Genomic DNA, 144,179 nt, shown 5'->3' with positions numbered 1-144,179 from the left:
GTTATCTACTCGTCAACGTTTTTGGATTGCAAATGGTAATACCTCGGTGAAACATTATTTGCATGACTGCGCTCCATGTGCATTAGAGAAAGCCAAGCCTATCAGGCAGCTTATGTCGGATCTACCATTACCACGAACCACGGCCTATAACAAACCCTTCTTCAACAGTGGCGTAGATTATTTTGGTCCAATGACGTTTGTGGAAGGAAGAAGCCAAAAGAAAGCATGGGGATTGTTATTTACCTGTCTTGCGAGTAGAGCAATCCATGTGGAATAGGGTGGAGTGAAAAAATTTTTTTTTTTCAAATCAAAAAATCAGATTAACCAAAAGTGGCGTATGGACCTAAAACCAACTTCTGAGAAGGTTTTGGGTTTGTGCCACCTACACCGAGGTGGCCCATAATTTTTAAAGGTCATCCGAGGGCCAAATTTCATGAAAATCCCATAACTTGGAAACCGGTTAAGCTAGAATGTTGGTTTTTGGCTTAAAAGTTCCAGAAGGTCCATGTTTATATATGCTCTAATGCAACTTTTGTCTCTATTTTAACTATATAAGCTGATAATAATAAAAAATGACATTTTAGTTTGAAAGCTATGCAACAAAGAAGTGAAAATGCTATATTTGAACTATTTGCACCCATAGTTGTGTGTTAAAGCATAATAGGTACAAACTGACTAAGTACTGCTTAAAATACTTTCTAAGTAGTTGGTACAAAGGATATGCAAGCAGCAATCATGGATATGTGACAAACAAACTCAATGACAAAAATGATGTAGCAAAGACTCATATGCAATAATGTTGCAATGCTATTTGACATCAAGTTTCAAAATTTACATCTTTGGTTTTCATGAAATTTATAAGAAACTACTTACAATCAGGGTCGCATTATAAAAATTATCATGTGGTGAAAAAATATTGAAAACCTTCAACCTGAAAGCATCAGCACTATCAAAGTCAGAAAAAATATATTTCTACTCTAATCCATTGCAAATTTGGGCAAGGCTGACTCTGCTTTGGTAAAGACCCTTGGTAAAGACCAACCTTAATCCACCACTGTTTGCAATGAGTGTTACAGAAACCATGACATCAACTCATTTATAATTACACATATCCAATAACGATACACAGCCAGGGGCTCCGAGAAGGGGGGGGAGTCGGGCAACTTTCCCCCCTAGCATAATATTGTAAAGGAAAAACAAATGCAGAGAAGGATGGATTTGAAACTGCTCAAGTAGGCTTCTTGAATGAGGCAGCTTTATTTTGAATTTCTTATCTGGCCTGGTTACACTTGAAAATGACACAAGCTACAGTTGATCACTTACTCCAAAAATGATATGACCACGAGAGTCAAACCAGCGCTGCATGATCTCGAGCCGGGCGCATAACCACTGAGCTAACACCGGTGGACTTACGCCTGGCCAATGCAGTTTTTGAAGTCAAGGTTCCGTTGGTCAAGCAAAAATAGTAGGCTACACGCTTAGCCAATCGCAGCAGTACCAGTTTTTAAGTTAAAACAATAGAAAATTGATGATGCAGAAATCAGTAGGCTTAACAGGCATCAAATTTTACGTCTTGAAACAGTTTAACAATGCTTACCTTAAAACAAGAATGATTCGTTCTTGATGAGATACATTTGAAGTTGCATATGCTATGATCGAAAAATACTTGGAACTGCCTATTTTATTCAAAAATTTGTTTTTTTTTTAAGTTGTTACACTATCATTTTAATGGCAAAAGTGGGCCCCCCTCAAACGTGCACAAACGAAAAACTACTCGTTTTTCCTTCACAATATTATGCTAGGGGGGATAGTTGCCCGACTTTCCCCCTCTCGGAGCCCCTGGCTGTGCATTGCCATTGGATATGTGTAATTATAAATGAGTTGATGTCATGGTTTCTGTAACACTCATTGCAAACAGTGGTGGATTAAGGTTGGCAAGGGTCTTTACCAAAGCAGAGTCAGCCTTGCCCAAATTTGCAATGGATTAGAGTAGAAATATATTTTTTCTGACTTTGATAGTCCTAATGTTTTCAGGTTGAAGGTTTTCAATATTTTTTTACCACATGATATTTTTTATAATGTGACCCTGATTGTAAGTAGTTTCTAATAAATTTCATGGAAACCACAGATGTAAATTTTGAAACTTGATGTCAAATAGCATTGCAACATTATTGCATATGAGTCTTTGCTACATCATTTTTGTCATTGAGTTTGTTTGTCACATATCCATGATTGCTGCTTGCATATCCTTTGTACCAACTACTTAGAAAGTATTTTAAGCAGTACTTAGTCAGTTTGTACCTATTATGCTTTAACACATAACTATGGGTGCAAATAGTTCAAATATAGCATTTTCAATTCTCCACGTTACATAGCTTTCAAACTAAGTAAAACGTCATTTTTTATTATTATCAGCTTATATAGTTAAAATAGAGACAAAAGTTGCATTAGAGCATATATAAACATGGACCTTCTGGAACTTTTAAGCCAAAAACCAACATTCTAGCTTAACCGGTTTCCAAGTTATGGGATTTTCATGAAATTTGACCCTCTGATGACCTTTAAAAATTATGGGCCACCTCGGTGTAGGTGGCACAAACCCAAAACCTTTTCAGAAGTTGGTTTTAGGTCCATACGCCAATTTTGGTTAATCTGATTTTTTGATTTGAAAAAAAAAAAATTTTTCACTCCACCCTAATGTGGAACTTGTGACGTCACTATCTTACAGTGAATTTGTTTTAGCATTTACCAGATTTGTAGATTTGCGTGGATCTATACGTGACATGTACTCAGATAACGGGACCATGTTTCAAGCGGCAGCTAAAAGACTACCAGAAATTTTGGAGTCTTCTGAAATTCAAACTTCTTTGCGAAAAAGGGGAATTCACTGGGAGTTCATTCCTCCGTATGCGCCGGCCCAGGGAGGGGCCTGGGAAGCAATGGTCAAGCAATTCAAAATTGCCTTTTCCCACGTTATTGGGAACTCATCACGAAAACCCAACTTTGTTGAACTTCTTACATTTACTGGTAGTGCCACAAGAATAGTCAACGAAAGACCTTTAGTCCCTGTCTGTGATGACCATAAGGATTCTACTGTTATCACCCCAGCCGCACTCCTTAACCCATTCTTGAGCCCATTTTCATCAGTAGGAAATCCTCATGACCGAGATGAGTTACGGAGAGACTATAGGTATAACCTGGCTCTATCTCACAGTTTCTGGGAGAAATGGATATCTTTCTATTTACCTTCCCTGCAGGGTAGAAAAAAGTGGGCCAGTTTGGTGGAAAACCTACAGCCTGGCCAATTAGTGGTGGTTGGTTCTCCAGAAGATATAACTAAGAGAGGGAGGTACCGTCTGGGGAGAGTCCATGAGATCATCCCAAAATTAGAAAAGGAAAACCGATTGTCAGGCGCGTCAGGGTGGCAGTCTCAGTGGTGGACGAGGCATCGGGTGAGGTCAAAGTGGACCTGGTCCTAAGGAATATATCGTGCGTTGCTCCTGTGGGGAATGCTTGACTGCGTTCTGGACCCGGCCCCGCTCTGGTCTGTTGTTAGCGGGTGTCGTCGAGGCATCTGTACCACCCTTGCCTTTCATTTAAATTGTAGTGTATTGTAGATATGTACCGCGCGAATCTGTTATTAACCTGCGTATTTCTATGTGTCATCCGCAGGGCTACAATATGCGTAACTCAACAACATGTCTTAGTAACGTATGCTCTACAGCGATCTCAGTCATCGGCCTCGTTATAATTAGCTAGTTAGTTAGGCCTACTGTGTAATGCATTGATTTGTTTGCTATTGTGTGTTTCATGCAAATGATGTAATCGTTAATCGTGTAAGTATTCGCCAGGCCATTGTGGCCAGGGTGTCCAGGTGCCTTGCACTGCTATCAAAGGATAATCACCGTTTTTGTGTAGTTTTAATGTACATACTTTCTGTGTATTGCATGTCGGGAATCGACCCTTCTACTTCAACTTTTATTTAATAATGTGCCATAATTAGGGGCCGCAATGTTCCGGCGGGTCAATTACCCTCTTGATCAGAATTGAAATTGTGATGAAATTTTGTTGACATTGAATTTGCGTTGTTTCTGTGTTCTGCGTGACGTGGCTTGCCTGGCTGCAAAGAGATTTCACAACTGATTATCGCCTTTTGCTGCGTGCCGGGAGCAGTTGTTTCTGGACACAATTTTGCCTGCCTTTGTGTTGAGTTTCATTTCATTATCGAAAGAAGCAAGCTAGAGAAATGAATGTGTACCACGGAGTTAAGTTGTCGTGTTAAAGCCATTGTAAGTTTATACAAAATCAAGTTTTTATCCCAACTCGCTAGCTCAATAAAATCAAAAAACAACATGAAACAATTGCAAGTATGGTTCAGGCAGACCGAGGAGGGATTGTAGGTAGGCAGTGAGCACCTACTTTTGTAACCAATAGCAAAATCAAAAGGTTTAAAATATGTATTGGGGATTTGCAAAGCCACCAAACCTACTTAACACGAAAAAAATAACAATGTAGCCTACTCTTGTAAAAAAAATGACGCTGAACGTTTAGTGTTAGCAGATAAACTTTGAAGAATTGGGTTCAAGTTACCACACTTCAATAAAATTAAATAAAACAGGTCTTGAAATACTTCAATGTTTTCATTAATATTATGTTTGTATCTCTTGTGTAGACTTTATCGTGATGAATTTAGACTTTATCACAGACCTTGTTGACAAAAAAAAGAGTTCAAATTCCATGAAACGACATTGTCTACCAATATAGATAAGGAGTCGATTTTACCCATTTTTACCAAAACAGCATTCAGATATCATAAAATTCTGATGTGATACAAAAAATCTGATGTGATTTTTGAATTCAGCACCCAAAATATACCCTAGAATGACATTTACTATGCTGACACAAAAAGTGTGTTGGCTTGTGTAATTTGTGACTTTAATTATCCAGCATTTGTTCCCTATATCGATGGCTCTTACGATACGTGATATTTTTGGACGGATCACCAACGGATTTCAAAGAACCGTTTTAGTTCATTTTATGTTGTGCAGTGTTGTATGTGTCTTCTACAGAGCTACTTACGGATTTAACGTGCAGGTTTTCAAACCCACTCAGTACAACACTGTTTGTTGTAATGACATTTGCCGTCTCGGAGTAGCATTTTAGCCTGATGTATCAAAACATGGCCTACGAAAATAGTTTGAATATTCATTGAAGAAGTGATAGACTCTTTGCTTATAATACATAATGATTGTCTTTGTAATGCCTATGTTATTTAAGTGCACTTTTCAATATTTTATGAGTTACCTTTTGTAAACAAACTCTTTTCAGTTTGATTTTTATTATGTTTGCATTTTATTTTCCTCTGTGGGTGTTCAAGCGTTCCTGTTCCATGTTCAACCACTTCTAAAGAGTGATACGGTTTCTTTCCTCATCTCAACGTACTTTGTACATGGTGTGAAGACAATAATTTCCTCACATTATGCTACGTTGCCTACGTAATAGTTTTCCATCTAAACTTGCATTAAGCATAAATATTAATTACTGAAAGAAATTTGCCCAACGTTGCTAGCAAAGTCTGCCTTTTAAATTGTGCTGGGTTAATCAATATGTATAGAAATCGTTTTGCTAGCTGTTTGAGTAGTCAAATTAACAGAAAAATGCAATTGCATTGAGTTTTCAATCTTCCCCACTGAAGATGAAGCAGTGGGTTTGAACAATATAACTTCGTCCTTGAACCGAATACAAAAATTAACCCCGCTTTTTTTTTGTAAAACAATTTTGTTCTGGATTCTCGCACTATTTTTGATTCGAAAATTGAAGCCACTTTTGTCAAAGTATCTTAACAGACTCCATTTCACCTGGCATGGGATCTACAATGGTTACAAGAACCTTCTCAGAAATTAATTTTCGATTGTACTAGACTGTCAAAGTGTCAAATGAACAATTGTTAAACACAAAAATTAACCCTGTTTTTATAAAAAAAATAACAGTTTGTTCTGGATTTTTGCACTACTTTTGATTCGAAAATTGAAGTTACTCTTTGTCAAAGTATCTGAACAGCCTCCATTTTACTTGGCATGAGATCTACAGATGGTTACAAGGACCTTCTTAGAATTTCATTTTCGATTGAATTAAACTGACAAATGTTGCTTGGTTAATAATGATTTTAATTAACTTGCATTTGCCCTTGGCAGTGAACATTCTTTTTGTGGTACAGTATTTATATTATACAATTGTTGTACAGATGCAGCCTTTTCCATCTGCGACATGTTTGAATTTATGTTTTTATTTTTGCAGGAGCGTGCAGCAAATGCTGTCTTAGCGTAGGATCTTATGTGTAACTTGCATCAGTATGGCGGCCTGTGTAACTGTCCAGTTGGGGCAATGCGGTACACAAGTTGGGCACCAGCTTTTGAACACTCTGTATGATGATGCGATGAAGTCAAGTCCACTGGTGTCATCTGCGGCAAACGAAGACTACAAGAAGACGTCTCTGGGAACTTTTTTCAACGAACCAGAATCCGGACCTCCAGAAGCAAGATCAGTGATGATTGACATGGAACAAAAAGTAGTTACACGTGCGTTACATGGAACTTCTGCCAAAGCGTGGTGCTATGCGAAAGGGCAGCAATTTTGTGAGAAGAGCGGTTCCGGAAATAACTGGTCGTACGGGTTCAAAGTTCACGCACCTCGCTGTGAAGACGCTATCTACAATTTAGCGCGCAGAGAGGCTGAAAAATGTGATCATTTTGGAGGCTTTTTGATACTGTCGAGTTTAGCAGGCGGTACGGGATCGGGGCTTGGTTCGTACGTTACCGGGATGTTGAGGGACAATTTCCCGCGAGCATCTCTAATTAATCCGGTTATATCCCAGTCAGCAAAGGTTCGTGGGGCCCACTTGGGCTGCATATGGGTTACTCACATTGTATTACGTGGGCCCCAGTACCTATGTGTCCACGGTTTGCAGAAATGTCCCAAGTGGGCAGCCCACCTACGTCTAATGGGTGGGCAGCCTACCATGAAACCATTATTAAAATATAAACCGCCGTCGCATTGTATCGTTGTATATATTCAATTTTTATGATTATTGCACTTTAATATAGCATAATGGACCGGTGGGAACGTATATTTTATAATTTTTCATCATGGTGGGTAGCCCACTTCATGCCCACAGAAAGCCCAGAAAGTTTATTTCAAGAAATGAAAATAAATTCCCAGATACATTTTCATGATATGCTAACATTATTAAGATAAATTCAATAAAAGATGTCGGGAATCGGTTGTAAAGAAAAAAATATGAAGTAGGCCGCGCACTTGGGGCCTAATCGGAAACATCAGATAAACTCACCTTAAGCCCACAAGCCCACGAATGCCCATGGAAATCCCACGTGGGCCCCACGAACCCTTGCTGACTGGGATGTCCATACTCGCATGGGGAAGTGGCTGTGCAAAACTACAACGCTGTCCTTTCACTTGCCCATACCTGCTCAACTACTGATGCCAATATCTTGTTTCATAACGACAATCTCCATTAAATTTGCAGCAAATTATTGGGAGTCAAAAACGTTTCATTTAAAGACGTTAATGGGGTCATTGCTGAGCAACTGGCATCACTCCTCCAGCCGGTAACTTCCTCAACATCTTATAAACAGCCCAACGTCTTAAGCGACATAGTAGATGCTACGGCATCTCATGGACACTACACCATGTTAAATTTAAAGTCTCTTCCTCTTGTTGCTCCTTCTAGTGTTGCCTACTCCACGTTTTCCTGGGATGCTCTTTTGAGGAGGATATATCAAATGATGATCACAGACTTTTACATGGACAAGGGTTTGGATTGGCATCGGAAAATTCCCAAGTCTGCTGGAGGATATTCCGAAGGATGCTACCCGCGTTACACATCTAATCTTCTTGTGATGAGAGGAAAGCAAGCTCTTCTACCTTCGGAACAAGATGTTCCTAATTTTCAAGATGAGAGGTTGTATCCACGATGGATACCTCGCTTAAGCCGATGCCCGGTTTGGAAAAACAATGTTCCTTTCCAAAAGCATGAAAAAAGTATCGTTTTGCTAAGCAATGGGACGTCCTGTGTTAAGCCACTAGATGAGCTAGTGAGCAAAGCGTGGCAGATGTACGGCTCCCGCGCGTACTTACATCAGTATACCAAGCATGGGTTAGAAAATGATGATTTTATAAATGCATTTGTCGCTGTTGAATCAGTTATATCTGCCTATAAGCAATTATAGCGTTGTTTTATTATTGTTTAAAAGATTTTCTTTTCATAAAACCTCCGGGAAGATATGCGACTGGGAGATCTCGTCTCGGTCAACCTTCAGAACCGAGTGGCATGGAGACCGTAAGTGGATATACAATAGCATCGTCTATCCTAGTGATTCACAAATTATTTTCCTTGCTACGTCTCAGGAAAAGTTTGCTGACCTTACGACGCACCCAGCGATAATAATTTTTATATTTTTCTTTGTAACTCCGCTCTCCATCAATTGCAATAGTTTCGAAACAATGGGTTCGCATGCTCATGTCAGGAGATAACAATATCTGTGATAGATGCCAAACGGAAGTCATTGTGTGACGCCCTTGGAAAGTTGAAACGACATTTCAATAATTTTAGCTTTATGACTGAACGAACACCTCCGCAGCATGGTGCTTTAATATCTTTTGAGAACGATTCATATGAGATGGTTCGTAATATTTGGTTTAAACCTGTTGACAATATTGTCGCGACGCACTGTTTGAGAACCTCTGACCTACCCGATTAATCGTTGACTGTAAATGCAATCATTTTCTTTGGTTATATGCAAATACTGTACTCAGAGCTTTTAGTCAAGTCTTGGTCTATGTTCTTTCTATTAGTTTGTGTGCAGTGTTGGCGCGTAGATATAGAAAACATTAATAATTAATTTCATCTATATGGAGCAGTGCTCACGTAAATATTTCAAACGAGGCATTGTGGTGTTTTTATGCAAATATTTATTTAGTTGTTTAACCTTTTCGCATACCTTTAGCATTTGTTTCAGTTTTTATCAAATATACTGAGCTTATTTTTCGCTTCATGGCAAAAGATTTCTTACCTTTTGCCGAAAATGGCTTTTCAACTTTACTGGCTCAAAGTGGGCTAAAACATTGATCAAGAAACTTTATATCATGTCCCAAAGTAGGCCTAATGTGAAACTACGTTGTAATTATTTTTGTATTTACAGAAACAAACTTGTAGTTAATAGTGCATGCGAAGCATGACTTCACATGGGAGTGTTGACTCGCTTGTGAATTCTTGCTTGTACACAGTTGTCAAATATTTTTCAAGCTACAGCCACGACATGCATGCGATTCCAAATAGTATAAAAGACCGTATGCTGAACTTAACCTGCAAGAGAGGACTTTTGAACGATTACAACGTTATTTCCTGCTGCTATTCATCATTAAGAGAAATCGATCTCAGTGAGTGTGAGGTTTCCGATGCAGCTTTAGAAAGCTTGTCCATTGCTTGCCAACAGCTGAGAAAAATTGACTTAAACTCCTGGAAAGGAAATCGTGACGAAATTACTTCTAAAGGAGTGATAGCTCTTTCCAAGAGATGCAAACATCTTCATGTTGTCTATTTGCGTCGCTGCGTCAACGTTGCGGATGACGCTGTAATCTCTCTGGCTCAGAACTGTCGTCAGTTAAAAGAAATTAATCTTTGTGGTTGTCCCAACATTACAGACCTATCTTTGCAAGCATTTAGCGAAAACAACTGTTGTCTGGTCTCGCTGAATGTGGCGAAAACTGTCATAACAGACCATGGTGTTCATAGCTTGTGTGCGGGTTTGCCTCGCAATACATTGACCGAACTGCACCTTAATCAATGCATTAATCTCACCGACCAAGCTATTGATCACGTGATGAATTCCTGTCCTTCGATCAAAATATTGCTTCTTCATGGATGTCCGAAGGACGGATTCTGTTCGTGTGGCTATCAGCCAATTAGCGAAACGAATGCGTCAGGTCACGTGGACGGTTTATTGACCAATTAGCGAGCCGAATGCGTCAAGTCACGTTGACAGTTTATTAGCTTCATTCAGCTACGTGTCATATTGTGTAGCGTTGACGGGGGTTTTGGGGAGTGCCTTTGGCCCTGTTCCCCGGGATGATTTTAGGAGCGCGTAACCATTCCACGGGCCCAGAAACTTGAAGCCACCGTACATTTTTTGGATATAGCGCGTTTTTCTGAAAAGTGTCTTCATTTGGGGCCCGAAGATCTCATTGGTACCTAGCTCAAATTTATCCTTTAAACGGCCCTGATCACGCCTGTCATACTACTTTCGAATACAAGTAGGTTGGTAGTTCTCAGACACGCTGATGTACCAAGGCGTAAAGTTGATTGCATTCTTTAAAGTGAACATTACGTTTGACTTTCTTGCCTTTCTGTAAATTTAATCTAGTTGTTTAACTACCTGGAATGTGACTGAATTCACCTCATTTTCTTTTTATACCAAGAGCACTGATATTGTTTTGTAAATCCTTACACTGTAATACATAAAAGTGAGTTCGTTTTACACTGTGAAAATGCAATCTCTAGTTTTTTGGCTTTCACCTTATCTATAATTTTGTATACTTGTACTGTGTTTGTTTATTTACTAGTAAATGCTGACTATGTTAGAATCAGCTGATTAAAATGTTTTCTATATGGAGCAGCGCTCACGTAAATATTTCTAACGAGGCATTGTGGTGTTTTTATGCAAATGTTTAAGTATTTGTTTCCTTTTCACATACCCTTAGCTTTATATCAAAAATACTGAGCTTGTTTACAGTATTTCTTACCTTTTGGCCGAATATGGCTTATTGTTTCGTAAATCCTTACACTGTAATACATAAAAGTGAATTCGTTTCACACTGTGAAAATGCAATCTCTAGTTTTTTGGCTTTCACCTTATCTATAATTTTGTATACTTGTACTGTGTTTATTTACTAGTAAATGCTGACTATTAAAATCTCATCCCAAATAGTGATCAGTCTCTCTCTGTTTTTAAATGCTGACTATGTTAGAATCAGCTGATTAAAATGTTTTCTATATGGAGCAGCGCTCACGTAAATATTTCTAACGAGGCATTGTGGTGTTTTTATGCAAATGTTTAAGTATTTGTTGATCCTTTTCACATACCCTTAGCTTTATATCAAAAATACTGAGCTTGTTTACAGTATTTCTTACCTTTTGGCCGAATATGGCTTTTTAACTTTACTGGCTCAAAGTGGGCTAAAACATTGATCAAGAAACTTTATATCATGTCCCAAAGTAGGCCTAATGTGAAACTACGTTGTAATTATTTTTGTATTTGCAGAAACAAACTTGTAGTTAATAGTGCATGCGAAACATGACTTCAGATAGGAGTGTTGACTCGCTTGTGAATTCTTGCTTGTACACAGTTGTTAAATATTTTTCAAGCTACACCTACGACATGCATGCGATCCCAAATAGTATAAAAGACCGCATGCTGAACTTAACCTGCCAGAGAGGACTTTTGAACGATTACAACGTTATTTCCTGCTGCTATTCATCATTAAGAGAAATCGATCTCAGTGAGTGTGAGGTTTCCGATGCGGCTTTAGAAAGCTTGTCCATTGCTTGCCAACAGCTGAGAAAAATTGACTTAAACTCCTGGAAAGGAAATCGTGACGAAATAACTTCTAAAGGAGTGATAGCTCTTTCCAAGAGATGCAAACATCTTCATGTTGTCTATTTGCGTCGCTGCGTCAACGTTGCGGATGACGCTGTAATCTCTCTGGCTCAGAACTGTCGTCAGTTAAAAAAAGTTAATCTTTATGGTTGTCCCAACATTACAGACCTATCTTTGCAAGCATTTAGCGAAAACAACTGTTGTCTGGTCTCGCTGAATGTGGCGAAAACTGTCATAACAGACCATGGTGTTCATAGCTTGTGTGCGGGTTTGCCTCGCAATACATTGACCGAACTGCACCTTAATCAATGCATTAATCTCACCGACCAAGCTATTGATCACGTGATGAATTCCTGTCCTTCGATCAAGATATTGCTTCTTCATGGATGTCCGAAGATGACGGATTCTATTCGTGTGGCTATCAGCCAATTAGCGAAACGAATGCGTCAGGTCACGTGGACGGTTTATTGACCAATTAGCGAGCCGAATGCGTCAAGTCACGTTGACAGTTTATTGACTTCATTCAGCTACGTGTCATATTGTGTAGCGTTGACAGGAAGGTTTTGGGGGTAGTTTTGAACCTGTTCCCGAGATGATTTAAGGAGCCCGTAACCATTCCAAGGAGACCGAAAAGTTGAAGCCACCGCTTATTCATTGGGTATAGCGCGTTTTTCTGAAAAATATTTTTGGTACCCGAAGATCTCATTGGTACCGGGCTCAATTTATCCTTTAAACGGCTCTGATCATACTACTTTCGAACTCATATACTTTCAATATACTTTTTACTCATTCTATATACCTTCGAGCTCATACTACTTTCAACTTTCTGATCAAGCCTGTCATACTACTTTCGCATAGGGAACGTTCAAATATTATGTAACGCTTTTTTCCGAATTTTTGACCCCCCTCCCTCATGTAACGCTTTTTCACTACGAATTAAGCACAAAAAACTACCATTCCGTACTCGAAAGCGTTACGTAACGTTTTGCTTGAACCCCTCCCCGCCGATGTGACGCTAACGTAACGCTTTGCATAAACCCCCCTCCCCCTCGAAGGAGTTACGTAATATTTGAACGTTCCCATAGGCTACAAATACGTTGGTAGTTCTCAGACACGCTGATGTACCAAGGCGTATGGTTGATTGCATTCTTCAAAGTGAACACTACGTTTGACTTTCTTGCCTTTCTGTAAATTTAATCTAGTTGTTCAACTACCTGGAATGTGACTAAATTCACCACACTTTCTTTTTATACAGAGAGCACTGATATTGTTTCGTAAATCCTTACACTGTAATACATAAAAGTGAGTTCGTTTCACACTGTGAAAATGCAATCTCTAGTTTTTTGGCTTTCACCTTATCTATAATTTTGTATACTTGTACTGTGTTTGTTTATTTACTAGTAAATGCTGACTATGTTAGAATCAGCTGATTAAAATGTTTTGAAACAAGGATTTCTATCTTTATTACTGAATTCATCGTGTCATGGTCCAGACCGGTTTAAATTACACTTTTGAGTATCAAAGGTTCCATAGTCTACTTGAGATTAGCAGATCTTGATTTTGAAACAAAAAAGAAAAAGTGATTTTTCAAGTTTTTCTGACTGCGTTTGGGAGAAAAAATCTCTCAAAGTGGTAAAATAGTGTTGGTAGATCAAGGTATCTGAAAGTAGAACTTTTCAAGATTTTTATTTTTTATGCAGTAAGGTACCAAACCAATCAGATGTTAATTTTTTTCAGATGTAACAAATTGTTAAATTGGAGTTAATATGCTTTTCTTGATTTTTTTTTCTTGACTTTTACGTAGCCTTCTGTAACCTACAGTAGGCTACATCCATGGCGACTTCTATACACAGACCATGAATCGCTAGAATAAGTTGATAGTATGAATCTTAGTTAGCCTAATAAACATAGTTTTTGTGTATATTTTGAGTTATTTTAGTGTTATTGTTAGCCTACCATTCGAATAATGTAGGCTACTGAATTTAGGCACTTGCTGGATATCCAAAAAGCGTCTGACAACAATGGTAGGCTAATTGAAAAAGATTTGTTACTTTTTCAACGTAAAATTAAGAGTTTTGTAGTGATTTGAGATCCAGTGATCACACTTTGGCAATTTGGATTCTCAAAACTATCATTTCAAAGAAATAAGTTATAAAGTAAATTTAGCTTAAAATCAAAGTTACATCGGCCTTCAGTTAGGCCTTCAGTTTACACGTTGTCAAGGCCTGTGTATTTAGATCGCTATGAAAATTTTTGTCTCAGCCTTAAAGTTTTTTAAACGGTCTTGAAAAAAAAATCCTACTTGGCCTCTTACCAAGGACTTCAAATGAAGATGTAAATATTGTATTTTTTTGCCAATATTCATAATAATTTCAGACCAAATAAATTTTCCCCAATCGTTCTTTTGGAATTTTTGAATTTTGAAATTGTCCCCATTGGGCGATATATCGTCTAATTCTAGAGTCACTGGTCGATACTATCATTATCTGCTGTCCTGTCACCAGTGTTACCGTGTAGCAGTTTTTTCAAGTGAAATGTAAGATAGCTTAGGTCGGCTACGTACAAATGTTTATTGCCAAACTGTAGAAGTTTTAGTGACACTTTTCTTGTCAAGCCCGAAAGTCTGATCATCTGTTGTTGGCTTCTTGTTTCGGAGACCACTCGGTTAAGGTTTTAACAACAGTGAGTTCATTGGTTTTGTCAACGATTGTTGGCCTAAGTATTTTACACAGTAAACTTGTTTAGTTCATACTGTCCACTTAGCCATAGCCTAATCCGTAAGGGCTATATCGTATGATTTAGTTTTCATAAAAAGTACGTCCGAACGGCAGCGCCAAGCCAAAGACAGACCGCAAAATATTGCTTAGATCGATTGATGGGTTATCAATAGAGATGTAAATGCAAAAAAAACGAACCGTTTTTTTTAAAAAAAAACGTGTTTTTTTTCAAAAAAAACTTGAGCCAAAAAAAACACTCGTTTTTTGGTTTTTTTTGTTTTTTTTGTTTTTTTTCATGTTTTTCTGGAAAAGTTGCAATTTTTTTGCAATTTACAGCTTAGTTTCATTATAGTGCTCTTGAAAAACATTAAATTACTAAAAATAGTTTTATTGGTGTGCTGAAATTCCTAAGTGTTTGTGTTTGGCAGCATATGTTCTTGCATAGTCCTATGAGGACCTATGTTGTTTCGCCTTCTTCTTCATTCTCTGGCATGTTTGTGGCAGTAGACCTGACAAACATTGAATTAATGAAATTTGATACATGACATAATGTAGATGAGTTAATTTCTTTTTCCTTTTATGGAAGTTAGCCTATGATGTTAGTATACTGTGGTACTGGTTATTCTTGTACACACTCAATGGGTTGACGAAATTTTGACAAAACAAGGTGGCAGTATTCAGTACACACATTTACCTTGTTTGTGGACGTGATAATTTACTAATGCAAGCTATTGCCAATAGCTTGTTTAAACATGTTTTGTAACTGATAGCTTGCCAACGATGTATATGCTTTATAAATGTTGAAACAGAAGTATTCTTTTCGTGTGTTGTAAGATCTTGGATTGGACACTTCGTCATTGATGCTTCTTGCAGATTATTCGGGACATATAATGCAAGAGACCTTATCACTGATATTTTTAGCTGTCAAAAGTTAGTGCATTTGTCAGAAAAGGTTTAGGTTAATGTTCCTTTCAAATGCCCACCACCCATGTTGACTATTGCTAGTAACTACCATTCTACCAACCTTGAATGAAGAAGTTTTTCCTTTAAAGTGGAGTTTTTCAGCACTGCTCAGTGCTCAGTGTTCACATAGTGAATAAATGCTTTATAATGCTTTTCCTGACAAGAATAAAGTTTTACCCATATTCCCACAATGCAGGATAAAGATACAAAACAAACATCAAAGATGAAAACTTATTTTATTTGAGAACTAGGCCTACTGTTTTTTGAGATAAAAAGAAATTGACCTCTTGTCGTTACGCACCAATAAAACCATGATGCAAATTTTAATTTTTTTTATTGGGCAGAGGAAAGATTGACGAAAAGTTAGGCAAAAACAAACAAAGTGCTAAAGTCTCAAAGTTCTGCAAACTAGTTCAAATTGGATGGATTAAGTGCAACCAATAACCATACTTCTTTTAAACAAGTCTATGACAGCACAATGGTGTGATTAAGGGAAAACAAACATGACTATGACGTCACAAAGGATTATTGAATCTCTTCAGGGAAAATAAAAAAACATCAAAACGTTTCCATCTTTCACTACATTTAAATGTGATTTGGGCTAAAAGTTGGGACTTTAGCACTACACTGCTTTTGCCAAACTTGTCATCAATCTTTCTTCTACCCAATTATTATTTTTTTTAATTTACGCACCATGGTTTTATTGGTGCGTAACGACAAGAGGTTAATTTCTTTTTAGCTCAAAAAGTAGTAGCCAAAACTTGTTTTAATATTCATAAACAGATAGCCCACCCCATAAAACATGGGGGTAGAGCTAAAACTTATGTAAATATGTTGAGCGGTTCTTGAGATATGGCCGTTTTTCTATTGCTCCTTATCTATAAAGCCACTTAGTGGCTAAGGTTATTTCACTTATAACTCGAGAACCGCTTGTGTGATTTTCATCACGTTTGCACCAAATGCACATCAACTGGAACAATCTCTTGACGTTGTACTGGTAATGGTGTGGTGTGCTGGTGAAAAGTGCCTTTGTGAAGTAGAGAAACAGGACCCTGACCACCTGGTCTTAACGTAACATGCCCATTAACCAAAATCCCAGGTGGCTTCGAAACTGTACACGAGTGTGGTACTGCATTTAACAACTGGCTGAACCAAATTACAGACAATACTGGAGATGTGCCAACCATAGGACACTGTGTTACTATTTGAGACGATGAGAAACCTTTATGGCTCGTGTGTTGAGACTTGAGAGACATATTGTCTCATTTGAAAGATGTTATACGAGTTATGAGACTATTTTTTTGTTGAAAGAGACGCTATTGCAATGAGTTTACCCTAATTGCTGCATATTGTGACATTTAATAAAAAAATAGGTAAAAAAAACAAAAAAAACAAAAAAAACGAATAAAAAACAAAAAAAACGATAAAAAACAAAAAAAACGAGCTCGTTTTTTTTAAAAACAAAAAAAACCGTTTTTTTACATCTCTAGTTATCAAGCTATTAAGCTTACTTGCAGGCTGCAAAACGTTGTCAAAAAAACCAAGGAATAAGTGATGTCGCGTTTTTGAAAGATGCATAACATGCTTCAGAACTGGTTGGCCAAATTGTATTTTTCAGTGACGCCAGGCCATGTTGAAAAGCTGAAATAAGCTAGGCTATCAGTTTCGTAAATGAATTATTGATAGGCTACGTTTTACTAATGCGATAAAACGAGATTGTTGTAAGACTTATTGTAGGCTCATGATCTGTGAAGCAGCAAGAACCTTTTTTCAGAAAAGTTTAAGCATAGGCTAAATAATATAACTTATTTGTATCAAAAACAAAACAAAAACCTTAGATGTGACTCAGTTGACCGAAAGATTATTAAACACAAGTAGACCATAGGCCAGTGGTTCTCAACCGGGGGTCCGCGGACCCCAAGGGGTCCGTGAAGCGATTTCCGGGGGTCCGCGAAAGTTTCCGAGTTTTCAACATGACGGATAAATTAAGAAATTTAAAAATTGTTTTGCTTTGTTTATGTATTAGCCTACAGTGATTCTTAAACTGTAAGTCGCAACGCACTGGTGCGTCGTTTGAAATTGCAAAGGACATTGCACAAAGGTTTGGTTTCTTAACTAAAATATCATATAAATTACTTAAACCTTTTAATAAGGCTATGTTGGCTATGTTCAACTAAATTCTTTTAAGACAACAGATTGTTGATCAATGATTAATTTAGAAATACAAACGTTAGTCAACAGTCTATCACCACTCACGGTTTTGCAATGACTGTGATTATAACGAATTAATATTGATTTCAAATGAAAAAAGGGAGAAATTCTTTGTAACAGTCGCAAGTATTCTATTAACTTTTGATAAAAGTTATAGAAAAACATCAAATGAGCATATAGCTTACCGATGTTTGATCCTGTGTGCCAACATATAGCTCATAAGTCATAACATAATTTCGTCAATCTCATAAATCGTCAAGTGCGTTGCGAATTCAGCAAATTCTTTTAAGTGTGTTGCTTTGAAACTTATGTAACATATGATTCCATAAGGAAACGCGATATACCAAAATTTCAAATTGAAATTTTTAGGGGTCCGCGACCGCTTCGAAGACACCAAAAGGGGTCCACCAAGACAAAAAGGTTGAGAACCACTGCCATAGGCTATGCTTAAAGTTTGCTAATTAAAAAACTTCCAAAAAATAGTCACGCTACGCCACTGCTCATAAAAATTGCGTTGCCGTACGCTGAACAATCAATTTGTTTTTCATTCGATTTTTCATTGTTTTTCTAACAGGCTGTACTGCAAGCCCGCAATCAGGGGGGGGCATTGGGGGCATTTGTCCTCCCGAAAATTTTTGAAAAATTTTTAAGCGTTTTATGCAGTATGAAATGTACTAATGGACTATACACGTACAGCCATACTGTGGCAGGGGTCACCAACTGGCGGCCCGCGGGCCGCATGCGGCCCGTCACGCTGTATCGCTGCGGCCCGCGGAAGGTATCAGCGTACAAGTATAACCAAAAATACTTTTCTTGAGGAGTTAAAGAGCACGAAGGCAAAAAATACTTTCCGGGAAGCATATTTTCGCTTTGCATACGATTCCACCGACCGACCAATCAGATTATAGTTCTAGGTGGAGGTTGCTTACAGTTATTCCAATGCGATGTCCAGCCACACTGTCCCAGTGGTTGATTAAAACGTCTGTTTTCGAAATTGTCTGTGAGCATAATATAGGGTTGCTTATTTTAAGTTTGCAAATGTCATGTAAACAGTAAACACTAGTGTGCGTTTCACCGTTATTGTGTTTCTCGAGCAGTGTTCTCTTTATGCAAGTATTTGTTGGCAAAATAGGTCGGTGTAGCCTACCAACTCAATTTATAATAAATTGGCAAAATATTATATATAAATTTAAAGACTTTTTCTGATTGTATAATGAAAATATTTAGCTTAGTACTGCAAATGTTTTTTGTTTTTAAAGACACATGGAACGCTTCACGATTTTGCGTGTCATCCTTGCGCAGGGGCCGTACTAATCATCTCTGTATCGCTCCAATTTTAGCATATGTACTGCCGAAGCAAGTAGCCTATTGCAAAATGTTGTTAATCAACAAATTCTTGCCACGCTGATAAGCACCGCCAGCGACAGTTGTCTATAATAAAAGAAAGAAGGTTTTATAGACTCTCACAAAAAGGATGAAAAATCAACTCATTGCTTTTTTAGAGGGAAGACTCTTCATGAATTACGACAGAGTTGCGATTTTTCGATGATTTCCACAAGAGTTTGTTTCATGGTGCCTGGTTTCTTTTTTCTGTTATTGGAGCATAATTTTCGCTGATATGTTTGCAGGTCACTATTGTTGCCTGTATTGCGATGTGTCAAACATTTCCTTATTTACTGAAATTGTTAATTGCAAGATATCTTTTGTGAAGCGAAGTGACAATACCACTCTTGCGATGAATATTCTGATGAAACCGCTCGCCTCGTTATAAGTGCCCAAAACAAGTGGCCTCGTTTATTAGGCATTGTTAAAAAAGTCAAAAGTGTTGTAAAAGGAGCTTGGCCTGGCAGTAGCGTTGTTCGATTAATTTTGTTGCTGCGGTATTCTAACATAAATATTAACAACATGTAACGCTGGATACTGGGTACGAAATGCGTTCTTCTCTAGCATGAGAGTCAACCTATACCTAAAATTTTATTAGTGCGGCCCGCCACAGCTCTCCTTAGTTCCAAAGTGGCCCGCATGCAAAAAAGGTTGGTGACCCCTGCGGTAGAGTGTAGACTATCGAAACCGAAAGTAGGCTACGCTGGTTGGAAGCCATGCTAACGATTTTGTTCGATAAATTAGGCTGGCATCCTCATTATCTGTTTCGTTAGCGTATACACAATGTCAGCATTCATCATCACTATAAAAAGCGTTTAAAAACAACTAAATAATTCGAAATCAAAAGCAGCTGCGATAGCGTGGTGAATAAGCTACTCAGTTGGGCTTAGGCATTTTTAAATCTGATTTTAAATGAGTAAGCAGTTATGAATCACAGGGCACAGCACTGATGTGTTTATTTTAATGTTTGTTCTTTGATAAAAATTAAATGCCCTCCCCCGAAAATATTTGCTGGTTGCGGGCCTGATTACAATTAAAAAAAAATGATGAAAGCATCACAACAGCGGGAGGCTGCGAAGTGACCATTCAAGGTCTTCAAGTCAAGCAGCCATCCCTTAACTCATCAATAATAACTCAATTATAATTGGCTAATTTGAGAAAAAGACATAATAATAAATAAATAACAGTGAAGATGATAAGAAATTTAAAAAAAAGTTCACAAGATGCAGATGATAATGCAGTTAAAGTGTTAAGAATTTCAGTCTTGTCTGTTTCAAGAAAACTAGAAAATGAAAAATTAGTTGGTAGCTTACTTCTCCATTGGGTTACTTTACAGCCAATGCTTTTTGCCTGTTCTGACAATGTTTTTGGACGTACCGGCAACACTTGTTTTCCATCCCTCCCACATATTAAGCACACAAGTTAGCTAACATCATTTGCAGTGAATGCAAATTCGTGTTCAAGTGCATCTGTTCATGCAGATGTTACAAGCTGAATCCTCTGTTTTTGCAGAAAACATTTCTCCTTTTTGATTTGCGCACGAGAGGCGCTACATTTTTTTCAGTCGCAGACCATCTACTCACCAATTTAATGTAAAAAAAATTACTCGTTTTTTTATGGAGACAATGCGTAAATTGCGAGAATCATCAACCCACACTGACAGCGACAAGAGTGACACCAGCACCAGCCGTGACTCCGAGGATGAATTTTTTTATGTGTTGATGCCTTCTAATGAAACGTCGGCACAGAAAGAAAGGTCACTAGTGGGGGCCTTTTTTGATTAGAAACAAGTCCTTGAGCTTTATCAATAGGAAGTTAAAATGCCTGCTCATTAAGTACAACACCCCATTCCTTCTAGTGCTGCAATGTTCACCTAGAACGTGTTTTCTATAACGACGTTGAGATGGCAGTGTAAACATTTGTTTTCAAGGTTGTTTTGACTTCACAAAGTAATTGCGAACAATGCTTCCTAGCGTTAGTTTAAGACAAACGTAGCGGTAACGCACGCTACTTTTGGTCAGAGTAGCGGTAGCGCGCTTCTTTCAAAGCTATTTGTATCATCTGTATATCACACAGGGGTGACAAAACTGCTTCTCGCAAGCCGCATGCGGCTCTTTTCACCTTTTCATGCGGCTCTGTAAAGCCTCAGAAAAAATGTTATCTTTGCTGGTCAATTTAGTTATTCGGTCAATGAATAGGGAATTGCGATTCGTCAGAAAGAATTATCTACAGTTTTGTATGGCTTTATTATTAGCTACCCTTAGCCAATACTGCAGAGTTTAAGTGTAGGCTAGCTAGTGTCATCAGACTAAAAGAGATACGATGAAGATGAACATAGAATCTTTTAAATCAAAATGAGAGGAAGGACTTGCATTCACTGAGCCTATGCCTTCATAGTCGAAGTAGGACATGTCGTCAAACCATAGATCAGGTTTGATAAATCAGCACGTAACAAAAGTGGTTCGAACAGCTTAAACATTTGACCAACTTATAATTTCAAACATCCTGCAGCCTAAATTGAGACTCATAGTATCACCGCACAACAACAATGGGCTACGTACTTGATACATTTCCTTTTTCATTGCAATTAAATGTACGCTATTCTTACTTTTGATTTTTTTGAGGGTCATTTACGCTTGATTTTTTTGTTATGCAGTTCAAATATGAAGCATGTTTGGCTACCCCTGATATATCATATTTATATATAAAAAAAAACTATTTGTAATTATGTCCAATCACTTAATAAATATTATAACTTATCAAATATAGTTATTACTATCTGAATCCTTAACAGCCTGTTTCACCTATACGGATCATCAGAAGTTCTTATTCAAATAGAATTATATTTGAATAATAAGCTATACATAAAAGTAAAAAAAAAAAGATGAAAGTGTGCACGATATACATATTACTCGAGTAAACCACTCGCTTTTCTTATGGAGATAACGAGGACAGTATCGTGCAGAAAGAGAGCTTCTACAAAGCACCGTACATAGACAGGTCGCACAAAAACAAATTATCATGAGAGATCGTGACATTTCATTGGAAACTTTTTGGTTTCTTGTAAGGGTTTGGTAGGCGACCAATTGATTAATTTAAGCCAAACCACGCTTATGGAGTTGCTGCCTAAAAAATCGCTAAATAAAGTCGTAAATTAAGAAAGAACTTACGGAATTTACAAATGCATTTAAAAAAATACTTGACTGATAATAATTTATTCCAACACAAAATGGATATAAATAGGCCTACAGCTCTGCTGAAACTGTAATTTGTAGAAGAGAGTGCAAGCGATCATAAGTAGCACTGTTGGCTCAATGAGTAGGCCTAGTGTTCAAACAAATCACATTTAGCGGTAAACGAAAATGGTTGGTTGTACCCTTGAACTACAACGGCACAGAAGAAAGTTTTTCAGTTTAGATTTTCAATACTTTAGTGAAAAGCTCTGCTTCGTTTTTTCCAAATATAATAAAAAAATAATGTTTTATATTTAATGCGTGTTTTTTTAAACTTAACGTTTTATATTTAATTAATGTTAAATTAATGTTTTTTTAAACATTAATGCTTATAATTCGCTTGTCCTGATTTAGATTGGTTGCAACATTGAAGTAACTTCGTTTTGTTATGTGTTAGAAACATGGTTAGAAACAAATCGCTCAAAAATCTCAGACCAAAAAAGTTGAAAATTGAGCCTGTGGTCTTGCTTCAGAGTTAACATTGATTTAAGTCTCAATTTAACAAAAATGGTTACGATTTTCGATGTAAAATTTTGTTTCCATTTGTGAACAAGACTGCTATAGTTTGCAAGCTTTAAGCAAATTAAAACTGGGCCACAGTAACTCAACTGTGGTACGCCTCAACAACAAAAGTAGTTTGCTTACTAGAACACAAAACAGAGAGTCTATTGGACAGCGAAAATCGTTGATAAAAAATGTTACCAGAACATGAATGTGCATACTGTATGTCATAGAAAAATAAATTCAAATAGGCCGTCATTATAGAATGCAAAGTGGATGGATGGTCATTTTATTTTTGTTTGGATGCGAAACGTAAGTTACATCAAACAAAAACGTACAGTGTGCATCCAATGAGAGAGTCCGAAAGACCGTAGCAAAAACAATACAAAAAAGATCAGAAAATTAAGTAATAGAAAAATTTCAAAGTTTTATTTTCGTCTCAGTTTCACGTCTCAGAATGAAGTTTCATGTTGACAATTTTTTTTCTTTTTTTGTTCAAAAGAATTTTTTCGTAAACAAACTTTAGAGCAACTAAACTTTAAAGCGTATTTCGGATATAACAAAACATGTCTTTCACTCCAAACTTGTTCTTCCTCCTTGTGGTTGCTGGGACTGCTATTATGACGGTGGAAAGTAAGTTTTGTTATGTAGTGTTTTATAAAGTAATTGTTGATGTTTTGTGGCCTGATTGGTTATCTGGGCTAAAGAAGACGTACTAAAATGTGGGACTTCAATCTCCAACATTCTTCCGTACCGATGGGGACACGGAGTGACCTCTCGTAACTACGATTTTGTTTTGAGAAAGATTTAGTGGGTGATCCTAATAAAGAGGAATTTGTGGTGGAATATGAAGGGAATTACAAACTGTTATATTCTGTTTCAACAATGTTCCGCCATTTTGATATTATCACCTTGAGGTTATTATACATTCGTGACGCCTGTTCACGAATTTTTATTTGGAAGCTTACAGTGCAAATAAATTTTGAAAACTGATTTTTAAATCAAAGTTAAACCAGACATCTAAATGACTGAGCAGCTGACACTGTCTGCTTTGTAAATAGTTATTGTTGTAATTATTAAACAAAGTTGCCTAACATAACACACACTTTGAACTAAATTGTTGCTGCAGGTCACCCGGCTAACGATACTTGGATCCGCGTCGGTAACGGATTAGCGTATCGAACGACTCCCGAAAAAATGAGTTGGCAGGTAGCGAGAGATTGGTGCAGGGATGGAGGAACCACGTGGGCCTCGTGGGCCAAGGCCCACCTACTTTATTTTCTGGGTGGGCCTGGCCCACCCACTTTTGAAAGCCAAATATTTTTGAAAAGGTAGCGAAAGATTTGACCAAGACATCCTGCAGATTTTGTGATATAGAGATAGTAATTTTAGTTGCAGCAGTAAGGGTAGATGGGGATACTGATGTTAATTCTATCGAAAACGAACTCAAGCTGTTAAAAAACCGTACATAAAACATTTACTTAAATTTATCAAAACTGATACAGTTTTACCTGAAAATCCCTATGTTTAATATTACTGCAAAAGCAGCAAAAAGGTCTTTTTCGTACCACAGACTGGTGAAAAATTACTTAAAAAGCAGAAAAACCCAAGAGCACTTGAACCATAGCAGTGCCGGTCTTAGTGTTTTTCGGGCCCTGTGCGGAATATGCTTTTGCGGGCCCCAATGACAATAATCCAATTCAGTGGCGTAGCTAGGTACTTTGAAAGGGGAGGGGCGGCGGTGGCGGCGTGATCGCCAAAGATGACAACGAGGGACGGGGGGTCTGGGGGGCCTCCCCCAGAAAATTTTGAAAAATTACTTTGAATTTGGGACATTCTGAGAGCATGTTCAACAAAAATTTAGGTATGAATATTACTGTGAAATGGTGCTGTCCGGTGGCATAGCAAAAGGATAAGATCATGCTTTCTTTGGCATTTTTCGGAAATAAAGCTATGTCTCTACAGTATGTTGAGTCTGGATGCAACCTATTTCGTCCCCTGAAATCGTGTAACGAAATTAAATTTCGACTTATTTCGTCCCCTGAAAAGATCGAGAAATTTTGAAATGTTTGCGGCAACTCCGATCAGCGATTTCGGCTATGTCGTTTTTTTTTCTCTCGATCTTTTTATGGTACGAAATATTCAGGCGACGAAATAGGTTGAATTCGTTGAGTCTCTATGTTTTCTTGTTGCGAATTCCTTTGCTGAATTCACTTGTTGAATTTTTCCTTTGAAAATGACAAAATTACTGCATTTTCTGAGTAAATTGCGGGCCCCCTAATTTGCGGGCCCTGTGCGATCGCACGGTTTGCACATCCCAAAGACCGGCACTGACCATAGGATGAACAGTTAAACACATTCACAAAAACTTGATCGATCAGATTGATCTTACCTCAATTTGCCAAGAATTTATTGCTTTCAATGATCGTATTATTAACTTTTTAAGGAAAATATTTCAAGCGTAATACAGTAGCAGCGACTAGGGTTGCCAGAGGGTAATATAAAAAAGAGCCCAAGCTTATGCAAAAAGTAGCCCAAAAGTAGCCCAATTTTTTGGGGGTTCTAAAATAGAGCCCAAAATGGAGCCTAAGCAAAGAGATAAGCTAATATACAAAATTATTCCGGAGCGCTTGATCATCAGTCCCAAATTTTAAGTGTTTTTCCAGTTCTTCACATCTTTCAAACAGATTGGCAACCATGCATTCACCCGATAGCTCAACCTCAGTTGGTACGTGGTTAGCGCATAGCGCGTGACTTCAAGAACGAAGAAGCTTCAAGATCAAGCAGCGCTGGTTCGACTCTCGGGGTGTGCGCTTAAGCAACTCATTTTCAGGACTGCTCTCCATTCAGTGGCACCTAATGGATGGGATAATTCCCCGGCGACAACACTTCAACAATCGACAACTTCACTCTGTCAATCTCGGTGACCAGGCTTGCGTCAGTAATTTAAAGCCTCTACAAGTATGCGAAACTGCCAGGATTAAGCTATTCAAGAAGCTTTCCCAGGCCGAGGATAAAGATTCAATCAATCAACTGTTTGTTAAAATAGCTACAAACAGGTACCGGTACCTAAACACAAAAAATGCCTTCACTAGCCATTTTTTTCTCATCTTTCTACATTTTGTAAAAGCTTTATTGAAGTGTTGCGACCATGCCATAACTGATTGTCCTGCTTTGGCATCATGCACGTTATAGCTTCCGTGTTTTGTCGCTTCTACCTTTTTCTGGACCCCTGCTATGTTGACATACATTGTTTTTCGTTGCGATGGTCAGAAATAAAAACAAATCTGAACTGATGTCCACTCACTGCATTTTCATGATAACCTGGATCACTTAAGTTGCCAGGATTGCCAGACATTAAAGCCTAAACATGCACATTTTTGAAAATTGGCATCTTTATAGCCTACCAAATTGGTAACCCTGCCTGACCGAGGCCTTCAAAAATGCTCCTCCTCAATGAAATAACTACGAATTAGGTAAAAATCTTAAACATGACACAATTTTTACATAAAAAGGTTATATTATACTTTAAAAAAAAGTAGCCCAATTGGGCGTCATCCAAAAAAGCGCGCCCAACGCGAATTTTTGGCGCCTGGAGAAATCAAAAGTAGCCCAATTGGGCGTAAAAGCGCCCAATCTGGCAACCCTAGCAGTGACCTATATAGTGACAGTTGAAGGAACCTTGATGTTGTTTGATACCAGTAGGCCTATTATATTTGTATATTGGTGGTGCAGCTGTTGTTTAAGCACATAATACTGCAGGCTGTTACTCCCGGATAACTTTGCTAACTGTTAAATATGTGTATAGACTACCAGTACTCCTGGTATTGAAACTTTGTAGTAATTAGCTGTGCATTGTTGATGCCAGTAGGCTATTATATTTGCATATTGGTGCTGATGCTGCGGCACATATGCGCACAGCCAACTGTATAATCCTGCAGATTATTTATCCCAGGTGGTATTATACAGAGATGTACGTATACGCCGCAAATTCTACGCCGCATACTTGCGGCGTAAACTTTTTGTTTACGCTAACGCTTGCGGCCACATTTTTTTGGATAGTTTGCGCTTGAGGCTACGCCGTAAAGTTTTCGCGGTTTTTTAGCGCATAGCCTCAACGCATACTTTTTAATGTCTTTTTTTCGCTACAACACGCCAATACCTTCCAGCGCTGCAGTTGAAAGAATGTTTTCATTGGGCAAAGACATATTGGAACCAAAACACAGCGAAATGTCAGATGAACACTTTCAGATGCTTGTGTTTCTTCGTGGAAATTCAAAATAAAACTTGTTTGTTTTGAGTGGTTTATACCGTGTGAATGTTTGGCACCTAGCAAACAAAATTAGTTTACGTTAGTGTATGCGCTGACGCTAACGGCGCCAACTTTTTTTACAAGTTGCGTTGACGCATACGGCGTATGGTTTTTCGAACGTTTGTGTTAACGCTGACGGCGTCAATATTTTTTATATGCGCCTACATCACTGGACTATTATAACTGTGTGTGTAGCCTATCGTTTCTTTTTTATTTGTGTGTTCATCGCCATATTTTGTACAGCACTATTAAGCATAGAGAAATAAAACATGGTAACTTCAGTGGGTTTAACATACTTTATTACACACAAAAAATATAACATAATTAAAATAAACTCAAACGTTTTCGACACATATGTGTGTCCTCATCAGGAATTAAAGATGCAATATACATAAAATGAAAAATCGGAAGATAAATGTGACTTTGCACTGTAACTGTAACGACACTCTGGACTGAAAAGCACAAACTGACCAAATGATACAAGAATGATTACAAGTAAATTATGCGGTGGGCAACAGATCACATGAGGTGTAGACTACAGGCATTGGACAAACAATTAGAACACACACAAAAGGAACGAAGAGCCACAGGCGAATAACTGCCGGTTGAGAGATGGATTATTACGATTGATTCTTAAGGCTTCCATGATCTTAGTCTGAAAATCATATCTGCCTCGAGAGATGATTTTAAATTGGCCGATCGAGACATTGTCAGTGCATGTTTCACAAGAGGCGATGTGTTCTTTGATTGCACTTTTAGTTGTTAGGTTTGGGTTTAAGTGCTCCCCGGCCCTTGTCAACAAATGTCTGGTTGACATACCAATGTACGGTATGTCATGTGTGTTGTTTCCTGATGAGGACACACGTACGTGTCGAAAACGAGTGAGTTATTTTAATTATGTTATATTTTTTGTATGTGTAAAAAAGTATGTTAAACCCGCTAAGATTACTATGTTTTATATCTGTATGGCTGAAGGGGGGGTCTGGGGGGCGAAGCCCCCCAGAAGTTGGGTTGATTTTGACTGCTGCGCCTCTGGGCCCACCTACTTTTAAAATGGTTCCTCCATCTCTGCTGAAGGCCCTGGATGACGAGACTGTCGAGTGGCTGATGACATCATGCCCAAACATATAGTCCGGAAAAACAGCTCATACGACGAAGAAGAACTTAGCCATTTCAAAACATAACATTTTGCTTTCAACACTAACACTTGTTATTGGAATGCAATCATTGCTCATAGAAACCACACTATGTGGAGTATACTGTTCATTCAATGACGTTATTCTTGTGTTTAAATATTTGTGTTTCATCTTCGAATGACACAAGCTCCTTTCAACACCGAATTGTTTTGGTTTATAATTTGACTACTTTCCTGATTAAATCCATGTAGCGTAGCCTATAGGTTAATCGCTTAATCCGTTTCATAATTTTGAATTATAAAATGTCCAAACTTTTCAGATAGATTTAACTTCATGTGCATGCTGTTTAAGCTATTTCAATGATAATCATTTTTACCAGCAGAGACTGTAAAGCAATAAAATATTGCTCGTTACACGTGAAGCATGGTTTTGTAGCTAGCTTGAAGTAGCTTAGCTTGAACACAAATAGGTAGCTTAGCTTGAACACAAGATTAAAAAAAGCGAATATTTATATGTCATTTTGTGACTTTCTCTCGTTTCGACATTTTTATAATTTCTGAATTCGTTGACTGATATAATTAATCATCTCTTGTTACAGATAGAATGGTAGGGCGTAGTTTTGATAGAAAAGTTATTTTGAAAAACTATAGCATCAGTCCAATAATAATTAATTGACAATAAATTAATGAGACTGAATCATGGGCTGTATCCAAGGGGGGGTGAAGGGGGTGATCACTCCCCCACTTATTGAAGTGGTTTGGAATGACTAAGACGATTTTAGCCCACTGTCTAAAAATCACCTCTCCCCCCGAATTCTAAAAGTGGATGGAGCCCCTGGACTGAATAGCCTACATGACGTAGGCCTACATGACGTAGGCCTACTACATAGAAGGCAAGACAACGCACAACATTACAACTGATGCAGTTGGTGATGTCATAGTACCATCGTCTTTAATTGAACGGGCATTGAGCGTAAATATTTATAACACTGAAATAGAAGCTGATTGATTAATTGATTGAATTTTTATCCTCGGACTGGGAAAGCTTCTTGCAGAGCTTAATCCTGGCAGTTTCGCATACTTGTAGAGGCTTTAAATCATTGACGCAGGCCCGGTCACCGAGATTGACAGAGTGAAGTTTCCGATTGTTGAAGCCTTGTTGCCGGGGAACTATTCCATCCATTAGATGCCGCTGAATGGAGAGCAGTCCTTAAAGGCATACTAAATGAAAATTTGAAACCGGAATTAAGCATTAAAATGAGTAAACTGAACATTCAAGAATACATTTCAAAAACAATTAGCCTACCCAAAAAAAATTGTTTTCAATGGCGCTGGCAAGGCCCAAAGTCCAGTGTTTCATTTATTTTCATTTTTTTCAAAATGACCAAAACGTGCAAACACTGCTCGAGAATACGTAATAAAAGACAGCAATAACAAAAGCCACGTTACCACATCTGATGTTTTGATCAAACTGTCTGCTGTTTTGATGTTGAAATGCGCTGTTTTGATGTACATACATAGCCTACAGTCAAATCGCCCGCAGTAACAATTATTGCGTGATCGGTTGATTGCTAGTCTTTTGTTACGTAGATTGTACAGTCGCACGCTTCGTTGCTCAGGCCCAATCTCATTTTGAAAGCTCTGACAAAAGCACGCGCACAATGGTGGTCAGACTGCTATGGGGCAAAATTTTATTGAAAATCGTTTTATGGTAGCATGTTAAACATAAAGAAAGTGGAAAATACCCAAGTCAGGTTTTTCCTTTAGTACCCCTTTAACGTGCGTTGCTCAAGCGCACACCCCGAGAGTCGAACCAGCGCCGCTTGACCTTGAAGCTTCTTCGTTCCAGAAGTGACGCGCTAACCAATTGAGCTATCGGGGCGTGTTATCATGTTAGCTTTAAAAGATTAATACGGTACCGTATATTGTTCGATCGCCCACTGAAAGTTGAAATTAACCCCCAAGTAGACTACTCGTTTTGTTTACAATTTATCTATTTTTTAATCTCGTATCAAGCGAGCCCAACACAAACTTGTAAGAGGAAAAATGCAGTTGAAAGGAATTCAATTAACGCATGATACAAATTGGTTGCTTTTATATTCACATGAAGTGGAAATAAAGCCAAAATAAGAAGCACTGCATTCTAGTTCACAACTACATTTCGGTTGTTATGGATTACCGTAATCTACTCCTCGGCTTTGTCAGTCTGAGGATAGAGAGTCAAAACCAACAACTGTTGGTCCCACGCAAAAATTTTCCGAATCAGTCTACCATTAGAGTATTGACTGCTTCGAGACTTTTTTGACTTGACAACGGCGTTGCTAATGCAGCTTTTAACTGATTCTATTCTGCCACAAGTCGGTATCTGTGCTACCTACAAGTGGCGAGCCAAGTAGAATTTGGTTGTCAAAAGATATTGTTGCAATTAGTTTTAAGCATTTAGACATTTTTTGCTACCAATAAGTAGAATACGGTTTTGGAGTTTTATGCAGTTGTAATTTATTGGTCTACACTCTACACAGTAGGTGTGCCCAAACTTTTTTGCTTAAAAGATCGACTTTTGAAATACCTGTAGCCTAATTCCTGGGGTCTATTAGACCAGCATCAACATAGCAAATCCACTCACATAGTTTTAAATTAAAAAAATGTGAAGTATCTGCAGTTGAAATGAATAGCAACTTAACACTATTTGTAAAATCAATGCTGCAGTTAGCCTACTACATAACTACATGCAGTACGTAGCCTTCGGTATTCTGCTGCAGGACTTACAACAAAACATGATTTTTGTTACAAATCATATACCGTACTATAGGATGCATAGTGTGATAAATTATTTTTAAAAAAGTGGACAGGTATCACATTAAATCGGTAAATTCACTTTTATCTGTGCGAAAAAAAGAACTTTTATATGTAGGCTACATATATAAAAATGGAATTTTATAACTTCAGACAGGATGTCACTGTTTTGACCTTAAGCTCTCCTTAGTGCAGTAAATCGTGCACTAGACAGGAACGCCTTATTACTATATAAGTAATGCAGCGTGGTGATTTTTCAATTTGTGGTACGCAAGGAACCACATTGAGGTACTTTCACCCATCTTGCCAGAGTGCTCAAACTGCCAGAGCTGTGAGCTATGCACAATGCAACAGCAAGATGTCTGCTAGAAAAGTGCTCAATTGGCGAACCAAGAGCATTAAATAACTGCAGACAGGACGCCACTGTTTCGACCTTAAGCTCTCCTCAGTGCAGTAAATCGTGCACTAGACCGGAATGCCTTATTACTATATAAGTAATGCAGCGTGGTGATTTTTCCATTTGTGGTACGCAAGCAACCACATTTGAATACTTTTACCCATCTTGTCAGAAATTTTGTATATAGAACCAATTTAGTGTGATACCGTCTACTTTTTTTAATTAATAATGTTGCTGTTGTGAAATGGGTTCTTGTGCTTAGCAAGGACATGACTGACATGATAAAAAGCAATATTTTGGGGCTTTCTCTGGTTCTTGACTTGGTGAAGATTGCTTCCTGTTAAGAACTGATTAATTGTTGATTGAGGTTCCAATCTTTCTCCTCGAACTAAGAAAGCTTTCTTGAGAGCTTAATCCTGGCAGTTTCGCATACTTGTAGAGGCTTGAATCACTGACGCAGAACTCACTGTCACTGAGATTGACAGAGTGAAGTTTCTGTTTGTTGTTCAAGTGCTTTTGTTTATGACTTATTCCATCCACTTGGTTCCTGTTTTTGCCAAGAATTTTCTACTCCTGCTCCACTCCGACCGAAAACTGAGACTCTACCTTCTAAATACTCCAAAACTCTGGCTCCTGTACACCTCTGCTATATATAGTGTATATGTGGGTCTCGTATACAAACTTACGCCTGGTGATTGAAAATTTAGATCAAGTGGATGGGAAGGTAAGGAAGCCAATCTTTGTGTCCATCTTTAAGCATGTCTTTAAGTGTCCTGTCAAAGACACATCTGCTAGCTCTTGAGCTATGTCATTAGTGTCATATTGAGTGCCGCACCAGGGCTGTTACCACTTGGCTATGCAACAACTGTAATATATTTGTGGTAAAGTGCCATAGACTCTAGACCAGTGGTTCTCAACCTTTTTGTCTTGGTGGACCCTTTTTGGTGCCTTCGAAGCCATCGCGGACCCCTAAAAATTTCTATTTGAAATTTTGGTATATTGCGTCTCTATCTGGAATCATGTTACATAAGTTTCGAAGCAACACACTTAGACGAATTTGCTGAACTCACAACGCACTTATGACGATTGATGACATTGACGAAATTAAGTGATGAGCTATATGTTGACACACAGGATCAAACATCATTTATCAAAATTATTAGAAATTTTGCGACCGTTACAAAGGACTTCTCCCTTTTTAATTTGTAATTAATATTAATTCGTTATAATCGCAATCATTGCAAACCTGTGAGTGTTAATAGACTGCTGACGTTTGTATTTCCAAGTTAAGCAATGATCAACAATCTGCTGTCTCAAAAGAATTAAGTTGAACATAAGTCATTTTTATGATACCGTATTTTTCAAGCTTAGTTAAGAAACCAATTGCAATGTCCTTTGCACAAAAGGTGGGAACTGCGTTGCGACTTACAGTTTGAAAATCACTGTAGGTTAATAAACAAAGCACAAACAATTTTTAAATTTCATAATTTATCAATCATGCTGAAAACTCGGAAACTTTCACGGACCCCCTGAAATTGCTTCACAAACCCCCGGTTGAGAAGGACTGCTCTAGACAGTTGAAATTTTACAATCAAAACTGTTCTTCCTCGCTTTGTTTGGATGTTTTGTTGTTAAATTTCAGTTATGTGATGATCACGTGAGTAAGAACACGCTATTAACTAGATATTTAAAGCTCTATAAATGCCATGTAGGTTTTTTTCTCTTAACAACGCATCTTTACAGTGAATATTATTCTTATGTTTTGATTTGCAGTTTGTAATTAGTGACATAACTGAAGTGATTTTCAATTTTGTAGTTATGATGTATTAACATATACACATGAAATGGCATTAGATGACCCTCGATTGGAATGGATGAGAGAGAAAGTTTGTTTGGGTTTGGATATTAAAGACTATAATGTGAGATGTTGCTAATGTATTGATATTGAGTTTGCTTTTTTAAACTTTAGCTCCAGTTTCTTTTAGGTATTTCAATTAACAGTGCACTATAACTAAAGAGCAGTGTTTTTATTTGTTTGGAATCAACTGTAATTTATGTAAAAATTGCTGGCATATAACTTTAGCCTAAACAATAAATACTATTAATATTTCTGAAAGTGCTTAATTCCAAATAAAAAAGTCAATCAGAGAAAATTACATCAAATTCAGCTACATTTCTCAAAGCTCTACAGCCTGTTTCACCCTAAGAGGGAGATCATCGGAAAGTCCATATTCAAATAGAATAAAAGTCTCTTTGACTAAGGACCTTCTGATGATCCCCCTTTTAGGGTAAAACAGGCTGTAGAGGTTTTAGAGAGTAGTAACTGTATTTGATGTAACTTTTAGCCTACATAGTATTTAAGATGTATTGTTTTTTGTGTACCGGTACTGTAGATATTTGGAGATGTGCTTACTGGACATGATGGTGACAATGAATTGACCATCCTTCAATTTTTCAATGAAAGTTCCAATGAGGATGGAACTTCAGCTCTGTTGTTTTATTCAAAATTTATCGAGGAACAAGAAGAAGTTGAGGTGGAATGTGGTGAGTTTTCTTCATCGTCATCATCATCTGTTTGTTTCTTTTTATTAGATGAGACCTGGCGTTTGCCCCTACTCACAGGAGTCTGCCAATTTCTACAGCCTTTTTGCCATACTTTCCAATTGTTGGGGTTGATTCTATACAGATTCCTTACACTGATGTGTTATCTCACCAAATCTAGCCATCTCTTTTTTGCTCTCAGAAAAGACCATTTTAACCAATTAAAAATTGAACCAATTTTCTTATTGATTGAATTTTTAATTTTATCTCACTAAATAGCCTACATTATGCCTGTTGTAACACAAACATTGCAAAGAAGTTTCCATAAGCTTATTGTGTTAGTAAAATTGCTTTTCTTGCTGTTAAAAGCAGTTTGCAGCATGCACACTGTTAGAGAAAGAGCTTTTTAATGTAAATTTTAATTAGTAACATTAATGCAATGTTGTAAAATTGTTTGTTTGCAGGATTGATTGAAGTAACATCATTGTAACATATTTGTAACAAATTAAAAATGATGCGATGTTAGATCGAAGCGAAACAAAAAAAGTATGTTTACTTTTCAATTAGATAGCCTGACACGAATTATATGATGGGATGCATAAAGTTGCATCACTGCAGTAGATACAATTCACATGTGTAGAGGTGCGCTTTATAACCTGTTCAAGCGATTTACTTTAGTTTGTTATTCAAAGAGGTTATCGTAACATGGGGTAGCTTCATATTACTTAGCCTACTCTATGAAGTTTTACATATGATATAACTTACTGAGGTTTTTCTAATTCCAAGTTGATTATCATTTTGGTTGAGCTTTGACCGATTCTTGTTCTCCTCAGAACCCGACATTCCGGACATAGCGTCAGACGCTGGCTCCAATCAAAGTGAAAAACCTCCTGCTTCTGATGGAGAGCATGAAGTTGAAGAACCTTCTGCATCTCCCACTCCCGGTATGCACGACCATCACATAGTTTTGTTATATACATTGGCACTTCCAATCATGATTAGCCTTTCTCTTACGGAAATTGCCTTAAAATTACAGAAAAAGATAACTTCTATTCAAAAAATAAAGAGCCCAAAATGTAGGTTATGTTGAACATGAGTTCAGGTTTAGGATCTACATTTTGGGTTCTTTATTTTTTTATGAAATTAACCAAGCGTTCCAACCATTTTGCTTCTAAGATAATTTTTTAGGTAATGTTCACCTTTTTAGATATATCATTTTGACAGTTTACGGATACGTTTCCGAAAAGATGTTTATACCACCGCTTTCAATATTCTATGAAGGTTGTTAGCTTCATTTTTTTTTTCAAGTTCATGACCAATTTCAATGAATGGAACAAACATGGCTTCATGTATTTCAGTGGAAAGCATAGCGGTAGCTTAAAACTTGTGACTCAATCTCAATCACTTCACTTTTATTTAATTTAGCCAAATCCATTTTTGTGCACTTTCTACTTTGCACAGCATCAATTGTTGGCTTGATCTTTGCATCAGCAACGATTTACGTTGAATCTATTAAAAAAAAAGAGTTTTGATATGTGGAATAGATAGTGAAACCATGTGAAGCTGAGTTTAATGAAAACAATCTGGTTGATGTTTATAATTCGGTATTTAGCTGCAGAACCAGAAGCGCCCACCGACGTCCAACAGAGTACTGAGCTTGCAGAGGGAGCCACCAGTGATGGTGAGGTTCCTCAGAATCCACCAGAGATACACACGGTACGTTCTTCAGTTGTAGAAAACATTTTTTTTAATGTTTAGAGCAGGTAGAAAGACCGATCAGGGTGGCTTCGTCTAGTGCTACTACCTTGGTTTACCACGCATTTCGTTGTTTATTTTGTAGACTGCGCACTCGCCATGCGTTGTTTACAAAGCTTTGTTTGTTTTTCTTTCTTTGCCATACACGTAGAACCAGGAGCATATAATAGGCTGGTGAAGAGTTTGCTTCAACGCTTTAACTGAGTTTTTTTATTTATTTTTTTTATGATAAATTAAGTTTTGAATTTCTGGAAACTAGCAAAAAACATGTAGGCTATACTTTTAATTTTGTAAAATCGCATATTGAGGCTGGCGCTACATTAATAATTCCCTTCAACTCTACTAATCGCGGTAAGTTTGTAAAGATTTTCTAAGCGTTTCATCTGCACTGTTTCAACAATAACGATTAATTAGCAATCTTTTTGATCTGTGTTGTATATTTAGAATAAGAGTAAACAGAATAAATCTATTTGAATAAGTTCCTTCTGATGATCCTATTGGGGTGAAACAGCCTGTTAAGATTTTTAGTGAACTGGTAACTAATTTTGACATAATTCGCTCAGCTTGACTTTTCGCTTGGCATTGAGCTTTTTTTGTAGTATTAATAGCATTTATTGTTTATATATTTAGAATTATGTTTTCAAAACGTTGTATCACCGTTGACCATTTTGGTACAAGCATTTTACTTAAATTTTCTCTAAAAATTGATTTTCTTTTCAGAAAATCATTTTTCAAACCGTTATACGTCAAGTGATATATCTCTGCGAAGACCACTTACCGGAGGATCAGCTGGATCAGGTTTTCTGACATGTTATAGCTTTTCTAATCATGTAACGCAAAAACAGACATTTTCTGATTTTACGTTGCCAACATACAGCTGGTTGTTTCAAATTGTGATGAGAAGAATATAGACGAGACGAGCACAGATAATTTTATTGAAGAATTGTAACTATAAAATAAATTTTAAGTAACATTTTAAACCCACATGTGTTTATTTTGACCAATATTTATTGAATAAAAACAATAAACAAACTTTTTATCTAATTGTTTTACATTAAGTAAAATAGTAATGACCAGAATAATATTTACAAAATACTGTTTCACATTTCACTCAACCAAACATTTTTTATTTTTTATATTTTTTGTATTTTGTTAGCATTTGTATAATAAGATAACGGTTGGCTTTATTGCTTTCCGAACAAAGAAAATTTACTTCCTTGAATGAACTTATGTCGTAACGCTCATCAATTTGAAAATATAAAGTGAATAATTTTATCATTTGTCCTTTACCCATAGCTCCCTTTTTCTTGCTTACAAAGGATCTGCATATTGTTATTTGCTGAAACATTTTTTCAACTTGTAGGACAAGTACTGGAGTTAACCATGTCCTAGGCTTTAAACCCATCCACTGTTGTCATAGAATTGCGTCTATTTCTTGCGCTCTGTGAATGGGGTCATCCCTGTGCCCAATGATATCGACGAGGCGAATGCCACTCTATCCCTCCATGTCGAATGTGGAGTTTTAAACAACAATTCCTTGATCATGCTTGAGCAAATGATCGCCCAGGTATGTATAGTGTCCGTATTCAAACTTATGCTCAGTGGTAAGTTTTTTTTTAAGGTTAAAGCCAACGAAACCAATCTGTGTCCTCACCTTGTAGTGTGCTGCAACTTGTAAAAATTTGTCTCCTCCCCTATTTCTTGATTCTTTTGTTCAGTTAATGTTTTTTACTCATGTCAAGTAACTTTTATGTAATTTAACAGTAAACTTCCTGATTTGTTAGGTTTTTATGCCTCTTCTGTCCTTCGGGCAACACAAATCTGGAGAAATCCCGACCTCTGCATCAGCGACTCCGCTAATAGATGAAGCTCCCACGCCGACCCCGGACACACCTCGGTCAGTGGGTGCATGGTGGATAGCGTCAATTTATTGTTTGTCGTTTGAACTTCTGGGGCCGTAAATCTATTTTTAGCACCAGTCATGCAGTGTCATTGCATCACCGAGACACCAACAAGTTTCTTTTTAATTTTCTATATTAATAACCATGCTGAAGAAGCCACCATAACGGTGGCAAAAAGCTTTATCAGCACGTTAAATAAATTATTATTGAACCGAACTCAAACAAGTTTTTATCATCAAAAATGTTTTGTCAACATTAAGCACCGAATTTTTTACCTGTGTTCGTGGAATTAGGTGCTTTAGTATTAAATGTTTGTCATCTGATTAACATTGCTGTGTTTGCATCAGAGAGGGGCAGCATCCCGAGCAACACAGCAAGGTTCTTATGAGAGACGAGTTTCTTATGAACCTTTTGAAGTTCGACAAACACATCCAAAGGACCATGCAGCAACTTGAAGGTGCATGTCTTCATTTGTAATTCTAATTTTTTGTAATTTAAGCGAATGCTGAATCAACTCCCCTACAATGAAAAATAGCAGCATTTCTTTAAAGCTTTTTGTTTGACATTGGCCAGTTTTTGCCTGGACAGGCTGGTTGTCCTTATGTATTTGTCCAACCAACACTCACTGCGCTATGACAATACAACGAATTAATACATATTATCCAAACAGATTCATCATTAGTTTTTATAAAAGCTAATATTAGAAATTTGCTTTCAATTTTCAACCTTTTCCATAAACACTAAACAGTAAAGACAATCTTTGGCGTCAATCTTTCTCTTGTTTTTTTTTTGGTTATTTATTTATTTGTGTTGATTTTTTACTTCAGGAGAGATCAGGCTTGACATCCCAGATCTGTGTCTTGATGGAGATATTATTGAGCTTTCAAGGAAACCTGGGATGTTGGATGAAATAGAGACAGCTTGTGGAAACTGGCAGCAACAGATTTCAACTGCTATTGAGCAACAGATCAAGAAAAAACCTCATGTGAGATTTCTTCATATTTATAATCATGTTGTTAACAGTGCGCTGGTTTTAGTTGGGCATTTGCATTTGAAATTGGTTTGCAGCAAATTGTCTTTCTTGTTTTGTGCATTTGTTTACTTACTTCTCTTATCAAACGTCCATCATCTCAATGTATTTTATTTTTGAATTCACGTTATATTTTACGAAGATTTTTCACACTTTATCTTTCGCTGATCACCTGCACAAGGACAAAGGAGTGTGTAGCACATGTGGAGGTCATCTGCTAGTAATAGCATGACCTGTTGATGATGATTTTCCAATAATTTGTTGTAAAATAATTCACGTTCTCAAGTTTTGAACAACGTTTAGTCAGGTATTGTCTATATAGGGTAATGGTCCGTTGGCTGAAATCGATTTCTGGCGGGAGCGCAATGCTGCTCTTAGTGCCCTGAGTGAGCAATTGAAGCTACCCACCGTCACCAAGATGCTAGAGATCCTGGTACAGAAGCCAGACACAGCCGCGCTGGCTAACTTCAAAATGAGTCGGGACGAGTTAGCAAAATACTACACAGAAGCCAAGGATAACGTCAGGTTCTTAACGACCTTGGAAAGACATTTTAAGGTTAGTAATGACTATTTTAAAGTTGCGTTGTTTAAACGAAAAATGTTATGAAATAGATCAAACGTGTTGCCTTTCACAGACCCTGTCCTCTTCTATAAAAGTGATTAAAGCTTGACTTACACACACAAGCACTTTAAAATAATATTACTGTACAGTAAAATAAAGGAATTTTAGAATAAGTAATGTTTGAATAAAGAGTATTTGGGTAGCTGCTCACTCTTAGTGGCCAAAACTATTTTTATTGTTGTACTTGCAAAGAAATATTACTTTGGGTTGTTGCTTTGGGTTGTTGCTGTTACACTAGGAAATCACTGCATACAAGTTGAAAACTACATGAAAATTATGTTGTTTATATGTCCATGAACTTGCTACTTTTTACTTCTTATTTTACAGCTATATGGTAGAGTGAAAATTTTGTTTTGATGTATGCGTAAAAAGTGTATGCTGTTGTTTGTAACATCACTGTTTAACATTGGCGTTATTCAATTGACGCAATGCTATTATTAATGATGTAATAATGATACTATTAATATTACTATCAACGTTCCTCAAAATCAATTGGAAACAACCGTCTGTATTTCTGATCAGAGCTGAGCATAATCTTTCATCACTAATTCAACTGATGCCCAACAGTTTTGTAACTTAACACGGTCGGATATTGTTCTAATCTTGCATGGCCTTTGTTCTCTAGAACTTAACCCATGGATCAGGTTTCAATATTGTAGTGGAGACAATACCGTCCATGATGAACGCTCTAAGGATGGTCTGGATTATATCGAGGTTGGTTGGATTACTTGTCTTGGTTCTATTGTGTTTGAGCCATTCAGTTTGTTTGAGTTTTTTACAGTAGAACTATACTGTACTGTACAACTAGTACTGTACAGTAGAACTATACTGTAGTTTAAAACATTAAAGCAAATGTAGTTGCTACTCTCCCGATAACCTTAAAAGCATGTTTTACGTTGGTGGGATTCTCAGAAGGTTCATATTCAAATGAAAACAAAAAAATGTTTAACGGTAAAAATAAAAGTTTTGAAAAAAGTTTATGATATTGCAAAAATAGCGATTTTGGGCCTTGAAACAGCTCTATATGAAAATACGTATTTTTCAGCCTGCCCTGAATCCTTTTAATTGTGGTTCACAGTATTTGTTATAGATACTTTTTTAACAATAGTATAAAAAAGAAAATAATCTTGATGAACATCCAAAATTTTCATTATGATTGTTAATGTTTTATTTGTAATTTTTGATACAGGAGCTGAAAATTCATTTGTAACATTTTCTAATCAAGCCAAAACTACGATATACAGTGTAACAATAGTCTTGCCAGAAGAAACCACAAAATTCTTTGAACCACAACTAAAAAATTATTGAGATTTTAAAACGATGTTTTTGTTTATGACATATGAAACAGAATAAATGCAAAAATGTAGAGTAATTTCATAGCTGAAAAGCCGCTGTAAACGTTAAAATAGTTTCGTCTTTAGATTTAAACAATCATTTCATATCTTTCCACTAAAAACGAGAACAGTTTGGCTTGTAAACGTGCTAAAAACCGTGAGCTTTATTTTGTTCTTTTGATATAACTACCCTGCTACATATGCTCTTGAGTCGTTTAATTGTAGTAACCTTGGCTAAGATTTTGTTACTTTTAGGCATTACAACAAAGATGAGAGGATGGTTCCTCTCATGGAGCGGATTGCTTGGGAGCTTGCTGAAAGAGTAACACGCGTCATCAACATCCGGACTATTTATAAAGAAACTCCTGAACAGGTGCGAAGACATAGAATTGTAAATTTTGGAAAGATGGTAAAAATGAAAAATTAATTCCCTATTATGACCACGAAATCAAGTGTACTTGTAAAAACACCAACGGCAGTACAGTGTACCCTTATTTATACTTTGTGGTGTAATCTTACCTCTCATTACCAGTGTTTGTTTTCACTCTGCTTCTTATTTTTCCTATTTATCAACTTAATTTCTTACGTAATCGCGACATTCTTCAGAAACTTTTTTTCTTTTAAATCAGAGCGTTTTGATGTCAGTGATTTATTTCTAAAGTCCGTCCAATCCAAAAAAGCGAAAACAATGAGACAATTTTTTTGATTTCCACTTCTAGGTTAAACGGAAAACCTCTGAAGCTCAACAAATGCTTGAATTGTGGAAAGAAACATATTTTGACGTCAGAGCTAAAATCGAGGCTTCAGGGCGCGATGCAAGATGGGAGTTTGATAGAAAGAGATTATTTGAACGAACGGACTACATGGCTGGCATATGCAATGACTTGTACAAAGTCGCCCAGGTACACCACTTTCCGAGCAGATGTTGTGTGATGCTATTACTTGTTTAAATTGTAAAACACTAAGTTGCTGTTGCAAAGTTACCGGAAAAATATGCCTTTTAAAATAGCAACATATCGTATCAAGTAACATTACCAAATTCAGCCCCTTAAATTCCTATATAAATATACCATGTCAAGGCCGTGTTTCAAACTTCAGCATCATGCATTATGTATCAAGGGCATAAATACAAACAAAAACAGTCTAGTTTTGAAAATAGCGAGTAGAAGGTTGCTCATAGCTCATTGTGGTATCAGCAACCTTTGCTATTTTCAAGCTTTGTAACACCCATCAACTCTTCAAGTCTTAAGTTTTCCATAAAACAAATATTGTAAAATAATTACCAGGTTCTTGAAGAGTTTTACAACATCTTCGGTCCTGAGTTGAAAGCGGTGACTGGTGATCCAAAGCGGATTGAGGACGTTCTCAAGCGTGTGGATGGCCTAGTGGTTCCTATCGAGAATGTTAAAGTGGAACCGTTCGACTTGCGTTCTTCTGGCATCTGGCGCACTGTCATGAATTGGTTCGACAGGGAGGTCCAGGCTATAGAAGGTATCGCAATCACTGTACGGAAATCCAAACTGTACGGCAGCATTTACATTACCATTACTGCGTTGGTTGGTTGGTTTTGAATCTTTATCCTCGGACTGACGAAGCTTTGATAGGTTATTCCTGGTAGTTTTGCATACTTGCAGAGGCTTTTGACGCAGGGCCAGGTACCGAGATTGACAGAGTGAAGTTTTCCGATTGTTGAAGTGTTGTTGCCGGGGAATTATTCCATTCACTAGGTGCCGCTGATTGGAGAGCAGTCCTGAAATGCGCTGCTCAAGCGCACACCCCGAGAGTCAAACCAGCGCCGCGTGATCTTGAGCCGGGCGCGTAACCATTGAGCTAACGGGGCGGACTGCGTTCCAACTAAGTTCGTGCGAACATTTTGTGCACATCTTTTCACTAACACATACTGTTTTTTAGACGAAATGCGAGGTTGTGTTTAATTGAAAGACAAAAATTTCGAAACTCATAGCTGTAAAGTAGAACGATGCCACGCGTATGATGTTTTTCGCTTGTATTCATCCGCTGCTCTTTCATACCAAGTTGACTTCGCGCTTGTTGCAGTGGAAGCAAAACGGTTCATTGACGAATCCTTCAAAACCCTCCGCTCAGCCGAAGGTGCCTTCGACATGCTGCTAAAGTTTAAACACATCCGCTCCAGAGAGGCTATCAATAACCAAATGATGCGGAAATTCAACGATATCCTTGCCCAGTATATGAAAGAGGTTGAAAATGAGATATAATAATTGACATTTTGAATTTTGTACTTGATCAGTTCTATTTGAATAAGATAAAGTAATGAAGTCAACTTTAAAATATGGTGAGAATTTTGTTTTATTCTGCATCACTAATGTACCAGTTTGCTTTTATCCATTAGTTACTGTGCATTCTTGTAGCAATTCTCATACTCCAAATTGTCTCTTTTGGCTCCACGCATGTAACTTCTTAAGCTTGGAGGAAGAAACATGGTGATGATAATAATAGATTGTTTCTTAAGTTTAAGTAAATTTTCTTCTTTTTCTAGGTTGATATTATTCATCAGCTCTTTAAGCAATCCATGACAGATCCTCCTCTCACTAAGAATCAACCTCCAGTCGCTGGAGCGATCACGTGGGAGCGATCTCTCTTCAACAGGATGAAACACACCATCATCCGCTTCCAATCCGTGGAGGAGATGCTTGCTTCGGATCAAGGAAAAAACGTAAGAAGAATAAGTGATAATTTGCCAGAGTAACATCACTGAATTAGGAAGTAGGTAGCCTTTGTACCTAGTCTTTTATGGCGCGTAGAGTTGAAGAATCTAAAATATTGTGACACAGCGCCTTTTTGCCTTCGTGACACAAAAACAAAGTGATAATTTACCAGCTTAAGGCGTAGCAACCGTAAGTTAGAAGTAGATAGCCCTGTTTCCATTATTTTTATAGCGTATAAGTTTTAAGAGTCTCAAATATCGAATAGAATTGCCACAGAGAACCTTTACATTTTTCATTTTTATCAAAATATGATCGGCTACTTGGTCAAGTGGTGAGCGCCCTTGCGCGACACTCGGAATGATACAGGCTCGACACCGCTTAAAAGCATTCGGCTTAGGGAACGTTCAAATATTACGTAACGCTTTTTTTCGAATTTTTGACCCCCCCCCTCCCCCATGTAACGCCAACGTAACGCTTTTTTCAATCCCCCCCCTCCCCCATGTAACGCTTTTTCACTACGAATTCAGCACAAAAAACTACCATTCCGTACTCGAAAGCGTTACGTAACGTTTTGCTTGAACCCCCTCCCCCCCGATGTGACGCTAACGTAACGCTTTGCATAAACCCCCCCTCCCCCTCGTAGGCGTTACGTAATATTTGAACGTTCCCTTAATGGTGCACAGAAAGACTGGCTCTCTATTTTAAATCTTTAATCACTGGACATTAACCCGGTACTTCAGAAAATCAAAATGCGCTTAGAAACCGACCTTTATAAATGGAATAGTTAATTATAATTTAAGTCGTATCACATTCAGTGTTCTGCATAGCCGAGTGGTGAGAGCCCTGGAACGGCCATCGAAAGGGCGCCGGTTCGACACCGCTCATGAGCAAGCAGCTGTGCCTTTGGTAGATTGGCTTCCTTGCCTTCCCGTCCACTTAATCTAAACCTTAAATCACCGGGTGTAAGCCTGGATACGACAAACAAAAAACTAGGTTTTGAGTAACCAAGCAAGAGAAAGAAAACCATTTGGTGTTTGTTCAGGCAAAAACAAAGTACATCGCTGCGGCCAGACAGATGAAAGAGTACGAAGACGAAAAATATCAACAGTGGGTTGAATACGTCGAGTCTGCCTTGCCTGGGTTTCTCAAGCGAAATCTGTTAGCACGGCCCGTCCCGCCACCTACCCCAGCTGCTGGTAAGTATCATACGAAGCATCTCCCTATCGATGTACACTAATTGCTATTTCATATTTTTGCAAACACAAGCATTTTGTATTTTAAGCATAACACATCGCACGTAAGAATTTCTCTGTGCTCGAGTGCAATATGTTTGCGGTTGTGAAATTTTTATCATGAATTGGAAACATGAATTGTCATGAATTGAATTGGAAACGCGGTTTTAAATCGAGCGTACAACGTATATGATACGAAACGGTTCCTCCATTATTTTGCCAGTTGTTAATCCCACGCTCTACAGATTAACCGTTTGAGAGCGTTTTATTATATGTTTTTTAATCAGTTATTAAACGTTTTTGCAGTGGGCAGTTCTACCGGACCCCCTCAAACTCCAGCTCAATTTGAAGCCATTGAATCAGCAGAGGACATGGATATACAGAACATAGGTGCAGTGCTAATGTTGTGCTCTTTGCTCACTTCGGTTTTGTTCACCACTTTTAAAGTAAAAGCTACAAACATGTTTTGACATTCAGTTTCTTGAAAACAGTTTTACGTTGCAGCTGGGGGCTAGATGGCGACACCATTTTGTTGCCTCCTCTTAATATCTTATGACGTTGCAACAACTAAAAAGATTTCAAAAGCCGGTTGACATATTACACACGTTGACATTATATGTCGAAAAACGGTAAATTGTTTCCATTTGATTCTATTTGAATGAGCGTGACTGAAGATGATCTAGCTTCTAGCTGATCGAAATCGATTTTTAGCTATATATGATTGAACTGACTCGTGTGAAAATAAATTCGTGTGCATTACAAGACATGTAACCGAGTCGTTCATATCAAGCATTGTTGTGGGTTTGACACCTGTCAGAATATATTTCATTTTCTAAATTAACTCGGCCATTTTTGTTTCAGACACAAAGAACGGAGGCGCACAGTATGTCGTTAATTTTGCTTCAGAATTGCAAGAGATAACAACCGAAACGAAATACATGGAACAGCTGGGCTTTTCAGTGCCGGATTTAGCCCGAAATGTTGCTTTGCAAGAAGACAAGTACTTCACTTACATTAGCGGCCTCACTCAAATGCTCAACCGATACCACACCTTACTGGGATCCTTGGAGCAGGCAGAGGTAGGCACAGTTGTCATTTCTAGCCTTTCAATGTTAAGGCACCGTTTGCAAAGACTATGTTACTTTTTAAACGAGAAAAATTGAAAACCAGAGTAAACTAGTTTAATCTGCCTAGAATCAAACGATTGTTACGTTTCAGTAAAAAGTTTCATGTTTGTGGATGGCATGCTCATTCAGGGGTGTTCATTGTTTGGATTATCGGGCCAAGTTTATCTGATACCAAATAGATCTTCATCGCAGCCACACCTTAAAGGCTGAAATAAGAACCAACGCATTAAAATAGAAAGTGGTGTCTTTAAGTAAAGATTTGATGCATGCTTGGAGCTAGGATATTGGCATAACTTTTGCTACAATAAGGTGCGGGAAATTGCTTTGTTGCTAAAGTTTGACAGCATAACTTCAAGAACTGTTCTGTTATAGCTGATATTGTTACCACGCCATCCACAAAACAATTATGACAGCCTGACGGCAGACTAGAAGTCTGGAAACTCTTGCATCAAATCTATCGGCTAAATTCATGCATTTGTGTATTCAAGATGTTTTAACTCTTTTTCTCCATGGAATAGATCCAACTTCTTGAAGATCATATCAAGGAGTTAAAAAGAGTCCTTCGCCCTGGATACAAGAGACTAAATTGGAATTCACTTGGAATCCAGGTTTGTTTGCACTTTCATAGTTGCTTTTACCAAGCATCAAAACTGCCAATTATTATTTAAAGTGTAGTTTGGCCATTGTGAAAGACGGAAAATGTTAAAATTATCATCATCATCATGTTCCTTCTTCGTATTGAGAGTTGGGTACAATGCACCGTTGTTCACGATCATGAGATTTTCGTACCGCACTTTTATAATTTAATTTTGTCCATTTAGAGATGTTTATTGTTCAAATTATTCTTGGTCTGCCTTTGTTTCTTTTACCATTTATCATAACTTTTTAAAATATAAAAAAATTTACAAATTTATAACTACAGTTTTCTCAAATTTTACTGGAAAATAATTTTGTTTTTAATGACAACTTTGAGGAAGTCTGATTATGACGTTATAAGAATTGACGTAACGTTGCATGACTTCACGCAGGATTACATCTCACGGTGCGGAATCGCTATTGGAAAGTTCGAGTCACTTGTCAATCAAATACAGAAGAATGCTAAAGACATAGAAAGCAGGATACAAATGATCAGATCAGCTGATTTGTTCAAACGAGCCCCTCTTAAACCGGGGGCTACATTACCCAGCGTCAAGGTAAATGTTTTTTTTTTATCAGAAAGCTATTGATTTTGCGACAGAGTTTTCGATTTTGTTTCGATTGGTCTAGGCTACTTTTTATTGTTTGTCAAGGAATGTTGCAATTTTGCTTGAAAGTTTTGTTTTTTCAATTTCAAGTGATGATTAGTAAGACGAAAAATGCTTCAGTTGTGGCATCAGCCAAACAGCTAACTTCGTCCTTTTCACATGTGCGTCTGCAAACGTTAAATCAATGCAAAAAGTGCGGATTTGCTGTATAGGTAGCCTCAATGTATTGTCTGATCACCAGGAATTCTTTGAACACATCGAGCGGGAACGACGACGGGACCTGACCTCCTTGAGCAGAAAGTACCGCGCCATCGGTCCACTGCTGACCAAGATGGAAGGCTTGGTGGCCCATACTAACACCGGAAAGTCACCAAAATTACACAAGTACGTTCAAAATAGAGGTTATTGTAGTTTCTGTAATCTGTATGCTTATTGGTGTATTCGTGTGTATCTTAGAAAGTTTTTTATTCTTCTTTAATTGTTTTAAAATTTCGTGGTTAAATTTTTATGCTGTTGTTCCAACTTTGAATTTTAATTTTATTTTATTTTATTAATAACTGCGCGTTCTATCTATGTAAGCAATAACCTAACTGTTGCGGCATCTTTTAATTTATGATTTGCTCCCCCGATTAAGGTATAATTTAAAAAGTGTTCTATGGCATGTTGAGACTTTAATTTTTCAACTGATCCGACTAGGTATGTAATTCTCAAATTATTAATTTACTTAATTGACTGCTTTATTTTTTAAGATATTACGAACATTGGGAGAAGCAGACTTTCGACGCCTTAACTGAGCTTGTTGTAAGAAACTTGACCTTGTTCAACACAGGTTTGTAATTGGTGTTTTTCGCTTAGTTTATCAAATGAGCAATATGTGAGCTGTGGCCTGATGCCGAAATTGAGTAAATCTTGGTCTGGCAAATCACTTGTAGTCCATCAAGATTGAGAGTTTCATAGCCTTGTTTAACGGAAAGGACAATAGTGAGAGCGACGTATCGGGTAAAAACCACTAAGGAGAAAACGATTGAAACACTGATGGATATGCTAGGAGACTATTAAACAGCTAGCAAGGGCACACGGAGTAAGATGGTATGGACATGTACTAAGGAGGGATGAAAAAAGTTTTCTTCGAAAGGCATTGACTTTAAAGGTAGATGGAAAGGACGTCCAAAAAGAACCTGGTGAAGGATAAGGTGAGGAATGAAGACATTGTCAGACTGAAGGAAAATGAGATGGAGAATAGGAGTGAAGGCAATTGCTGCAAGGAAAGAGTCCTGACCACAGGATGTCGATAAGAAACTATACTTATTTTTAATTTAACCTTACAAAGTTATACCCGGCAGGGTTGCCATTGATATTCAGCAGCCTGAAATTTTACGCAAAGTTAATTAAATTTTAATACTTTTCATGCTCAGGTTGTCAAAGTCTCATTTATACTTTTCAGCTGTGAATGGCAACACTCAGCTGATGCAAATGGAAACAATCTTGTCAACGCCAGAGATCGTCCTTCACCCTCCCGCCAAGGAAGTCTACCAACTAACCATGCAATGCGTGAGAGACTGCATAGAATCAACCAAGAATTTTGTTCGTTGGATGGCTGGTAAGACTTATGTTTACTTTACGATGTCGCAGTGGCGTACAGTTGAAACCGCTTGATCTTAAAAAGAACCGTTTAATGTTCCTGGATTTTTGCAGTTTCTGTTTTTCTTTAGGAACATGCACCGAGACTCCTCCTCAGCAGGCTGAGGGTCAGGATGAACCAGTCCTCATCAGTTTTTTCTTTGATGTTGCAATGAATCCAAAGATCGGGGAGCTTTTCGTAAGCATCACCGGAAACATGCAAAAGATCCTTTCCAACTTGACAAAGTTCCTCGGTCAACGTAAGTATCGACTGTAGTTTCCACCTAGCCCTTTCGCTTGTTATTTTAGTTGCGCGTTTGGTCAGTTACAACTGTGCTTAAGAATACTTACGCTGTTTGTGGAAGGTTTATAACAAAGTTGAAACAGATAAATTATGTTTCCATTTTTTTTCTTTTATACCTCAAAGACAGCATCATTAATATGGCTGTAGAGAAGATGGCACATGACAGTAACGTTGACTATTATTATTATTCGATTTTCTACGATTTTTATGTTAAATAAGTTCTCTTGTCAACGTTTCTTTTTGAATTTGGAGGAAAATATTTGAAGCAAAGTAGCAGCATTTACTTTTGATGTGAGAACAGAATAATTTTACAACTTTTTTTGGTAGGTTCTGATTCAGATCGCTTGTAGCACTAATTTTCAAAGCTGCGTGTCTGCATAGGTTTAAGTTTTAGTCTCGACTCGAATAAAGTAACAAAGTTTTTAAAAAAATGCAACACGACGACTTGTTTATATTTCATGGTCTACCACATAGTTGTTAATATTATATGTAGTTATCCTGTAGAACTTGCATATAGTTGCACCTGAAGGAACCTTCGAAAAGTGTCACTGTAGAGAAATGTCACGATAACTGACGTCACTATAGCCGAATTCTACTGTACTGTGTTACGTTCCAACGTCAGAGCTTGCTTGGACGAGCTAACGTGCTTTTTATTTCAGCTAAATGGAAGCGGTACAGAGCGCTGTGGAAGTTGGAAAAGACCATTGTGATGGAGAAGTTCGCTTCAAAGAATCCGTCTTGTGTGGCCTACGATGACAAGCTGCTGTTTTATAGCAGAATCGCAGAAGACGTTTTTTTGCAAGCAACGCCAAAAGTAAGTGATAAAATAACTGTACTATATATATTATTATTTGTATATTTATGTATATTATTACTGTGGTAGTTGCGTGAAATCACTTGGGATTTGAATTAAATTTGTTCCTACAAATTGTATTTTTTCAACCACATTTTCATTGAGCTTCCCTTCCTCCACATTATATTTCCGATACAAAAAATGTAATTAGGTGAGAAGCATAGCAACTGAAGATTTTTTTTTTTCAGGATGAAGGCTGTGTCCGTTTGAATCTTCTACCTCTGGCTCTTACAGTTAAAGAGCATGCTTTGATGTGGGTTCAATCCCTGGGGAAGCTTCTAAACGAATCCGCAAAAGAGAACCTCTATTCTCTCAGAGACATGCTGGTATGTGCCCTGAAGAATGTTTAGTTAAGATATATAATCACCAGCCAACCCCTCTTAACCGAACTCAATTTGAACCTAACCAAATTAGTCCAATTAAGCGGGAGGTTCGATTTTACAAAAATTTTGTGTAAAAACAGAGATAGGACGAATGAAACTGGCTCGATTAAACGCCAATTTCAAATGAGGTTGTCTACAAATGTTAAACGGGCTCATCTGCTTCTGGAAGGTGGCAGATTTTTGTTCAATCTAATTGAACGTACATCATCAGTGATGTATGTATCATAATAGTGATGGTTATACCATGAAAGTAAAGTGAGTGATCTAATTTTTAAGATACGTGTAAGCGATTGAAAATTCACCTTTGCCGGCAAAGGGTGAAAAATTCACTGGATTTTTATTGTTATTTTTTCAAGCACGTCATGATGAGGTTTTAACGGTTCAATCGTTTGTGACAAATAGGAACGTAACTGTCTTAAGCGATCATGAAAATACTAAATTCACTAAAATAAATCATAGACAATATTATGCATAATTTTGTTGCCTTCAGCAATCTCTTTAGTTTGCTTACTTCTTAGTAGGCTACAGATGTATACGAATATAGCACAGCTTATGGTATGATGCTGAGTATATTGTGTGAAGTTGGCAAAAATCTATATATAGAAGCTTGGTTGAAGTATGGTTTTGGTACTTTCACTAAATGCACAAAAACAGTTTGAGATTTACAATAGTCAAGCCAGGAAAATAATTATGCAATTTGTTATCTACGATATCAATAAAGTGATTCGTATTTCTTTGTGAAACTCACCGTTCTCATGTAATCTTATGTTCAGACACAAATGAGTAAGGATCTTGAAAAGGTTCCCATCACTTTGGAGGATTTGAAGTTTGTTTTGGGAACAATATCGAACATTAAAGCTTCTTCCTTGGATGTGGAGACTAGGATCGTAGACATTGCAGAAAGGTACCGAAACCCATAAAGAAACATTGCATAACAAAAAACTATTTCCATCATTAAGTCTTATTATCATACCCCGATTATGGTGTAGTCAGCTTTGCAAAGACTGATCTAATTAATAACATTTTAGCTATGATGTCAAACCCACAATATCAGACCAGTTCCGTACCTGTTAGGGAACGACAGCTCCAGAATGCTTAGGTTCTTTCGGACTCCACACCCCTGCATAGGGCCATGAAGTCGGACCAAACGTACCCGGATCCACATTCTCTTAAAGGCTGGCTCTAGCCACGCTGAAATTCGTTCAACCAACATAACTTTGATTTTCTCTCCACCGCCCATATCGAGATCAGAATTTTAATACTACATAATAGAAAATACCTTTTTTTAAATAATGCTAATCGTTTTTATTCGATTTAAACAAATTATCAGATTAAAAATTGAGGTTAATGACTCTAACCTGTTGATGCTTCTACATCTTATTTCATTCTTCGTATTCATTTCGTGTCAGAAATGGAATGAAAATACCCGCTACTGCATATGATCTACTAGCGCTCCAATGACCGGATAAAGATGGCAAACCCGTGAAGGCGTCACTGCGTGCATGGAGATTTACAATACTTTAGTAGTGTAGTTGATGTCTGATGGTGGTGATGACGAGTGTAATTGGCTACATCTCTGTGGCTGTACAGTCACTAAGTTTTAGCACTAAAAAGTACTAAATGAACCTTTTTTGTTTCGCTCAGGTACCGAACCATTGCAATGTACAAAATCGAGTTTTCTGAAGAAGAGGAAGAGTTAGTTGCATCCATGAAGCAAACATGGGATGACTTGTTCCTCCATGCCAAGGTAGGCTCATCACTTTTCAAAGGAAATGACTTTCTGTGTCGGAAATCTTTTATGTGGTTGCGTGTTTAACAGTTTGAAAACGTGCAGCAGAGAAGATGTTCTCAACTGAGACAAAGTTGCCTTTTAGAAGAGGGATTTTCAATCTGGCCTCAGAGGCGCATGCGGTACTAACCCTTCGTTTTTACAGTCCCTGATTTGTGGATTAAAAAAAGATAAGTTATAAAAGAATATGTTATTTAGTCTATCACAAGGGTTTTAACTTTTTGTGTGGCTTTTGAAACGTTGGTTTGCCCCGGCTGCTGAAAAGATTGAGGACTACTGTTTAAGAAATGCTAAACAAGAAAGTGTTTTTTTTTCAATCTCTTCATATCAGCACGATAACGAACGATAGGCATGCATGTGACATAAATTACTGGTGCGATACTGCTGAGCACAGCCTCGTAGGCGAAATAAGTGTTTATGGCTGTCACTTCTCGCTACACTCTGATATCAAGCATGACCACTTTTCTGTGCAAGCTGCGCATTTTCGGCTACCTGTACTTCTATATCATAAAGTCATACATGTAATAGTTTGATCTGTTAGAAGAGAACCAAATGAATGGTGGATTGATGAAAACAAATGGAGAGCCTTTAAAAAGCATGATATTTCTATTCAGGTCGTCGATGTCGGATTGACCAGCGTCAAAATCAAGTTCACTGAAATCACCCAGCAGCAAATTTCTCAGTTTAAAATCGAGCTTGAAGCATTTGCCGACCAGTTTCACGAAGTTGGCCCTGGAGCTGTCGGGTCTGACTTGGACCACGGGTTAAAGATCCTGGCCGAATTTAGAAAGGACCTTGCCAAATACGAAAACGAAAGGTAGAGCAACCGAATGCGCAAACAAGAGAGTTTGAAAATTTTAGATTAAAAGTTATTTTTGGACGTTTGATAGCTTTTGTATGGAGAAAAAATTTTTGTAGTTTTGCTAGCGTAGCTGCAGCTTTTTTGTTTTCCTGAACTCAGTCTGTTGTTATAAATACATTATACAGTACAGTCTATCAGCGTAACGTATTTGATATTTTAAGGTTAGCAAGACATACTTCTAATAGCAATTATTGTTCAATACTGTTCACCACCGACCAACGGTAGATGAAGCTTTTTTGCATAATCTAATTTTCATAACTCAATAGTATTATTTGGACTGGAGAAATAAATAAACTTTCCACAGACAAGAGTTGACCAACGCGGAAAAGCTGTTCGATCTAACAATCACACCCTACCCCAACCTTGTCAAGGTGCAAAACGAAATGAGAGGACTGGAGCAGATCTATGCTCTGTATGAGGAGCAGAGGAATGCAAGGGAGGAGTGGGCGCAGACGCTGTGGGCGAATCTCAACGTCAATTTGGTATGGAATGTTGTCAGAATTGTGCATTGCAAGCTAGCTCTTTCTTGTTTCTTCACATAATTAAACCATTTTATTTTAAATTCCTCAAATGTTTTGTGTGTTTGGTAAAGTCACTAAACGGTTGCTAACAATCGCTACATTCTCAATATTAATGGATAATGAAAATTAATAATAATGATCAATAACTGTTAGGTTTCTGGGCAGCCGATTTGTAGCAAGAATCAGCATTGTGCTGATAGCGGGGAAGAACGCCCCTTCTTTACAAATCAATAACTGTATTATATTGCTAGTTGTTGTGTTGTTGTAATTGTACGGTACTTTCACGTCATTTTACGCGCCCGTGGCATCCAGTTAACCAAACAAGCAGTCGTCATAAAGTGTCTTGCTCAAGAATACAATAATAATAATCAATGACAGACGGGGTATCGAACACCAAGCATCTCGATTCAAAACCTTTAGCTCGACCATTAGGCCACGCTTACCGTTACTTTTGCACTGTGGGCTTTTTCGAAAACCACTAGAACTAAGTAATAAATTTCTAGCAAGCATTAATGACTTGTAAGTCACTGATCTCCGGTTCTGATTGTAACATGCCCTTGCAGAAAATCTGCGTATGGCCAATATGGTTTTAATTTCTAGGCTCAACTTGTTCATTTCTATGCATTAGTTAAAATCTTTTCAAATGTTTTTTCAGTTGATTGAAGGAATAGATGGATTTGTTAAGAAGCTGAAGAAGATGTCGAAACAAGTCAAAGCTCTTCCTGCTGCTCAACATCTGGATGCTAAAATGAGAGAATTTAAGGAAGCGGTTCCTCTCTTCCTAGATCTTAAAAACGAAGCTCTTCGCGAAAGGTAAGTTTTATAGCAGAGGTTTTACTGGTGAGGTAATTTTACTTAACAGTGAATAGTGTTACGAATTAGTTAATACTCTAATAAGAATTTAAAGTTCAACACATACTGTGATATCCTCAAATATAGTTATTACTATCTAACACCTCTACACTCTACAGTCTGTTTCACCCTAAAAGGAGGTTCATCAGAAGGTCCTTATTCAAATAGAATCATTCTATTTGAATAAGGACTTTCTGATATTCTCTTTTTAAAGTGAAACGGGCTGTAGAGTGTAGAGGTTTTAGAAAGAAATAACTATATTTGATTTAATTTGCTCTGCTTGGCTTTTTTTGCCTGGCATTTAGCACTTTTTGTAGTATTAATAGTATTTATTACTGCGATATCCTGGTGTAATTAGACAAGACACTCAACATCTGATGGCGAGCAAAATGTTGCTCTCTTGTCTAGTTATTTTCATATACTTGATTTTGTAGTATTATTAGGCTTATGCACAGTAATGGAAGATTTAAATTGAAGAATTTCCCAAGTTCACCCATGCACATAGGAAGCATTGACTTCACTGATCCATTGTTGCATGAACCGCGTTGTAAAAACACAAACAAAAACTACTGTATATTCTTTTTTCGTTTGTTTGTTAAATAATTGGAAGATAATACAAGCAAGCCAATCCCATGTCCATCTTCAGGCACGCCTTTAAGTGTCTTTCCAAAGGCACAGCCGCATGCTCTTGAGCGGTGTCAAACCGGCATCCTTTCAAGCGTCGTATCAAGGCTCTCACCTGTAGTTTTATATGTTACTGCAAGTTGCGTTTTCCTATCTAGTGCAGCTTTATGAGCCTTACAAATTACACTTATCGAAGCCTCTTGTATGTTTTCTGCTCAGACATTGGAAGGAACTGATGACCAAGACCGGCAAAGACTTTGACATGAATCCCGACACATTCACACTGGAAAACTTGTTTTCGATGGATCTTCACAATTACGCCAACACCATTGCTGAAATCGTTACCGCAGCTGCAAAGGAACTGAGCATCGAGAAAGGCTTGAAAGAGGTTGGATATTGTAATATCTTTCTCCTTAAAAAAAGTTTAAAGAAACACATGATATCTGTGTCGAAATACCCGTGAACATTTTATTGCGTTCCCTATGTTGGTTTCAATGATCCTTTAACGTTTTTATGTAGATCAATGATAATTATTTTTTGAAGATTGCAGCCACAAAAAATAACAATTATATTTTTAAGCTTTCAAGACACTTTTTTTTCATTTCTATTGGTAAATCTTAACTTCAACTATGTTGCATTGTTGATCGCAAATGACGATGCAATCTCGTTCAGGTTGTAGAGACGTGGGAAGCCATGAAGTTCACGGTGATCAAGTACATGAAAGGAACTCAAGATAGAGGCTTTATTTTAGGTAAGTTAAGAAGTTCTATTCTTGTTTTCTGGTACTAGATGACCATCGTACTTCTTTTCATGCCGCAACCTGTGAACATGAGATACTAATTTTACACACACACAAAGGAAAAAGCAGAATTTAAGCTGGGATTTAAACTTGTATAATATGGACTTTCAAACCTACTATATTTTTTATCATATACAATGCTTTGATATTAGGCCCACTGGCCAACTCATGACCAACAACCTGAAGCGCTATTTAGTTGTTATTTGTAAAATTTTGTAGATGCGTTTTGTTTCTTGCATTTTTTTGTGGAATTATACAGAAAGCGATTATTTATTCGACCATATTTGCTGCTTTCAACTGCGAGAAGAATTGAGAGATAGACGTTTTTTTGTAGGCTAGGGTACCAACTGCAAACATTTCGCGTACCAGTGATGGTAACACCAGTAGTCCAGTATCACGGCTGCCATTTCTTCTTTCTCAGCCTTGTTTACTGAACCAGTGCAAACCCAGATAATCCCAGTAACAAAACCTGGCTTGTAACATCATTCTTAGCCGGTTTCGAACCAGGATCTGAGGATTGGAAGCTAAGTGTCCAACCCACTGAGTCATTCCGTCGTTGATTTTGAAAAATAAAGCAACGTCACGTGGCTGTGGTGTCGAGTTGCATTATATAATGTTTGTTAAACGTAAAATAACAGGATTTTACTTGCTCTTTTCAAGGTTCGGTTGATGAAGTGATGCAGATTCTGGATGACAATGCCATGAATCTTCAGAGTATGTCTGCGTCCCGGTTCGTGGGACCGTTCCTCACCTCGGTGCAGAATTGGGAGAAGGGATTGTCTTTGATTGGAGAGGTTAGTAGTGGAGCTTGCTTTTCTGTTTGCGTTGTCTTTTCTGCACACCAAAGGACATCACATACTACGAGATCGTGAAAATTAAGTTTGGCATTCAGTAAAGTGAATAAGTTGCAACTTTAACAAGCAAGACTTCTCTTTTGTATAATCGGGAAACTTGATAACAACTGAACTGGAAGCTGGAAGAAGAACTTGTTGTGAGACGTCAACGTAAAAAGACGCACCGTAAAAGTATCTGACAGCAAACGTTTCACGTCAGCCGCGTGGCATGTTATCCCGTACTACAATGACACGCCACGGATTAATAAAAATATCTGTAAATCAGTTTCCTTAAGCCATATCAGTGTTGACGTTTTTTAACGCTGTCTTCCTGCAGATTGTATACAGATATTTATACGTTAGTATTTCGTCAGTAATCACTAATATTATCATCACAATAACGTGCTTCAGGTATGCGATGTGTGGATGGTCGTCCAAAGGAAGTGGATGTATCTTGAATCCATTTTCATTGGTGGTGATATCAGGTGGGGGAGAGATAGCTTTTACATATAGTAAGCTTTATTAATGGTTAAAAGCATACACAATCCTAAAGAGGCTGGATGATTAATTAATGTGTGCGTACTGTCAAACAAATCAATGGACAGACCTAGATGATAAAACTAAACTTTAAAAAAATAAGTAATTGATTTATTGCATTAGGCATAATTATACACTTTTTTATTTAAACAAGTATGCATGTTGCTTTACTATTCACAAGGAGCTACAAGTAGGCTGGTGCGTCAGTTTTTCTGGTTAGTAAAAGCAAAGATTTTGATTAGAAATGGTGTTTTCTTTTTACAGATCTCAACTTCCAGAAGAAGCAAAGAAGTTTGATAACATTGACAAACTGTTCAAGAAGATCATGCAAGAAACAGTGAAGAATCCAAAGATCAAAGATTCTTGCCATGCCCCCAATCGTCTTTTAGATCTGCAGCATCTTAGTGATGGGCTTGAGAAATGTCAGAAGTCTTTAAATGATTATTTGGACTCCAAGAGAAATGCTTTCCCAAGGTAAGCTCGGTTGTCAGATGCTCACAGATTGACAGACTATTCACAGATGTAGGTGATTTTCAATTAACTGCTTTTTTGCACATTGAGTTTTCTAGAATTTTTGAGTATCAGTTTTAGGAGCAAGGAGCTCATACATTATCACGTGTCTTGCTTTTGGTTTTTGAAACTTTTTCTATGTTCATTGGTTCTAAGCTTGCAGAAACCAGGCGAAACTGCTTTGATATCTCAACTTACAACATTCAAAAATGTTTCAAAGAGAATGGGCATGGTCATAAACAGAAGGATGTGATCTCTAAAAACAGGAATCAAATCGTCCTAACACCCACATCTTCCGGGAGGCGCTCATCGTGAACGTTCCATTAAATGAAGATTCCGAGTAAACGATAACTTTATTAGTCCTACCTATATACGTATGTTATGGTTGAAATTTTTCAGATTTTTCTTCATCTCGGACGACGAACTTCTGAGCATCCTTGGAAGCAGTGATCCAAGATGTGTCCAGGAGCACATCATCAAGATGTACGATAATATTGCTCGTCTCCAATTTCAGGAGGGAGTCAGCAACGAGATGCTGGTATCCGGAATGATATCCGCTGAAGGAGAGGTCGGTTTTGTCTCATGGTTACAATATATTAACGTTGTTAGACGTTTATTTAACCACAAATGTTTACATTAACGCATTTTTGAAAAAAAAATTTGGATGATATTGACAGTTGTCAATTTCCGTGTCTCGTTTGAACTAGCTAAAACAAAAAGGCTGGCAAGGACACGCCGCTTCTAATTTGGAAAGGTTAGATGAAGACTCTGCTGAGAAAATCGAACCCGCATTATCCAGTGGCTGTTACCATGCTCTCATTGCTTAACCGGCGTTATCAATCATGAAATCCTGATGAAACTCTTAAAATTTACTTTTATTGCTGGTGAATTGATTTCTTGACTGAATCTGGAATTGATGTCTGGATTGTTTTACAATCGCTCCTTTCTTTATTCCACTTTGAATGCTGGTGGATTCCTCCGACAAATCCTACTTCTGTGTCCATGGATTTCTCCAATAACTTTACGTTAGTACTGCTGTCTCCATTTCTATTTTGGTTAAAAACTTATTATTCCCATCCTCAGCTTATGGACTTTAAGAAGAACATCCCAGCAGAAGGAAGAGTAGAAGACTGGATGACATCTGTTCTCCAAGAGATGAGGAGCACAAACAGGCTCATCACCAAGGAAGCTGTCTTTACCTACTGCAAAGATATGTGGGTCTATTTATTTTGTAGAACATTTTAAGTTATTTAAAATTTTGTTCTACAGAAAAATAATAGAATGATTCAAACGCTACACTGCGTTTATCAAATACATGCTTGCAGTATGAAAAATGATGTATATTTGATTTTTCAGTAGTTGAATTTAATATGCAGAAATTACGCATGTTTTTATAACGCGAAACCACAATATTTTATGACATCATAACAGTGAACGAGTGGACTGGATGTTGCCGTACCAAGGCATGGTGGTGTTGGCTGGAAACCAGATCTGGTGGACTTGGGAGGTGGAGGACGTTTTTTCGAAGGTACTTCCATCATCAAAAGTTTTTTATTACAATTAATTTTGATGGGATTTGTTTCCCTTGTATTGTTTTATTTATATCCTGACGTTTTTAACATTCTATTTTGTCACAACACACTTTTATGATCTTCTCGAAGCTCCTAACTTTCGAAGGAGTGTTGTCATGGAGGAAATATAATTGTATTATTTGTAAACCTCAGCATTGTGCATACTGAATCTGATTTGGACTGCCCTTGGCCTTCTCATAATTTCTGAAATGTCTTCAGACTTTGGTTTGGTTTTGAATTTTTATTTACTGACTAAGAAAGCCTCTGAAAGGTCCTGGCAGTTTCGCATACTTGTAGAGGCTTTAAAACACGATCACCGAGATTGGCAGAGTGTATTTTCCAATTTCTGCAAAACTTCAAGATTTTACTAGGTATTCATCTGATAAATTTCAAAGTTAAAAAATTATTTTCTGAGATGTTGTTTCAAAAATAACATCCAATGTTCTTGAAATAATTGACCAATGAAAAGTTGTTTTGTGAATTCAAAGTGCAACTTACTCGCAAACGTCATCGCTGCTGCTGGCTGAAAGCTTTAGTCTCAGTGCAGTATAGTCAGCTTTGACTTCCGCGATGAAACCTGCATTAAATAAAACCAAGTTCCATTTAGGTTCGGAGAGGCGACAAGTTGGGCATGAAGAATTACGCAGTTCAGATGCACAAGCAGATTGACGAACTCGTCACCAAAATTCAGACCCCTCTAAGCAAGAACGAACGAAAGAAATTTAACACTGGTAAGATTTTGCATTATATTCAAAGGTTATGAGCAGTTGTGTTGCCAGGGGAACCACGGAGTATTTTTGAACTCAGACTCGAAAGCATTTAAAGGGCCTGGATTCTTACCAAATGTTTCTGGAACGAAGAAAAAACTTTAGTCGTGTTTTTTGTAATCATATTGTTTATTAAATGCTTTTGTTTGGAAGTATCGAGCCCAAACTAATTTCTAACGACTCAATTACTTTTGACACAATTATTGAACAAAAAATTGTGATTATTAGTTAAGTTTACATTCTGAGCCAGAATACTTTAATAAGCTGTAAGCACAGCCTGCCTCAGCATCGCATTTTCTAAAGTAAAACTGATGGAAATCCCGCGTGAGCCGAAGGCGTTCATTTGAATCCTTTGAATTGTCACAATGCTAAACCCGCTGTGTCTTTTAATTTTATGTCTTCGTGATACAACAGACACTCATTTTTTTGCAAAAAATCTGAACGTACCTTCATACTCTTCAATTTATGCACACTGAAGATCATTTATCAACTAAAATTCTCTTCCATCCAGTCCTCATCATCGACGTTCACGCCAGAGACATCATTGATACTTTCGTCCGGGACTCCATCTTGGATGCGAAAGAGTTTGAATGGGAGTCCCAGTTGAGATTCTATTGGACAAGAGACCCGGACCAGTTGATGGTGCAACAATGTACCGGATCCTTCGGCTACGGGTATGCCGGTGTCCTCTGTTTTTTATTGTAAAAACAATGTTTGCTTTGTGTTAGATTCATGTTGAAAACTTTATAGTCATCGATAGCGATCAACAAATTGTCTGCTCATATGGTTGCTTTTGTTAACTTTGGAGTGTTCTTTAGTGTTATCCCAGGCAGAAAAATCCATCATTTTTACATTTATTCTATGTCTGCAGACGTTGAATCAATGTAAAAATGATGGATTTTTTTGCCTGGGATGTTTGAGAGAAACGAAACTGATGAAGGCTGTATTTAAGTGCATTCCGTGATTTCCCACAAAGAAATAAACTCTATTTGGTACCGATATAAGCATTTTATTTGAGCTGAATCAAACCATTTTTTAACATGCAATCGCTAACTGGTATTTTTTCGTTCGGTTTTGCTTCTAAGAAGTTGCGATAGTTAAATTTCTAGAATATTCCTCAAGCAGCAGACATTTTTCATCGCATTCACTTGCATTACGATCACAGATACGAATACATGGGTTTGAATGGCCGACTTGTCATCACTCCATTGACCGATCGAATCTACCTCACCTTAACCCAGGCCTTGTCAATGTACCTGGGTGGGGCACCCGCCGGTCCTGCTGGAACAGGAAAAACAGGTTGGATTTTGAAATCTTTTCCACAAACGTAAACAAGTTGTTTGAATGTACATTTGTTTTGTTTCTGCTTGTTCTAAACAAGTTATATAATTCAGATATTTTTATATTCTTTCTATTTTATAATTCAGAAATAACTCACAATTTTCTTTGGTAATACCTTGAATTTGATCAAAAGTGAGAAAAAAGTGAGAAAAACTAACTGGAAAAGATGATCTGGTACTATGACACTTCCTCAAATGGGCGATCAACCTAACACAGAAAGCAATCATTAAAAAAACAAATCAATAGTTTTTTTTACAAGTCTAAACCTTAAACCATTTGACCAGGTTAACACTCACAATAGCATTTCAAAAATTTTTTTAATATAATTTAATTTATATAGTTTCGGGAGAGAGTTTGCTTTTTTATACCAAAGACAGGCAAGACACAACAATAACACAGGGTTGAGCATTACAACAGTATATTACATATTTACAAATAGTTCAACATTCAAACGTTTTCGACTTAACTTAAGTCCTCATCAGGAATCTGTAAATAATTATAAACTACAATAAATTTCACTTCTTGACAGTGACTACCGTAACTAACTGACTAACTAAAAGCATTGATAAACACGCACGATTAAAAGCACTGGAGTGGAAAACATACAGACAGACGAAAAATTACATTAAGAAAAGGCAACTGCATGACTAAGTTACAAACGAATTTGCACCACGGAGTACGTGATACAACTAGGCTAATAAATATTGAGGAGAATGGAGGCGCCACCGGCAAATAATTGTTTGTTTAGATTTGGATTGTAGCGTTTGATTAACAACGCTTCCTGAATTTTTGTGTCAAATTGGGATTTGCCTTTGCGTAAAATTTTAAATGATTCAGCAGAGAATTTTTGATCAGTGCAAAAAGAACAATCCATGATATGGTCCTTGATGGCACTTTTCTTTAAGTCTCTAAAGTTCAGATGCTCCCGTACTCTCGTGGTCAAATGTCTGGTGGACATACCGATGTACGTCAATGCCGAATCACACGGACATGTAAAACAATATACGACATTTGAGCAGAGAGACGAAGGCGTCTGGGACTTTAGTTGAAAATACGAACTAATTTTAAATGTTTTATAAACAGGAAAAACGTCCACATCAAATTTATTTTTCATAAACTGTCCGATTTTACGAGCAAACGTTTTGGATTCTTTACCCACAAACGGAATGGACAAGCAATGCTTCACATTTAACTCATTTTCAGCCTTTTCTTTTTGGTTGGAATTCTCAGAGATAAAACGATTCAATATTTTCTCAAAGTACAATTTTGGATAACCATTATTATAAAACATTTGTTTCAATTTCTCTATTTCAATATTAAAAAGAGCATCATTGCAGCAAATCATTTTAGCCCGAGCTAATAGGCACAAGATCAAACCAGACTTCCATTTCAATGGGCATAATGCATCAAAGTTCAAAAACAAACCAGTATGAGTTGGTTTGCGCCAAACCTAAGTATCAAATCCAGTGGCATTAATTTTAATTTCAACGTCCAAAAAAGGAAGGGTTTCACGTGCTTTTTCGATTGTAAATTTAATGTTTTTATGTTGAGAGTTCAGCATATCTAAAAAGGTTTCACATGAGGTTTCTTTATTGAATACCGCAAAAATGTCATCAATGTAACGTAAGAACAACTTCGGGTGAAATGCTAGATGTTTTTCAAATAATTTTGTTTCCAAATGTGCCAGAAAAAAATTAGCAATAGTAGGGCCCAATGGAGATCCCATGGCCACACCGTCAATTTGTTTAAACAATTGGTTTTTATACATAAATATGCCTTCGGTAGCTAAATTCATCAACTTGACAAATACGTCACGCTTGAAAGGTAATTGAGTTGGTTTTGTTTCGGAATAAATGTAGTCAGCAATGATGTTAACAGTCTCTTTCAAAGGTACGTTCGTAAACAGAGATTTAACATCAAAACTGACCATCATCTGTCCAGAAGACGGAGAATAATCTTTTAGTTTTTCTAAAAAATGACTTGTGGAGTTAAGCATATACGAATTAGGAATGTACGGTTTAATCATGCTATCTAAGAATTTTGCCAGTTCATATTCCGGAGAGCCTATCATAGAAACAACAGGCCGAAGAGGGTTACCTTCCTTGTGCACTTTTACCAAGCCGTATAATTTACCGGGGTTACTGCCCGATGGAATCAGTTTTGTTATCAATTGTTTGTCGAAGTTGTGGAACCGGTTTTCTTCCATTAGGAGTCGTCAGCACAACTGAATCGAAACAAAACATTACAGTAGCAGGGAAATATCAGCACAACTATTCCAAAAACATGTTTTACATATTAAATAAATAAAAGTCACTGAATGTTCAAAACCTTCATTTCTTTGCTTTATTCTTTTTCATTTCTTTTTTTTCTTCATAGTATTGCTAAATAGGCCAAATACAGAACGTATTGCAACAATCAAATACGGTAACTTGCTAAAACTGTCCCTACACGCAGCAGTAAAAAGTAGAATAACTGAGATGAATTTTACAAGTACGATTAAGAAATGCTTATGACGGTGCAATCTACTGTAGAACAGACGCTTCTATTACTTCATCATGCTAAACTTGCAAGATGCAAACGGTTTAGCAATCAATGCGGCAGAAATAGGTGACAAGGGATGGAAAAACTAGAAAAACCAATCTATGATCAAAAGTGAGAAAAACTAACTGGAAAAGACGATCTGGAACTATGACACTTCCTCAAATGGGCGATCAACCTAACACAGAAAGCAATCTGTATACTGTAATGTTTTTGTTTCGATTCAGTTGTGCTGACGACTCCTAATGGAAGAAAACCGGTTCCACAACATAAATTAAATTATACAGTATTAAAAAAAATTTTGAAATGCTATTGTGAGCGTTAACCTGGTCAAATGGTTTAAGGTTTAGACTTGTAAAAAAAACTATTGATTTGTTTTCTACCTTGAATTTGTTGTTCTTGGTCACTTTCGTTGATATAGCTATTCGTTTTCCTTCAACCAAGAATAAATCGGTATTTCAGAAACTGTCAAAGATCTGGCAAAAGCTCTCGGTCTCTTGTGTGTAGTCACAAATTGCGGAGAGGGAATGGATTTCAAGGTGAAGATTTTTTTTTATAGAAAATTCATTCAAGTTGACGCTTTTCGTGCATTTTTCAAGCTTTTTAAAACTTTTAGTACAAACTGTGTTTGCCTGTTTCCTAAAACTTTCACTTGCCAAAGGTTGTACTGGACTGTAATCTTGAAAATAATGTTATAATGTTTTGTATTGTAGATACACTTACTGCATGTGTTTGAATACATAGCTGCCTTACGCAAGCTGTTTTTGTTTAGCTGTACGTGATACAATCTTGCACTGTCAGCTGAAACTCATCACTGAAAACTTAATGTTTCATGCAAAACCGTTTGGTTTTTGCCGGTTGAGTTGCTTTCCGCTTTCTAGTTGCTGTTTAATCGACAAAGACCTTCTACTGTAGTTTTACGTGTGAAACAAGGAGTTTGATAAACAACTGAACTAAAGAAATAAAAGTAATTGTTATACAATTAAACAGTTTTTTGATTCTTGAGGGAAAAAAGAATTAGTTCTCCACTTGTTACTTCATCTAACGTCTTGTTCTCTTCAGGCCGTCGGAAAGATCTTCTCAGGCTTGGCGCAGTGTGGTGCTTGGGGTTGCTTTGACGAGTTCAACAGAATCGACGCATCCGTCCTTTCTGTCGTCTCCTCGCAAGTATGGACACACATTTTTTGTTAATGCTGTTGCCGTTGTTGGCAATACCTCTTTTTCTATGTATTTTCTATTTTAATTTGTCACTTTCTTTATTCTAATAGATAAGTAATCAATCAATCAGCATTCCGTATCCCACAACCCACTGCTGGACCAGAAATTTGCTTGTTCTCTTGCATTTTGAAGACTATAGTGACTCTATTGTACGACACGTATATTGTTGTCTATTCATCCTATGTTTGTATTTTCTTGCTTTTCCATATGGCACCTTCTCTTTTGGATTAGTAAACCTTAAGTAATCCGACATCATTTACCCTTTCCTCGTCTCGCTCCTTTAGGTGCAGACCATCCGGAACGCTCTGATGCATCATTTGAAAAGGTTCCAGTTTGAAGGAACAGAGATAGCTCTGGATGACAGGATGGGGATCTTCATCACGATGAATCCCGGCTATGCTGGCCGTACCGAGCTACCGGAGAGCGTCAAAGCTTTGTTCAGGTTCGTCGTGTGCTGCTTACAACTTTGTCAGTTGCCTTCACGTTAAAATTTTTCAGATCTATTAACAAAACCTCTTTTAAGGCATTGCGTTAAGATGGAATGTCATGCATTAAGTTGTACGGTGAGGTCAGTTGCGTACGTTCGTATAGTTTGTTCGCTTTTTAAAAAGTTTTTTTTTATGGTACAGTAACTCAATCAAAGCGCATTTTCTGAATTGCCTAGAGCAGGAATAGCAGCTACTGCATGCTGTGGTAAGACCTACACCTTGCGTCCAATTTAAAGCAATTTTTGCTGCGTCCCTTATACTTTTTTGCTTTCATGTAGTCAATACACCAATACCTCATGACTTTGGAATTACAGCCTTTGTATGAATGAAATAACAAGTCTAACATCAAGACTGGTTCGGTATGCTATCGGAACCATCATATCACTTTCAATACGACAAACTTTTCATGATCACACTGTTCATGATATAATCTTGTAGGCTTCTATTCTCTATGATATCCTTCTTTTCATGAAAATTTCCTGACATTTTTTTACAATTTCTCCACAGACCTGTTGTTGTGATCGTGCCTGATCTGCAACAAATTTGCGAGATCATGTTGTTTTCGGAAGGCTTCCTCACTGCCAAGATACTAGCCAAGAAGATGACTGTTCTGTACAAGCTTGCCAAAGAACAACTGTCCAAGCAACATCATTACGATTTCGGTCTTCGAGCCTTGAAAGCCGTCTTAGTGATGGCTGGTGATCTGAAGAGAGGTTCAGCCGATCTGGATGAAGATGTTGTACTGATGAGGTGAGAAGATGAATAGATGAATGATATTGTAAAAATTATCTTCTGTTTGCGATATTTTATCGTTATTCTTTCATTCCTTTTCCAATGCAACATTTCTTGGCATTCAACGTCATAAGATTTTTGTATTGTAGGATGATGATTTCAAAATTGTTTCCAATTATTTCCAGAATTAATTCGTTTCTTAAGTTCCCATATACATTGTTGAGTGATGTTGATGATATTTATATCTTTAGAGCTCTGAGAGACATGAATCTTCCCAAATTCATCTTTGAAGATGTTCCTTTATTCCTTGGCCTCATCGGAGATCTCTTCCCTGGATTGGATTGTCCCCGTGTCCGATATCCCAACTTCAACGATGCGGTGGAGGAGACACTCACAAGCAACAACTATGTCATGCTGGAGAACCAAGTCGACAAAGTAAGTTCCAGCTCAGCTCTTTTCAGCAGCAAACATCGACGATGTTGTCGTGTACAAGAGAACAACGAATCCACTTCTGCTAAAAAAAAATTTACAATTTTGTTTATTTTGTTTCACTCTTTTTTTCGCTGAAGTTAAGTGAAGAATTTATGCGTTAGTGCATATTTAGTTTTTCGGTTAGTGCCTTAGGTATTGAGTGAGCGTTTTTGCATGATATTGTTTAAAATTGGTTGCTTAATCCTTGTAAAAATCTGTTTTTACGCTGCGTTTTATGGTTTAAACGAATCTCTACACACCTTATGTTCTTGGCAAGGTATGAAGACCGTAATCTTAATCATAACAGCAAACAGAACATTTTTTCGATGACTGTTCAACTTACTTTTTGACATTGCTGACAAATGTCCGCACTTTGATTGGTGCATTCAAATTTAGGTTGTCCAATTGTACGAGACCATGATGACACGTCACACCACGATGATAGTTGGACCTACTGGTGGTGGCAAGTCTGTAGTGATCAATACGCTGGCACAAGCACAGACTAAGTGGGTTTATGTTCATGTTTGTAATTCACATCAGCACTACTTGCTCTGTCGTGATTTATTTTGCGTCAGTTTAAGTTGATTGATGTTTTACATCGTGAACATCGTAGCCTCATGGCTGTATTTTTGTAAAAAAAATTCGTTCTGGAACTGCGTTGAATAAAATGGTTGGAACGCCTGGTCAATGTGATTAAAAGAATAAAGAGCCCAAAATGTAGATACTAAACTCGTGTTTAGAAAAACATTTCGAATACTATAGTATACTTTATTCTTCTTTAGTGCTATTGAATGAAAGCAATCCTTGGTACCTCTAAGTTAAATAAGTTTGTAAACCAGGTAAGGATAAAAGTCCGTTCTTGCTGACAAAACTCTTTAACTTCCAGCACAGTAGTTAAGACGGACTGTATATAGCACACTTTTTCTAAACCTTGCACAAACAACGAATTTCTTTATTGAATTAACAACTGAATATCTTACAACGAACATCACTGCAGGCTTGGTCTCAACACAAAACTTCACATCATCAACTCCAAAGCGATGACTGTCATTGAACTGTACGGCATCCTTGATCCTATTACTCGAGACTGGACGGATGGAGTCCTCTCCAACATCTTCCGTGAAATAAACAAACCAACCGAAAAGAAGGAGAGAAGGTGAGAAAGTTTGATCTTTATTATCTATTTGTATTAATTTTCCGTGCAGAGTAGAAAATTATAACAGATACGCGTTTGTATATTTTCAGACTCTGTTGTTTGTATGACAGTTTTGTTGTCATAAAATAATGTAAGTCCTAATTCATATTCAATCATGATGATTTTGTTTTACAGTTTTAAATTTTTCTTTAAGAAAAAATGACGTTTTCCTTTTTAAAAGTTTGTTAACAAAAAGCTGTAGTTTGTGACAGGTTTTTTAACTCCGACATTGGTTGGTGCTTTTTAAAACACCGATTTATTGTCAATTTAAAAAAGTTGTACGAAAAGAAAAAATTCAGCCGTTTTTATTATATGGGTCACACAAGTAACCCTAGCAGATGCCACACTAAGCAACCCTAGCAGATGCCACACTAAGTAACCCTAGCAGATGCCACACTAAGCAACCCTAGCAGATGCCACACTAAGTAACCCTAGCAGATGCCACACTAAGTAACCCTAGCAGATGCTACACTAAGTAACCCTAGCAGATGCCACACTAAGTAACCCTAGCAGATGCCACACTAAGCAACCCTAGCAGATGCCACACTAAGTAACCCTAGCAGATGCCACACTAAGTAACCCTAGCAGATGCTACACTAAGCAACCCTAGCAGATGCCACACTAAGTAACCCTAGCAGATGCTACACTAAGTAACCCTAGCAGATGCCGCACTAAGTAACCCTAGCAGATGCCACACTAAGTAACCCTAGCAGATGCTACACTAAGCAACCCTAGCAGATGCCACACTAAGTAACCCTAGCAGATACCACACCTATTTGCGACAATCGAACATAGGACTATGTTGAATGTGGTATCCTTCTAGGTATATTCTTTTCGACGGTGACGTGGACGCTCTGTGGGTTGAGAACATGAACTCCGTCATGGACGACAACAAGTTGTTGACCTTGGCCAATGGCGAGCGCATCAGGCTCCAGAACCACTGCGCATTGCTGTTCGAAGTGGGAGACTTGCAGTACGCCTCCCCCGCCACCGTTTCAAGAGCTGGTAAGGAAAGTTGTGGTTAAATAAGAAGTTGATTTCTCACACATATAAACCGGCTTGGTGGTTATTGCGTCCGCCTCTGAATCGGTGGGCATAGATTCGATACCCTGTCGGGTCATACCAAAGACTTTTTAAAAGTAGTACTGAATCTAATTTCTGTTTGGCACTCAGCAATGGAATGGATTCCGGTAATAATGTACTCAGTTGCGCCTCTATACGGCTGCATTGACGTTGTCTGCTTTGTAAAGCGCTGAGGAGCAACGCATTTTGCGATGGATACAACGCTATATAAAAACAAACATTATTATTATGATATTCAACAACACCACATAATAAGTTTTTGTATCGGAGCGAAATCTGCATCCAGATCTTAATAATTTGTTACATATGAAGATGGTATACGACGTGGCGTATACGATTACAATATGTAGTTAACATTTAACGATAATTGGATAACATCAACATTACTTATTTCTGAATTGCTTTGGTCAGTGCGTTTCAACATTTTTCGTTCTCTGAGGAAGTCAGTCAAGTTTGATTAACAAACGTAAATATAGCACGCAACAACTTTGCACCATCTTGTATATAGTTTTATACTCGTCCGAAACTCAAATACTTTTCTTGGCAATGTCTTAAATATGAACAACGTAATACTAACGTTATCTGATATCACACCACTGCATGGTGACTCATCCAAACTTGACAAAGCTTGGAATTTCTACACCCTTTTGGTGTCGACCGACGTTGAAATAATGTTAATACTTTGATCCCGTCCATTCCAAGTTTATTTTTGTGTCAAAGGAATGGTATATGTTGATCCGAAGAACCTCAACTACGACCCTTTCTGGCAGAAGTGGATATCACAACGTGGCAGCAAGCTGGAGCAAGATCTCCTACAAAACCTTTACAAGAAATATGTCATCCCCTGCATCGATTTGGTAAAAAGATTTTTTATGTCACTTTTTAACGTTATTTTGCCACTAAGTTAGGATACCACTTGTAATGTTCTTTTAAGCTACCACTTTTAATGTGTTCTACCAAGCACTTTTTACAACATCACATAATATGTTAAATTTGTTTTTAAAATTTTAAATCAGCATTTTATTTTACATTATGAACAAAACGTAACTTGACATTCTTGGTTTGTTTGAACGCCGTCAGGTGTACGAAGGCATTGTTGAGGGACGACAGGGCAAGCCAATGAAAGGCATAGTCCCTCAGACTAACCTGAACATGGTGACACAGCTGTGCATGATGCTCAATGCTCTGTTGGTCGACTTCAAAGCCGAAACTGGAGATCCCGTCGTAAGTGATGTAGCTTAAACGTTATATCAATTTAAGAGAGTTTTAAAATCAATTTAAATGCATGTAGTTCATTTATCTCAGACTCCAGGCTATATTTGCAATGTAAACAAGATATCTCGTGATCGACAACCTGAGTAGAACCAGTATTTACGAGAACCACCGGCAACACTCAAAATAGTATTGGGATTTTGTTATAAATTTTGTTATATATTTAAGGATTTTGTTATATTTTCGAAATGTTATAAAGCTTTGTGGTTAGGTCAACATCGGTGAGTCTTTACCTGATTTATGAACAAACTTGTTCCCAACTCATTGACCGACTGATTAGTGTAATCGTCTCTGCTTCTATAGACCTGAGTTTGATTTCATGACTGGTTACAGTAAAAACTTCAAATCGATTGTGTTCTTTTTGTTATTGTTAAATTTATTATGTTTCTTATCGCTATGTTATTGTTGGCGAAAAGGTGAATTAAATGTCCACAAACTGCAGCTAATTACTTTCGTTCATTGAGGAATGTTTTAACTTCCTTCTACGCAGGTTCTGGAATGTCTCTTCCTAGAATCAATGTACTGGTCGGTTGGTGGCACCCTTCTTGAATCCGGTCGGGTTGTCTTCGATGATTTCATCAAGAAACTAGCCAGCATGACTGGTGTCAACGTAAGTTGTTTGTTTTTCTTCTGTTTTTTTTTGTTGTCTTTTTTTTTCAATATGAGTTCAGTTCCGTAAGAAAACTGTAAATTTATCTTTATTATCTTTTTTTTTTTATCTTTCTCTCTTTTTTTTATCGCTTTTTGCATTTTTTTTTCTCGTTTTTTTTGTTTCTTTTCAAAACTCATGTGTCTGCTGAGCTATAAATTGACTTCAGGCTATGCGGGTTGAAAATAACGGAATCTCGTAACTGACTTTATTTTTGACTATTTTGCTTGTAATTTTGAAAATAAAAAATATCACCAACACTGGTTTTAAACTATTTTTAAAGTCGTTTATTCGAATATATTGACTGACCTCAAATAACTTCAAGCTTTTTTTAACAGTCTGTATCTCTGAATTTATCACTCACGGACAATCATTTGACATCGACCGCTTGTCTAAACTTATTTAGCTAAAACTCAGCTATCATGATTCCTCAACAGGGAGGTTAACTTAGTTAACTTGCTTTAAAAGTAAAATATAACTGACATAGCTAGTAAAAAGACGTTAAATTAATGCATAAACGACTTTACCAACTCGAGATTTTAACTGAAAAAAAAAAAACTATAGTATTTTACCATCAACCAATATCTCAGGACGACGACAAAACACCAGCACGACCAGGGCAGATCCCATCTAAGTATGCGACAATGTACGATTACCACTTCGACCTTGAAAGCTCCACATGGTTGCCATGGAGCACTGTGGTGCCGGCTTATGAGCACAATCCTGAGTTGAAGTACAACCAGATTCTCGTCCCTACTATCGACACCACCCGAACCACATGGTTGCTCAAGCTGATGGTGACCATCAAACGACCAGTGGTACTGGTCGGTGAAACAGGAACCTCAAAAACAGCGACCATTCAGGTAAACATTGAATTTTTTAGTGATTGTCGACTCTTTAATATATTTCCTTCAGCAATTTTGGTCACTGCTTTATTGTCATCTATACTTTATAAATGTTCCACATATGTGGCTTTGATACCATGCCGAAGACTTTATAAATTGACATGTTTCATTCGTACTTTTAAACAGTTAGAAAGTTGATTTAGGGTGATACTGCTTTCTATTGGTCCTCTAGAAAGCTACCCTCAAACGATATACTGCAAACATAACTTTAAAACGGATATAATAGTATTAAAATATCCATCCCCAGGGCAGGAATTTAATTTGAGAATAGTTCTGGACGTAAAACTAGTTTTGTGAGCTGAGCATGTTTTCATGTTTGTCTTAAGTTAGATATCACCATGTTTCGAGTTTGAAATGAAATTCCAGGAAGAAATAACTTATTATTGCTTAATTTTTTCTCCTTAGAACTTCCTCCGTGGATTGGATGCCGATTCTCATCTGATGCTGCACATTAACTTCTCTTCCCGAACTACATCCATGGATGTGCAAAGAAATTTGGAGGCTAACGTTGAAAAGAGGACTAAAGATCTCTATGGTCCTCCTCCCGGGAAGAGATTGGTGGTTTTCATGGATGATATGAACATGCCACAAGTGAGAAATTTACCAGCAAGCTGTTAAAATTTATAAATAAGAAACAGAGAGCCACAGAAAGGGGCTCACTTTATTGTTGCTGTCAACTGGAGTAAAACAACCAGACTAGTGAGTTGTTGCAATGATGATTTATTCGTTTTATCAACTAAGGTTGTTTCCGAGTCAAATTTGTACAGTTCTGGAAAACAATCTTGTGTAATATTGGATGGAAAACTTCTTTGTGTGCTGCTAAAATTTGTCTGTAGCATTACAGTTTGATCTTACGGTCATTCATTTTGCCTGCAAGTGCCCGAGCATCACCCCAAATTGTCAGGGGTGTCCAGGTTTTCTGCAGCAAAGTCTCCATTTCTCACGGTTTTTCGCATCATCATGTTGTCTTTCACTACTTCTATTTACGTTTTCTTAGTTTTGTCTCCTTTTGCATTCTCAATCATGCTTCTTTTTGTTGGTAACGCACTTACAACGCATTTTTATCCATTCATTCAAAGTGCTGCATTCATCTCGGACGATGCCCTCTTTGATTTCCATCAATACTCTCAACGGCAGTCCACTCTTTCAATGAGAATTATTAGCCCAATACTTGTACTTTGAATATTGAATTGCATTTGAGCCAATGTCACTGATCACCTCTTTAACGGCTTTATTTCGGTATTCGTTGCTTTTGTTTTGTTAATGTTACTTTCAATGCTCTACATTCGAATGTGTTCTTCCAACTAACATATTTTGTTTTCACCTCTTTTCAACTATCTTCCGAAATGACCGAATCATCATCCTGCAAAAACTCTTTTACGGTCTTTTTCACAACCTCTGGTAATTGGTTTATAACTATTGCAAAGAGCAGTGGACTGAGTACCGAGCCTTGGTGCATCCCCACTTTCACTTGGAACCAATCTGACATTTCACCTGCAAGTTTTACTTATCATAAAATAATAATATTTTGGAGCATAGATTTTCCAGCCGGATGCCCTTCCTGACGCTAACCACAGTTATTGGAGGTGGGCCTAGCCTTTACTTAAAAAAGTATTTCCTGCAAGGCAGCAGGATTTCTAACAAGTTTTAGCCAACCAGTCGAGGTTGTTGCCCATGAGGTGGGACGTGGACCCACTTGTTAGTTTGGTGTGGGATCAAGACCAGTGTTCCCCGAGACCCATGGTGTAACAATCCATGGCGACTGCCCAGGGTTCAAAGGTGCTACTTGTACCACACACCTACCTCGCTTATGGTAAACTTTATAATCTTTAACCTATCAAAGGATGTTTCTCGGCAGCCGATTGTAGCAAGAATTGAGACACGACACGTGTTTCGCCCATGAGATAGGACTCATCAGTACTCAGCTTTAGGATTCGTCAGTACTCAGCTTTGTGCTGGCTGCCAGGAAGACATTTCTTAAAGAATACTTATTTATTTAGTGTTCACTTGAGGCAATAGAATACCAAAGGCGTTAAAACTCAACCTTTTTTGTTTCAGGTTGACACATATGGCACACAACAACCAATTGCGCTGCTGAAGCTGCTACTGGAGAAAGGTGGCATGTATGACCGAGGCAAAGAACTTTACTACAAATACTTACGCGACCTCAGTTACGTGGCAGCCATGGGAAAAGCTGGTGGCGGGAGAAACGAGGTAGTTTGGTTTTCATTTTGCACATACACAAATTGTTCAAGCACATGAGAAATTATGAGATTTTGTTTATTTAACATCGCTGTTTTTTTTATTTAATTTCCAACAATTGTAGATTTTGTACATAATTTCAATCGTTGTTTTAGCTAAAATCACGTTATTGGTATTTAACCATGTGTATCTTCTTTAACTACGAAACACACCTTCATGCCATTCATAATTTTGTACGTTTCCTTTTAGGTGGATCCCCGTTTTCTGTCCCTTTTCAGCGTCTTCAACATGACCTTCCCCGCACAGGAATCCCTCATCCACATCTACGACTCCATACTTGCAGGTCACACTCTGCCATTCGACACGACGGTGCAACACTGCGTGCAAACAGTCACCAAGTAAGATGATTCAATCTGCTTCTCGTTGTCATCAAAACTTGTAGCTTTTCTACAACAGCTGAGAATTCGGTTCATTTTGTAACCCAAAATAATTTGTTTTTCAAAGGGACAATTTTTTAATCACATTAAATTGTAAGCTGCTGTGTCATTGTGTCAAGTATGGTTGTCGTGCATTTAAATCTTTCGGTTGAAAAGATTTTGTGAAACTGCATTTAGAAATTGTTTGACCAGAATGTTTGGAGACCAATTTAATGATTTATGTTTGTTTAGATTGGCCTTTTTCGAGCTTTAATTTTGTTGTATTGGCTAGGGTCGCCCGTGTGGATTTTTTGTTTCCACAATGGTCTGTTTTGGGTATTATCTTTTTTTTTTATAAATAAATATAATTCAAATCTAGGTTTATGTTTTATTTGAGTTAACACCTTTTGTGATCTTGAAACACAAAACAACTTCTCTCGTTTGTCTTAACAACTGATTTCTTGCCCAGGTGCACTTTGGAGCTGTATAAGAACATCGTCAATGACCTTCCTCCAACACCATCCAAGTTCCATTATATTTTCAACCTCCGTGATCTTTCCAGAGTTTACCAAGTAAGATTTTTCATCATAAAAAATTGCGTCCTATCATCCTCTGAGTGTAGAATTTTTAATAAATGCATTTGTTTTTAGAGAAGGTTTTCGTCTTCTTTTGGTGGTAGAGTCCGAAAAAGAGAAGAAGGTTTTTGCTTACTTTAACTAAGTCCAGTTTAATAGAAGTATCCAAAAATATTTTTTATAAATTCTTCCTCATCCAGGGATTGTGTATATCTACTCCGGAGAGATTTCAGAAGCTGGATCTTTTCATTCGTTTGTGGAGGAACGAATGTCTCCGTGTCTTCCATGATCGTCTCATCAGTGAAAAAGATAAAGAAATCACCCAAGCTCATATAACGAAGCTGGTGCAAGAACATTTTCCTAAAATTGAAGAATTCGTCACGAGAGATCCGAGTCTATTTGGAGACTATCGGACTGCTTTGCAGGTAGGACTTTCTTTTTTTTTTTAATAATAACTTAAAAAATTCATCATTTATTAGCTTCATTGACTTTGGCAGTAAACTTAATAAAGTGTATGAAATTTACAGTTTATGTGGATATTAATAAGGTAACTTGCAACATTAATCAACTAACTTTCTCCTTGTTCGCAACATACGTTGATATAAACAGTTTTCTTTTTTAAATTGTTTTGATTGATCTAGAAATCTGATCATAAAAGCTCACTGCTTCTCCCTGGCAATTATGTTACTAACCTACTCCCATTAACTTTTTTTTCTCTACTTTTTAAAAACCAAGTGTGCTACTTTTTAGTTTGGTTTATTGAGAGGGAGCGTCGCAGGTGCTCTGATGGGTTGCTTCATGATCAAGGCTGATCTTTTCTTTGTCAAGTCATGTTCATCATTTCAAATACCCTGGTGCCTGTCTAAATGTACATTTGAATTCACCCGAACTGGGCAGGAATAATATTGACAGAATGTAAAACTGACTTCTTCAGGACAACGAACCGCGCCTTTACGAGGATGTACAGGATTTTGATGCGGCGAAAGCTCTTTTCCAAGAGATCCTTGAGGAGTACAACGAAAACCACACTGCCATGAATCTTGTTCTCTTTGATGATGCTTTAGGTATTTGAGAAGGGAATTTATAACTTCTCGACTTGGCTCATCATTGCATGCCAATTAATTATGTAACTTTGTATTGAATAGAAACTTTGCATTTATTACACAAGACATTTTACGTCGCATCATTCTGACATAAGGACATTGTGGTCGAATCGTGGAAACATTTTTTTTTTATTGCAATGCCAATCGTCAGTTACCATCCTATTTCTCTTTAGATCATCTCACTCGCATCCATCGAGTTCTGAGGATGGATCACGGACACAGTTTACTAGTGGGAGTAGGAGGATCCGGAAAACAGAGCTTGACAAAGCTGGCATCCTTTGCCGCTGGATGTGGAGTCTTCGAGATAGCCTTGAGCAGAGGCTATGATGAAGTTGCATTTCGAGAAGATCTCAAGGTAATTTTAAATCAATAATTTGTATTGGAACTGATGCAAAAAGCGGAGCAGATTAAGGAAGTTTTTAATAAATGGATAAAAGCTTCATGCCACAGAAGTGCTGCTAGTTTTGTGGCAGCTCCAGAGATTGTTAGGCGTGGAAAGCTTTACACAGATAGAGATTACCTTATACACAAGAATCGTTCGTATAAGAGAAACTATGGTGTGATCTATATTTAATTTTAAAGAACTACCACGAAACATGCATATTACGTTTGGTGGCTTTATGCTGGTCATATCGGCCGAAAGATATAGCAGAATGGCTCTTTTGTTAAAAAAAGGTTGCCCAGTTAAGACTTAACTGATGACATCCCGTGATATGTAGCCCATATAACAAAATACATAAACCTGCATAGTGCTTTATTGTATAAAAAAGACATTAAATAACATCATATCACTATAGTATACATGCAATTTTTTTTACGCAAAACAAGATTGTCATAGGGTATTGGCCCGCGGACACTTCCGTATCCTCAAATCTAGCCCGCCTGAGCAAAAGTTTGGACATCCCTGCTGTAGGAGAAACTCCTACAAGTCAGCAAACGTCAACTTCTCTGGTTTGGACAGGAAATACGACATCCAATAAACCCAGTTAATAATGAAACTCACCTATTGTCAAAACTGATCAAAGATAAACGAAATTAAGGAAGATCAGCAGAGCACAGCCCTGAAGAACTGTGACAGTTGGCTGAAAATCACCAATTATGGAGACTTTTTGTTGACGTTCTTATGCACCCAACTGGTGCGAAATAAATTAATATTACTATATACTGTAAATGAGTATTTTCTGCTAATATGTATTTCAGACAACCAATTTATTTATATTCCAATTTTGGTCTGGGCATGACTGTCCTGACTGTCCTGGACCTGTCCTTACTGTCCTGGGCATGACGTTAAAAACTGCAACCGGTGGGAAAGGCTCCAGTGTGGGAACTCTGGAGTTATGGGGAATATGGAGTTACCCCTTAGTTTTCCATTACTCCCAGGTCTGCTCTGGCCCGTAGCAGTAGCACCTGTCAGGGCCCCAGCTATGGGTCAAATAACACCACTCCGGCTTGTCACCTTATTCAAACCTGGATGTGTGGCAGACTGTGCGGAAGAAGCTCATCACTGGACATAGCTCAACGGACAGGAAGGCACCATCCAGTATCACAGTTGCAGGACGTGCCCAAGAGCATGACGTGACGCGTAGACGTTATGGTCATCCTGCTGCATCTCATGCTTCACCCAATCGTCTTGACCATGTCTTGCCATTGGACCCTGAAACCTGAGACAAGAGAGTGAGGTTGGAGTCCCGCGCAGCCCTTCCTCACTTTAAACAAAATCACGCGCAAGTCATGATCCTGGATCAAGAAGCCCTGTGGCGATGGAGGAACGGCGAACCAGATGGTGCGGATACACCCAAGCTGTAGCCATGATCCCACACACAGGCGGCTCAGGCCATATGGTCGTTCTCCACTGAATCCGAGCAGCAGTGGAATCCGGCAGCCCCATCATCATTCCAATTTTGGTAGAGAGGTGACTTTTTTAACCGTATACCTGTTTATTTATATTCGCTAAACAAATCAAAACATGGAGTATTCAAAAAATGTGTTTTCTTGCTTCAGGTCCTCTACAATAGGTTAGGCATAGAGAACAAGAAGACGGCCTTCCTCTTCACTGACAGCCACGTGGCTGAAGAAGGATTCCTGGAGCTCATCAACAACATGTTAACATCCGGGATGGTGCCAGCTCTCTATGCTGATGATGAGAAAGAAGCGATCATCGGACAAATGAGAGATGAAGCTTCCAAACTCGGGTAACAATACCGAAAAATACCATCTGTCTTCCGTTTATTGTTATCCAAAAATATTGCTTCCCGGTAATTTGGCGTGATGGTTTTTAATCTTTTTATCTTGTAGCATCATTTGAAATCACCACCAAGTTTTCCCTTAGGCTTTTAGAGTGGCTCAAAAGTCATAGTCACCTGCAATTCAGAATGTGTGTTAAAAACCTGCTCCTCGCATCATTTTATATCTTCCCGTTATCGCATCAGCATCCGTGCACCCACTAGGAACAGGTCTTGTCATCTTAGGGTGCGAGCACCCCCTGATTAAAAACTTTGCTAATGAAGTCTTAATTTGCGTAACTGATTAAAGTTTATTTATTCAATAACCCACTGCCATGTTCTTTTAACGTCTTGAGATGTTGACTTCCTGAAAACTGCTAAAATAGATTTAACCATTCCAGAATTGGTCCAGCCAAGGAAGCCATCTGGCAGTACTTTGTCGGGAAGTGCCGAGACAACTTACACATTGTGTTGGCTATGTCCCCGGTCGGTGATGTGCTTCGTGTGAGGTAAGGAAAGCTTGCTAACATATTCTATTTGAATAAGCCTATCTGCAATACACATGTTTTTGTTTGTCGTATCCAGGCTTACACCCAGTGGCTGAAGATTTAGATTAAGTGGACGGGAAGGCAAGGAAGTCAATCTTCGTGTCCACCTTCAGGCATGCCTTTAAGTGTCCTGCCAGAGACACAGCCGCATGCTCTTGAGCGGTGTCGACCCGGCGCCCTTTCGATTGCCGTTCCAGAGCTCTGTATACATAATGCTGTACACATGATGCTGTACACATGATGCTGTATAAAACCAAATATTAGTAATGAAGCTTAACACTACTTTCAACTTTTCAGATGCCGTAACTTTCCCGGCATGGTCAACAACACCGTAATCGATTGGTTCATGCCATGGCCGGAGCAAGCTCTCTACGCTGTAGCAACATCCTTCCTCGGAGATAACCAGATGGTCCCGGAGGAGCACGTGGATCATGTGAGCATTGCTGGAGGAGTTTTGTCTTTTTGACAGTATAAAGTATAAGTATAAAGTGTCTTTTTGACAAAACTGTTGTTGAATTTCATAAATTTTTCGTTAGTAATCAATTGAAAACAGTAAATTTGAAAATTTTCTGTGTTTCTAAAATCTGCATAACGTGAAGTGTAGTTTTTTGTATTTTCGAAGCAAATAATATCTTTTATATGCATGTTTCTTTGTGTGCTATACTTTCTGTTTAGCTGTTGGTAATTTTGTTCAAATTTTCAATTTCATCTTGACATGATGTTAGGCGGAGTAACGTTTTATTTTTTTTTCCTACTTCTCCAGGTGGTGGGACACATTGTATTTGCTCATCAATGCGTAGGGAAGTACAGCCTCTTGTTCGAACAAAAGCTAAGGAGGAATAATTACGTCACGCCAAAGAACTACCTCGATTTCATCAACAGGTAAGTCACGTGATATAAAAAAGCTTATCCAATAACGATTCAAGTTCTTCTTATATAATTATGTTTGCTCAATATGCATCTATGTTGTTGTCTTCTTGCCGTTCTAACATACTCTCGCATATGAACCAACAGTAAACGGGCATAAACTTAGTCTTGGTAAGAGCTAATGCAGAGCGTAGCGGGGAAGACCTAAGCCCCCTTAGTCAAATGACGAACGGAACCGGAACAGATGTTAAACCATGAAGAATGGTGATAGAGCTTGGAGAAATTGTGCTATGATGCACAAGCGTAGAGAGAACATACAAGCAGTAAAACATATCCTGATGTTTTGCACAGTTGTGGTGTCTAGGTGTCACCACTTCATTGAATTTCCCCCCCAAATTTTACTTGTAATTTTACTAAGCAATGAATTGCAGCTACAATGGCTTGCTTGAGAAAAAAGATCATGAAATCCTGAAGATGTGCGAGCGCTTGGAAGGCGGTCTGCATAAGCTCAGTGAAGCTACTGAGCAGCTGAATGAACTGAACAAGAAACTGGCAGTGCAGAAGGTAAAGTGATCAATTCCTTGTCTAGAACAGTTTTTTAAAATTTGTTTTTAAACGGTATCAGTCTGAATCGGCATAGCAAAATGACCGATAGTTGTAACGTGATTTCATGTTTTATCTAAAGTGCTGGGTCAGGGGATACAATGTCTGCCTCCGAGTGTGCAAGTTTAGGTTTGATACCTCGTGGGGTCATGCCGAGTACCTTATAAAATTATAAGTCAGTTTTTGAACTTTAAACTCAACTCGGTGATAGGTTCTTACTATTTTGATACTGTTCAAACTTTCGTGCTGAGAGCAACAAGAATATTATTTTTGTAATATTTTCATCTTGACTTTCTAAAACTGCTTCCAAAACTTAACCATGTCATCCTTTGTTACAAATAGGTAGCGGTTACAGAGAAGACTCGGGCTTGCGAAGAACTGCTCAGTGACATTACAAGCAAGACACAGATTGCCACTGAAAAGAAGGAGTTGGCTTCTGCGAAAGCCATAGAAATTGAAGAACAAAACGCGGTAAGTATTTCAATCATAAAAGTACAGCTGGCATTAAAGACTTTCAAAGATACAGAACTGACCAAAGGCAAGCGAAATCAAGGAAGACCAGCAGAAACATTCATGCGAAGGGTTCGATCTCTAACAAAGCACAGCCAGGAAGAACTGCGACAGTTGGCTGAAAATCACCAATTATGGAGACTTTTTATTGACGCTATTTTGTACCCTAGTGCGAAATAAATTATTATTAAAGATACAGTACTTATTCCTGCAAACACAATCTCTGCTATTACAAGATTCCGGAAGGTTACATTATTTTTCATAGATCGATTATAATATATACTCAATCCTGGAAACTTTGTTTTTCGGTTGTTAATCGACAATGCAGCTAATTGCAATTCGTTTAATACTGAATTTAGGAGAGTGGTGTTTTTTTATAAACCAATTTCACAAAAATTGATGCCAACAAAAATGATACAATTCTATTTCAAAGTCTGATTCCATAAAGTTTGCTTTACGTTGGTAGATCATAGCAGTGGAGAAGAAAGATGCAGAGGAATCCCTGGCCGAGGCCATGCCTGCTCTGGAAGCTGCACGTCTTGCTCTGCAGGATCTTGATAAGTCGGATGTCACTGAAATCAGGTGATGTTCTTTCAAACCTGCGCCGGATGTTTACTTTTGCATGGCTTTGTCCTAGCTAGTAAAAGTTGCCATATTTACATCATTTCTACATATGGCGACGTTGAAGCGATGTAAAAAGTTGCAAATTTTGCTAGTAATACTTTTTTCAAGTCCAATTAATTTGGGTTTGATACATGACTTTATGTCAATTACATTGTGGAGGCATCTTTAAAAAATATTAAGATATAGTTCAAAAAAAGCCTGTTTTACAATTCATTGTATTTTTAATCGTACATACATTTTAGCTTGGGCTGAAGCAACATTACTGTAATTATGAATGTAAGAATGCAATGTGAGAATATATAATCAATAATTGTTGCAAGAATGGCAATGCTGTATAAGTGTATAATTGTGATGCCGACTTTGGTTCAAACCGATCTCTGTAGAATTTAATAAAAACCTTGAAGTTTCTTGCTCTGAGACAAACAGTTCATGAGTTTTACATCAAATAATCTATTGGGAATCCCTTTTCAAACTTATGGTAGACTCAGTGCTAACCTCTCCTTTATCCTTTCTAACATTGCTACGAATACTACAAATAGATTGTTGCTTAACGTATGGTTGTTCATCAGATCTTTTGCTAAGCCTCCCAAGCCGGTCCAGACCATCTGTGAGTGCATCTTGGTGATGAAAGCTTACAAGGAGATCTCGTGGAAGACAGCAAAGGCCATGATGTCGGAAGGAAACTTCTTAAAGAGTCTCATGGAGATGGATGTCGACGCAATTGGAGGAAATCAGGTTGATATTATCACTTTTTTGGAAGGATTTTAAAGTTAATCCAGTATTTTTGTTTGTTTGTCGTATCCAGGCTTACACCTGGTGGTTGAAGATTTAGATTAAGTGGACGGGAAGACAAGGAAGCCAATCTTCGTGTCCACCTTCAGGCATGCCTTTAAGTGCCCTGACAAAGACACAGCCGCATGCTTTTGAGCGGTGTCGAACCGGCGCCCCTTCGAACGTCGTTCCAGGGCTCTCACCATTCGGCTATGCAACCGACAATATTTTTGTTAATAGTGATGTAATGAAAAAATTTAAACTCTATGTGTAAATCAAGATTTAAACAAAATACCTTTCATTTGTATTGACGTTACTTTTGAAGTGAACACTAGTTAGAATATAGATAAAGTAGAAATAAAAATAGATAAAATAGATATAAAAAAAAGGTTTGTGAAAACTTGAAAAGCAACAGAGAAGTTTCATCCAAACCAAAAGTTCAGATATCAGGCTGCTGTGAACATTATAATGACGGTAATTGATGATAATGTTGATGATACGACAATGATGATGATTATAATGATAATAACAATACTACGGTAATGATGATTAATATGATTATGATAATAATAATACTATGGCAGTGATGATAATATTACAGTAATGATGATAATAGGATTATGACGAGATGACGAGATGATAATAGGATTATGACGTTAATGACGAGATGATAATAGGATTATAATAGTCATATTAATACGACGATAATTAATACAACAGTAATAATGATAATAATAATAATACCGAAATAGTAATGGAAATGATACAGTACAACAATTATGAAGATAATATTAGGCTACGGTAATAATGATAAACAACGTGTTTTTTACAGACTCGAACAGTGAAAGGTTTCTTGAAGAATCTTGGAGTGAGCGTGACCGAGATGAAGTCGATCTCCACAGCCGGATACGGGATGATGAAGTTCGTGGAAGCAGTCATGGGATACTGTGAGGTGGCAAGAGAGATCAAACCGAAGAGAGAAAAGGTAACACCAAGGTGTTCAACAATGACTGTCCACTTGTGGGAAGGTCTCTACCAGCTCGTTCCGTTGTGATTCTATGTGTTTGTAGCTTGAAATAAAACTGTAATCCAGACAGCAAATCAACCGTTTTTTTTTCACATTGATCCAACGTCTGCAGACGCTGAATCAATGAAAAACGATTGCTGTCTGGGAAGTGGCATCATATTAATTGTGACGTCATCGGTTTTAAATTTTAAATTTACCGTCAGGTGGCGCGTTTGGAAAGGAATTATCATCAATCGAAAAGGGAACTTGACAAGATCAACAAAGAGTTGGCCGCACTTACAGACGAGCTGGACGCGTTAGGGAGAAAGTACGAACAGGTGAATACAAATATTTCATGGTTGATTAGGAACTAGGAACTAGTCTACCGTAACGAAAGATAAACGAAGATTGTTTGACGAACAGTGTTGGAAAAAATTGCAGATAATCATTGATGCCTTTTGCGGAATTGTTTATTGGCACCAGTCCTTTTTTACATTGATTTAACGTCTGCAGACGTTTCTAAACTTGTAGAAGAACTTCTGAGCTTTCCAAACGAAAATCTTTACCAGGCGGATATTTAAACTTGTTGTTTCTTTTTGAGATTCACATTTTTATGACCTCTTCGTTTTCCTTTATTCCTTATAATCTTTATGTCTTTTTCAGGCCATCGCAGAGCAACGTCAACTTCAGGAGGAAGCAGAGATCATGGAGAGGCGTCTTCGGGCAGCAGATAAGCTCATCAGTGGTCTCGGATCGGAGAACGTCCGTTGGAATCATGAGCTGGAAGAGTTGAAGAATAGAAGAGTGAGGTAGATATTTTGTTGTTGATGTTACAATTCAATGATAAAAGGCCGCCGTGGGATGACCCAGCGGATAAGATGCTCGCTTTTCAATGATGCGGATCTGGTTCTACACCTGGCTTAAGTAGCTCATTAAAAAAAGCTCCCACCTCTGCCGAAGAAGCAATAGATTAAGTTACTGTAGTCGTTAAAGGAAAAACGACCGAGAGGAACTGGCAACCCTACTCTTGTTAGTTCTAGTATAATAAGAATCTTATCTTTTCTTCTTTCTTGTTAATGTCTAGTATGGCCTAAAAAAACATGGTTAAGGTATAAAGCGTTCCAACTTCGCGTTTACTTCCTCAGGCTTCTTGGAGACTGTCTCGTGTCATCCGCCTTCCTCAGTTATGAGGGAGCGTTCAGCTGGGAGTTCAGAAACGACATGGTGTACAAGGATTGGATAGGTGACGTCACATCACGCAACATCCCTCACTCCAACCCGTTCAAGCTGGAGAACTTGCTCACAGATGAAGTGGAGATAAGCAAATGGGGCTCAGAAGGTCTGTGCTTGCTACCACGCACATTTTGATTGTAAAATTCTAACTTGATAAATACCTTTTTTCAGTTTTGTAGAATATTGAAATAAAATTCAATTTTGGTAGAGAGGTGACTTTCTTTAACCATAGACAGATAAAACCATTTCTTTTGTTTTCTTCATACTTTCGCTCTGCAATGCGTAACTCTCTTCGCGCTTCGCTCAACTTTCTTTTTAATATAATTTGAACTATTTCCTGAGGGTTCTTCTAAACGCTAAGATTCGGTGTCTTGAATTTAAAAAATTTTTAGCAAATGCTCAGATCGGTACACGTTTCCAAATACCTGACGTCAAGTTTTAATTTCACAAGTTTTCTTCCTAACCATTCCAATTTACGAAAATCTTTAACTGGTATTCCTCTTCTGTTGCTGACATTATAATACAATTTTGGTAGAGAGGTGACTTTCTTTAACCATAGACAGATAGTTTATAGTTTTATGTTCACTCTAATGGATAATGTTAAATGCGTGTGGTTGCTTGGTTTTATCTGTCTATGAAATAGAATTGTTTTTATATAAAAGCGTTACATATGTAGTCACTCTAGTACGTAATAATTTTGGTAATGCTTTTTGATATTTCTAAGATTTGTGATTAACCATGAAAAAGGTAAAAATAGCTAAAATATTATACCCACCCGATTTATTACACCTTAGGTCGAGGTGAGCGGTGTTTTTAACAACCAGCTTAAGCCGGGAGTCGAACCAACTTTGCATAACTGGAAAGTCAAAGCCTTATCCGTTGCGCCATCCCACCGTTAACCATTAGGTCTAATTAAATTTTTCCTAACTAAATCATCATCATCTTTAAAACACTCATACTTAGCATGTTATAATGTTATGTAATTTAGAAAATCATCTTATTATTATACTTATGAGTACTTCCTATCATCAATCATTCAGGTCTTCCTCCTGATGAGTTATCCATCCAGAACGGCATCTTAACTACCAGAGCATCTCGTTTTCCTCTTTGTATCGATCCTCAACAGCAAGCTCTCAACTGGATTAGGAAAAAAGAAGAGAAAAACAACCTCAAGGTCATGAATAAAAATTGTTCTGCTCTTTAGAGACACGTACTTTCAACTTCTAAAAATGTAGACTCGTTTTGTGGGTTTCAGTGAATACAGAAATTTTCAAAAATTTAGTTACTTTTGTATTAATTTCTGTATTGTTTCTTTTGCATTGATGTAGCCTAATTAGCTTGTTGTTTGTTTTATTTCTTGGTGCATGTTTAAAGTTACAGTATTTCAAAACTTGCAAATAAACAAAGCTGAAATCAAAGATAAGTTGCTTTCAAATATTTGTGCTTCTGCGTTTCAGGAATCCTCCTTTAACAGCCCGGACTTCCTGAAGCAGTTGGAACTCGCCATAAAATATGGATTTCCTTTCCTCTTCAAAGATGTAGATGAATACATCGATCCTGTGATCGACAATGTTCTGGAAAAGGACATCAAAGGAGGACAAGGAAGAGAATTCGTTGTTTTGGGTGAGTGATTGAAAGGTTGTGACTGCTTCACTTTTTTTTTTCATTCTTCTTACTCCACATTTATCCCAATAGTTTATCTTTTTACATCGTGTCAACGTCGCATGACATTGAAACGATAGGAAAATGAAAACTATTCCTGATGGATTGATAGCGTTAGTTCAGCATAGTTGATGTAAATCTTCAGTTAATGAATTTCTTTGTCAGTTCTTATCATATATTTTTGCTTCATTTTATTCACAAGTGAAAGGTAAGGATATCACGTGGGAGGATTAGAAACAGGTGATAACCTATTCCAATTATTGTACCTCAAATCTTCTTGTGTGCAGCCAAATGAACGATACCAACACAGCTGGCGCAGTCTTTTAAATGTTGTATTTTCATTCAGGCGACAAGGAAGTTGACTATGATGCCAATTTTAAGCTTTACCTGACCAGCAAACTTTCAAACCCGAAGTATTCTCCAGCCGTCTTCGGAAAGGCCATGGTCATTAATTACACAGTCACCTTGAAAGGATTGGAAGGTGCTAGTTTCTGCAATACATTTGTTGTGATGCTGATTCTCTTCTTAGCAATCTATTTGAATTCCATCTCTCATAGCATGTTTTGTTTCCAGGAGTCGATGTGATAGTGAAAAGTCATTAGAAGATTTGTTTTTTGTTGTTTAAATAATTTTTTATTTGAATGCTGATCCACATCACTTTTTCCATCAGATCAACTTCTTTCGGTCATCGTTAAATTTGAAAGGAAGGAACTTGAAGAACAAAGAGAACGATTGATTCAGGAGACTTCTGAAAACAAAAAGCTCCTCAAGGACCTCGAGGATTCGCTCCTCAGGGAACTTGCAACATCAAAAGGTGATTACTAAAGTTTTAAATTTTTAGTTTTGAGAATCTTTGATTTACTAAAAGTTGTTGACGATTTTGATAAAAACAATTTTGTTAACACTTCTTCACAATGAAATGTTTCCATAAACGGAATAAGAATAACAACATAATAACTCAAACGTTTGCGGCTTGAACTCTTTGCCCTCTTTAGGAAATACCTAATACTTCTAAATAAAAAAACTAAAAACAAATAACTGTAAATAATGGTAGTGATAAGTGACTGAAATAAATAACTGCAATATGCACTGACTAAGTACAACGTAAGGCAAACCGGGGCGTGTTGTCACAGGTTTGGGGTTTTTCAATTTGTGCTTTTGCTCTATACAATGCAAGTGATGTGGTTATATCATTCGTACGCTGTCCACTGACACTTCCTTTTGCCACTAGTTAAACTTTTTAATCGCAAAAGGATTTCAAGAAAATCAAATTTTTGTAAAAAAATGGATTTTCTTGAAATCCTTTTGCGATTAAAAAGTTTAACTAGTGGCAAAAGGAAGTGTAAGTGGACAGCGTACGAATGATATAACCACATCACTTGCATTGTATAGAGCAAAAGCACAAATTGAAAAACCCTAAACCTGTGACAACATGCCCCGGTTTGCCTTACAAAATCAAATTTTATTACGTGGAATTTACACTTATAAACAAGTTGAAATTAATTCAACAACTGCTTTGGGTCTTGTTTCCTTGCCTTCACATATCAACCAAGGGTTCGGTAGTTTATGCCAAATTTTGCTTTTGCTTCTCATAAGCTGTGACCATCATCACAGCTGTGACAACTCGCCCCGACGTACGCAGTCGGACAAAAGTTTTAATGGCGGCTAGAAAAGGCACGCTATTAACTTCTAAAGTGTCAGCTATACTCCTAACATAATAAGCTATAAATACTGATTTCATACTTGCAGTCAGACTGCTCTTACGAAAGCGTCACACAATTTTGAAAAGTTAGTGAAATTTACATCGATGACCAAATTTATGATAATAATTTAATTTAAGCTAAATCTGCTGTCTTTTCTTGACTTTGCTGACCTCAAAATGAAGATGACTCTTGACGAAGCACGTGCTACAAATATAGACTCGAAGCAGTCAGTGCAAGTACTAAAAACATTGCTGTGGCAACACGCCCCTTGTGACAACACGCCCCGGTTTGCCTTACAACTAAAGAACAGATACCAAGGGTGTTAACATTTTGTTGATACGTATGAGTGTAATCACAAGAAAAGTTGAATAATGCTACTCAATTCCATTAAGTTACTGTCAGTCATCTGTTCATTGTATTGTAAAACTATTTCACTCCCAAAGCTATATGTATACAGTAGAATAAGAATGTTTATCGTTCTTTCTATGGAAAGGAAAGCTTCATTTTAGCTGTTGGTGTAAGTTACATAGAAGACATGCAGGCAGTTCAAGCATTTTTATCAGCCTAAAAACAATTAAAAAAGATCTGGTTCTATTAACTAAGTAACTTTATACCTTCCTGTGCCACCAATACTCCCCCAAGCGATTGAGTGGACTACTTTACTCTGTCATTCTAAGCTAAGTTCTCTCACTGCTGATAACTATTTTTAGCAAATTATAATACCACACGCTTGATACAGTCTGATTTCATCAAGAGTGATTTCGTCTGCTGCATAGCCAAGTGGTGAGAGCCCTGGACGGAAATCGAAAGGGCGCCGGTTCGACACCGCTCAAGAGCATGCGGCTGTGTCTTTGGCAGGACACTTAAAGGCATGCCTGAAGGTGGACACGAAGATTGGCTTCCTTGCCTTCCTGTCCACTTAATCTAAATCTTCAACCACCGGGTGTAAGCCTAGATACAGTACGACAAACGAAGCAAGAGTGGTTTCATAACTGTCGACTTCTTTTGCCCAGGCAACATGCTGGACAACACTGAACTTATTGAGACGCTGGACGAGACCAAGTCAAAAGCCACTGAAGTGTCTGAGAAGCTAACAATGGCAGCCAAGACATCAGTAGACATTGACAAACTTCGTGACGGGTGGGGATCTACTCTGTTTGGTTTGTTATTAATGGTGTTGAGGCCAATAGTTCTTTATTGAGATGGTCGTGGCAAGTGACTTATCATAAATTAATTTGATTTTCTTTTCCGCTTATGAATGTTAGAACCGACGGTTTCTTTGTTGAACTCATTCATATAAGATAAAAATAACATCTACAATTAAGTTTTTCGACTGCATCTTATACAACCACGGATTTTGCTAACCTTGGTCTTTATCGCTAAACTGATCTACTATGAATTTTGTTACGTGATGAAAGGTGAAGTATTGCTTTTTCACCAAATACTGATTAAATAATTTATTATTACATACAAATAAAAACAAGTGCTGAAGAAATCGGACAAAAGCTCTTCCGTCGTTTGTATTCCTCATACGCCTCTTGTCATAAACTTTCTCCATCATTTTTAAACTTACCTTTTATGCATCCCCATATTTTTTTTTTGTTTATTATAAATTTGTCCTTCTCAGATATCGACCTGCGGCTAGAAGAGGAGCAATCTTGTTCTTCGTGCTCTCCGAGATGGCGGTGATCAACAACATGTATCAGTTCTCTCTCGCATCCTTCCTCGATGTCTTCGACTTTTCACTCAGAAAGAGCCTCCCGGACTCTATCCTCCACAAGAGGTTGGTCAATATCATCAACACACTAACAAGCAACATCTACAACTACGCTTGCACTGGTAAGTAACTGATCACTTATTAAACAGAATACAGAACGCTCTTCAACTTAGAGTTAGAGTTAGGAACAAAATAATATTTCCATTGTTGCTTTTGTACATTATTTTTATGTTACTCTTACTTTAAGGGTCATCTTGAAATGCTCAAACCACTTGAACCAGTGTTTGTTGGCTGGGTTTCATTAGATTTGACGTCATTATTGATATGGTAGAAATTCGATTTTGTTTCAGTGAGTGTGAATTTGATCTTTCCATTGAGGACGATTGATTGATACGATGACAGAACGTTTCAATAGTTTATATGTTGACAGATACAAGTTTATGTTATAGAATGCATGGAAGTGCATCCAGCAAGTGTGTATCCATTGCATAAAAAGACTTTCAATGACCATTTTTTATGGGATCGTGATGAAGTGCTCTGTAAAGCATTAAATTATGTCTATTTCTTCCAGGATTATTTGAGAAGCATAAACTCCTCTTTTCATTCCAAATGACAATCAAGTTGGAACAGGATGAAGGAAGAACAAGCCAGGATGAGTTGGACTTCTTCTACAAAGGCAACATCGCTCTGGAGAAGAGCAGGTTTGATTTTAACCGTTATTCGATTGCATGGAACGACAGGAGGATTTAGGAATGGGAAGTTTCTGGGATTAATTGACGTATGAGGAATTATCTCCCTTGATGTCAACCTCCAAATCCTCTTGTTGTTCGATGGATTGCCGTTCGGCCAAATGTCGTTCCGGGTATGGCAGCACCTATTTCAACCAGAATTTTTTTTTTCTGATCATTTAACGTCTAAACGTCAAACAATGGCTAATCGATGCGTTTTCTTCCTCCAGCCGAAAAAAGCTTCACGACTGGATCCCGGAGCAAGGATGGCAAGATGTGATCGAGCTGGCCAGAGTAATTCCGGATGTGTTCGGTTCGCTTCCTGATGATGTGGATCGCAATGAGAGCTCATGGAAGGAGTGGTATGACCATGACACTCCTGAATCCATCGATATTCCTGGAAAATACAAGGACGGACTTAATGGATTCCACAAGCTTTGTCTCCTCCGGTAAGTGATACATTTTCTCCGTTGTGTTTTTTTGCGCTATCGAATCTTCTTTTATTCTAATTTTCAAATACCCCAGATTATCTGGGAAGGCTTTGTAACCATATCGCTGAAGGAATTTTTACCCAAATGAAAATTATTTACATTTTTTGTCTAAAAGTTAGACGTTTACAGTACTTACATGTTATTATTGCTGAGGAAAAATAACCATATAACGAATCAGGATCTTTTGAAATTATTTAAATTTAGAATTTTAAAGCACAAGCATTAAATACTCTAACCAGACTGTGGGGTTACTCTTTGAGTGTCTATCAATAATTTCAATATTTTTAACGTAACTTCACGTTCATTTTATGTTGACAGGTGCTTCCGAGTTGACCGTGTGATTCGAGCTATCACAAATTACGTCATTGATCAAGTAGGTGAGACATACGTGCAGCCTCCAATCATCAGCTTTGAGTCCATCTACGAACAGAGCACTCCACTGTCTCCCATTGTCTTCATCTTGAGTCCGGGATCAGATCCAGCATCAGACCTCATGAAGTTGGCCGAGAGGTGATGTAGAATATGTGATGAACGTTGCACGCTGGATAACATAAGGCGATAGTTTCATTGTGTTTCATTACTGTTGAACAGGTGTATTTTAGTTCGAATGTTTCGGATAACAACCACTCTCTGGTCACATAGCCCTTACAGAATAGTACAATGTATGTACTTTGTTTTTTCCCAAAGAATGGTTTGTTGAATCTTACTCATAATTTGACACGGTTTGTGTTGGTTTAAGGACAGATTTCTAACTTGATTAGTTTTTCATTCATATTGGTGTTAGTTGAAACGAATATCCCATACCCTAATTACATTTGTAAACTAATCACCACTAAAATTTGAATGAGTGCTTTCATCAGGCATTTGATTTAAATCATCATACATTATATTCTTAACCTGCATAAGCGATAAACTGCCACAAGATGTTGTACTTAGATTTATCTGTATTTTCTACGACGTTTTGTCTATCGTCACGAATACTTCTTCATGGAGTTGCACGAAGTTGATTTAAATGATCTTTGATGAAAACTGTCACAAGCAACTGGTTCAAACCGATTTTCTCCCTTTACAGATCAGGGTTTGGTGGTAACCGCTTAAAGTTTCTAGCCATGGGACAGGGTCAAGAAAAGGTTGCCCTGCAACTTCTTGAAACGGCCATCGCCAGAGGGCAATGGCTGATGCTGCAGAACTGTCACTTGCTCGTCAAATGGCTCAAAGATCTCGAAAAGGCTCTTGGACAAATCCAGAAACCACATCCGGACTTTAGGTGATAATTGAGTTTTCGATGATGTTGGACATGGACATGATCATTCGACTGCTGACTTTGCGAGTTCTGAATTGCTGACCATGTTTCAACATTGAACGTTATAGCCGATTTGGTAGACTAACATTTCCTTTTCCACAATTTTTTACTCTTGCAAGCATTCTGGAATATTTACGTCACAATTAATTTTTTTTCAAGTATACAGTATCACTGATTTGAATTTTGAGAATGTTCATATAAAATTTGATATTGAGTTTATTATTTTTTTAATTGTATGTACCATTTCCGTGCGTAAATTTTTCCTATTGCACTCAATATATTTTTAAAATGTATTTTTTAATGTATTAATTTTATTCTTCAGGCTCTGGCTGACAACTGAGTCCATTCCAGAATTCCCTATTGGCATCCTCCAGCGATCCCTTAAGGTTGTCACTGAACCTCCCAACGGATTGAAACTAAACTTAAGAAACACTTACCACAAAATAACTGCCACGATGCTGGGCGAGTGTTCTCATCCATCCTACAGGTATATGGACAGTTGAAATCCTTTTTAACTCGTCACTTACATAAATTTGATGATAGCTGACTGCAAAATGAAATTGCAAAAACTACTAATGTGAAAAACGATTTTTTGTCAACGTTAGCAAAGTTTTTTCCTGATTTATCAAGTTAATATTTTTTTCAGATCGCTGGTATTTGTTTTGAGTTTCTTCCACGCGGTAGTGCAAGAGAGGCGGAAGTATGGGAAAATTGGTTGGAACATCTCGTACGATTTCAACGAGTCCGATCACACAGTGAGAGTTGTTCTTTGATAGTCAAACAATTTCATTCAAAATATGCCAACGTTGCTTCAACGTATTTTATCGTTTAATGAGCAACTAAAGCCGCTACAATACAATTAAACATTAAGCTTAGCCGTAGCTAAGCAAGAGGAAGTAGCAATAATCTACGGTACATACCAGTGTACAAAAAAGCAATAGGCTACTGACCTGACGTTTTGTGAAAAAAATTTTTTTTAAATTGTTTGTCATATTTGCAGCACAGTCTTGATATCGTATTATGATCACAGCTGAACTAAAACTGCATTTTCGCTAGAAAACTGTAACTTAATATTCCATCGCAATGCTCAGGTGTGCATGGACATTTTAAAAACCTACTTGATGAAAGCATATGAGCTTGGCGACGACAAGATACCGTGGGGTTCCCTCAAGTATTTGATAGGCGAGGTAAGCTAGGTTGATACAATCCAGTTGGTTCATGATACTCGTATGGGTTAAACTAAAGAAGCATTGCTTCAATACTACCAAGAATTTGGGAAAAGGTTAAAGTGAGTGGGAACAACGACATATACTGTAGTCGAAATAACGTTATACGTATTGTGAAAACAACGTTATCAGAGGAACAACGTATGAAAAAAGAGTTTTTTTTTTGAAATTTTGTTTGCTATTGAAACGTTCAATGATCATTTAAATGGAATATAACGCAAACCTATGTAACTGCTTTAATTTTTATCAACGACGTTTGACCGTTGCAGTGATTAGCCTCACATTATGTGTTAAATCAGTCACACAATTTTTTGACAATGTCTTTCTGTCAGGTGATGTATGGAGGAAGGGCCATTGATAACTTCGACCGAAGGGTCCTCACCACTTACATGGAGGAGTACTTTGGGGACTTCATCTTTGACACTTTCCAACCTTTCCACTTCTTCCACAACCAAGATGTTGATTATCACATTCCTGAAGACAAAGGGAACAAAGACAGCTACGTTCAATTGATTGAGATCCTCCCCTTGTCGAACACCCCCGAGGTCTTCGGGCTTCATCCTAACGCAGAGATTGGATATTACACTCAAGTGAGCAGGAAAAACTTTCTTCGGCTTTTTATGTAATAATGATAATGTTTGTTTGTATATAGCGCTGTGTCCATCGCAGATATGCGTTGCTCCTCAGCGCTTTACAAAGAAAACGGTGTCAATGCAGCCGTATAGAGGCGCTACTGAGTACATTATTATCCAAATCTATTCTATTGCTGTGTGCCAAGCAGGAATGAGATTCAGTACCACTTTTAAAAAATACTTTAGAAAAGAGTTTTGAAAATGTAATACTGATAAGAATGGGAATTCTTAACCAGAGGTGAACGCACCACTAAGGTGTACGAGACCTGTTCCCAGGGGGTACGTCTATGCTGAAACATTTGAGTTAGTTACAAAATGGCGGAAGAAGCTATGGTTGTTAACCGGGATTTTAATCCACTTTCGGAATTGAAGGCGACTGTTAATGTTCAGCCATTCTACGAGGGGGTGCGAGAACTGCTTGGTGATTTTATGGTGGGGCCAACAAGGATAAAGGTTATGAACCACTGCTGTAGTATATTTATTTGTTTAGGCTGCAAAAGCCATGTGGGAGAATCTGGTTGATCTTCAGCCACAGACAGGAGGAACAGGAGGAGGCATCAGTCGAGATGACTTCATCAACAACGTGGCCAAAGACATCCAGGTAGGCTGATGAAGAGTTTATTCCACCTCTATGAATCCTTTTCACAGACAAACAATACAGGATAGAAGTTAGAAATTGTATTTTTTTAGTGATACAACAGTTAAATCTTTTGTATCTGTATTATTTGGGGAATTTACCGTTAAATTAAGTTTTGTTGACGTTGAAGTAACACATTTCTCAATAATCAAATAAACCAAAACAATTGCTCTCAATCCTTATTATCGTTGCAACATCAGATGGATCAGGTGTATATTCTACAATACTTTAAATCATTTAAACCATAAAATTTATTCTCTTGCCAGAACAAAATCCCTGCCGTGTTTGAGCTCGATAAAATCCAGCGCGGTTTTGGATCTCTCATCTCTCCAACATCAGTCGTCCTCCTCCAGGAGCTGGAGAGATGGAACAAGCTTATCGAGAGGATGGCGAAGTCTTTAGTGGAATTGCAAAGGGTAATGGAGTAGAAACTAATAAAATACTAATTTAGCATCAACCAAGATCAACTACTTTTGAGTTTCTTTATCTTCAGGTTTAAAAATCTTCTTTGAAAGTTAAATTCTGACATTTTCGCATGCGTGTAGTCTAGATTCTAAACAAGTGGTTGTTAATCGGGGAGTACACCCTCTTGGGGGGCGTCAGCGACTTTTTATGGGGAGTGCAAGCTTTTCAACGGTATTTAATCTTTTTGCAGTAATTTCAATGTCATGAACAATTTTTGTTGCCATTTATATTTTTTAAGAACTAGAAATCACAGGTAGGGCTATATAAGCTATGCAGACAGAGCATTGTTGCCCTTGTTCTGCACTCTGGTTTCGTTATAGCCTACGTTAAAGCGAAAGTTAAATCTTTTAAGTGTTAACACTCATTGCGTAAGTTATCGAAGAGCCAGAGTATTCAAACATTTGCCTCCATTGAAGCAATGAAGGGTGTCCTGAACTTATTTATCAAGGTAGTCAACTTTGCAAAAGCAGAGTGCATTATAAAAAGCTGGAGCTCCTGCAGTTGTTTTTCAACCTATGTATGGAGATGCAGCCTGATTGTAAATGATGTATGATCTGGTGTATTTTTCACACGAATGATTGATTTTCGTCTGAAGAATGCATGCTAATTAGAAGTTTCATATCTAAAGTATACATCTGGACAAGTCGAAGTAACAAGGAAATCCAATGAGTTTCAGTAGCCTAAGTTGGACGCTGCACTCTCAGAAAGTAACTTCAAGCTTGAGTAGACTAACCAAGCAACAGCTCATTTAAATGCCTTGAAAGCAAACAGGATAAAATAATTTTCAGATACAGATAAAAACATGGAAACCAATAAGGTATTTGAAGAAGAACAAGAGGAATTTTCTACATGAAAGTTTAACAACACAGCCAAGTCAGATGTCAAAGAACTGGAACTCGAGATTATCTTCCTATATTTGCCTCCTTGTATAAACTGGAGATATGCAAAGACTAACAGTGCTCGGATCGATATTTTTGCTCTTTTTTTACTGCAGTTGCTATCAAGACCAAGGACATGCTGAGCGTTAAAGACTTAAGCAACGTTGCACAATTTCTGCAGTTATACCTTGCATTAAAAATTTAGTAGCTTAAAATCAGTTTTAAGTTCGGTACCTCACTAATATGTACCGTGATCAACAAAAACAAAGATACTTTTGGTGCTGCAGTTGTTCGAAACTGGGGGGGGGGGGGGGGGGCGCAAAAAATGTAATTATTGTTAAAGGGAGGCGTGCCAGAAAAAAGATTAAGAACCACTGTTCTAGACTAAAGGCTTTGAATCACTGACGCCGGCTCGGTCACCGAGATTGACAGAGTAAAGTCTCCACTTATTATGTTGCCGCAAGTCATGCCATTGGGAGCTCTCTTTGTGTGTGTTGCTTATTAGAGTCAAAATACGGTTGCTTGCTCATGCTTTGCCTTTATTTACGAAGTTGGGTCGTTATCAAACTGAGCTAATTGCTTAACATGATCTCGGCAAGACACTTAATAACAGGCCAAAATAATGGGAACAGCTGACTCTAAGACTATATGTCTCTGCTGCTTCCTGTTGTACAGGCACAAAAGAAAGTATTATTATTATTATTGCTTTCGATACTAATCGAATCTTTTCCACCAGGCACTTGCTGGCGAGGTCGGAATGAGCAACGAGTTGGATGACCTTGCCAGAGCTTTATTCAACGGACAGATCCCAACGATATGGAGGAAGTTAGCTCCAGACACGTTGAAGTCGTTAGGAAACTGGATGAGTCATTTTAAGCGACGTCATGACCAATACATGGCCTGGGTCAATGATGCCGAACCGGCTGTCATGTGGTTGTCAGGTTGGTGAAATAGCAATAAAAAATGTGGCGCCACTTGACCAGCTAACATTTGCTTTGTTTATCAAAATAACAGTTTTGACGTAAATGAAGCAAGCGCATGTTCAAACAAGCTGACTCTTCGCTGGTCCGTTATTTCTATTGTTTTGGATCTCTCCTTTCGTCAGACGGAAAAGAGGTGCAGACAGCAGGCCATGTAATCAAGGACTGCCCGCTGTGCAAACCTTCCCATGGTTGCTTAGCATTTTGTGTTCAATGGAAATGTTACGTTAATTAATGAAAGGTATTGTCAGTGTTGATTTGCACGTAGGTTTGCACATTCCGGAATCCTACCTGACCGCCCTGGTCCAGGCTACGTGCAGGAAGAATGGTTGGCCACTGGACAGGTCCACCTTGTACACACAAGTCACTCAGTGGCAGAATGCTGATGAAGTCACAGAAAGAACCCACCAAGGTAATTATCGTTTCGCATAGCGTCCAATGTTTGAATTATGCATGTACGATTTTACGTTTGTTGTTACATTTCTGTAACACTTTCCATTACTTACATTCCGTTGATACCATCTTCTTTGCAACAGGATGCTTCGTCAGTGGTTTGCATTTGGAAGGAGCTGCATGGGACACGGAGAACAGCTGTTTGATACGGCCCAGGCCAAAGCAACTGGTGCAAGAACTTCCTATTCTTAAAGGTAAGTGAAGTCGTTCTATGAACTGTAACTTGACTTGTTTTGGTAAAAACTCCGTAAAAAACACCTATGCGACATTTGTAGTTAATTATTTGTAGTAATTATTGGAAGTAATTATTTGTAGCTACACTCAACTTGTAAACTTTTTTCTTTTAGTATGTCGCTGCGCAGATTAATTTCCCTTCATCAAATGTACAACTAAAATTGTGATTTACTTTTCATTACATTATTAATCCTTGAACATAGCCAAACCACCTGACCCATACTCTGCACTAGGAGAAGGGATTTTAGATCATGGGGGTGCAAAACTACATCCGCTTTGCCTTATCCGCTACACTAGAAGGGTTACAACTTTTCTAATTTACAAAATACAGTCAACCCTCGATTTAACGGACAAATGCGGACCAGCAGCAGTCCGTTGCTGGAAAAAGTCCGTTAATCGAAAATACCGTACTCCCACTACTGTACAGTGTACAGTCAAGTACTCTGCTATAGCGTAGACCATCTGTCACCGCAAATTCTAGCTTTTGCTTGGAAAACACGCCTACGATAAAACACTACAGTACTTTGATGGAGAGATGTATTACGCGTACCAAACATGTTTATACTGCGCAGATGCTCACGCTTAATAAACCAAAGACTGTACAGTACAACACAGTAGCAGTTTAAAGACACGTGAAATGCGTTCCTTGTTGGTATTTTGTATAGCCTGCGCGACTACAGTACACAAGTACATTTACAGTACACAACTTAAATGTAGATTAATCTGAGTCAGAGATGATCATCAACTCATCATGTCCATCCTCCTGAACATCAACCTCAGGGATGGCGGGACGATGACTGCAGCATGGGGCATCATTGTTCAGATTTTCAGGGGCAGGTGGGATGCGTAAGAGAAATGGAGACGACACAGATGGGTTGGCTGGAGCACCATGTTGAACAGAGCGGCTAGGGGCAAAGAAGCTGTTGATTTTTGTCTGGCGACCTCCCATATGCTGTTCTTTGATGATGTGCTCCCTGATCATCCTGAGCTTCCCATATTGGTGCGCCATCTCAGGTAGTTGGCTGTAGGCGGAGTAATCAATGAGGGCATCGATATAGCTCCGTAGAGTTGACAACTTCACCTTGGGGATTTCAATCGCCTCTTCCTCGTCACTGCTTTCCTCTTCTCCGCCATCCACCACAGATGCCACTATGTCGGCCTCAGACATGAACTGATACCCTGGGTCCAGATCTAATTCGTCCAGCCAGTCTGTTATATCATCGATGGAGGTGGATACCTCCCCACCACGCTGCAACATTTGGAGAAAATCTCCTGCCTCTATTCCTTCAAAGTTGGCCTCTGAATCTTTGTCCTCTAAGATTTTCTTCCATGAATTTGCGAGGACAGACACCTTAATGTCTTGCCACGCTGCTGCAAAGTTATAAATGGCTGAACGAATATTGTAATTTTTTATGTTGCTTAAGGTCCGCTGGCCCCTGGTGTCGACCTCAGCATCTGTTTCGTCCTCTACAATGACCAGGACCTCATCCAAGTAACGTCGGATGTAGCGCCTCTTCAAGGCGCTAATAATCCCCTGGTCCATTGGCTGTATAACCGATGTTGTATTAGGGGGCAGATAAAGGACCCTTATCTTGCCGTCAGCGCTTACAAGCTTCTCTTCACTAGGGTGCGCTGGGGCATTGTCGAGTATTAGAATCGCTCGTACATCATCAGGAGAAATCTTCAGCACTTCTTCTTGATATTTCCGAGTCGCAGGCACAAAATGCGAGAAAAACCAATCAGTGAATATTGCAGAGTTAAACCAAGCTTTCTTAGAGTTGTAGTAAACTACTGGCAGGTCACGCTCGACGTTTAATCCCTTAAATGCCCGTGGTTTCTTCGATTTGCCCACCACGGCTAGCTTCAGTCGGTGAGTACCGGTGGCATTGGACCCGACCAGGACCGACAGCCTTTCCTTGCTTCTCTTCTTCCCCTTGGTCTTCTCCTCACCCTGACGGACTTGAGAATTTTTCGGGAGAGAACGCCAAAAAATTCCCGTCTCGTCTGCGTTATATACTTGAGATAGGGTGAGGCCTGCGTCACTAATCAGCTTTGTTAATTTTTCGCGAAAGGGGGCCACACTTGCCGTATCTGCATCACCAGCCTCGCCATGCAGAACCTCGTTAAATAATCCGTGGCGATTTCGGAACCGCCAAAGCCACCCATCACTGCCCTTAAAATCGGTTAAGCCAAGACTGGTAGCAAGTTTAGCAGCAGCTGCGATTAACTCTGTCCCACGCACATTCACTCCACTGGACCGTTGTTGAACGTACCACTTCATAACTGCTGCGTCCAAAGATTGTTCCTTACCCATCTTCATATGTTTTCTGTTGCTCACTTTACCACCCTTGGAAGACGCCACATCAACACAATAAGACGTAGCGTATTTCAACAGCTTGTCCTTGCTCTTCTTAATGTCTGAGACTGTTTGTTTTTTGACACCATACTGATCGCAAACACTCGCAACGCTGGCCCCTTTTTCAAGCTTTTTGATCAGTTCTAGTTTCTGCATCACCGACAAGTTCACACGTTTACGTTTTTCATTTGGCTTAGACATAATGCACCGTACTAAACACAGGCAGGTTCTAACTGATTCTAAGGTGCACCGAATGAAGGCTCTTGCTAACAGAGTACAGAGTACGCTGATAGATCACAATACGCTGGTATTGTGACGTTGCGGGAGACTATTGTGACTATTGTGACGTTGTTTCTAATCGTTTCACGCATTCACGCAAGTAGCCTGGTGAATTCCAAAACAATAAAAACCGTTCTTTTGGTGCATTCTTTTACTCATAGATCTGCGCATATTGAGTCCGTTAAATCCGAAGTCCGTTAAATCGAAGTCCGTTAAATCCGAAGTCCGTTAAATCGAAGTCCGTTAAATCGAGGGTTGACTGTATTGCTCTTTTTATGGGTTATATAAGAGTAGTGAAGTTAATTTAAGTTGAAGTGAAGTTGAAGGAATTTAAATTTTTTTGTTCAAATCAAGCTTGTGACAAGAAGTAAAAAAATGATCAGTTTGGCAAGTGACCCTTCTATTGCCAGAAAAAAGGAGCTGCGCGAGTGCGCGTCCCTGAATGCAACCCCCCTCACGGGTAATATTTGGTTAGTTAACTTCTTACCACTATGGAAGATTTTCTGTGCGATTTATGAAATTTGTGCTGTGCAGTGATTCCCATCGAATCCCATCGATTGAAGCTGCAGAACACGTTAACCACGCCAGTCTATACAACGTCAATGCGACGTAATGCGATGGGAGTTGGTCTTGTTTTCTTGGCAGATTTGTACACAACAGAACACATCTCTCATTGGGTGTTACAAGGGGTGTGTCTCACTCTCAATTCTGATTAGTCAATTGTGTTTCATTTGGTCCAATAAGTGCCAAACTTTCTATGTTGGTCCTTCACTGTAAATTCCATCGCCGGATTCAATTTGTTTACATTTTTAAGAATTCGTTGTAATAACAATGCGAGTTGATGAAGCAATACATGAGTGTGTGTGATACTTTGTGTTTCATCGAGGACTTTTGCCTGTTTTTTGTTGTATCATTAAACGAATGTTATGAAAAATATAAAGTTTTAACTACTAATCTATTCTTTCTTCAACATACGTTATTGCATTTTTTGACTGGATTGATCGCTGCATCATGGGTGATGACGTCATCACAATGTCGGTGCTCTTGACATATCCAACATGGAAAGCAATACCAACAATACTGTACATAGATAGCAAAAATATGCAATTAGATGTTTGGGTGATAACGATTTTATGAAAAGTGTTTTTATTAGGGGCAATTTCAAGAATTTATCTCTATGTTTGTAAACCGTGCTGTAAAATGACTTTTGTTAATTTTTTTCTGTAAGTTTTGTTTCATAGAAATATGCTATGTCGTATTTTTTACTTAAATGTTACATTTTTATCGATTTGGTTTTGTTGGCAATTGTCACTGTGACTTTTTAATGATCTCGATCTCTTTTATAATAAAGTTGCAGAAGCTGATGAAAACGTGGCATTCAATTCAAAGGATTTGTAGTAGCCTAGACTCAGAAAAACACGCTTTTTTCGTTTTCAGTAGATTTTGAAACCCTCAGTTGGTGTAGGTTACTATCATCATCCAAATTCGGCTTTGCCCCCTTTAGTTGGGTGGCCGATAATTTGCATGCAGCAATTGCATTCACCACTTTTTATCTCATCTTGTCCAACGTATCTTCTTCTTTCACTCCAACCTTGTCTGCCTCATCTTTTTCTGTTCTTTTTGGATGTTTTCGTTTCTATTTCTTATTTACCTTCAAAGCAAATGGCTTTCTGAGAAAATTCCTTCCTCCCGGCTTACCATTTTACTCCATTTTCTCTTGCAAGTTAATGTATGGCAGAGTTGCCAAAGCCTACAATTTTTTAATAGCCAAAAACAGGTTTCAAACCAACCAAAAATTGTAAAAACAAACCAAAAATTTGTAAGATATTTTATACGTGGGCTACACTTAAAATGATCAAAACATTTGAAAAAACAAGTTTTGTTTATATTTGTGGATTTTATTTGTCGTCTGCCTCCCCACTTCCAGTGATGAGTAAACTCATCCAACCGTGGTCTCAGAGAGTAACTACTGATAACTTTTTTTGTCGTACACTGTAAAGTCTCAGCACGCAATATTTCACTCGGGTTGACCGTAAAAACGTTGTTTCAAACGCATTTCAATCAAAATTAACTATGCCTAACAAAGCAGATATTTTGAAAGCTTGTTGTGAATGAAAATGTAACATCAATACTTAAAAAATAACATATTCAAAAGGAGCCCAAACAACCGCCAAACCGAAAAATAAAACCCCAGTCAAGATCAAAAGCAACCCAATTTATGGGGAAACTTGGCAACCCTGGTTTATAGTCTCCCTCATCTATGCATTTTCATCAACTATTTAGTTTTTTTTCTCGTTTTTATCCTACCCATTGCTGTCAACATCGCCCAGGGCCGGGTTTAGGTGATGGGGGGCCCGGGGCACTATTAAATCGGGGGGGGGGCGTGCAAATAAAGTTTAAACATTACAAGGTAACTTAAAAGTCACCCACACCGCTAATGCCTTTACGCCAAGCCCAGTCACCACCTTGTGACTAACAATTAACCTTGAAAGAAAAAGGAAGCATTTTGCAGAAACTTCAAAATCTGAGAGAAAATAATAACACAAAATCACATTTTCCACGTCGGGGGCCCTTCAAAGGGAGGGAAGGGATGGAGGAAACACGTGGGCCTGGGCCCAACTACTTTTTTTTCTGGGTGGGCCTGGCCCACAAATTTCTTTGAAAAGGTAGCGAAAACGGCAAACTAGAGATAAGGAGTTCCAAAAAAAAGCTCTTCACTCATTTGTTACACACTAGTTTGATTACACAGGCCAACAAAAAAAAATTGGCACAAAAGGTGAGAGTCAATTTAGAGTATTTTAGGGCCCCTGTGAATGATGAAATCTAATCTTCAAACTTTTCTGTTTAGCCTAACTGTTGATGGGCAGCACATGTGGGTGTGGTTGCGAGTGATTGGTGGAGTAATCTATAAACCAATCGAATTGTTCTCTAAGGTTAAAACAATAATAACATTACATATTATGCAGTGCATGCATGTGGGCCTACTGTATAATGCTGCAGATTACTTCTCCGAGGTTGGTATTATAACTGTGTGTGTATTTTTCCTTTTTATTTGTGTGTACATCGCCATATTTTGTACAGTGCTATTAAGCAATTTAACAATTTTGTAATTTGTTTGGCCAAATCGGGCCTAAAAACGGAAATTTTTCGCTGGTTGGCACAAAAAGCAATCATGAAAACACAATGTATAAATGATTTGAAGTATTAGGAATGCAGCAATGTTATGGGGGTCTGGGGGGCGAAGCCTCCAGAAGTTTGGTTAACTTTGACTGCTACGCCTTTGGGCCCACCTACTTTTAAGATGGTTCCTCCATCCCTGGGCCCGGGGAAACTGCACCCTCTGCCCCCCCCCTTAAATCTGGGCCTGCCATTGCCGCTCTATTCTCAAGATTGCTGACTCATTCTCTTTCAGCAGGGTTAGAGATTAGTTACAAAACATTTCACTACCGCATAGTGCATGCATAATAGTGCCCATGGAAAAGTTGAAGTGTGCGCCCTTTTTACCAATATAAGTTAAATATTGCATACAAGCTTTTTATGAACAAATCACGAAGAAAATAAATATATTATTGCCGTTTTATTATGTTCAAAGGCAGTCACGTGAGATTGTTCGTCGCGCAACTTTTTTTTTTGTTCGTCAATAGAGCGCTGTGTTGATGCAACCGGCGGTGACCAACCTATAGATATGTTTTTTTTGTCTGATAACTGTGGATAAAAATAAAACGACCCAAGTCCGGCAGATTTTTTCAAAAACTAATATTAATTAATTTAATTTGTCGCCGACATTTGTTGGCATGTCGGTAGGTTTTGTGACCGATGGGTTGTAGGTTATGCTAACTAGAGATTGAAGAAACTGATAGGGAATCATTCCCAATCCCAACATTTAATAAAATTTTATTTAAAAAAATGCTATTCAGGCTTCCAGTGAAATTAAGTTGCAAACGACATACGGTATAAAGAGCGATAAGTTATTATTTCGAAAATACCCGAGTGCAGTGGTGCAAGATGTTAGCTGAACGGAAAAATTTGCTTCTCAGTGAAATATTTTGTCACAACAGGTTTTGCTTGGTCAAAATTTCCGCTCTATGCTTGCTTGCAATAACCAGGGCAGATGACTGAGAACAAAACCCCCTTGCACACCAGCTGCTGCGCATTCGCCAACTGAAATACCGTACTGTACAAAACTACGTGGTTGTATTCATTGAAAATTTTCCAAAACTTTCAATAATTTCGTGGGGATGTGCTTTGAAGACGTGAAATGTTTTGTCTTTTCGCTGAAGGACTTTTACAAGCGTTTTATTGCAAATATTGTTGCTGCAAGTGCAAGTCTTCCTATTCTTTAAGTAAACTCCAACCAGCGCTGTGTTAACGTCTGTTCAACATGCCAGCCTTTGATTGCAACAGTTGCCAGAATCATTTTCAGTTCCGATTCCCATTTTGTCAAAAAGAACAATGTGGTAAGAGCTTCAGTCCAATAATATGTAAATTCTCACATTTATGTTTAACTTTGTTTTATAAAGCCTTTATTAAAGGAACTTTTATATTGTTATTGAAATATGTCACTTAGTGGTGAACAGAGTCTCTTTATTAAATTGAACTGAATTATTATTACTGAACTGAATCTTAAAAAGATTAAATACGATTATTATTACGCGGAAAGAGAACAGAGATATAAACAAACTTTGGAGCTATCAAATGCAAAAACAGCTTTCAAACAATCAAAGCTTTGTTTGCTCTGTGCTGTGCGGTTGTAAAATAAGTTAATGCGGTCATGTGCTCAAGATTACAAAACATCTTCCTAACGTTGCAACAATGTCCTATCACACTTTTTTTTACGCAAAACTTCGTCTTCTCCGCCTGGATAATGTTTAAATCTTTACTGCACTGGGGGCAATCTCATGCAAACTGCGGTAATCCGAAAGGAATGCTCGACAATCTGTGGACTTTCTACGCGGTCAAAAACAATCTTGGCAGTTTTCCAACAACATCGATTTCCTGTTATCGCAAGCTTCTAGGAACCAACTAGCAAATCAGTCCTTGTTTAGGTTTAGGCTACATCGAGACGTTGAAACAATGTAAAACAGAACTTATTTGTTAGCTGGGATGCTTGGGTAGCATGGGCCACTGGGCATGAAACTACTGTAGGCTATATGAGTATGTGGCAATTGACCTTTGCTGTGATATCTCGAGCATTTGATAACCAATTTCAGATTCTCGGAAACGGTGTTTACAAGGTTTGCACAAACAGAGTGGTTATGTAACCAACAAAAGACGCTATTTAGTGGTGGGAATGCAAAAACCAATCTTGTTTTCGATCATGTGATGACGGGGGCGTCCTGTTTGCACAACGACACAACTTTTTGAACACTGGAAAATATGTGTTGTTGTGAAACCAACATCTCAAACCGTACTTCAAGTGTTGCCTTAAGTTTCTGACTGCGACTTTCACCAACTCCGTAGCGGACTGATACTGGTCAATTACGTCAATTTTATGTTAGTGTACAGTAAGTCGAGTTATAAAAAAGACTTTAAAAATGGCATCTATTGAGCTCTTTTTTGAGGGAAACAGTGAGTCTGGATAATAATGTGATCGCATTGTAACCTTATTGAAAAGATGCTAAAGTCAAAGAAAGGATCAGGCACTAAGGCACTTCCTCTATGGGCGAGCACAAATCTAAAACTTCAACGAATCATTAAATGACACAAAACTCTAAAGTTTTTGCTCGAAGTCAGTCTTTATACCATCGACAAGACTGACTTCGAGCAAAAACTTCAGAGTTTTGTTGCATTGTAACCTAAAACTTAAAAACCTGCAATGGCTGAAACGCTTTGTACTTGCAAAGCAATAAAATAAACTATATATATAGTATACCCTTTGGGCCTTATTACAAGTGTGTGACAGATAGAAAAAAGCCACAACCGTTATGTGCACAACTTTTTTTATTCACACCATCAACAAACGCAATGGAATTTACAAAATATGTAAATTTTCCAAGTTGAGCAAATTGTTCCGAATGAGATAACGTAAAATATCACATCATCAAAAAATTTAGACATTCGTAAAAAGTATTAGATGATCAAATTTTTACCATGCAAGCTACGCACAGTCACAATAAGGGCTCATTTAGAAGGTGAACAATACAACAAAGTACATTTCTCTATCAAAGATCAATAAAAAAAAACGACAGCAAAGCTAAATGTTCAGTTTTGTCCACCTCTGGCCTAAACACTTGATCAAAGAGCAAAGCGGTTAAATCATTGGTCATTTTGGGTTAATTCAACTTAATGTAATAAAACATTGGATGATTTCGATATGTTGCCACGGCACCCAACCCAGACAACAAAATCCGTCATTTTTACATTGATTCAACGTATGTAATCAATGGAGAAATGACGGATTGTGCTGGCTGAGAACATGTGGTAGGTAAGTTCAGATATATTTTTACAATTTAAAGGTTGATCGAAAATGTAAAAAGCGATCAGCAAATGTACAGTATAGCAACTTTTGAACTAGTATTCTGTTACTTTAATGATGCAATAATGAAACAACAAGAAGTCAAACATGTTGCTTTGTTAGACAGCACTTTGACATAAAAAGATAAAGCCTAAACAACAAAAAGAGTAATGGGCAACATATACGTATTTCACAAGGTGATGAGACCAATACAAGATGTTTTCATCTGACTGAATCGCAACTTGTGACAAATTGTAACCAGAATTTTCTAACTTGTTACATAAGCAGTTAGTAATTAGCCAACATCAATTAACGTGGAATACATACCAAATCACAACTGGTTTCGCCACTACTGTAAGTTTGGCCTGTTGTCAAAGCTGACAACGAGCTGAAAAATGTCTCCACATCTTTTCAATTATTTTACCCAAAAACTTCTAACTTAATCAAAGATCTCATGCTAACTAAGCAAAAATCCAACTGGTTAACAACCCATGTTTTCGCTGAGATTGTTTTCTCAATCGTTAAACCAAAACGTTTACTAATAGTTTCAACCCTAAAGCTTTCACCATGGCAGTTACTGTAAAGCGGATTTTTCATTTTCAAACAAAAGAGTGGCCAAAATACTGAGCGTCTATATTTGGAAAAGCGTGCAAGTACAAGAACGGACAAAAAAAATCAAAGCTGCTTCTATGGCACGAAGCATGTGACTTTCGTGATGGTTAGTTATTAATTATATTACCCCTACAAATTTGCAAACTTGCCCCAAACCACAAACGCGAGCTAAGGTTCCAAAAACGCGAGCTAAGGTGAGGTTACTGTGGTCTGGGAATAGACCAAGCAACAGTCAATTTCCAGAAATGTGTCACAATGTGCACTAAGCAACTATACACCCTACTCTGCAGTTAAATGGCAAGCTGTGGTACTCACAAATGAAAAATAAACCAACAAAATGTCGAACAAATAACAACTCACAATTAGTGATAAGGAGGACACAAGTGTGTTCCGCCATGAAAAATAATATGTATATATATAATCCTTACATTTGTGAGTGACAGTGTTCGAACAACACTTCACATGGTCCTTCTATTCGCTCTCTCCCACTGGGAGCCAAGAGAGGCCTCCCACTCAATGATACAAAGCTGCAACTTTAATGACCTTAATTTCAACGAATGGTCAGACCATGTTCCGTTGTAAATGTAGAATTACTCATTTATTTAATAAAACTTTTAAATATAAAATGCAAATTTTTCCGGATTGAATTGAACCACAGTTGACAGAAACGCACGTTTTATGAAAAAACTCTGCAAATTAATCACCCCTTAAAAATTTAAAACAGTAACGAAATAATGAAGTACTACAAAAGATATCTATCGTACACTGTACAGCAACACAGATACAACTACACATGAAGGTCCACAAAGTCCAAGAGAAGCAAAAACTACAAACGATAAAGACTTTTACTTTTTTTTACGAATAGTTTGATTAAGCGTGGTGAAGTATATTATGATTTTTTTTATGGTTTGATTACAATTTTGGAAAAAATAAAAACAAAGTTTTTTTAGACCAAAAAGTTGCTTTATTTTGCTATTCTCGAACGGTTGTGGCCTGATCATCAACACTACAATGATAAAATGGAGACATGCATTGTTGAGCATTTTACATTGCACTGCAACATTCTTACAGATAAATCTACTGACATTGGTATCAGTGGAACTGGATATGAAGAAGCGCTTCAAGAAAAGAGTCGTTGTTAGCTATATACAAAGATCGTACCAAAACCAATGGGCACGTTGTAGCAAAGGTTTTGGCTTTAGTTCTAAGCAGTAGGCAAGAAATGTCAGAAAAAAATTGCTGATGGTGCAATTAAGTTTAGTAATTCTTAAAAAAGCAGTACAGCGTTGACTTAAGTTGCTGAAAGTAGTGAAACGGTGAGAAAATTTGTCTTCCAACGTCATCTTCTCTTGTTGTTGAGCTTTTGAAACTTAACTTCTCTATTAAAGCTTTTTATTACTGCCCCCCCCCAAAAAAAAAGTTTTAAAATGATAACACAAAACCAAGCTTGATATCAACAAATAACAGGTGAAAATCAACAAATGCGAGTGACATAAACAATTCAGGCACAAAATAAACTAAATTAGCAAAAAAAGTTAAAACAAATCGGTTAGGTTGTGGATAGATAGGTCAACGGTGGGGTTTGATGTAGAGCAGGAGATGGATCGCCAAAAATCGGTTTAGGAAAAGACAGAGCAATTGTAACTAGAGTCTAACAAATGATAATATGCTATATATCAAAAACGTCGCTCATGCGGAGGTTTAGCAGAGCATAAGAATGGCAAGATACCAACATACAATCGTTTTTATCGCCAACGTTACTAGACGGTGAAATGGTAAAAATTAATTCGTTGCAAAAATGCAGTTGAATGAAAATTTTCTCTGATTCTGTATAATAACTCAATTAAAATAATGTCCGCTCTGAGAAAACCACCTTTTTAACCGTGATGACACAGAATGGAAAATTTCACTAGGAAAAAGATAAAAAAAATGATAAAATCGAGTTTACTGAATAACAGTTTTAACAAATTTTCCAATTAACCATAAACAAACATAGCTAAGCAACACTACAACATTTAACATTCTAACAAACAAAAATAAAGTAAAGCAAACGTTTTTAGCTACATATATAGCATAGCCCTTATCAAGCCAAAAATAAAATATTACATTGTTATACTGCATGTTTCTCAAGAACTTTTTATATAAGATGTAATATTCTATTTTAGGTTTGATATGGGCTATATGTAACCAAAAACTTCGTTTCATTTTATTTTTGTTAGAGTGTTACATGTTGTTGTGTTGCTCAGCTATGTTAGTTTATGGTAGAAAAAAGTAACCTCTCTACCCAAATTTTCCAATTTAATAAACTTCAAAACAATCAAATAGAGCTCTAAAGTCAAAATTAGGAAATGTCGCCACTCGCAATAAGAACAAACAGACACCTTACATTTCAAACCACCATCTGGTTTAAGCACATAACCACTGGTTCCCAACTAGGGCTCCCCAGACCGCAAGGGGTGAGTGAAAAGCTTTTAAAGGGGTCCATAAATACCGTAGTTTTGCAAAAAAGTATTAAAATTAGACCAGTAAAATTGATATGATGCTTAAGATAATTCTGCAGAACTGTCACTCAGGATCACACAACGTTTCAGGAGCCGCAGATTTGATAACTCGTGATTACAAAGAGGTTGGAAACTATTGGTTTAATTGTTGCTTGGAGTTAGTCTAGCTAGACGCTTCGGGTTTAACTTTATGGCAATCAACAAAAAGTGTACTAAAAAAAATAAATAAAAAAAACAATAAACATAAATAAAACAGAACAATATACAAAAGTTTATGTTGCCTTTTTATTCCGTATTGTTATTTTTTATCTACAATGTGACGTCACAATAAAAACAAACCTAGCAATCAACTAACAACAAAAATTGAAACAATAAGAATAGCACGGCACAAAATTTCTACTCTACTTTTACTTTCTGTGTTTCAGTCACAGGAATACCTTCGACTGAATCACCGGATATCGCAAGCTTACTATTTTCTCTATCGGAGGTGCTGGCGTCCCGCTTAGCAGCATCCGACATCTCCTGTCGCTTGCGAAGGAGTCGCCGTCTCTTGATTTGACGGTTCTTGACAACACTTAATGCGATGCCGAGTTGGGCGAGGTAGTAGGTTGTCATGACGATCCAGCGTTGGTGAGGCACGTCAGAGTGAAACCGGTTGATGGCCAAGCAGGAGTCCGAGATGGAAAAGGAGATTGCGCCAAGACAGGCCGCTAGCTCAGTCCACTTCTTGTGGCTGCTGCCGTTCACTCCGGCGCGAACATCGTCAATGCAACTGCCAAAGAAAAACAGTCTCTTGTTGCCAATGTCTCAGTCACATGCCACTGGCTCAATATTGTCACTTTTTAGCTTATAGACACTCAAGGGATAGACTCTCAGCCCCAGAAGATCAAACGATGAAGAGACGGTAACAACCTTAGCCTGTTAAAAACATTGACCAATTGAGTTTTATCCAGATCCGAACCTGAAATCCTATTCCACAGCAAGAAAAACTAAATTGTAAAACACCTATGGTCATGCGAGTTACAATGCTCAACGATGGTGGCTTGCTTTGGTGCAACCTTTCCCTGCGAACCATCTTATCATTGATGGTGCAAATTAGGCTGCGGTAAGACTTCAGGCAACGACACTTTACATGGATGACCAACCAGTCTCAACACTGATGAGGCAAAAACTTGACATTTTAAACGTCACTGCGTTGAAATTTTTTTTTCGACAAAAATAATATTAATAAAACTGTCTTATCCATAAACATAAATAAACATAAGTCGCACAGTGAGATACCGGAAACGTGTGGCATCCGGAGTTTATGAGTAACTGCATAACCCAAGCGTTTTTAAAAAATAGTTGGCCAGCTGGGTATTTTTATTTCAAATTAGATTTTTTTGTTAACTTCCCTAAGCAAGCGTTAGAATAGTATGATACTGCAATTATTAGAACAGTGCTTACAGCTTTAAAACAACGCAATACTCACCAATACGGAGCACATGAGTCATCTCTTACCTATTGTCAATATCTATTAGATTACACAACATGTCTAAGAGGTACATGCTATCATTGTTCATTGTTTAGCACCAGTACTTTTCAATTTCATTGTTTGAATCTCTAACATTCGAATCTGTTTACCACCAAATGTGGGGTGGATAACTGAGAGGCGGAAAATACGTGGCCAACTGCGGAACCTTGTTAGTGCGACGCCCGTCCAAAGCACACAAAGCACTCACTGACACGGCTGCAGGTAAACAAGGCTTTCTTTGGTTTCTTACCTTTATTTTAAAGACTCAACACTAGGCATAAGCTTTAAAATGTCAAAACAGCAAATGTGCATAGTTGCATATGCATCTATTCATACCGAATGCTACTTGGACGACTCACCGAATTCTGGCCAACGCTCTCCAGTTCATGAACAGTATGACCATGATGTAACCAAGCACAGCTATCTTCAACGCCATATCGGTTAGCCCGTTGTAAATATACCAGTATATTATTGCTGTCAAGGGTAAGAGCTTCAAATAGAGCGAAGGTCGCAATGGTTTGAAGCCAAACGCAAAAATGTACATGACATGCGCAACTCCAAAAGCGCCAGCGCCTACAAACACAAAAATAAAGCAACGTTTTCATAAATAAGTTTTACTGAGTAATTTTTTACTACAATGAGTAAGTAAGTTTTCAGTGAGAAACAGTGGTTAGAAAACCTGGTCAATGAGAACTAAAATTAAAGAGCCCAAAATGCAGATGGAGGCTAAACTCATGTTACACTTTGAAAACTAAACCTTTTTCATCTTCAGTGGTCCATTTTCATTCAATTTACAAAACATTTTCTTATTTTCGACTCTTTAATTTTTGACCAAAATTGTACTACCACATCCAAACTATAGAGATGTTATTTATTAAAACTTATCTTGACAAAATTCGTTTCAATACATAATGCAAATGGCTGGATGACCAGAAATAACTACAAAACTGTTTGCTATGTAGTATGTACCAATTAATGGTCCAAGGACTCCAAGCAGACGAGCGATAGGGATCCACATAAGCCATGCTCGAAAATGTTTCAACTTAAAGCATCACAAGTATTACTTTGAACATATGAGTCATTCCATTGTAATTCAACAAATGGTGAACACCACCATCTCTTAGATGTTCTTCATTTTTACATATTTGGTACATATTTTAGAATGATTTTCATAACTGTTGGAATTTTTTTGATACCTTGTGTCGTTTTCAAGTTATTGCAATTTAAAATTTGACATTTTTGCCACTAGTGGCGCCATTGTGCGTGGGAATATTTTGGGAAAATGCTGTATCTGTTTTATTTTTATTTGCTGTTTTATTTGTTTTATTTGTTTGATTTTTGTTTTATTTGCTGTATCAGATGTATCTGTTTTCATCAAACAATTTCAACTATATCATGCTCCAATGAGGATTGGTCTCTTCACCAACATTCTAATGTACTGCAGAAGAGCAAACTTGAATGTATCACCTTTCTTATTAAAACGCTGTTGCTATATGAAAGTAAACTACTGGTAATGGATATTCACAAACAGTTGATGTATTAAAGCATAGCTTAAAAGGTAGAAACTACTGCAATGGCTTTGAAAATGAGTTTAGTGGTCTTTTTATCATATGTTCAATACTCAAAAATGTGAAACTAAAGTCCTACACAAAAGCAACATCACATGTAAACTAATGAATCTCACCATGCAAGAAGTACCCTTCATCTGCATATACTAAACAGAAATCACCAAGCATAGAGAGCAATAGACCAGCTAAAATATATCGAGAATATTGATTCTTTGACGTGAAGCTGAATCCATCATACCTGAAGCAATAACAACGTTTATAAGTTAACACATCCATGGTAGCACCATGCTTTTAAATATATAAATGGTAACCAAACTTGCTTTACACTGGAAATAGCCTACATGTGACAAATGTGAAGAAAGGAACCATGGCCCCATCATTCTTTGCTAACAATACATTACACATTTTCTACAATTTGTTTAATTTTGCATCTGAATTATCTTCAAAGCTAAACTATGATGTAAAGGCCAGAGGTTTTATGTCTAACTTCTGCTTTCACCAATTAACCATGCCTATCATGCCATCATGCTTATCTTGTCCGATGCATTGAATGAAATCCACACAAAGTTAAAGGCAAGGAATTGGACATTGCAGAATAAAGGAAAAATAGACTTTGCATAATGAGAACTCTTGAGAATCTCCATGAACACTGAACAGTACATATATTGATTTCCATTAAGGATAGGGGATCTGACTAAGAAGCAGCAGGCCAGCGATTCTCCATCAAGTATCAATTAATCATCCTTTATAATGAAAGTAATTTGCGTTCTTCTGGTGACTATTTACTAGGTTACCTCCTGATGTTAAAGATGATAACTAGCTTTTGTATTTCCGACGTTTCGTCAGTCAGCACGACTGACTTTATCAAGGTGGCTAAAACAGGTTAACACAACCTGTTCAGCAACGATGGCACAACACAAAAACGTACTGATAAAATGAATAAAGTAAGCAGCAAGAATCAGAATTAAAACACGCAACAAGACACCTAGAGGTTAAACTGAATGCAGTGAATGCCTAAAACCAGTAGGCTGCTTTCCAACAGCGTAAATTTATCTATCTATTGGGCCACGGTGGCCCAATAGATAGATAAATTTACGCTGTTGGAAAGCAGCCTACTGGTTTTAGGCATTCACTGCATTCAGTTTAACCTCTAGGTGTCTTGTTGCGTGTTTTAATTCTGATTCTTGCTGCTTACTTTATTCATTTTATCAGTACGTTTTTGTGTTGTGCCATCGTTGCTGAACAGGTTGTGTTAACCTGTTTTAGCCACCTTGATAAAGTCAGTCGTGCTGACTGACGAAACGTCGGAAATACAAAAGCTAGTTATCATCTTTAACATCAGGAGGTAACCTAGTAAATAGTCACCAGAAGAACGCAAATTACTTTCATTATAAAATGCCTGGTGAACAGTCTCTCTCTGTTTTTAATCATCCTTTGTTACAAAAATACATGGAAAATCAGCAGAGCCCTATTGGCATATGCATTTCGCTCTGCTACTGTAGAGCATCATTAGTGCCTTATTCACATAGAATCTATTCTATTTGATTCTGTTCATGATTCTATTTGAATAAGGCACTAATGATGCTCTACAGTAGTAGAGCGAAATGCATATTGCATATGCCAATAGGGCTCTACTGATTTTCCATGTATTCTCCATGAACAGGTTTGGCTGTTGAAAGTTTGATTCTAAATATAAACCTAACCTACTCTTTCAACATTAATATTAACAATTCTTACCACAAGACAAAAATACAAAGCGTAAGAGTAGGAAGACATTTTAACAAAGCAACAACAAGGTTTGGTGGATTGATTTCGGGAACCAAAACCAAATAAATGCAGGCGGTTTTTAGAAATGGAACAAGCCGAGGGCCAAAGTAAGAAAATTTGGTGTGCTGAAAAACATAAAACATCAGTGTGTTAAACATTTTTATAGACTTTAAGTTTACAGAGGTGCTGATAATGGATGTAACGATAGAGAATGTACTTTGATTTAAGTCACATTAACTGTTTAAAATCAGTATGCAATCACTAGCTGTGAACTAAAGTTTCCCCAGTTCTTTTGCATACTGCATTACATTCTACCAAAGACTAAATGAAAAACTTCACAAAAAGTATCTACCAGCAAGAGCATTATTGCAGAATAAGTCTACTAAAGTTTTTTATAAGTGAAGAAAAACATCAGATCCCAGGCCGGTCCGTATTTTTTCAATAGCTTAACTTCACCCATTTAAAAAGCAATAACACACTAACACAACCTGCTTAATGTATACCGTACTTCTAAACTGATTGTTAAGACAAAAGATACAAGGTGTAACAATTTTTGGAGCTGGTATACAAGTCCCCCCCCCCTGCTACCTCATGACAAAGACAGGACTCCACCAAACATATAGGGTGAAACTACTCTACCTTTGCTTTACTATTCACACACTTCAATCCACATGTTTTGATCAATTCCTCTTTGTCATGAGTTACCAAGGGGGGTGGAGAGGGGACTTGTATACCAGCTCCCAATTTTCAAACATATGTTACCGTAGAATTTACCTATAGTGATACCTGACAGGACTGTAGAAAAAGTGTCACTATAACCGAAGTGTCACTATAGGCGAATTCTATGGTAGTGTATGCAAACTGGACTTTGCAACAGATGTCACTATATAGGCGAAATCTCACTATATAGCCGAAGTCACAAAAGGCGAATTCTACAGTATTTTTGCTAACACTACAAAGTAGGCAACACTTACCTTGCTATCGTTACAGCACATCACATCTTCATCAGAAGAACAGCAAGACATTGCTCACTTGGATTAAATGCAAAAAACTTATAACACAATTTTTTCAGGTAATTTTTTTCAAGAGAAACTACACTAAAAGCAAGCAACATAGTTTTATACACAGCCCAACAACTTCTCTCAGGAATTTTCAGAACTAATTTTTCTCATTATTTGATTGCTATTGGTGCACTACATCAACCTTAAGTAAAACTTCTGAAGCCAGTTCTGATAGCTCAATTGGTTAGCGCGTCACTTCTAAACGAAGAAGCTTCAAGATCAAGCGGCGTTGGTTCGACTCTCGGGGTGTGCGTTTGAGCAATGCACGTTAAGGACTGCTCTCCATTCAGCGGCATCTAATGGATGGAATAGTTCCCCGGCAACAAGACTTCAACAATCGGAAACTTCACTCTGTCAATCTCGGTGACCGAGCCTGTGTCAGTGATTCAAAGCCTCTACAAGTATGCGAAACTGTCAGGATTAAGCTCTGCAAGAAGCTTTCCCAGTCCGAGGATAAAAATTCAATCAATCAATCAATCAACTTCTGAAGCGGAAAGGTTCTGAAGAAAACTTCTGAAGTGGAAAGGTTCTGAAGCGGGATGGGAAAGATGTGGATGGTGGACGATGTATTAAAGGAAGGGATGGAAAACTTGGTTTCAGTGAGAAAGTTTGTGAAAGAGTTTGGAAAGAACATAATATGGAGGTGATAATGAACGAGGAAAACGATTGGGACCAAAACGTGGAAGTAGACGTGGTAGCCTAATTGTCTAATGTCTAGCAAATGGATGCTCCAAGTGTACAGTATGTGTCATTGTGGTTTTGACGTGTTTGCGTGGTTTGCCTAATTTATCATGTTTTCTAATTTCAATAAGTGAGAAATTGGGTTAATTATACATATTTGTTTATCTAAAGAACGTCAAAGAGAGCCTCATCGGAATAACCATGCATTTTTTTGAGGCCCCCTGGTGCACTGTCTTGTAAATGTGCATGTTTTGCTTGCTTGTTGTTTTGTCTACATTGCTGTTTTTGCACACTAAAAATTAACTTTGTGACTATCATAAGCTTTTTCTTTTCTACGAGTACCGATATTAAATAGCTTTTGCTCTTGAAAAGTGACAGCCCTTGTCTGCCTCTGTACATTATTGACCATTGCATGTGCAATTATTTATTTATTAGATTCACTGCACTGAATTATTTAGTTTAAAATTTACACAAATGCAGAGTACTGTACAGTAGCTTTTGCATTTATAGGCCTAAATACCTTCACAATCTATGGGTTACCGGTATGCACAGACAAGGCAGAACAAAGTACAATAGCTAAAAAAAATTTTTAAATGCAGCAATATGTCTGAAACCTGTTGTAGCTTACCCGCTTCACTGTTTAACCTACAAAGCCTTGTCATCAAGCTATGCGAATGAATGGTCAACAGCTGGCACTTAATATAGTAAACAAGAGGCTGGTTTTAGAAGCTGCCACCGATTGGTTGAGGCATATATTTTGGTGGGCGGTGTCTGATAAGAGGTGCGACACATCCGAGCTAGACTTCTTTGTTCTCAGTGACGTCATAGTTATGCTTGCTGATTGAGTGAAGCGCTGTTGAAAATTCAAGTTTCAACAAAGTGTTGCCAAATAAAAATTTCGGACCATTACAGCCATGATTACAGCCAAAACAATAGACCTTTCCCGCAGCCAACCAATGAAGCGTGACGTTGAAAACAAACCACTTCAAGAACTGAAATCGTAGTAGTGAAGCATAGTTTTTGAACGTTTTGATCGAGCCATCGCTCATTTTAGTCGTACATTTTGTACTAATAGTACTTTTTTGACTGACAATTACAATTAAGTTATTTATTTTCAGAAAAAATTTGAATTTACTACAGGGCTTTAGCCCATGGGCCTAACTACCCCCGGCACAGCGCTATAGCCTACTGCACGGGACCACTGAACGAACGGACCTCGCATTGATAAATTTTATTTTAAAAATATCTGAGTTAACAACTAAAGTAGGTAGCCTAAACGTGTTATCATTTCATTTAGAATCTATACTTATATTTTTTTCGTACACCATTTCCGTTTATTATTTGATGTTTTTGTCCTAGCTTACCCTATGCTTTTGGTCACTCCAGGTTTCTAGCCACTTAATGTTTGTGTTTGGTTTGGCTTCTTTTATTCTTATGGAACTCATATATTGACACAGAATGAGACAGCATAGGCCTATGTAGCTACTTTTGGCAATCATTACTTTCTGTCGAAATAGGAATAATCACATCACAAGTTTGCAACACACACGCTGGTCACAACGGAAAACCATAATATCTTCGTGGGAAAGTTGTAACATAAAATTCCCGAATCCTTTCGTCTGTAGCTATGCGATGACACCGAAAAAATGCTCTTCTGAAAACGTCTTTTCACGAATTGTATTTCAAGAAAAAATAGCCACAGGCTGTCGAAAGGGGCGCAAAGCGGTACGCACTGAAACTTGCCACCACAATACAAATTACTGAGATAAAAAGACGGAAATTTTGTTTAGTTGGTAAGCACAAGCAAAACAGTTTTAATATTCGACCAACCTTTCTAACGATACTTCTAAAATGAGAGAATTGATTGCGATATTTCAATGCACGTTACCAGCAACTGTGACGTAATAGTCCATATATGCATTGTTATGCAATTTCACAGGTGGTCAAAAGGATTGTGCAATGTTTTACAGGTGTTACTACGAGATGATGCAATCTCTTCTCATTTTTTAGCACTATTCCATGACGTAAGACGCAAGGTTAAGCAGACCTTAACGGTTTTATGTGACGTTTGATTTGGGGAACGATTGTCCGTAACACACGCATTCATTTTAAATTGAACTACAGCGCAAGTGGAATCCCCAATGCCATACTTTTTGGTTAGACTAATAAGGCAAACCGGGGCGTGTTGTCACAGCAACTTTTTTGTACTTGCATTGACTGCTTCGAGTCTATATTTGTAGCACGTGCTTCGTTAAGAGTCATCTTCATTTTGAGGTTAGCAAAGTCAAGAAAAGACAGCAGTTTTAGCTTAAATTAAATTATTATCAAAAATTTGGTCATCGATGTAAATTTCACTAACTTTTCAAAATTGTGTGACGCTTTCGTAAGAGCAGTCTGACCGCAAGTATGAAATCAGTTTTATAGCTTATTATGTTAGAAGTAGGCTATAGCTGACACTTTAGAAGTTAATAGCGTGCCTTTTCTAGCCGCCATTAAAACGTTTGTCTGACTGCGTACGTCGGGGCGAGTTGTCACAGCTGTGATGATGGTCACAGCTTACGAGAAGCAGAAGCAAAATTTGGCATAAACTACCGAACCCTTGGTTGATATGTGAAGGCAAGAAAACAAGACCAAAAGCAGTTGTTGAATTAATTTCAACTTGTTTATAAGTGTAAATTCCACGTAATAAAATTTGATTTTGTAACGCAAACCAGGGCGTGTTGTCACAGGTTTGGGGTTTTTCGATTTGTGCTTTTGCTATATAGCCTACAATGCAAGTGATTTGGTTATATCATTTGTACACTGTCCACTTACACTTCCTTTTGCCACAATTTAAACTTTTTAATCGCAAAAGGATTTCAAGAAAATCAAACTTTTGTAAAAAAAAATTTGACAATACGCCCCATGCTTTGTGACAACACGCCCCGTGCTGGGGCGTGTTGTCACAATTTTTTTTTTACAAAAATTTGATTTTCTTGAAATCCTTTTGCGGTTAAAAAGTTTAACTTGTGGCAAAAGGAAGTGTAGGGGAAAGTCGGGACCCATGATCATGGTGGGAGCCATAATCCACCACCGTTTTTTTTAATATAAAGTCCTCTTTTTGCATTTTTTGACGTCATTATATTTTTTATGCTTGGATAACTTTCCCACAATCCTTTGGTCAAACTTGTACTAAAAATGAAGGTGCAAAGAGGATTTATAGGTTTTGGGTTAAAAAAGTAAATTTTTTTGGCTGAATGTGTTTTAAAATAACTCATTTGTTATGCAAGAAATGTTCATGAACTTTTTTGTAGTGGTAGGTGATGTATTTATGATGAGATTAAGCTGAAAGTTTTTTAGATAGCAATGTTAGTTTTTTTTCAGCTGTTGTTTCATTTCTGAACGATCAGGTAGGGAGCCTTGAGTCACCTTGTATTGGGACCTACAAGCCATGACAAGTGCCTGTGATAGTAGATGTTAAAGTGTCATATGACATCATTTTTTTGTTTTCACACCTTTCCATTAGGATATATAACAATTCTGACTTTTGTTTCGTTTGCAACTATTAATTATGCTATTTCACATGAAAATTCTGACAACTCATCTCAAGGAATCATTTGAAAATTCTCCATCGCTTATTTCAAAATTTAAACCTTGGAAGCTGGCTTGAAGTTTGATTTCACACATAAATAATACAACTATGTTTTAGAATTGTATTTTTGATATGGCGAAGTGATTTCTTTGCTAAATTACTATATTTTTTGGCTTATCGCAATTGTGGCTTATCGCTCCCCACATGTGGGGTGCGATAAGCCGCTTGGCGCGTGTTTATGTTTTTAAGCGTAAATTAAACATTTGCTGAAATAATAACTTGTGCTTTTGCTGTAGAGTAGGTAGCACTACAAGGCATTGCAAAACCAATTTTTAGAGAAAAATATTGAGAAACGTAGAAGATATGCATCTAAAAGAAAAAAGTGGCTCGCAGGACCCGACCTTCCCCTAAGTGGATAGTGTATGAATGATATACTAACCAAATCACTTGCATTGTATATAGCAAAAGCACAAATCGAAAAACCTCAAACCTGTGACAACACGCCCCGGTTTGCCTTACAAATTTATTAAATTATTAGCCTACTAGCCTACCTGTTGTCTAAAATTTTGGTAAACTTTTTAACATTATAAAACTCTAATAAGTACAAACAATTTATAGTACGGTAATGTAGCGACTGCATGGTTGAGTGGTGAAAACGTTTGCGCGACGTTCGCAAAGGACATCGGTTCGACACTGCTCCAGAGTTTGCGGCTGTGTCTCGGCAAATACACTTAATGGCATGCTAAAATAAGGATAGCAGCTGACTCGACAACTAAGCTATATATCTCTTCGTTGCCTTTTATTGTGATCGCAGTGAAGGCTACGTACTCTATAAAATTGCTAAGTGTTGTAGCATATGTGAACACTAGATATACGGCATCAAGTTAGGCATATTGCAATACATTTATACTTTGTTAAAAATTATAAACATGAAACAAAGCAATTGTTGCAAGAAAAGAATCGGCCACCCCAACTCGTGGTGACACAACCAAATTGAGAAGATGAAATGAAATCACATGGCCGCAGCCAAAATTTTACTTGGGTCAATAAAATAAATCTCAGTACAGTACACCAAATTACAAATGAAATAAAGACTTACTTCTGGAAAAGATAATGAGACAGACGTCTCAAAATAGCTAAGGCCCAGATTGGGTGACTTTTGTAGCTGATTGCAGATGCTTTGAAAATATTTCTCGGTCTCTCTTCTAAGGAGACACAAGAAATCATAAAACATTTGAGTTTTTCAAGCACACGTAAAATAAGTCACCACCCTATCACATGTGTAGCCTACCTCTGTCAATGGGTGTCATAGGAAGTTCGCAAAAAAGGCAATGTTTCTATACGGTATCATTCGTTTGAAAATCCTCCACGATTGCTGCAAAATAGTACGCCATAGTTAGCAATACTATCTGGGTTCTATAGTCACTTCGAATGGTCGATGCTGGAGCGATGTAAAATCAAGAATTGCACAATCCAAACAAACTTTCATCAAAATTTAGATGTTTTTAGTTGATACAAAGAGTGCATTAGTTTGTTAATCTTGGTCGTGGTAATGTGATGACCTCACTGATGCATAGCACTGAACAGAGTTTCTCATCCTGTTGTTATAGATATCCTTGGGATTGTGTAAGGACTTCTGGAAAATTTAATGATGAAAATATGCAAGTTGTCAATGCAGCAAAGTCTCGACTCTGTCGTTCATCACACAATACCTCATTGGACAAAACCTCAACAACTGGTTCATGTTTCTTGTTCACTTTTGGATCAGTGACGACTTTAAGGGCATTTTCAAGGGTAGTCGGACCACATGGCATGTGACAACTCAGCAAGTGCTTTAAATCAGCAAGCACATTTCAGCTACTACCCAATCAGCAAATGAAATTTTCATCTAGCATCGGACTTTCTAAACTGAATTTTCTGACTTGTTACATTCCAAGTATCAGCTTGGTCAGTTTTTACGTACATAGATTCATCATTTACAAATTTTAGCCACTTGCTGAAATGTTGCTAGCTCAGTTGTCACTTGCTCAACTACAATGTGCTGAGTTGTAGGAAGCTCCTTTTCAAAGGCCTGGGAAATTGAAGTAAACGGCGTATATAGTTTTGCTATAGGTAGTGCATATTCAGCGACAAATTGTTATAGGAGAACGGAAATATTACAGGCGCCGGGTCCAACTAGCCTTTTGATGACCCTGTTATTGATGGGTGAAACACAAGGAATACAAGATGTAGACTGCTGGACAGATGTTCAGTCTTCTTCGGTAGAACGAAATTGACCCCATTTTGATGTTGATGCATTTTCTTTAGATGGCTCTTTTGAAACTAACGCTGCAGCTTTACAGCGTTTAGAATAACTGGAGGCTTCCGTTTCTTTGCAAGAATTGTCATTATGTAACCTTTGCTGTTGTCTTTCAGCCAAATGAAATCGTTTCCTTGAGTTTCCTTTGATTGGCTTTACACTCCATGACGGTTGAAGTTGAGGACAACCAGCATCGTCACTGGAATCAGTCTCATTTTGTGGTTCTGGTTCATACTTTGCCCATTTACTGACATTTTGCTGGGTTGAGTGCGGGCTCGAAGCATTTGTATTGTATGTTCCACCTTGTTTGAAAACAAATATTAAAGTTAAGTCTGTGGAAAGCATTAAGACGAAGCCTATTCAATATACTGTATAAGGTTTCCTTTTTAGATTGAGCATAATCGCAAACAATCTATGACACCCCTCGAATGACTTCAACCTGAATGACGTCTTAAGTATGTCAAAATGATGCCTAACCCGTATGTTGGTGTATTGAAAGATTGCAGTATTAGAGTAAAACTTCAGTATGCGCTGTTTATGATGGTATGGTCACTCCGCAAAAAAAAACGAAAACTAACTAAACCCAAAAACTAACTAAACTGTACATAAAATGACAAAAATCGTATTACGTATTACTGTACAGTATATTGCAGATTTAATATCTGATGAGGTAAATGTCGAAAATGTTTGAGTCAATATGTTATATCTTTTGTTTTGTATGTAATTCATTATGTTAAACCCGCTAAGGTTACTCTGTTTTACTTGTCTAAAGATCAGAATATACAAAAGATGGAAACACTACATGAAAGAGCTATTCGATGACACTAGAGATAAACTGGATATTGATGCAGACATGGAAGATTTAAAAGATTGGTAAAGGAAAATTGATCATCCAAAATCACATTGCAATAGAGATGGTGGCTTTAGAAAATAGAGCACAACACACCGTAGACATGTGCTACATCCCCTCTCAACCATTGCATGGAAATAACAGTGTCAGCTCCGGCACTGATTTTGAGTCAATTAGAAAGATTTAGATATAATAATTAGGAAGCAATACAAAATGATGAAGATTACCATCTTTCCTTTTAAACTCTTCCTTAAATGTGCATTGTAAATTGTTCACAACTTCTCTAAGAGCTTCTTCATCACTTTGTTTCATGTTGTTTTGTTGAACAACTTTTCGACAATCGGAAGATGTGCCCTAGTAAAAGAGTATGATATTGCATTCTGAAATTTGCAACTCAAGTCATATTTCAACGCAGTTATACACAGGTATAAAAAATTACTTAAAAATGAATAAGGTTACTAACAAATTTGTCAAGCTTTTTATATCTTCCAACTAAATCATGCAACATGCAGAGGTTGGCAGTAGCATGCTACTTTCGTAGTTCAAAACATGACACATAGAACAATAAAAGCATCTTTATTGTTCTTTCGGATCATTACGGCATAATATTAAATATATTTTTTTGTGTTTTTATGTTCAGTGATTTGGAATTCCATACACAAACCCCGCTCTTCAGCACTATACCTTCTTAACCTGCAAGCAATATTTTTCTTATGCAACCTATACAAGTACATTTAAGAATATTGAAAATCGAATGTTTGCACAAAACCATATCACCAGTCTTTGCAATAATCAAATAGTGTTTAAAATTCATGCTCTAATGCAGTGCTTCCCAACTGGTGGGTCACGAAGCTATTTCAGGTGGGTCGCGAAGCATTTCAAAATGTTATTGAATGTTAAAATTTTCTAAAAAATATCGACATTACTATGGATCTCACAAGCCGCAGTTTGGTCTTGAACAGTACTGCGCCTTGGCCATCGCTACTCTTATCTTCACTTCATTTGTTGACTTACCATTTTCATGAATTGTGCACCCTGTTTTCTACAAGATCGGGAAATTATTGCATTATCATTAGGCCTACGTAACAATTATGCAACAATGTAACAAACATGTAACAATTAGATGTGTTGTGTCGCATTAACTATTTCAGTACGTACACCAGTAGTAAAGATACCATAATAAAGATGTCATATCTCATTGTGGGTCGCACAATAAAACTTGCATTAAAAGTAGGTCGCGAACTGAAAAAGGTTGGGAAGCACTGCTCTAATGGTAGTTATACACACAAAGCTTAGATTTAATGATGGATGGCAGTCGTCTTCTTGCGTATGAGGTGGTAGCAGTCATGTTATTTCATCCAGGCACTGCAGCCATTAGACTGTGTTACTATCAAATGGGGTAAGATTGGAATAATTCCATTTTGAGGTCAGTAAAAGGATGGCAGTGATATTACGTAATGCGTTTAGATCAGCAGTGTCCAACGTGCAGCTTGTGAGAACAATATCTGTGGCCACCCTCTGGGCTCTAGAATATCCAATTTTAAAGCGTAGACTGAATTTCAAGGAAATTGAGTGAAAATTTTAATGCAGCCCGCTCAAGACTCGCAAAAAGAAAATTGTGCATGTGGCTACAAAACTTTGAGCACCTCTGGTACCATATTATTCATTATTCAACACATGCAGAATCATAATAGGGTACAAGGAGATAATTACCAAAAAGTAGACTTTAATGATTGATTGCTTCATACCACACATTTTACATCCCCATTTCTTAGTTTTTCTTTGCTGGTGAACTTGAAACATAGAGCATTGGCAACACTTCATAACAATGAATTCCATGTCAAAAACTATATCATAATCGGTAAATACCTTGACAACAATTATTTTGCAAAATGAGTTAAGTATAATATAGCCTATGGACTTTGTCTGCTAGTTGCAAAATAGGTAGCCTATTTTATTTTTTTTAATAGATATATATGATTTCACAAAAGTTACTTTGTAACAATGATGGCGATAGTTGTTTGCATGACTTGACTATAGGCAACGACAATCAAAAGTATTGTAGATATAATTTGTTTTGCTTGGAGCAATGGTATGTACAACGCCGTACGTACAGCCACTTTCTATTTTTTTCAGTTAATTATAGACGAAGGCTGCTCGTAGGACATAATTGAAACCTTGTTGTCTTCACCATTCTGTTCCTGTTGATAGGTGCTCCCAATCAGGGAATGGGATGGAAGGCAGATTTTGGGATGGAAGACAGTCTTCAATTATTACATCTTGTAATTCTATCCTCAACTTTGTGTTATTATTTGCTTGTTTTCCTTTTTGCTGTTAGTTTGATTTTGGGAGTTTTGTGGCTGTGATAGCTACAAACATATACCTACTGTGGCATAAACTACTATTCAGGCATGTCAAGGTTTTACCATCTTTTCCCATTCATTGACATACTGGTATTTTGACCATTGTAGCTAGTAGTATCTTTTTTGTTCCGGACGCATTAATGACAAAAAATAAAATGATTGTAACAAGACATATATACTGAAGTAAACTTGATTGATTATCAGTTTATCACAGTTAGCGCTTTGGTTTTTAAAGCGCTTTGGATGAGCTGCCACATAATGTTATTGTTTTTTAAGACTCTTTGATTAATTGGTTGTGTTTATACAAATAGAATCATTCAAGAATGATGTAATGCATTTGTATGTTTGAACGGAAGCTATATCACTCACAGTGTGAATGTTGGTTCAATATGTCGCTCTGGTTTTATACGAACAAAGAATCAACATATTTTAGTTTAGAAAATATAATCGAACAGAAACTTTTACTCAATCTATTTTACAACTTTTGTATATATACAGAATTTAGTTTTACATAAATTGACAAAACATGAAAAATAGGCACTCCAACGCATTCTACTTCAAGACTAAATATATGTAATTGTCAGAACAATGCATTGTACAACTGTTAGTTAGATTATGGCGCAATCAGGATGGTAGCAAAAGACCATAAGCAGTCATCTAGTCAGCCACCGCCCCACAACAATAAATCTAAATACACATTCATACACACATCTTCATACTCACTGTGTTCCCCTACACACTAAGTTTTGAAGTTGCACAGAAACAAGACCATAGAGATATTACTGTAGTATATCCATTAAGGTGTTGCGACTGTGCCATATTTTGAACTGATTGTCCTGCTTTGGTATCATGCATGCTATGACATCTGTGTTTTATCGCTTCTACCTTTTTCTGGACCTCTGCTATGTTTTGTCATATATTATTGTTTTCTTGTTGTGATGGTCAGAAATAAAAACAAACTGAACTGAACTATCCTAGGTTTCAATTGATCAATCAATCTTGTAGTTCTAACACCAGACGGTTAGCTACCTAATCCTTAGAAAAATAGTAGCCTACTGCAAAACTTTAGCCACAAAATCTGGGGGGTTTTTCGGTCATCGACCGATTTTTTAGCAAAATGTCCGAAAAAAATATAGTCAATTCGGTCAAAATGTCCGAAAAATATATATATAGTCAATTGACTATATATGACCAATAATGACTAAAATTGACCGAAATAAATAAAAAATAACCGAATTTTTTCAAGTCATTTAGCACAAATGACCGAAAAGTCTCAGCGAAAAAAAACCAGCACAAAATCTGCAGATTAAAGACAATAGGAATTTTTGTAATGGAATGTAAAAAAATCTCAGGTTGGAAAGAACGAAACGAAGGCTTTTCATTTCCTGCTCTACTCCAAGCATCATGAACAACGATGCCACAGCAAATTCGAAAAAACCACAATATTTAAGAAAAAAAAGCACAAGATTTGGATACAAAAGCACAAGAATGCAAAATTGAACCTTTGTGACCCATTTTGTGCCAATTTGAAGAATAAGATGACTCTGAAACGAACAGTTAAGAGAAGATACATGCTTACTAATCACTGTTCTCTTTCGAATGGTGGTCTTTAATATCACAAAAGGCTAGCCTACATATCAATCAGCTTTGTCTTTTTGTATTGAACTTTTAAAATCAGGATGATTCAACCATTGACGATTAAAAGGCTGTTTATACCACTTTTTCGTTTTGGGACTTGGTGAATGATTGTCATTCTTTGATGCTGATGTAGCCTACTCTTTTCGCTGCTCTTGTTATGCTTTGTGGGAGATAGCTAGTCGTCGATAGTATAAAGATTGACTTCGAGCAAAAACTTTAGAGTTTTGTGTCTTGTTATCTAGTATCGAGCAACACAACCTCTGATTCTAACAACGAGCACATACCGTACTCTCTTCAGATCAAGTTTTTAGCCAACCTTGTCAGGCTTGATAACTCAATGAGTAAAATTGGTCAATATGCCTAAGTACGGTACCAGAAACCTAGTCACCACAACCTTTTAGTTCCAGTCATTAATTCTCTACCAAACTTAAACCATGGTAGCACGATTAATTTGACTTTGATCAAAAAACACAAGATTTAGCGAAAAATCGATCGGAGAGCACAAGATCAAAAGTAAAAACACAAGATCTTGTGCATCATGAATTCATTCATGTTTATTTACTTGTCACGGTTCAATAAATTTCAAAACATGGTTGACTTATTTGATGGAGAATAATTTCAAGGTTGTTCAGAACAAAAAAATCAAAGTTGAAAAATTTTCAAGTTCTAGAAAGCGGAAGCAGACAAAGAAATCTGTCACTCAAGCAGGTGTCCTCATTTTTTTTTTCAAATTACCCTAAGCTCAAAGTGTTGATGAGACAAAGTTGCATTTGCGTATTTGCCAAAAGTGTAGCCTATCCTACAAGAGTCGGAGTTTGGGAGTACTGTACATGTATTTAGATTTAGAAGACGGAGTCTGTCTATATTTAGAAACCTGAGTCTCGAATTACAGTCGGAGTCTGAATTTCTTGAAAAAAAATTGGAGTTGAAGTCTAAACCCAGCCAGCAAGCCCATATGGGCCCCACATGGGACCCATATGGGCTGATGTACGGACCCCATGTGAGCTTCCCATATGGGGCCCATACACATTGTGTCCGCGGGCATCACATTGCTCCCATATAGGCTGCCCATATTCATTTATGGGTTTCATGTGGGTTGCTCACACTCAACCCACAAATCTAATATGGGCTGCCCAGTAGGGTGGGGTGAACCAAAAATTTTGCTTTGTCTCGTTGATATTTCTTGTGGAACAACATAAAACGACCAGAAACCGAATTTAAGGAAATTTTGACTTTGGGAACCTATCCACTTTTTGGGTTGAAAATTCTGCCTTTTTTGAAAAATATGCAAAACATGCTTATGAAAATAGAACTTTAAAGACACTTTTTTTTGGCTATGTTCAATATACTATTTTACATTGCACTAATAATGACTTGGACTAGCTTCTAATACAAGTTTTGATTAGGTTTTGAGATTTAATTGCTTTAATTTTTTTGCAAAAACATGCAATTTTTTTCAAAAATCGAATACCATTGCATTTTAAAATGAGTTTTGGGAATATAAAATGACAGTTATGCAAACTCAACTGGATTCAACAGTCACTAATTGAATTGTAACACAAATATACTAACACTTGATTTTAGTGTTATAAACAACCTAAACAGTATTTACAAATGTGCTTGGCTGTAGGCTATAGTGCGCCTTTGTGTCTGCAACAGGAATCAGATTCCTGGAAGCTATACCAGCACGGATGAATCCATCTCTTCTATCAAACCCACACACTTTGTACGATACATCAGTCACCAATTTCACAATTCTTTCTACTGATTGGGAGTGGTTTGGATAGCTTTTCACTTCTATTTTGCTTTCACGGTATGAGATGATGTCATCAGATGTAATTGTGGTTGTGAAGATAGGTTCATAACATAAATCTACAGTGATGTCGGAATAATGGTTGGCTTCATAATTTATCGTTGGAACAACAATCTTCCGAACGGATCTATCACCAATATTTGCCCCATTGCGAATTTTCAATATTGCCACGACTGCATTTTCTCGAACTTTTCTGAAGTCATCCGCAAGCATTGCTAAACTGCTAAATGAGTAAGGTATTCACCATGTGGCTGCTCCACCAAAATATAATGACTTCTTTCACATGTGTTAGCCCCCTTGTATCCTCACGATGACCAAGAGTCTGGTCTTTTTTGCCATCAAAATAGATTGCATCAATTTGTTCATCGGCATCATTTGGCCGAGAATCACCAATTAATTTGTTTCTGAATACATTTCTTTCCCTCCTCACTTTGTTTTTGTCGATTATCATTGTCTGATCTAGTTCGGTCACTAAGCCAAGGCCGCAAAGTAGTGCCGTACATATTGTTGCAGTAGCACGGTCAGATAAACCATATCTATCAGCTTCTCGTTCGACGTGTTTTAACCGTAGTCTCATTTGGTCACCTAAACAGAGAAAAGAAACATAAATTAACCAGATTATTTTCTGCTAAAACACAGAATCATGCTTTCAAACTGCATGAAGTACCTGAGAGTAGATCAGTTAATGGCAGATATGGTTCATCAGAGATTGAAGAATCGCCACTTTTCGATGAATTATTAGTAGAAAACATAACACCAGTGTCTGGATCAGAATCTTTTTGCAAATCCATCTCCATGAGTGTCTCTTGTGAATGAGACTTAGCCCTTCTTTCCGATGTTTTGACAATTTTTTTGGTTGTCTTGCGGTCCAATCGTGACATCTGCATACGACCTTTACTACCGATTTTGCGACGCTGATCCATGACAAACAATAATTTATCACGTGGTATCTACATAAGGAAATTGAGAGGTTTAAGAAACAACCTAAACTTTATAGCCTACAGTATATTTATTTGATAATACTGTACTGAATACTACTTCTTACCTTTGTATCTCTTGGACATTTGCACTTGACAACATGGGCTTCAAATTCGCATCCTTCAGACCCAGCGTCGGAACATACTGTGGTATTACATTTGCGCTTTATGATATCAAACACTTTATCTAATTTACGGTCAAAATAGATTCGTTTTTTTTCCTCTTTTGCTTAAAGTTCTGCATGAATTTTTAAATTCGTTCCATTCTTTAACAAATTTACTGTAAATAGAGTTGTATTGATACAGAGTTAGCAAACAATTTTCTCTTCTATAACTCTGCAAAATGATAGGTACCGTCTGCTGTCCCAACATTTTTGTTGTGAAGTTATTGTTTGCTTCGGTAGCACTCTCCTTCATCCATAGTGCTTTGGCTAAAACATTTCTAAGAGTTGGTAAATCTCCAGATGGAATTTCTTCTATTGATGGCCCAACAATTGGACTTGCTGTACTTCTTATTTTTCTTTTTACCCTAGCCATTTTTATTATACAATCAACATAAAATCCAGCAGGTTTCTTTTGTCTAGTATAATACAATATGTCTGTCAATGAGGAAATTTGATTTCCTTTTCAATTTTATTACCGTCTCTATCAAATTATCACAATCACAAAAGGGTAAACGACTATTCGACGCGGCACTTTTCGACGAGGCCCTATTGGATGCCTGAATTATTCGCCTATACAAAACTAGATACTGTAACTTTTGACTTTGGCAAATTTTTAGAAAAAATCCAAGATTTTTACACTTTTTATGATTCATTTCCCTACTTTATTTTGCATCTATTGGCCCCATATTGGGAAAAACACATAAGTAAACTAATAGTTTTAGGTATAAAAGAAATATTACAATTTAAGTTATTTTGGCAGCCGATTGTAGCATCGAATAGACAGCGATAGACACGTGTTTCGCCCATGAGGCTGGGCTCATCAGTATTGCACCGTATTCTTGCCACTTGAGTAATCGACCGCCGTTTTACCAGTCAGTTTAACTCTTATCTTTGTGGAAAGAAAGAGCCAACAAAACCGTCACAGCAGCGTCACGTCACTTAGCGAAGCGTCACTGCAGCTCGCTGTGCTAGTGAGTAATCAGCCTTGTGCTGATAGCCGGGAAGAACGCCTTTCTTCAAATATTACAATATTATATTAACTTTAAATAATGCGAAAAAAACTTTGAAATTTTAGGGATTTTTTGAAATATTATGAAATTTCAACTCAAAAAGTGGGAAGGTTCCTGTTGTCCAAAATCGCTGAAATTTTTTGTGTGATGTATTCTCAAACCTCCACAAGAAATATCTGCGAGAGAATGCTCAAATCCAAAATTAGTACTTTTTCACCCCACCCTACTGCCCATATGTAACCCATAAATCTAATTCAGGCTGCCCATATGTAGCCTATATCAGGTATATAACTGCAGACAGATGCTAAAGCGCTCAAACTGCAAGCAGTGAACTTTGCGCAATGCATAGCAAGGTGCCCCAGTAAAGTGCTCAATCGGCGTAAGCCAAGAGCGTCAACAGACAGTGACCACCGTTTAGATGATAAACTGTTTTATTTTGATCAACGACGCACGAGTACAAAATAATTGACACGGCGAGAAGAAAACAATAAACATAGCCAGGTCAGAGACTTTAAAGAACCGGCCTGCCACGCCCCGTGGAGGCGGGGAGCGGCGTGATTATGGGGTGGCGATGCACCCGGAAGGAAGTCCACCAGCTTAGGTCGCGGGGCCCAGGCTGGGGAGTCTAGGTACTTGTGGAAGGAAAGTGTGGATCGAGAATTTTGTGCGACTTGTCCGCAAAAGTTAGAATGGCGGAACGGGCCAGGGAGACGGGCTTAGCTTTCTGCAAACGCAAAAAGGTCAGATCACGACGGGCCGGGCGACAGAAATTTTATAAAGCCAAGCAGCGCCCACGTCTCCATTACGTGACCGTAACACAGGTACGTTTGACTCCTATACCCGGTCTGCCCGTAGGCAGAGCGGATAAACTTTGGGGTCTCCCACGAGGAAGAGAAGCTTAGCTACAAGGACGATTTGAATACTCGTGGGAGACGAAAATTATATAAAATCTGGAGCAAAGGCTCAATTAATTGGTGTAAAAAAAAAGAAGGTATGTGGAAATATATTGTATGCTTTACTTACTGGAAAAGTGTTGACGTTGAACCAACGAGCACTGATGTGCACTGACCAAACGTTGAGGCAGGTTCGCCCAGATAGGTCGGGGGGACTAGCAATCGAAGCGTAGATATGACTAGGCTACGTTACCAGGAAAAATATAGAATAGTTGGATGAAACTGTGGCGATCCCTGCTACACAATAAAACAAAAAAGGAATATATATTGTCTGGCAACACTTTTAAAAACACAATGACTGATTTGTCCCTGCCTTGTTTTCCTTTTTTTTTTCTTTCTGGTTGTAGCCTACTGGTGCTCACTGCTTATATGCAGACTTGTAGAGTTGACAATAATGGGTTGTCTGGAATTCTTATGGGAAAGAAAACAAAGCAAATGAAGCTGAACAATTACCAAAATTTAAAGTGAAGGAAAAGAAGAAGAAAAGACAAAGTTTGAATTGACTGTGATTTATTAATTGGGCAGAGTTATATTTAAGTAAAATTGTATTCTGTAACTATATTCGTAATTAATTAATTCTGTAACTATATTCGTAATTAATTAATTCTGTAACTATATTCGTAATTAATTAATTCTGTAATTGTATTCGTAATTAATTGATTAAACTTATTCTGTCATTTGTCATGTTTCGATAAAATAGGTTGAAAAATAGAAGTCGGGAGCCCTTCTGGTGTCAGATAGCAATTAGTATAAACCTACATAGTTAAAATTCCCGCAAAACTTTGGAGGTTGCATCGAGTTGATCGGGAAATCATGTTTATCGATGTGTTAAAAGCAACGCGAGGTTGATCCGAGCGGGAAAGAGCAGCATATCGGGAGAAGGTAGTGTGTGATATTCTAAAATATTGAAAATATGAAAATACAGATCCAGTGTTGTTAATGATATTACGTCATTGATAGATGATATGAGTCCATTCACGATATGCAATATATACTTAATTCATATAGCCTATTGCTATTTTATTTTATTGATGATGATTGTATTCTTCATTGAGCTGCAGCATGCTGATGAAACGACAATTGTTTACAGATAAATTGATAATGAAACAATGGATTTAACATACTATGACGTCACACAATTACTGGCGGGTTTTGAGGTTTGCTGTCTTGCGCGCTCGGATGCTTACTGCAGAGCTTCTGTTGTTGGGGAATTGAGCTTCTGATTGCTGGAATCGTCTTTTCTATGACGTAGCCCCTCCACGAGTGAGCCCGGCGTTCCAAGCTTTCCAGACACAGAGGGAACCTTCGATTGAGAGGGAGGCCACTTTTCTAACCACCTCTGCTACCCCACGAGCAGGAACACCCAAGGCCGCCAAAGCCCGAGAGCTCAACGGAGCATAGCTCTCGAGGGAGCCTACGACGAACGGAAGTGACAGGACGTCCCTGCAAGGGCGCTTCCTGTCTTCCAATATGTTTACACATAACTCGCCGTACTTGTCGTGTTTCCTGTCGGCGGCTTTTCCTAGGGAATCCGCTCCGTAGTCGAACGGGAAAGTGACGTCACATACAACCGTGACACCGTCAGGGCGTTGCAGGACAATGTCAGGGCGCAGATCAGCACCGCCCGCTTCCACGTATTGTGGAACCGTAGCCTACTATCTATGGTAAGCAAGGGTTGCCATTCGGCAGGTACAGGCTTCACGATCTCCCACAATACTGAATTGTGTCGTTCCGTGACAACAGGCATCACGGTAGGGCAGTGGTTCAATATAATTTTTTTTTTTTTTTGCATCAGACAAAGCTGTCCATATCCAATGAGGAAGAGTCTCTTCCGCTTTCCCACACGCGCGACATGTGGCAGGCTTTTAAGGGCGGCCATGGCTTGGTTTTGATTTCAAGGGAAGTAGGTTTAGGCGGGCTTTATAAGCAAATGCACGGTTCGCGTGATCCAGGAGCTCCGGTCGCCGAGTCCAAGAATTCGAATATCCGGACAGACAGTGGGCACTGACCGTCTTGCCTTGGTCAGGTTTGGATTCCCACTGTCTCCTCCACCACAAGTCATTATGTTGGTGGAGGGTCGGAACCACTTTTTTTCTTAGGGGAGGGGTGATTTTGGAGCTCCCCGCGGTCAACTCGAGACCGCCATCCGGGCGTGCGGACCAACGTACATTTAGACGACGGGTAGCCGCCGGGACGCGGCCCCACAAGCTTTCGCCTGTTGGGCACGGTCGAGAACGGGCACCTTCAAGGGGGGGTCCTTATTCAAGTAACTGGCTAGCTGGCACGGGGTAGGATCTGGAGTGCCGAACCTCAGACTGGCACAACGCCTAAGCTGCCCGAAAGCGATGGCAGAGACACGGTCGTCAGGAGACGTCAGCATCTTGAAGGCCTGGGCTATCGAAAGCGTGTCGCTTTTGCGACACAGATTCAACACACCAAAGCCCCCCAATGTAGGCTTACAGTAAAAGAAAGCGCTGCACGCTCACCTGGGAAGACGCCACGCCACCTTCAAACACTGCAATACCAGTCGATCGAGCTTCAGAAGCTCATACTGTCTGAAGCGCGCACTCGCAGATGGTATGACGCGGACGGAAGAATGATAGAAGTAAGTGCCAGAAGTTTCTGGCTTGGAGTGAGGAAAGATTTCATTAAAGAGGAAATGTGTTTCTCCAGGGTGAAGATGAAAGGTTGGGTAAAGGACGCATCCGAGGCGTAACCAGTTCGAGCGCCAAGATATTTGTACGTTTCGCCTTTGGGGATGACTCGGATTTCCTCCCCGGCTAGGGAGAAAGGTTCCGGGTCGACCCGCAGACGGGACGCCGACGCTTTCCTATAGGATAAGGTGCCACACTTGCGTGGGTTGAACCGTAGCCCGGACCAGGAAGAGAAGGGATCAGTAGTAGATAAGAGGGAGATCATCTGCTCGCGATCGGAAGAAACGAGACAGATGTCGTCCGCATACGCCATACAACGTACTTTGATGTCTTTTTTAGCAGGAAGGTTGTAGCCGCAATCCGTTTTGTCACGGACGCCCTTGAGGAGCACCTCGATGACCAAATTGAATAGCAGCTCAGACAACGGGCAGCCCTGACGGACTCCCCGCCCCACAGGGATACGGTCGGTTTCACCATTGCCACAGCGGACGGTGCAGGTGTTGGCGACGTATATGTCGGAGATGCACTCCATAAGGTCTGTGGGGGCGTCAAAATGACGCAGGATCTCGGCTATGCATTCGTGCCGGACACTGCCAAAGGCGTTTCGAATGTCCAGAAACGCAACCGACACAGGCCTTTTGCGTGACTGTGCATCCGAGAGGATGGTGTCGAGCATGAACACATGCTCGTAGACGCCCTCCGTGAGCATGAATCCCTTTTGCTCTCGGCTGATAACATTCCCCTCCACCGCCCATCGCTGCAAGCGTCGGGCCAATACGGCGGCGTAAATCTTATATATGTTTCGGCAGATGGAGATGGGCCGCCAGTTGCTGACGTCGTGCAAATCACCCTCAGGGTCTTTGCATATGAATGTGATCCTGCTGGTTCTCCACTGGTCCGGTACACGACGGTTGATCCGGCAGGTCTCGAAAAGGCTGGCCAAGAGTCCCCCTCTTGGGTCCAGAGTCTTCCAGAAACCATAGGACAATCCGTCAGAACCAGGGGCGGAACCGACATCAAGCGACTGGAGGACCGCCTCCACCTCCCGGGCCGTAATGGGACCTTCACCGTCATCGATGAGGGAGAGGTTTACATTGCCATACTCGTAACGGTGGGCGTTCATCCACTCAGGCATCTGCGAGCAACTCCCAGCTTTAGGAGCGGTCATGTCACATCGAAATCTCTCCTCAATTTCTTGAGGGGGAATTTCGCAGTGAAGGTCGCAGTTTTTTCCTTCAACGATCCGACGGACCGTTCCCTTCGCGTCCCGCGAGAAGGCGGCTCGCAACTCCACTCCCCTACGATATCGGGCTCCGTTCCGCGCGAACCCCCACCGTCCGACCGAGGAGAACCCCCGTTCGAACGACGGCGAGCCGCGCGAGCCCGGGCGCCACGATTGAAGCGTGGTTTGCGAGGACGTGTCCTCTTGGGCGGCGAAGTGCCAGCGGTCCACTCTTCCAATTCAATGCAGAACTGGTCGAAATTTATGCCACCCGCTAAAGTAAGGTTCACTAAACTGCAAAGAGCCCACCTGGAGCTCTTCGTCTTACTTTCCCTGACCGGTTCAACAAGGTCTTGGATGGATCGTTGGGTGTGATGGACATCCCTGGGAGTCCGGGGTCATGCGTGGCTTGGTTGCATGCCATGGTGTCGCTTCGGGGTCGAGTCAAGGTTTGGGAAGAGATAGTTGAATGGAATTCATTGTGAGTGGTTTGGGTAGGTGGGGAAAGGGTTGGGCTTCGGCAGACAGCGTCGAGGTACAAGATTGTATATAGGACAGATGGAAACAGGATTAAAAGATAAGGAGGAGTGAGATGGGTAGTGTTGGAGAGACTTGGAAGAAGAGGTCTGCATGGACGGCTTGGAAGAGCTGATTGAGTCCCCAGCTTCAGCTCCGGTGGTAGCCGTCCGAGGCAGAGAAGATGGGCGCGAAGCAGGCTTGGATAAACCGAGCGAGTCCACTGCCACGGCTCCGGAGGAGGTCGGCTTGCGCACACTGGAATGGCCATGAAGGTATATACCTCCATGGGACATTTTCCTATTTGTGGTACGTAAGCACCAAAAATAGTACTACTGGCAACTTTGCCAAAGTGCTCCAACTGCAAGCAGTGAGTTTTGCGCAATGCATAGCAAGGTGCCCCCAGTAATTTTGCTTGTTCAATTTCATTTTGTGTTTGTTTAAAAGATCTCAAAGTCTAGACAAATGCTGATCGAGGTGTATATCATATTAGTATGGGTTGCCCACAAACCTTTGAATCACTGTGTGGGTAGCCCATGGTCTGCCCATAAAAAATGGGGGCAGCCCATGGTCTGCCCATAGAAAATGTGGGCAGTCCATGGTCTGCCCATAAAAAATGTGGGCAGCCCATAGCCTTATCATGAAAAATGTGGGTAGCCCATGGTCTGCCCATAAAAAATGTGGACAGCTTATGGTCTGCCCATAAACAAAGTGGGAAGCCCATCAATATTTCATGCTTAGCCCATGATCAATAATTTTATGTGGCTAAATTTATTAAAATGCATTTATAAGATCACGCATTTGAAGACTGGAAGTTTTATATTCCACCTTGTCATTTAGCAACACATTCTGCAAGAAAGCCCATATTGGGCACATATGGCAAAAACACAAAAACCCACATGCCCACAAGCCCATTAAAATAGTATATGGGGCCCATATGGGCTTGCTGGCTGGGAACCTTACCGGTATGTGATATTACAGTATTAGGATATTAGCGTAGGCCTACCAATATTTACGCAGTTGTTATTTTTGTGTAGGCTGCTTCTATAGTCTATGTCGGTGTCCGGACATTGTCCGCCCCGTCGCGCAAGTTCGACTCTTGGGGTGTGCGCTTGAGCAACGCGTTCTAAGGACTGCTCTCCATTCAGTGACATATAATGGATGGAATAATTTCCCCGCAATAACACCTCAACAATCATAAACTTCACTCTGTCAATCTCGGTACCGGCTCTGCGTCAAGAGCCTCTACAAGTACGGTATGCAAAATTACCAGGAATAACTTATCAAGGCTTTGTCAGTCCGAGAATAAAGATTCAAAACCAACCAACCAGCAATTAATTAACCCGAAAATTCTTCATGCAAAAACTAAAAAGTTAATGTCATAGACATGACTCTTGCACTTGCACTGTTTTTTTTGGAACAACAATTGAATGTTCATTTGTTAAAAAACTATTTTTATTTTAAAGTGCCTCTGACAGGAAAATAAATTTGGTAAATTTACCTAAGATACCAAAGAGATGACACTAACAAACTTCCCTGACCAGCAAATAGTAAAAAATATCAACAGGCCAATAAGTTACACGCTTGCAAACTTTCGTTCACTTTCGGCGAATCTGGCACTCATTCAATTGCGAAAATAAAAACGGCAACCACGCTGTGACGTCACCGTGGGTGGGAAGGATACATTCTTTCTCTGTGGTGAGTTGGTAAGATATGGTACGACTACTCCAAAAGGTCAATGTGTGGGGCTCTATTGGTCTAAAGCATGTGCAAAATGAGAATTACCGAAAGGAAAAAGTCAACTTATTATTACTATCAGGTTTTGATCAAATAGATTGAGTTTATTTTTATCAAACAGCATCTCAATTCAATTGAAATTGCAGTTTTTCTAAACTCTTGTAGGGCTACAATTTGGATAATTTTTTATTTATCCTAATCTGGCTATAGCCATTTGCAGTGTAACAGCAGTATCTCACAGACAGTAGCCTACACTTAATTTATGGTTGAGGTAGGCCTAATACCTGGAAATTGCTGTTTATGTGACAGAGTCAGTGACAAAGACGTGTGCTATATTTTCATGCTTTCAAACAAAACAAGGTGCTGAGAAGAAAATAGTCAAAGTTTTCTTCAAGTATTCGAAGGATGGACCATACAAAACTAGTCGTATATGTTCTCTTCACCTCACTGGAGATGATTTTGTTAACACCACCAACCCGATTTGGATCTTCTCAGCAATGAGTGGCGTGCTGGGAACTGTTGGTGGTGCGTTTGCCACAAGTGCGAGTCTATGTCCCAGCCCAATGAATGTGTATGTTGCCATGAAGTGCCATAGACGAAAGAACTTTTGAAGAAAGACGCATCTAGCTGTGTTACCAATTTGACCGATTTTGAGGCACACTTACATCCCGCAGTTCTGAGGACTTTTTTTATGAGGAGCAGGAAGAACTGGAGAAAAAAACAATAAACCGAAAGGAGAAAACGGAGACCTATCAAAAGAGTAAGGATGCTACATTAGGCTAAAAATACCCTAAACGCTAAAGAATGCACACTAAACGAAGTGATTTTATTTCCTTGCAGGCAGTATCGGTAATTAGTCGCTTTACAGGCATGTATTGGAGTGGATACTACAAGGTGGTGCTCTCGGAAGCAACAATCGAATTGCGCTGCCGTCATGCTTTGTTTGGCGAATTTGAAACAATTTTCAAGTCCAGATAGCCGCTACACCGGATTTCAATGGCCAACTGAAGGCACACTATGAGGGAGAGAGAGGGAGAACTTTTATTTATTTATGAATAGTGATGAATGATGATGAATTAAATATGAATGATGATTCGTACGATTTCTTCATTTTTCACTTCAAGTATATTTTAGGTTTTGTAGGAATCCTTGAAGACCAACTCCACTTCCTCGTAGTAAGGATCGGGAAACGCTGGGGCAAAGTCCTAGTAGGCCAACGGAGCTCTGGCACTAGCAATGGCCTGTGCTAGTCAAATCATGGCTCAACATACCTCATGAATATTACAAAGATAAAGTATAACAAGAACAGCGTAAAGGGAACAATCCCTTTGGGAGGTTCCTCGCTCGGTAGGACTCCAGTTTGTGGGCAGGCTGGACCAGATCGTCACAATGCTACTGCCCCACAAACAACACAGCAACAAATGAAAAAGAAACTCAGAAAAAAATGGAAAAACAAAACATTGAAAATTGGAACATGGAACGTTAGAACACTTTACCAAAAAGGAAAACTTGATAATATCATTGAAGAAATGAAGAGATTGAAGATCAGCATTCTTGGTTTGGCTGAAATGCGTTGGAACGATAGTGGGCAAATAAAGAAGAATGGTTACAATGTAATTTACTCAGGAAATCAAAAACACTCTAATGGAGTTGGAATAATACTTCATCCCAAAGTTTGTGCTAATTTGTCTGGGTTCTGGGCAATTTCAGACCGTGTTCTTCTCGTAAAACTAAAGAACTTACAACATGACATTAGTCTAATACAAGTATATGCGCCAACAAGTACTGCTTGTGATGAAGAAATTACCACATTTTACGGCGACATTGAAAGAGCTCTACAAAACTGTAAACACAACGAAATACCAATTATAATGGGTGACTTCAATGCTAAGGTCGGAAATATTGCTCATGGAAAAACAACTGGAAACAACGGTTTAGGATACATGAATGAAATCAATCAATCAATCAATCAAGTTTATTTTCGGCATAGCTCCACATTCATTTTCAAAGTACACATCAGGAGATATAACAAATAGCTTTTTTTTTTATATGGAAACTACACCATGGAGGCACTGAAAAAACCATGCGGTTATCTAAGTCAAGGTGCCCCCACATGGGATGTTTTACTGGATACAATATATAATTGGATTAATAGTACAGAAAAAACAAACAAACACAAAGAAAAACAACAACAACAACAAAAAAGGAAAAAAAAAAAAAAAAAAAGTTATCAACAACAGTAGCCTAAAGCAACAATATAATCACAAAATGACACTTAAATGGGTCAGTAACTGGTAGCCTAGGACAGTTTATCAATGCCAATAATGTAAATAATGCCAAAAATCAGCTTTAGTAATTTGAAATGAGTTGTTTTTTATATTCCTTTTTGAAAGAAGAAAACGACAACATTGTGATTTGCTTTGGGATATTATTCCACAAGGTTGCTCCAGCATATTTAATGCATTTTTTCCCAGAATTGAAATTTATTTGCTGAATATATATAGACTCTTTCTTAGCACTTCTGGTTGAATACTTGTGAATGTCTTTAGATTTTGTGAACATGTTTTCAAAATGATTTGGTAATATATTATGGTGGATTTTAAACATAAATTTTCCTAGTTCTAGTCGATGAATATCCTCTATCTTGAGTATATCAAACTCCTTATATTTGGGGGAAAGTTTTGTGTAGTAGTCACAGTTGGCTATACATCTCAGTGCATTGTTTTGCAAGGTGTTCAGAATTTTAAGATTGGAAGAGTCAGCTGTGCCCCAGCTTGTGATGCCATATTGGAGATGAGTATATATAAGAGCATAGTATAACATCATCAGTGTTTTTTCATCTATATAATGCTTAATCTTATACATAAGACCAATAGATTTTCGCAATTGTTTTGTCAGTTTTTCTATGTGATGTGTCCATTTCATTTTGTCATCAACTACAACACCTAAGTATTTTACATTGTCTGTGCGATCGATTTGGGTTCCATTGATAGATATTGCAAAGTTTTCATTTATATTATTTCCTCCTTTCTTAATTAGCATATACATAGTTTTACAATAATTCAAAGAAAGCTTGTTGTATCGAAACCAATTATCAACTTGCAGAAGTTCTTGGTTAACATTACTTTGGAGATCATTTAGTGTATTTGCTGACATGGATAACAAGGTGTCATCTGCAAAGAGGGTGGTTTGTTTTTGAAAGAGGCACAACATTGATTGAATGGTGTCACGAACAAAACTTGTACATTGCCAACACCTGGTTTATGAAAAACCCTGAAAAACTTTGGACTTGGAAGAGTCCTGATAATCACACGAGAAATCAAATTGACTATATTCTGACATTTCAAAAATTTCGAAATACTATCACAGATGCTTCCACAATTCCTACAGCCGACTGCGACAGCGATCACAACCTATTGGTTGCCAAGTTTAGACTCAGACTACAAAAAGTTAAGAAACTTAAAAAGAAACAAAAAATTGATTGGAACTTCTGCAAGGACATTAGCCTAAGAAATGAATATCAACAAAAATTCGAAAATGAAATGATCAGCTCAAAAATCAACAACAAAAACGCAACATCAACAGAGGAAGACTTCAACGTGATTAAACATTCTCTAATCAAAGCAGCTGAAATTTTTTCCACGGTTGAAGCCTCAAAGCATAAGAACTGGATGAAACCCGAAATTTTAGATATGATCAAAGAGAGAAGAAAATATAAGAACAAGAATGACTTAGAATATAAACGCTTAAACAACAAACTAAAGAAGGCTTGCAACGAATCAAAAGAAGACTTTCTCAATAACGAATGTGCTACTATTGAAAAAATCTAAAATTTCACACCAGGTGAAGCACACCAAAAGATTAAAGCAATAACAAGAAAATTCCAATCAGTACACAAATCTGGGTGTTTAAAGTCTAAATCAGGTGAAATACTTTTGGAAGAAGACAAGATCCTTAACAGATGGAAAGAATACATTGAAGAGTTATATGGGGACCCAGAAAGAACAACAAAACGGTTTAAATTCTCTGAGCCACTTTCAGGACCAACCATCTTAAAAAGTGAAATAACATTTGCTTTAAGTAAAACAAAAACAAACAAAGCATTAGGCCCAGATGAAATAAGCACCGAAATGATAAAAGCACTAGATGACATTGGCATTGACGTACTCCACGCACTCTTCAACAAAATATATGACACCGGTGAAATTCCAACTGATATGACAAAATCTATTTTCATTACAATCCCGAAGAAACCAGGCACAAGAGAATGCGAAGAACATCGCACAATTAGTCTGATATCCCATATTATTAAACTACTGCTGAGAGTCATCATGAACAGAGTTAGAAACAAATTACACCCAGAAATAAACGAATGCCAATATGGGTTTATGCCTGATAAAGAAACAAGGAATGCGGTCTTCATTCTGAAAAACCTCGCTCAAAGATCAATCGAAATGCAAAAAGACCTGTACTTGTGCTTCATCGACTATAAAAAAGCTTTTGATAGAGTTCAACACAATGAAATGTTATGCATGCTCGATAGAATTGGAATAGACGACAAAGATCTAAGAATCATTTAAAATTTATATTACGAACAATCAGCTGCTATCAGGATAAATGATGACTGCAGTGACTACACGCCCATTCAGAAAGGAGTAAGACAAGGTTGTGTGCTATCACCTGACCTTTTCTCATTATACAGCGAAATAATTTTACGACATATTGAAGATGAAAGAGGTATTAGTATTGGAGGAAACAACATTAACCACATACGATATGCTGACGACACCGTTTTGATAGCCGACTCGGACGTAAAACTGCAGAACATATTAGATATTGTGTGTACGAAAAGCAAGATATTTGGCATGGAATTAAATAAAAAGAAAACAGAAACAATGGTCATAACAAAGAAAAAAGCAACCGAAACTCCTATTTGTAATTTATCAGTTAATGGAACAATTCTTAAACAGGTCCAAAAATTCAAATACCTCGGTACTATGGCTGGGGCGGATCCAGGTATTAACGTTAGGGGGGGGCGATGTCATTGATATTCAGGCAAGTGATCAGCCCGGCACAAACAACGACGGGGGTCTCCCCTAAAAAATTTAGGTTGAATTTGATGAGTTCCGAGAGCATTTCGAACACAAATTATGAGAAATTGAAATTCTATAACTTAAAAAACCTTCAACAATGCTGTTGTTTAACAAAGGGAGGGATGAAGAGCTGATACGCCCTTGCCATGTCAAGTTGAAGCCTGAACAACTTAGCCGCATTTATAGTTGAGACTGAAGGTTTCACTCTTGCTTGTTTCACGGCAATTTAAAAATTGACCTCGGAAAGATAGCTAATAACAGGTAGCCTAATTCTGTCTTCCCAATATTGATGCAAACATTGAGGATTGAGGTTATAGACTTACTAAATAAACTTCGAGGTTTTATTCCTCTGACAAGTTTTGAATTGTTACAAAGAGCAATGAGGAAAGGTTATGCATACATTCAACATATAATGAGCAACAAAAGTGGGGGCCAGGTCAAAACACTGGGTTATGCTCCACCCCCCGCAGAATCGCCACTATAGGCTAGGTATCGATTGTAAATTTTTATTTTGGACCAGCGAAACACTACAATTTGTACAATAGAATGGCAGCTAAACATGATTTAATGACGACCAAAAGATATAGGCCTAGTCCTCCTTAAAACGTGTCATGCACGGTCGCTGCACCAGACAAAAAAAGAGAGTAACAATAACAGAAACAACTATTTCTGTGGACTTCACAAATAAAATGAAAATAAAAGCTACTTTGCCGGTAGGCCTACGGGTAATAGCCTACTAGCAGGTGTCGTACCTTTGACTACAACACAAAGTCAAGTTTGCGGTTTCTACTGTTGGCAAATCGATTTATCACGGAGTCTGTGTCAATTAAAATGTCCCGATGCTGGTATAGTAAGGCCAACCCATTCAGTCTTTCCTCGCCGATGTTGTTCCTCAGGCAGGTTTTCAACGACCGAAGAAATGAACAGCTTCTTTCGGCTGATGCCACGCTGACTGGCAAGGTTAATAGTATTTTTAGAAGAGAGTGTACGATTGTGTACACATTTTTATCACACGGTTGTAAAGCTTTTTCTGCAGTCATCGGTAAGACTGCAGCTGTGCAGCAGTCGCCAGAACAGTTTTATTTTCCCACTTCTCCTTCCATAGTTGGATCTCTGAACATAGAGCAGATTCCACCAAATGACTTTTGTCAATGCTATCGGGTCGGTACTTGAGCAATTTCGTGGTAGCAATGATGTTAGGTGTCAAGATGCAAAAGTCTCATTGAAAAAA

At 38.0% G+C, this 144,179-nt stretch overlaps 6 protein-coding genes and 1 non-coding gene across 7 annotated transcripts; 4 read left to right on the top strand and 3 right to left on the bottom strand.

Annotated features, from left to right (window-relative positions):
- The first annotated feature begins 2,783 nt into the window (after positions 1–2,783).
- On the top strand, positions 2,784–3,479 carry LOC145785958 (uncharacterized). The gene has a single exon (XM_082597650.1). It carries the CDS (start codon positions 2,784–2,786, stop codon positions 3,477–3,479), a length of 696 nt encoding a protein of 231 aa, XP_082453776.1.
- Positions 3,480–6,352: 2,873 nt separating this feature from the next.
- Positions 6,353–8,246, top strand: LOC145786002 (tubulin delta chain-like). The gene is given in 2 exon segments (XM_082597693.1): positions 6,353–6,867; positions 7,418–8,246. Coding segments are annotated over 2 exon segments (1,344 nt in total).
- A 985-nt stretch (positions 8,247–9,231) lies between these two features.
- LOC145785957 (uncharacterized) lies at positions 9,232–12,615 on the top strand. The gene is made up of 2 exons (XM_082597649.1): positions 9,232–10,014; positions 11,380–12,615. Exons 1-2 carry the CDS (start codon positions 9,243–9,245, stop codon positions 12,141–12,143), a joined length of 1,536 nt encoding a protein of 511 aa, XP_082453775.1. The 5' UTR covers positions 9,232–9,242; the 3' UTR covers positions 12,144–12,615.
- Positions 12,616–18,820: 6,205 nt separating this feature from the next.
- On the bottom strand, positions 18,821–18,927 carry LOC145786036 (U6 spliceosomal RNA). Its single transcript, XR_014291257.1, has one exon. It is a non-coding gene; the product is annotated as a U6 spliceosomal RNA (small nuclear RNA).
- A 14,180-nt stretch (positions 18,928–33,107) lies between these two features.
- LOC145785113 (dynein axonemal heavy chain 10-like) lies at positions 33,108–101,295 on the top strand. The gene is made up of 94 exons (XM_082596815.1): positions 33,108–33,239; positions 33,714–33,864; positions 34,695–34,805; positions 35,474–35,577; positions 36,337–36,414; positions 37,037–37,183; positions 37,401–37,513; positions 37,865–37,974; positions 38,345–38,502; positions 38,870–39,103; positions 39,795–39,883; positions 40,759–40,876; positions 41,223–41,405; positions 41,790–41,994; positions 42,559–42,719; positions 43,019–43,195; positions 44,230–44,383; positions 44,726–44,809; positions 45,281–45,498; positions 46,065–46,154; positions 46,575–46,739; positions 47,032–47,174; positions 47,540–47,619; positions 48,235–48,390; positions 48,503–48,670; positions 49,374–49,528; positions 49,756–49,893; positions 50,724–50,854; positions 51,595–51,697; positions 52,354–52,556; positions 52,906–53,083; positions 53,778–53,935; positions 54,818–54,986; positions 55,271–55,349; positions 56,058–56,191; positions 56,642–56,715; positions 57,032–57,241; positions 57,677–57,845; positions 58,361–58,491; positions 58,709–58,805; positions 59,456–59,579; positions 60,127–60,289; positions 60,781–60,914; positions 63,957–64,033; positions 64,557–64,661; positions 64,997–65,154; positions 65,708–65,950; positions 66,184–66,367; positions 66,800–66,909; positions 67,401–67,559; positions 68,422–68,603; positions 69,402–69,538; positions 69,762–69,905; positions 70,444–70,563; positions 71,193–71,465; positions 71,913–72,098; positions 73,566–73,721; positions 73,959–74,107; positions 74,595–74,697; positions 74,901–75,125; positions 75,635–75,764; positions 75,977–76,158; positions 77,805–77,995; positions 78,427–78,534; positions 78,871–79,006; positions 79,337–79,455; positions 79,872–80,004; positions 80,386–80,514; positions 81,020–81,135; positions 81,747–81,912; positions 82,781–82,933; positions 83,179–83,292; positions 83,618–83,763; positions 84,100–84,293; positions 85,228–85,361; positions 85,645–85,810; positions 86,196–86,330; positions 86,520–86,663; positions 88,566–88,692; positions 89,180–89,391; positions 89,841–89,970; positions 90,228–90,446; positions 90,807–90,998; positions 91,561–91,755; positions 92,114–92,278; positions 92,438–92,546; positions 92,883–92,978; positions 93,350–93,607; positions 94,140–94,250; positions 94,553–94,702; positions 96,366–96,570; positions 96,878–97,021; positions 97,146–97,256; positions 100,466–101,295. The coding sequence occupies exons 1-94, from the start codon at positions 33,165–33,167 to the stop codon at positions 100,645–100,647; spliced, it is 13,935 nt and encodes a 4,644-aa protein (XP_082452941.1). The 5' UTR covers positions 33,108–33,164; the 3' UTR covers positions 100,648–101,295.
- A 4,564-nt stretch (positions 101,296–105,859) lies between these two features.
- LOC145785369 (lysoplasmalogenase TMEM86A-like) lies at positions 105,860–115,445 on the bottom strand. Its single transcript, XM_082597024.1, has 5 exons — positions 115,321–115,445; positions 114,317–114,471; positions 112,696–112,817; positions 111,371–111,584; positions 105,860–110,270 (listed from the first exon to the last, which is right to left on the bottom strand). Exons 1-5 carry the CDS (start codon positions 115,369–115,371, stop codon positions 109,895–109,897), a joined length of 918 nt encoding a protein of 305 aa, XP_082453150.1. The 5' UTR covers positions 115,372–115,445; the 3' UTR covers positions 105,860–109,894.
- Positions 115,446–120,461: 5,016 nt separating this feature from the next.
- LOC145785743 (MRN complex-interacting protein-like) lies at positions 120,462–124,650 on the bottom strand. The gene is made up of 3 exons (XM_082597445.1): positions 124,522–124,650; positions 123,036–123,162; positions 120,462–122,260 (listed from the first exon to the last, which is right to left on the bottom strand). Exons 1-3 carry the CDS (start codon positions 124,645–124,647, stop codon positions 121,908–121,910), a joined length of 606 nt encoding a protein of 201 aa, XP_082453571.1. The 5' UTR covers positions 124,648–124,650; the 3' UTR covers positions 120,462–121,907.
- Positions 124,651–144,179: the final 19,529 nt, after the last annotated feature.

This window comes from Aplidium turbinatum, chromosome 16, assembly GCF_918807975.1.
Source record: "Aplidium turbinatum chromosome 16, kaAplTurb1.1, whole genome shotgun sequence".
Classification (NCBI taxonomy): Eukaryota; Metazoa; Chordata; class Ascidiacea; order Aplousobranchia; family Polyclinidae; genus Aplidium; species Aplidium turbinatum.
The sequence above is the reverse complement of the archived record's forward strand: the minus strand, read 5'-3'. Positions and strand labels throughout refer to the sequence as shown.

Bases quoted from the DNA above. Each gene is read 5' to 3' on its own strand.
- LOC145785957 (XM_082597649.1), top strand. From the start codon at position 9,243: ATGCGAAGCATGACTTCACATGGGAGTGTTGACTCGCTTGTGAATTCT. The intron at 10,015-11,379 runs GTTTATTGACCA...ACATGACTTCAG, and splicing joins TGCGTCAGGTCACGTGGACG to ATAGGAGTGTTGACTCGCTT.
- LOC145785113 (XM_082596815.1), top strand. From the start codon at position 33,165: ATGGCATTAGATGACCCTCGATTGGAATGGATGAGAGAGAAAGTTTGT. The intron at 67,560-68,421 runs GTGAGAAAGTTT...GTATCCTTCTAG, and splicing joins ACCGAAAAGAAGGAGAGAAG to GTATATTCTTTTCGACGGTG. The intron at 69,906-70,443 runs GTAAGTGATGTA...CCTTCTACGCAG, and splicing joins CCGAAACTGGAGATCCCGTC to GTTCTGGAATGTCTCTTCCT.
- LOC145785743 (XM_082597445.1), bottom strand. From the start codon at position 124,647: ATGGAATTCATTGTTATGAAGTGTTGCCAATGCTCTATGTTTCAAGTT. The intron at 123,163-124,521 runs GTAATTATCTCC...CTCTTTTACTAG, and splicing joins TCATTAAAGTCTACTTTTTG to GGCACATCTTCCGATTGTCG. The intron at 122,261-123,035 runs GTAATCTTCATC...TTTTCAAACAAG, and splicing joins AGAGTTTAAAAGGAAAGATG to GTGGAACATACAATACAAAT.
- LOC145785369 (XM_082597024.1), bottom strand. From the start codon at position 115,371: ATGTCTTGCTGTTCTTCTGATGAAGATGTGATGTGCTGTAACGATAGC. The intron at 114,472-115,320 runs GTAAGTGTTGCC...TATGTTTTTCAG, and splicing joins TGTGCTGTAACGATAGCAAG to CACACCAAATTTTCTTACTT. The intron at 112,818-114,316 runs GTAAGAATTGTT...TTATTGCTTCAG, and splicing joins CTTTGTATTTTTGTCTTGTG to GTATGATGGATTCAGCTTCA.
- LOC145785958 (XM_082597650.1), top strand. From the start codon at position 2,784: ATGTACTCAGATAACGGGACCATGTTTCAAGCGGCAGCTAAAAGACTA.